The sequence below is a fragment of the Bicyclus anynana genome, chromosome 26 (genome assembly GCF_947172395.1).
Source record: "Bicyclus anynana chromosome 26, ilBicAnyn1.1, whole genome shotgun sequence".
Lineage (NCBI taxonomy): Eukaryota > Metazoa > Arthropoda > Insecta > Lepidoptera > Nymphalidae > Bicyclus > Bicyclus anynana.
In genome coordinates, this window is record NC_069108.1 from 8,734,530 (window position 1) to 8,843,601 (window position 109,072).

The window sequence follows — 109,072 nt, forward strand, 5'->3', positions numbered from 1 at the left end:
ATCGTGAGGAAACTTGCATAACTGAGAATTATCTTCATTCTCTGCGTGTGAAATCTGCCAATCCGCATTGGGCCAGCTTTGGACTATTGGCCTAACCCCTCTCATTCTGAGAGGAGACTCCAGCTCAGCAGTGAGCCGAATATGTGTTGATAATGATGAAGCAAACACACATCGGAAGTAGCTTCATTATAACCATGTAATAAAGGTCAAATTACTTTGACATTACTTTAGTCATAATTTAAGATTTAGTACCTAGATTATTAATTAAATCTCCAAATCTTAATATAGGTTTATGTAAATGTTGATGAAATTAGCTTTTTATATTAAATTTGATATGAGTCATGTTATTAAAAAACGACTTCGTCCGCGTGGTATTTAGTTTTTCACAAATCTCTTGAAAACCATGGATTTTTCCGGGATAAAAAGTAGCATATGTGTTAATCCAGGCTATAATATATCTCAATCACAAATTTCAGCTAATTCGGTTCAGTAGTCGAGGCGTGAAAGAGTAACAAACATTCATATAATCAAAATCATCAGTTTTTGCCAATCTCGGGAAACCATGGATTTTTTCGGGATAAAAAGTAGCCTGTGTTAATCCAGAGTAAAATCTACTTCCATTTCAAATTTCAGCTAAATCGCTTCAGTAGTAGCCAGTGGCTTGCACTTAATACATGCATAAAAGCACTGCACACCCTAAGAGATGTTTTTCTTAATGCTTATTCAATGCAGATTTTCCCCGTCAGGTTATTTTTCTTACTAGTGCATACCCAGGTCGATAACCCCTTTACACGCCACTGGTAGTAGCGGCGTTAAAGAGTAACAAACATCCAAACATCCATACAAACTATCGCGTTTATAACATTAGTAGGATCGTAAAAAGACTGCGTAACTTTTTCAGCCGGGAAGGCATACAAATCCTATTGGAGGGCTTGGAAACCCTTTTGGAGGGCAAGGAAATCCATTTGGACAGGGTGGACCTTTTGGGGGACAAGGAAACCCTTTCAGACAGGGTGGACCTTTTGGGGGACAAGGAAACCCTTTCGGACAGGGTGGCCCTTTTGGAGGGCAAGGAAGCCCTGGACAGGGAGGCCCTTTTGGAGGGCAAGGAAGCCCTGGACAGGGTGGCCCTTTTGGAGGGCAAGGAAGCCCTTATGGACAAGGAGGCCCTTTTGGAAGGCAAGGAAGCCCTGGACAGGGTGGCCCTTTTGGAGGACAAGGAAGCCCTTACGGACAAGGAGGCCCTATTGGAGGGCAAGGAAGCCCTGGTCAGGGTGGCCCTTTTGGAGGGCAAGGCAGCCCTATTGGAGGTCCAAACCCACCCTCAAGTCAAATGACAACGGCCAATGTCTCCCCACCACCGTATAGTCAAGTTAGTGTTTCTACTAAAGTTATAAAGCGGTAAGCTTTGTAAAGTTTTTTTAATATTTAACGTTTTAGTCCACTAGTTTTTGGTATTTTATTCCCCTATCTGCGGAAAAATTCCTAGTGAGCTGAATTTTTAAGAAATTGCTGCTACGGTGTTGTAATGAAGATTTGAAAATCAACATTGACATCGTGCCGGCTAAAAAACAAAAAATGACCTTGACTTTGATTGATATTTTAAAGAGGATTTGTGAAGTTGGAGAAGGTATATTGAAATTCTAAGGAATAACATCTTTACAGCAAGAAACTTCCCAGGGCTACCCTGCCATGGGTCAACAGGGATACCCATCTCATAATTATTCACCACAAGGATACCCTCCACAGAATTATCCACCGCCAGGATACCCTGGACATGGTTATCCAGGTGATTTGTCTTTTAAAATTTATTTATTTATTTGAATATCTTTAATGAACACATGAAACCTTTATTACCTTTACCCATCACCCAGTACTCTTACCACAAACCCAGATCTCTTCCGGGTGACCTAAATTATATTAACCTGAATACTTTAATGAGTACTTATATAAAAAGATCGTGTGTGTCGCGGGACGCTCGACAGAAGTGATAACTTATACCTACTGACGAAATTAAAAAAGCAGCTGGTCCATATTGGTACCAAATAGCACAGGGCAGAGACAATTGGACATCTTTGGAGGAGGCCTTCACCTATTCTGGGGTTCTTGCGTAATATAAAAGAACTACTGTACTAACATTTATTTAAGTTTTACTAACCAAATTAACTTAGAATATTAACATAATTCTGTAAAGGAAATGGTTCTAAAGGGTATGGAGTTCAGGATCAGTCATTGTATCCTGGCGATAAAAGAAGATATTTTTTTTAACTGTTTTTGATTATACAAATCTACGAATTTACTTTAATTCTTTCGAAATAATATTCAATAACTCCCAAGAAATGCATTATGGGTAATAATGGCGGATAGATGACGTTTTCAATGCAGTAATCGATTTGACGTTTGCTGTCAATTGTCATGTCAGAAAGAAAGAAATATCTTTATTTTTAAGCAGTGCCACACATTACAATTATAAATTCTAAATACTCAGAACACAGAAAACCACCAGAAGCCACGTTTAGATGTCATTCTATAGTGCGCAGTGTGTCCAAAAATTGTACACAACAGCCTGCACTCGTCGCAATTCTCACCCGCGTAATGTTGCTAGTACATGAGGCTGTTAAATTTTTCCCTATTTTGTGGTAAAAATTTATAATGTTAAAAGGAAAACAATAAGTGTACAGTTCATCACATTAAATGTTAACTTGTATGGTAAATAATAAAAACAGTGGGACCGGTTTTCTAGTGATTGCTAAGAGTCAGCAAGAAAATGAACTCTAAAAAATTTAAGACAAGGACAAATAAATAATAGATATAATAAGACGGTTATTATAAAACTTATCAACTAACGAACTAAACAAATACATATTTACAATAATAATTTTATATATTCCATATAATTAAATTATATTATTATTATAAATATGTATTTCAATCGTGTGCACAGTTATTATTATCTCGTCTTATTTCTCTAATTTTTATGTCTCTTAAAATTCAAGTAAGGCCATTGAATTGGTTTAATATCTTTTAAGAATGTGTTTTGAAGATAAAAATATTTTATTTAATCCTCTGGCTCAAACAAACAAGCAAACAAGTAGGTACACAAACAAACAAAAGACCAAACAAGCACACGAAAACAAACAAATGTGCAAACAAACACACAAACAGACAAGAACGAACGAACTTATTATAATATAGCACGCCATTGTTATTTGTAAAATTTTAAAGCTTTAAGATTATTTTACACTTTCTTTATCTGCGCTGATTACCACAATTTTATTTCAACTTAATTGCCGGAACCTATGCCTACCTATTTAGTTGATTAATATTATACATAAATAATAAATCCTTGAATTGAAATTAAAAGTAGGGAAAATCAAAACAATTACATTGGCAACACTTACAAAATGAAGTCATCGGTTTCTATGACAACTAAATTCACGTAAAAATTATTCATTATTTTAACATAAGAATATTTATTTGTGCTACTTACACGTGAAATGTGATCCTATTCAGTTTCTTTTTTCTACCAACGGCATTTTTACACGAAGGAATAGCACAAGACGGCTTAATTTAATTAAATTTGTCACCTGTATAGCACGTCAAACAACACGACAAACACAGAGTGAGTAATCGTAAAATGTGTAGTTTAAATGGCTTCACTTCTTTGCGCTATCACTCCTTCTGGTGGTTTTCTGTATTCTGAGTCTAAATATATAGCTTATAGCTAGAGCAAACAAAGAAGAATGCCCAGCAATATGTGGCATAACCTAGAAAAAGGCCCTAACTCAGCATTTTGCTACATACTTCCTATCCAAAAAAAAGTATAAATTATGTCAAAGTTGCTACGGGCGCAAACTTGGGTTTTTATTTTATTTTGTTAGATTTATGCACTTGTATTTTTAAAATTTTAATGATATGGGGTACAAGAGTGGACCTCAGAAATGGACCATCTCCTATAAGCAAGAAATAAAAGCCTTTTTATTTTATTTATTTATATACTTCTTATGGTAGGAGCATAAGCCGACAAACTTTTATAAAATGACGAAGGTCTGGGGTTCGCGGGCCCTTAGAATATAAGCCCTTACCCCTCTCAACCTCAGAGGTGTGCTCCCCAATGCGCCATTTATGGTATATTAATGATGCTGGTGACGAAGCTTGTGTCCCATTCCAGCATCGTCGCTGTCTCAGCGTGCCGCCGACGCGGCGTGCTGCGCGACGTGCTACGCGTGCCTCACCTGCGTGCTGTGTTCCTGCTGCCAGGTGCGACAAACGATGATTATAATCTATACTAATACTACCGCGACTTAGTCCGCGTGTAATTTAGTTTTTCACAAATCCCTCGGGTACCACGGATTTTTCCGGGATAAAAAGTAGCCTGTGTGTTAATTCAGGCTATAATATATCTCAATACCTCTCAATACCTCTAGCTCAAGCTAACTCGGTTCAGTAGTTGAGGCGTGAAAGCGTAACAAACATTCATATCATCAAAATCTCGGGTAACCATGGATTTTTTCGGGGTAAAAAGTCTATGTGTTAATGCAGAGTAAAATCTATTTCCATTCCAAATCGCTTCAGTAGTAGCGGCATTAAAGAGTAACAAACATCCAAACATACATTTAAACATCCATACAAACTTACGCGTTTAGTTTGTTTGTTTCAATCTTACGAACTACTGGTCTGATTTGAAAGATTCTTTCAGTGTTAGATAGCCCATTTATCGAGGAAGGCTATAGGCTATACTTTATCCCCGTATTAATACGGGAACGGGAACCACGCGGGTGAAACCGCGCGGCGTCTACTAGTTACGTCTATGATTGAGGCTTGAAATATAACTTGGATATCCTTTCCAGGCTCTAATGGCAGGCGCCGGCGGTGGTGAAAGTGAAGACGGGGGGCCGCCGACGGACGACGACGTGGGGCCCCCCGCCAACGTCGCGCCCCCCACCTTGCCGCACTGAGAAGATAATTAGACTTCTTTTTCAGTTGCGTGCACAAGCTGTTTAACTAGGGTGGGCACTCATCATCATCATCATCATATCAGCCGATGGACGTCCACTGCAGGACATAGACCTTTTGTAGGGACTTCCAAACATCACGATACTGAGCCACCTGCATTTTTTCTACCTAATTTTCTTTAAACTTGTACGAATTCCAAAAAAATCAGCTAAATCGCTTCAGTAGTAGCGGCGTTAAAAAGTAACAAACATCCACTACCGGCAAAAGACGTACCGCCAAGCGATTTAGCGTTCCGGTACTTTGCCGTGTAGAAACCGAAAGGAGTGTGGATTTTCATCCTCCTCCTAACAAGTTAGCCCGCTTCCATCTTAGATTACATCATCATTTACAATCAGGTGAGTTGTAGTCAAGGGCTAACTTGTAAGGAATACAAAAAAAAACGGTACTTTTTGCAGTGATTTTGTAGGCACGTAACATATCTAACAGTAGAAAATATCGTTTATGTCAAGCGGTTTTCGATATTTCGTGATGCTTCCTGTACCTTTTATATTTTACTCGTAGATAGGTTAAATATGGGTTTGTATATAGAAAAAGAGAACTTTTCAGTAAGCTGGCGTTTATTTTAGTAATAAATGTTTATTTTTAATAGTTTTTAATTTATTTTTCTCTTTGAACTTTGTTAATTTCTCTTCATTGTTGAAAGCGAGGTTTTGTATCTATCTATTCGACCTGCTAAAAAAATTAAAGCCCAGACGGGGCTCGAACCCAGGACCTCCGTTTTGTAAATCCACTGCGGATACTACTTCGCCACGGAGGTCGTCGTTTCATTTCATATTCTTTCATTACGATGTGTATGGGCAATTTCGTTATAATTTTAATTTTAACACTAAATTACTAAACGAATTTTGGTTAAAATCGAATGGAGCCTATCTGGAACTACTCTTTTAAACAAAAGATATTATTCAATATATGTTAATAAATGACGAAGTTATATGGTAACAAACATGAATAAATATTGTTTTTAAAATGCACATTTTGAAAAGTTGGGGGATTCGAACCTACGCCCTTCGAATTGAAGTCAGACGTCATATCCACTGGGCTATTATAGCTCACCAGATGCAATACAATCAGATATATCTGTCCATAGATATAATATTATTCTGTGAATTAAATGTGAAATTCACCAAATTGCTAAATATCTTACATGTAAGTATGTAAAATTTGTATGCATTTTAAGGTCCTAAAAAAGAGGAATAGATTTTACAGCATTTATATATTTTATCTATGGTATCTATGATAGAAAGCTTTTCTCTGTCTAAGGCTAAATGCAATCTTCTGGAAAATATTTATTAGAAAAAATTTATAGTGAAAAAGTTTCTATTTGACCGGCCGCATCTTACGCCGCAAATTATCGTTTTCCGTATTCGTTAGGTACTCTATTAGGTACTCTGTGCTCTATTTAATCTATGGTTATCTAGCTTTCTATTGATGAAAGAATTTTTCTTATCGGTCCCACATTTATATACACTCATAAATAAACTCATTTACTCATCATTTACTACATCATTTACTATCCAAGTGGCACGTCGATTCTCTTTCTACGATCGCAAACGCTTCGAAAACTAGAAAAATGTATGCGAATGACAGATCTTGATCACGTTACCTATCGATAGCAAATGTCATTCCCTTATAATCTTTCTAGTTTTTGAAGCGTTAGCGATCGTAGAAAGAGAATCGACGTGCAAAGGGGGGCTGTAGTAAATGATGATTAAATGAGTTTATTCGTAACATACAAAAATACAAATACGTCTCCTCTTTTTAATATTAGGGTAAATAAAACACAATTTCATAGCAATATTTGGCAATATAAATAACATTACATAAACATTCGTTCACATTAAGGCCTGCCTTGCCTGAGGTAAAAACCTCAGTTCCAATATCTACATGTGCGAGTAGCTTTATTTCACCAAAAAGTAATTCTATCAGTGAAAACTTTTTCTTCAACACCAGCTAAGTGCTAGCAAATCAAAAAGAACAAAAACTAGAAGAACGCGAAATTCAAATTTTGAATCTTCACAACATCTTTTGTCCCGTCAGGACAACCACGTTCACCTACCATGGCAACTTTTAAGTAATACAAGAAAAAACCAAAAATAGTCTTTTTTCCAAATTTTCAAGTACATAAAAACCGGTAAAATCGTAACCAAACTCACCGAAAATGGCTCTAGTGCTGAGAAAAGCTTTTTTGCCCAAAAACGCGACGATACTAAAATGTATGAAAGGACGCCCCTTGGCCACGGCGTCCAATAAAAAGTCAACCGCACCTCTATGTAAGTCGATTCGCATTTGTAAATATTATGTAGTATGTACTATGTACTAAAATTTTAGTTTGTATTTCACTGTTTAGCAATAGTTGCCGGATATAAGTTGAAAAATATCCATTACTTCACAAGACGTGCTAAGAATATGTCTTGTGCGCCTTGCACCTGTGGCATAATCAAGTATTTCATTCTTAAAACTTATAGATTAAAAAAAAAAAAAAAGTATTTCATTTAAATAGTGATGTTACTCGTAGGTAATTGTAAATCGTAAAATCAGTAGAGTATTCGAGTTAAGAGTTCCTACATCCCTCCCTCTAGTTCATAAATAATATTTTAGCATCTATTTTCTCGTTTTAGTCAAATGTCAATTGATTTTCATTTGTAAATTTAAATTGACGATCGTTGAAAAATGAAAAATGTAACGTCATTTTTGACAGTTGACACATTTCGTAATGACTTTAGTTGTAGCCCTTATAGTTTATTTTGTATTTGATTTTTTACGGTCGTTGCGAATGAAAGCATATCGGTTTTACTAACTTTTTGTTTCAACGTATGGTTTATGCTACGCTGTCAAAAAGATTTCAAGCTTTATAAGTTAGCACCCAAAAGGATTAGGAGTCTATGCTTTTAAGTTAGAGCTTTGTCTTCTGATTTATACATCGACAATTAAATCAAATCCTAAACGTCACTTTTGACAGTAGCATGTTTAGTGCTGTGCATTTATCGGTACGAATCGGAAAATCGAATAATCGGAAACTCGGACTCGAAAGTTACCTTGTAACATGTAAAATGTGACATGTAGGTATTTTGATGATAATTAGTCGCTGGTGTTCCGTGTTATTTCGGAGAACGGTGGCACTGCTTGGGACGTCCATCTATAATACTCGACTAGTGATGTTCACCGAATAGCACTGACCACCAGTAGAGTAACGGCGAGTATTATAAGTATGGATGTCCTTTGCAGTGTATCCGGCGCTTGGCTCCCGCGATGCGTGGCCGATGCTGAGCGGCGGTGACTTCACTGTGGTGCGAGGATACGCTGAGAAAAAGGAGTCTGAAGCACCCACCGGTGCCTGCCCTTGCGGACCTTGCGGGCCTTGTGGGCCTTGCGGACCCTGTGGGCCCTGTGGACCCTGTCGCTGCCCTTGCCCGTGTGGACCCTGCGGCCCTTGTGGACCGTGTGGGCCCTGTGGACCTTGTGGGCCCTGTGGACCTTGTGGGCCCTGCGGACCGTGTGGGCCCTGTCGCTGCCCTTGCCCATGCCCATGTGGACCTTACGGTCCGTGTGGGCCCTGCGGTCCGTGTGGGCCCTGCGGGCCAAGTGGGCCCTGTGGGCCCTGCCGCTGCCCGTGCCCGTGTCCGTACCCGTGCCCACCCAAATGCCCGACGAAGAAGTGCGAAGCTTGCCCATGCCACAGTTGTGCCTCTGCTCAGATGGCTGAGGCTGTGGCGGCCACAGCGATGGCGTCGCAGGCTCAACAGCACGCTCAAATGCAGATGAATCGGATGCCGCAGATGGATCAGATGGGACCGATGCTGCAAATGCCACAATCGCCCCAAATGGGACCTATGCCTCAATCGAAAATGGACCCGAAGTCTCACGAGAAAAAGGGACGACATCCGTCTAGTTCGATCAAAATTACACCTTAAATTTAAAATTAAATAAAAATCAATTATTATTTTTAGATTTCTTAGTGTTTTTTGAAATATATATTTTTTGATTTTAATAAATGTTTTAACATAGTTTTGGTATTTTTAATTTGAAATGGATTTTTTCCGGTATAAACTTAGACCATTAAAAAGTAGTCTAAGGGTTTAAAATATAAATAAATATTACAAGTTGTAATAGAGTGGATATGACCTCTGCCTTAGATTCAGAGGGCGTTGGTTCAAATTTGGTCCAGAGCTTGCACCTTACTTTTCAGTTAATGTGCATTATAAGAAATTAACGTAATATCACGTGTCTCAAACGGTGAAGAAGAATTTTCTTAATTCTCAGCGTGTTTGAAGTCTGCCAATCCGCATTGGGCCAGCGTGGTGGACTATTGGCTTTACTGTCATTCTGGGAAGAGAATCGTGCTCAGCAGTAAGCCGAATATGGGTTGATAATGAAATTTTTTTTCTGCCAAGTCGGGTTTTAGGAACTATTTGAGTGAAAAAAACCGGAATTCTTTCGTCGAAAGCGGGACATTTCAAGTTTTTGAATTTTTATCTTACCGCGCTTTTTCAATACGCTGCTCGCTCGATCCCGAATTATTATAGTTATTCCCGAAAAGCGGGGCTGAGCCTGTACCGCGCGGGACTTAAATGTGATTTATTATCACGGGTGGGACGTCCCGTGGTCCCGCCAAAATCGGAACGTCTGGCAACGCAGTTCGCGGGTGTCAGGGCCGGGTAAAGCGATGACAGAAAATTTTAGATTTAATTTGATTGAAATCTATCTTATTAAATAAATTTGGCGCGTATATTTTTTTAATTATTATCTTGTCGATCGTTTGCCGATCCCGACCTAACCCCTAGATCGGTGCAGTTTAACAGTTACGATATGGCATTCTGTGTTTTTCAGTTTATTTCAAACTGTAGCTCGTTTAGTTTCACCATTTAATAAAGCATATAGCATGAAATACCGTTTGCAGTTATGCCGTCAGCCCGAAGAATTTGCAATATCAAGGCACAGTCCACGGTGTCAAGAACGAAACGGGTGAAGCTATCGCACTCCACCGCTGGGTCCAGAGCCGGGCAGCCAGCGGGACAACGCCGGCCCAGGGCTGGGCACAGCGCGGGCCCACGTCTCCAAATTAGCGCGTCGTGCCCTCGAGTGGGCACTGTCGAATCGCTCAAAAGACAGTCTGCTAGGCAATACAGTTCCTTATCAGCACTACATCGAACCAGTATAGTTCCACACGGTGAAGTCTTGAGGCGAGGCTACTCGAGCTGCAACGTCGGGTGCCCGTGCCCATTTCCGTGCGGGCCCTGCGGCTGCAAGGGCGGCTGTGGCTGCCTCCCGCCCCCGTGCAACACGCCGCCCAAATGCCTGCAATACATGACTGGATACTACTACTATCCGTACGGCACCTGGTTCTGTGGGCCCTACCACGTGTCGGGCACTTGCACGCCAGTGGGCGCTAACTGCCCGTGCCCCTGCCCGTGCCCGCCGAAGTTGTGCCCGGCGTGCGTGTGCCAAGGCCAGAACATGAGTCCGGGCAAGAATGTCTCTGACACCAGCTCGTTCCCAATGGAAGTGCCCTGTCACACTGCTCCCAAAATGCCCCAAGAGTCGCGGACAGGTTTTTCAAAGATGTTCAGTAACAGCCCGGCGGATAAAAATCATCCAAGCAAGCCGAAACCGACGAGCATGCCCCCCTGTATGACCACAATGGTGACTCCTAATCCAATCGCAAGATCGAACATTACGTTGGTGGACAAGGAACCCAGAATTAACAGCTCATATCCAATCCACAATCATTCAAATAACAGCCAGAAATCTAGGTCTTATCACACGAAAAATTCGATTACAGCAGACAAAGCTTCTCCTTTTTACACGCAGAAGAATTTGAAATACACTTACTATCAGAGGCGTCACGAAGCATCCTCTCCGACGGCAAAGGCTAGAACATTTTTTAAAGAGAATATACGTAGAAACAGTCCCCGAACTAAACTTGATTCTACTTCTGGCAAAAAGAGGCGCGACGCTAGACCAGACATGGACATCGAGATTAAACCTTACGAAGAAATAAATAACAACCATGGAAAAAACTACGGCTAATAAGTTGTACTTTGACATTTTACACAAATAAACACTTGCCGAATACGATAGTTTCATTTATTTAGCAGTAGGTGCCGGATTATGGTGACTTAATGTCCAGAGCAATCTTTCCCTCATTACTACAAAGAATCAATATATATAAAAAATGTTATATAATGTTAATACATAGGTAACTTATGTAAAATATATATCAACTAGCGGGCGCCCGCGACTTCGTCCGCGTAAATTTCGATGTCAACTTTAATACTACCCCTACCCTACCCTACCCCTACCCTACCCCTACCCCAACCCTACCCTAACCAACCCCTACATCTACCCTACCCCTACCCCCACCCTACCCCTAACCTACCCCAAACCTACCCCTACCCTACCCGTACCTTACCTACTCACTACCCCCATCCTACCCCTACCCTCTCCGTACCCTATCCCTTTCCTACCCCTATCCCACCCGTACCCCTATCTCACGCCTATCCTACCCCTACCCTACCACTTCCCTATCCTACCCGTACCTCTACCCTAACACTACCCTACCTCTACCCCTACCCTACCACTACCCTAAACCCGGCCCTAAACCTACCCTACCAATACGCTTCCCTACCCGTACCCTACCCTACCCTGTAACTTCTCTATCTTACCCTTAGCAAAATCGGTCCAGTCCTTCGAGAGTGGTGGTATGACCAAGAGAAATAGAGATTTCTATGCTAATAATATAAAGAGGTAAAGTTCGTGTGGTTGTAGGAGGTAATCTCTGGATCTACTGGACCGATTTGGAAAATTGTTTTACCAATAGAAAGCTACGTTATTTGCGAGTGTCATAGGCTATGTTTGATCCCCATATTCACACGGGAACGGGAACTACGTAAATGAAAGCGCCGGGCGTCATATAGCGGAATTTCTGCGTCTTTTAGAAATTTTGTATTATCTCCGAAACTATTTAAGTAATTAACATACTGTAAAGGGCAAATCTTATCTCCATAATATCCTTGTGATTATTAAATAATTTATTTTAATAAGGATTAGTTTAGTTGTATAAATAATGACGTAAACCTAAGTATATAAAATTAATATTTTTTAAAATACAAAAGGTACTATATCTGCTAATATATAGAAGATAGATATATGGTGTCGCGGACTTTTTTGTAGAACTTTTAAAGATACATAAAGTCTCCATACATTAATTTCAATTATACACAATAGTTAAGGCAGCGCATGCGAATAAGTCTGTTTAAGAGGATTTTCAGTCCGACCTGCATGACAAAAACTGTGATAACTCGGCTAATATATATGATACCAATATAAAATATAGCTTATAGCACTCCCCGATAATGTAGCATTCTACTGGTGAAAGAATTTTTAAAATCGGACCAGTAGTTCCGAAGATTACCCCATTTAAAAAATGTGACAAACTTACAAACTTTACCTCTTTATAATATTAGTATAGATCAGCGTCAATTTAAAACTCTCTGAATTAGAAACTGCTTGCACATTTTTTTTCGTTTTTCTTTGGAGTTTATCTGTGTGATCGAATCCGAAATGAGATCAGCAGAAGAACCAAAGCTAACTGACATAATTTGAGGAGTTGCAAAGCTGAAGTGGCAATGGGCAGGGCGCGCAACCCCCCAAGGTAGACTGATGACTTCAAGCGGGTTGCAGGGAGCCGCTTAATGTCCAGCAGTGAATATACATCGGCTGTTGATGACCTGGGATGATTGTCTCTGGGATCTCCCCTAGACGGTATGGCTTATGCAATTGCTTGAATAGCTCATAGGCTAATCCAAGACTAGCCGTCCGTAATCAGGAGGTACGTCTTTTCTATTAGATGGAGAGAAAGCGACAGTTAGACCTTTGTCATTTTGTAAAAGCTGAAAGTTTGTCAGTTGATGCTAATATCGCAAATATGGAGTTTTTTTTGTTTTTTTTACAAGTCAGCACTTGACTACTATCTCATCTGACGGTAAGCGATGATGCAATCTAAGATGGAAGCGGGCTAACTTGTTAGGAGTAGGATGAAATCGAGACTTCTAACAAGTTATCTTTTTTCTTGAATAGTTTTTCGAAGGGTTGCCACGAAGCGACTGGCAACTGGGGATATGATTTTTCATATTTTGGCGAGGAAAACATAAACAAACCAGCGCACGCCCGCGACTTCGTCCTCGTGAATTTAAGTTATTCACAAATCCGCGAGCACCGTGGATATTTCCGGGATGAAAAGGCCATCTCAAAAAATCCAAAAAAAAAATCTATTTCCATTCCACAGCCAAATCGCTTCAGCGGCAGCGTAAAGAAAGAACAAACATACAAAGTTACACCCAAACCCTTTATAATATTGGTGTGATTACACTTTATTTCTTAAACGGTTGAGGGTCTGGATCCTTGGAACCTGCTACCTCTCAAAGTAACCGCGGCTAAAACACCATAATTGACTACTGTACTTACCTATGATAAGAGCATCTGGCAAACTAACAGCTTTTCTAAAATGACGAAGGTCTGGGGTTCACGGGCCCTTAGACTATATAGCTTGGCAAGTTCGTTGATGACACTTCCATAATATGCGGGCGACGAGGGGAAGACTGTGCGCGTGTGAAATCGTGCGGGGAAATGAGGTGCATCAGTCTTGGGTTTTTAATTCATCGCTACATCAGAGAAGACGCCCTTAGAGAGTCGTTCCGCCCAATCTACTCTGCCTTCGGGCCCTATCAGGCGATGCTTCTGCGCTCGCCCAAACCCCACTTAAGGAGCCTACGCCACTTACGCAATTAGAAAAGAAAGCTACATGCCCGCGTGGTGTTACGAACGAATTTGCCAAGCTATAGGTGTGAGGATGTTATTAAAGTTGCCGTCGTCCTTTCAGTGCGCAATCAAATGAAGAGGAGTTTGACCAGGAGAATACAGCGGCTGAACTTAACAACGTTTGCAAATATGAAGTATATCAAGAGGCAAGATGGTTTGGCCAGCGACGTCGAACCTCGTAGGGTCATGTCCTGTCCTTGCGTGGTGTCGCATTCGAGCCGTCACAGAAGTTGCGCCAAGTGCTTACGAAGATCGCATTCAGCTGTCTACCACACTGAACACAAACTCACAAACTCTGCTATGTTGTTTCGACGTACGTTTTCGACGGAGCAAGGCAATTCGCTGTCTCCGGAGTGCGTTGATGTCTTGAGAGGTTTGGAAGCCGTTTGTGCCTGTCCCTGTCCCTGCCCGGGGAGCTGCTCGCTGCCGCCGCCCTGCAACACGCCTCCCAAATGTTTACAAAACATGACCGGGTATTACTATTACCCTTACGGCACCTGGTTCTGTGGGCCGTACCACGTAGCCACAGGGCCCTGTGGGCCGTGCGCGGGTCCTGTGGTCGCCAGTGGGGCTTGCGGGGCTTGCGGCCCTTGCCCCGGTGGGCCCTGTGGTCAGGGACTTTCCCCGTGTTGCGGATGCTCTCCCCTCGGCTGCTGCGGTGTGTGTGGAACGAAGCACCCCAGTGTGAGTCACTCGCCGAGAGCCCAGTTTGTACCCTTTGGTATGCAGATGTACGACCCTTACGCGGCGAATAACGTCCAGTACTCTTATGACCCTCAACCGACGTTTTCACCGAGCTTCCCCACCATGCCTGATACAAGCATGCCCACTCCATTCTTCGGGCCCGGAGTCAACGTCCCCATTTCGCCCATACCGTGCAACACTGAACCATACTGTCCCTCAACACCTCCGCCAGCCAGTCCTGTGTATCCTAAACCGAAGTCATCCATCACTGTGAACCCTAACTACATAAAAGCACCTCGGGTCAACTCGCCCAATATGTGCAAACCGCCCATACCGACTAGAACGGTCCCCAAAAGCTCCGTGTATTTGAACAAAGCTTACACTAACGCGCGACCAATCTCCACGGCGAATCACCCTTGCTCCTCGAATCTCACGCCGAAACCTTTGCGCCAGAGTCCACCCTCACGCTACGACGCCATTTGTGCTTTGTCGAGGAACAGTCCGTTTATAAAACCCAGGATCAACAGTCGCACGCCGCGGAACACCGTCCAATTGTGTCACTATACAACAAAGAGCATGAAGAAATACGCAAATCTGACGAGGGATCTCGTAATCCGAGAAAAACATGCTAAGAAACATCATGTAGACAATGTCAGTTGTATCGAGCACGAAGCAAAAAATGTCAAGGACATAGTTTGCCGCTGGTGCCTTCTCAGTGAAAAGAATTCATGTCCTTGCCATTCTGATAAACCAAGATCCAGTCCTGGTTGGCTTCCAAAGATTGATATCACGCCGAAGAGTTCCAGCCGTCAGAACCGGACTGTTGACGAAAATCGTCATAAGAAATCTGAAGCCTTGTGGTCTTAGACCATTAATAACTTATTTATGGTTATTAATGGTCTAAGCTTGTGGTAGGCTCTATCCATCTGATTTTTTTTTTGTATAATTTAATTTGTAGTCCGGTCAATTTAGAACTTAAAATAGGAGTAGATAATATACGGTTACATAAATTCCCATAATCCTGAAAAATGGCAAAATCGTTGAAAACAAAACGATGAGGACTGATAATTTAATTTTGGTTTTACCAAAAAAGCTTTATTTTTAATTTGTTTAAACTGATCGGACTACTAATATTCTATCTTTAATAAATTTATTAAAGGACAATAAGACTTTGCAATATTTTGTTTCTTTGGTGAGATTACCTAAGCCTATACTATACATATTACAATATTACCTAAACCTGAAAATTTTATTAAAATCGATTCAGCTCTTGAGTTTCGCTTTTATTGCGGAAAATATATTACGGATTCTCGCGAGATTTGTCATAGAATTTTACGCGGACGAAGTCGCGGATTACACTTGTTTTTTTATTTTTTAAATTCATAGATCATGATCATGATTCGCGATTTAATTATCTATAGGCATAATAGATTTACGATTCGGTACAAGTAGGTAGAAGTACATTATAATTCTATGGGCATAATGGATTTCATTGCATTGCGCTTTATTCGCACGTGAATGTGAGAGAACATTACCTATTGCATGCCCGCCTAACTCAGACTGCCCTATGCTCTGTGACTAAGAAAGAATATTTTTGTTTTTCAGGTCCTATAAGGAATTGTATCCAAAGCCGTAAAACTAATTTTAAAAAAAATAAAAAATTGTTTTTAATCTATGACAAAGCCAGCGACCGCCATTTTGGGAAAAGATGGACAATGTTGATCAGGCCGGGTCAACTCTCGAACAAAGTTTGGTTATACCTACGGGGGCTAGACCTGTGGTGTCATCATCCATACGGTTCTACCGTCTGGTAGTTGTAGCAATATTATTATCATTAGTAGCTCACGCCTGACATAATATTTTGATAAATCTAATACATTTTTAGATTTAAATATGACTTTAATAACTGAATAAATACTTTTCTTCTACAAAAATATAGAGAGACACTCTCGTTGAATATTGTTTTAGTAACGCATGGGTAAGATTTTCTAAACGAAGTGTGGCAACCCCAAACACTTAATAAAAAATAAAAATGTTATAAAATGAAAATGGCGTCATTTCACCAAATATCTTAAAACACAAATTCACGAATAATAAAATAAATGTTTGCCACGGCCTGTTAATATTTATGAAGACCTCTTCATGGATTGGATTTAAGCAACCTGCTGTGTAATATCCTCGCCATTCTTGATGTTGAGAAGATCTATAAGTCTTTTACGTTTCATCTAAGTGTTGTGGTTTTTCATTATGTTAAAAATAAGACTTTGTTAGTTCAAGTGTCTCTATAACTATGAAGAAGAACAAAAGAAAATGCTTGGAGTGTGGTTCTTCGCCTGCCGATGATCCAGAGAAGACCCTACAGAGATTACCGAAACTTGATTCTACAAATTTAGTCTCCGGTATGTACCTACTTTAAGTTTTAGCTAATAATGAAATACTTTAATAATAGCTATTGATCAGATAATGATTACATTAGTTAGTTAATTAGGTTTCTTAGTAGTCTTCTCAAGATATGGGAATTATTAAAATCCTACTAATTCTTATGAAACTCGTGCTCAATTATACAATTATGCTGGGTTTACACATTATGGTTTGTAGATGCAATGCACCCCAAATAACTGTCTGACCTGCAGCTGTCTGAATGTTTACTTCTCTGGATCTACTAAACAGATTTTCATTTGGTTATCACAGTTAGCTTAATCTGGAGCAACATAAGGTTATTTATGAAATGGTAATGAAAATAAACATCTGAGAAAAGCAAATTCCACGAACTAATTTGAAAGTATCTGTTACCAGAAGTAAATTTTTTACTATACCACTGTTCAATATTCAACCACAGGTATATGTACTAAAGGCAGGTAAAGTAAAATTTGAGTTTTATTTTTGAATCTATAATAAGTAGTTTATAATTATGTAATGATGAACCAGAACAATTTGTTAATTTGAAACTACAATTACAAGTTTTTATAATTATGTTAGGCACTAGGCAGACTAATGAAGAGTATGTTAGTTTACTTTGTACGAAAATCTGTTCTTTGACATAATTATAGAATAAGATGATAAGTGATGATGCAATCTAAGATGGAAGCGAGATAACTAGTTAGGCAAAGGATGAAAATCCACACACATTTCTGTTTCTACATAATATCTCACCGGAACACTAAATCACTTGCCAGTAGGGTATTAACTAGCCAGCCAGACATAGACCAGAAAGAAAACTTCAATCGGCCCAGCCGGGGATAGAACCCAGGACTTCTGCGTAGTTAATCCACTGTGCTACGGAGGCCATTTCGGAAATATTTTTCTTGCCTTGATTTATAAAAGCTTTTGCCAATAATAAGCTACATTTTTCATTGAAGGTTGTTTGAAAGAAATAGCTTTTAGCTATAAGACCTAAGCTTTGCACATTTTACTTTTTTTTTCTTTTTGACAATGTAGCTTCTGTGAACAGTTGAGGAATTCCCTCATCTGTGTTTCTGTTCTATCATCAGATTGCCTCCGGACATTTTAGTTATATTTCTCACCTGGTTCTTGTCAAGGTTTTGTAATAAATAATAATAACAAATGAACTAAGTAAAAATGGCTATGTGGTTAGTCTGTCTGCCGTAGAAGTAGGTGCAAGAGGATTACCAACAAAATCTTTCTATAACTTGTTTAAAGACCTTGGCATCTTTAGGACGGCAGCAACTTCTATGTAGAGGAAAGAGAGAAAGAAGAATAAGTATCCAAAGCTGCTCTTAGTAGGATCTTACCAAATTTGGCTAAGCAGGGAGAACAACACAAGTAGGGGAGTTTAATCAATTGTCAAGGAATTCCTTAACCCTACATCCTGTAGTCACAACTCCAGGACTCTGCTCGGAGTATTTCTCTCTACCAGGCGATGGACCTGGCACCTGCACGGAATGCTAAGATATTCATCTGTCACTTCATGCGTAGTATGTTTATGTATTTTTAATTAAATTTACTCACTCTCTTTATTTCAGTAATGTCCAGATAATCAATGATTAGACTATTGGACTTTTAAAATAAATTTTACATTGAACTATGAATGGTTTGTCATATACATTTTTAAAAAAGACGAGATGTTTTGCCTGTAAGAAGAAGAGAGAGAGAGAATAAGAAGTTAAGTTAAACACCTACTGTAAAATGCACACTGCTCCAATGTGGGTTGGTAGGCTTGGGGTAATAAAGTTAAATTATAAAAGGATCACTATCAGGTGTTAATGATGACTGGGATATATAGCATATCATACTCTCTGAGATATAGGGATATAACACCAGCAACAGCTCTCCAGTGATGCAGTAGATAGCATCATTGCTCTTTGCATCTACACGCCATTGCCAGTTGTGGCAATCAAACTCATCATATTAGTGTGATGAGCATGGATGTATTTCAGTGTCTATGTGGTTGTTAGTGTATGCCCATGTTAAATAACAAGTAATGGCCCAAATAATAAGTAGCCTATATGTTGCTCAATAATCTTCTCTATCTTCCAGTAAAAGTCCCATTAAAATGACCCTGCTGTTCCAGAGATTAGCTCAAACAAACAGACAGATGAACATTTTAAAGAAGTATGGCTGTATGTCAGTATTGTATATAGGCACTTGAGAAAACACAGTTATTTTGAAATCACAGACATACACTTAAATTTTATTTATATGTATTGGTGCTGTTCATAAATATAGCATCAGCTGAAACAAACTAGGCATAGTTAAGTTACATTTTATACAAGGTACTCGGGACTATTTCTCATAAATTCAAGGTGTTGACAAGTCCACTTATAGCTACCTTAGCTACTAGTTTATATTGAGGAGAACTTTCCACCTAGATGGGTTGTGACTGTATTAGGGGCCTGGTGATGAAGACAAAGGACAGTTAAGAGAACTCCTCAACGGTTCACAGTAGCTACCATGTGTTGATAAATTTGTATTGATGAGAACTTTCCACCTAGATGGGTTGTGACTGTATTAGGGGTCTGGTAATGAAGACAGTTAAGGGAACTCCTCGATGGTTCACAGTAGTAATTAGTTTGATTCTAAGTCAGATGCAATCAAATACAATGTTTTATCACGACTCATAGCAACATACCTTTGGCGCTAGATCAATATCTAGGATGATTTCACTAAAAATGGAAAAATAAAAAATTTTAATAAAAGAAATTCAACCAACTTCAAAAACATAAAACATACTGGCTAAACTAAAAAGCGAAAAATAATATTATACTAAGTTCATATCATATTATGTTCTAACTGATGATCAGTTTGAAGGCTGTGCTAAACCGGTGTTGTTTTAATTTAAGCTGTTACTGAAAGAACTACATGAAAGAACACTGTCTTAAAAACCTAAATATTTATGATATTCTTACATGGCTTGAATTAATACATCATTGGGCTAGCACCACCTTCAAACTGATCATCAGTTAAAACATAATATGATATATAGAACTTAGTATAATGTTATTTTTCGTTTTTTAGTTTAGTAAGTATGTTTTTGAAGTCGGTTGACTTGTTTTTATTAAAGTTTTTTAATACACATGTTCCTTAGACATTTTAAATTAATTTTCCTTATAGAACTTGGAGCTACCCTAGAGTTATGGGAAATACTCCCGAGCACCCTGTAGATGCTACTTAATCCTACTAATCCTTCATTCATCAGTATCGGTTGGTGGGCTTGGAGTTTATAAAGTATATATAATTTATTTATGAACATTCCTCATTCAGTTGAGCTTTTACTACCCATAACACAAGCTAAGCTTACTTTGAGACTAGTTAGTGATGTGTGTAATGTGTTATATAAATATTAACCAACTTTCTGCAGTTTGAGAATACGCGGATAAAATATAGCCTATGATACTCAGAAATAACGTGGCTTTCTTGTGGTAAAAGAATTTTCAAAATTGGTTCAGTAGATCCAGAGTTTACCTGCTAGAACACCATTATTTTTACCTCTTTATAATACATACTAGCGGACGCCCGCGACTTCGTCCGCGTAAAAATCGATGTCAACTTTCAACCCCTATTTCACATTCTATTTTGCAAGTTTTATAACTTGCAAAATAGAACCTTATACCTTGTACCTAAAAAAATTAAGGACTTTCCGTACAAACTTTCTACCCCTACTTCACCCAATTCTGATTTTGTTTTCACGACAAAAAGTATCATATTATCCTTCTACGTATTATGGTCTCAAATCGTCTTAAGTATCATTTGAATTCATTCTGTAGTTTCAGCGTGATGCCCGGTCAAAAAAAAGGCAAACAGAGAGACAAAAAATAGAAAATAGGCTTCAGTATCGATCTCCTACCTCTACCCTACTCCTACCCTACCCGTACCCTAACTGTATCCTTCCCCTACCCTACCCGTACCCTACCCTACCCGTAATCTTCCCTTTTCCTACCCCTAACCTAGGCATACACTCCCCTACCCCACCCTACCCCTACCCTACCTTTACCCTTACCCTACCCTTACACAACCCCTACCCTACCTGTACCCTACCCTACCCTACCCTATACCTTCCCTACCCTATACCTTCCCTACCTTACCCCTACCCTTAGCAAAATCGGTCCAGCCCTATGAGCGTGGTGCGATGACAAAGGAAAATAAAGACTTCTATGCTAAAATTATAATCTTTGGATCTACTGGACCGATTTGAAAGATTGTTTTACCAATAGAAAGCTACGTTATTTGCTAGTGTCATAGGCTATGTTTGATTCCCATATTCACACAGGAACGGGAACCACGTAATTGAAAGCGTGGGGCGTCATGTAGCGGAATTTCTGCGTCTTTGAGAAATTTTGTATTATCTCCGAAACTATTTAACTAATTAACATACTATAAAGGGCAAATCTTATCTCCATAATATCCTTGTGATTATTAAATAATTTATTTTGATAAGGATTTAAGTTAAGTAGCATAAATAATGACGCAAACCTAAGTATATAAAATTTATAATTTTTAAAACACAAAAGGTACTATATCTGCTAATATATAGAAGATAGATATATGATGTCGCGGACTTTTTTGTAGAACTTTTAAAGATACATAAAGCCTCCATACATTAATTTCAATTATACACAATGGTTAACGCAGCGCATGCGAATAAGTCTGCTTAAGAGGATTTTCGGTCTGACCTGTATGACAAAAACTGTGTTAACTCGGCGAATATATATCATGCTAATATAAAATATAGCCTATAGCACTCCCCGATAATGTAGCATTCTACTGGTGAAAGAATTTTTGAAATCGGACCAGTAGTTCCGAAGATTACCCCATTTAAAAAATGTGAAAAACTTACAAACTTTACCTCTTTATAATATTAGTATAGATATAGTTTAACAACCCATTTTCGGCTCATTGTTGAGCACGAGTCACTTCTCAGGACGAGAGGGGTTAGGCCTTAGTCCTCCATGCTGGCCCAATGCGGATTGGCAGACTTCACACACCTAGACAATTAAGAAAATTCTCAGTTATGCAGGTTTCTTCACAATGTTATGCTTCACCATTTAAGACATTTAATTTTAAAATGGGTTGGATACAGATTTTTATTGTTTCTTGAAAGAAGGAAATGCTCAATATTTCATAGACCAACCCAGGACTCAAACTCAGAATTTCCTGATAGTTACACTGAACCAATAAAGCAGTTAGAGAGAGAGAGAGAGAGAGAGAGAGAGAGAGAGAGAGAGAGAGATAAATAAGAGTTTATTATGTATTAAAATTAAAATATATACCTAATGCTTTCAGCAATCCTGCTTCTTCACATGAATTTTACCCGCATGACGACGGTTTTTAATATATAAAATATTTACACAATGTCTCAAAAAGCAATCAAAGCTTTTAAAAATAAACAATGATCGCAGAAGTTCAGTACCAACAAACTCACAAAAAATGAGCCCAAATTTAGCATTACTTGCAAGCCAGACTAAGAAATTTCAAGAAGATAATTTAAAAGAAGACAATAGAATAAAATAATATTAACACACAATGCTTAGCAAATATAGCATTAACAGATGGAAACCAGGCAATAGGTATGTTAAAATAGGTTATGTTTCATAGAAGCTATTTTAATCCTACACATCCATCATTCATCATTGTCTCCATATAGTAGAGGAGGTATGGAGCTGAGACCCACCACACTGCTCCAATGCTGTTGGTGGGCTTAGGGTGATAATGTTCAATTAATTAATTACCACTATCTGATACTAATGTTAATAATCGGGATTAAAGGTTTCCCACCTTCAGGATGAGAATTTAACTGAATTTTTTTTACATTTTTCATAATCTATTCTTCACATTTTTCACTTAATAAAATTCTTTTAGTTTTTGTTTGTTTTTAACCTGGTGAAAATATGTGAAATTTTGCTATCGGCTTCCCAACTCCAAGATGAGAATTTGACTGAATTATTTTTAACCGACTTCTATGTTTTTATTTTCATAATCTATTCTTCACTTTTTCCACTTAATAAAATTCTTTTAGTTTTTATTTGTTTTTTTAACTGGTGAAAATATATAAAATTTATTCTTTATGTTTAAATTTTCAGGTGTAACAAAATAGAAGATGAAGGTCTAGCTGTGCCAGTGCTGAGCCACACAGTTGCTACTGGCATGTTTGCAAAATAGCACAAGGTAACCTGCTTCATCATCATTATCAGCCTATTTTAACGGCATTACAGGGCCAGGCCTTATAGAAAAGTGATTATGGAGCTGAGACCCACCACACTGCTCCAATGCTGTTGGTGGGCTTAGGGTGATAATGTTCAATTAATTAACAACCACTATCTGATGCTAATGATAATAATCGGGATTGAAGGCTTCCAAACTCCAAGATGAGAATTAACCTGAATTATTTTTAACCAACTTCCATGTTTTTATTTTCATAATCTATTCTTCACTTTTTCCACTTAATAATTTTTTTTTAGTTTTTATTTGTTTTTTAACTGGTGAAAATATATAAAATTTATTCTTTATGTTTAATTTTTCAGGTGTAGCAAAATAGAAGATGAAGGTCTAGCTGTGCCAGTGCTGAGCCACACAGTTGCTACTGGCATGTTTGCAAAATAGCAGAAGGTAACCTGCTTCATCATCATTATCAGCCTATTTTAACGGCATTACAGGGCCAGGCCTTATAGAAAAGTGATTATGGAGCTGAGACCCACCACACTGCTCCAATGCTGTTGGAGGGCTTAGGGTGATAATGTTCAATTAATTAACAACCACTATCTGATGCTAATGATAATAATCGGGATTAAAGGCTTCCCAACTCCAAGATGAGAATTTAACTGAATTTTTTTCACATTTTTAACCTACTTCAAAAAAAGAAGGAGGTTCTCAATTCGAGTCTATGTTTTTTTTCATAATCTATTCTTCACATTTTTCACTTAATAAAATTACTTTAGTTTTCATTTGTTTTTAACTGGTGAAAATACATAAAATTTATTCTTTATGTTTAATTTTTCAGGTGTAGCAAAATAGAAGATGAAGGTCTAGCTGTGCCAGTCAGTGCTGAGCCACACAGTTGCTGCTGGCATGCTTGCAAAATAGCACAAGGTAACCTGCTTCATCGTTATTATCAACCTATTTTAACGGCATTACAGGGCCAGGCCTTATAGAAAAGTGATTATGGAGCTGAGACCCACCACACTGTTCCAATGCTGTTGGTGGGATTAGGGTGAAAATGTTCAATTACTTAATAACCACTATCTGATACTAATGATAATAATCGGAATTGAAGGCTTCCCAACTCCAAGATGAGAATTTAACTGAATTATTTTTAACCGACTTCAAAAAAAGGAGGAGGCTCTTAATTCAATTCTATATATTTTTTTTCATAATCTATTCACATTTTTCACTTAATAAAATTACTTTAGTTTTCATTTGTTTTTAACTGGTGAAAATACATAAAATTTATTCTTTATGTTTAATTTTTCAGGTGTAGCAAAATAGAAGATGAAGGTCTAGCTGTGCCAGTCAGTGCTGAGCCACACAGTTGCTGCTGGCATGCTTGCAAAATAGCACAAGGTAACCTGCTTCATCGTTATTATCAACCTATTTTAACGGCATTACAGGGCCAGGCCTTATAGAAAAGTGATTATGGAGCTGAGACCCACCACACTGTTCCAATGCTGTTGGTGGGATTAGGGTGAAAATGTTCAATTACTTAATAACCACTATCTGATACTAATGATAATAATCGGAATTGAAGGCTTCCCAACTCCAAGATGAGAATTTAACTGAATTATTTTTAACCGACTTCAAAAAAAGGAGGAGGCTCTTAATTCAATTCTATATATTTTTTTTCATAATCTATTCACATTTTTCACTTGATAAAATTCTTTTAGTTTTTATTTGTTTTTAACTGGTGAAAATACATAAAATTTATTCTTTATGTTTAATTTTTCAGGTGTAGCAAAATAGAAGATGAAGGTCTAGCTGTGCCAGTCAGTGCTGAGCCACACAGTTGCTGCTGGCATGTTTGCAAAATAGCACAAGGTAACCTGCTTCATCATCATTATCAGCCTATTTTAACGACACTACAGAGCCAGACCTTATAGAAAAGGGGTTATGGAGCTTAGACCCACCACACTGCTACAATAAAGGTTGGTGAGCTAAGGGTGATAAAGTGAAATTCATTGTGGATCACTATCAGATGTTAATGATAATGACCTGGACGAGGCACGGGAGTGTAATACAAACAACTTACCAACTCCAGGCTGAGAACTGTAAATTTCTTGGAAGAAAGAAAAACTCAGTATCTGATAGCCTGACCCAGGATTCGAAGCCACGACCTCGTTATCCAAAACCACATTGGCTAACCAATATTATAATACTAGCGGACGCCCGCGATTTCAACCGTGTGATGTTCAGTTTTTGAACATCCAGCGGGAACCATGTTTCTGGGATAAAAGTAGCCTAAATATAGCTCAATAACTTCCTCTATCTTCCAATGAAAGTCCAATTAAAATCGGTTCAGCCGTTCCAAAGATTATCCCAGAGAAACAGAAACACAGACAGACGAAAAATTTAAAAGACCTTGCTTGCATTTTAGTATTGTGTATATAACTATAATCACTTGAAAAAACTATTGATAAATTTCACTAAAATTAACTTTTATTCCTGAAAAAATCAAGGGAGATTTGTGAAAAACTGTATTTCACGCGGTCATTGTTGCTTGCCTCACCCTACTCGAACTAAATTATTTTAGTGTACAACATGATTTTTTTTGAGACGAATATCTTACCAATTCATGGATTCACCATGTGGGTGTCCATCACGTGGCAGAGAGAAAAACGCTGAGCAGAGCTTGGACTTGTGATCAAATGGTAAGGTTAAAGAATTTCTTGACAATTGATTAACACTCCCCTTCTCTGCTCGTGTTGTTCTCCCTGCGTAGTAAGGTCTGCCAAATTTGGTAACCCAAATCTGCACTTCTAGAGAGACCAAGGTCTCTAAGCAAATTATAGAGAGATTTTGCTGGTAATCCTCTCGCACCTCTCTACGGCGTACAGACTAACCATATAGCCATTTTAGTTAGTTCATTTGTTGGTCATAATATTTATTCAGTTTTATACTGTGGTCCTTTGGAATGTTAGTCTCCCACGGGACAGTAAGCTCTACAAGTACTATGCTAAAAGAAAATGTCTGGTTTAGATCACGAAATAGCAACATCCTCTGGGATTATCCTCTTAACTGGTAACAATAATAATTATGTAAAATGTATACCTTATCAGCCGATAGACGTCCACTGCTGGACATAGGCCTCTTGCATGGATCTTGTTGTGTTGTACTATACATTGCAAGGTAATGCCCATAAATGACCACGCTGGGCATGCGGGTTGGTCATTCGCAGGCCTAGACTTCTCGCACCGGTATCGCTTCTGCCTGACACCGGTCTGTGGTACTTGTGAAGTCTAGCTTAATCAGAATGGTTAAACCGCCATTGGTCGGTCGCCAGAGCCTCGTCGGTCAATCTGCAGGGTGCACCACGTGCAGGTGATGTTGGCAGTTGGAGAGGCTGACTGGTACTAGCCTCCCTCTTACACCCCATAAATGTATACTTCTTATTTATTTTTGCAGGTGCAGTGCATGCAATAATAATGATGTAAAATGTATAACTTCTGATTTATTTTTGCAGCTGCTGTAAAATGAAGATATATTGTTAAATATCATGAGATAGAAATAAAAGATGAAGATCTAGCTGTACCCGTCCCGAGCCACACTACTGAAGCCACGTTGCTGCTGGCATTTTGCAAAATAGCACAAGGTAACCTGCTTTATTCATTCGGCTTAGGTTGATATTATTAGATTGATTAATGATCACTATCAGAAATGTTAATGATAATGGGTTCGACGGCTTAACATGCTCTCTGAGGCACGGGGTGTGACACCACCAACTTCCCAACTCCAGACTAAGAATTTGTTAGCAGAAGCAAAAACTCAGTATCTCTTAAAGACAGAACCAGGATCTCGTGATCCATAACACATGGACTAGCTACTGAACGAACAAGGTAGTTTTGACCTGCTTAATAACAATGAACTACATGTTTCCTAGATACACTTACAGTTTTGTTTTTAAAAACTGAAATAAACACATTATAATTTCTCTTTAAGTTTGTGTGCAAATTTGTGAAAAACTGAATTCCACATAGACGAAGTAGCGGGCGTCCGCTTGTAAATAATGTAACAAAATATCCATATTTCTATACTTTTCAAGGTTACAGCTGAGCTTCCTAAAATGATTTTTTGTAAATGGAGCAGAAAAAAGACTAAAAATGTCCCTGATGAGAATAGGAATTCTTATTATATATAATTATGTTAATAATTATGTAAATTTTCAGTGCATTTTAAAAATAATTATGTAAATTTTCAGTGCATTTTAAAAAGTCATGTTAAATGAAATTTTCTATTACAGGTCACAACAATTGATGTAACAAATATAATCAATGGACCAGGCACCTGCACCATGATTCTTTGGAATACTAAAATTCGTCTCTTTATGTCTTATACTTCTATTACTATCTTTATGTACTTCTCATAATGAAAAATGTCACGTTTTTATGAAAGAAATAATGGAATCAAATAATAAATAAAACAAGCATATACTGGAAGTCCTCAGAAACAGCTCCGACTTTGATGATTTTTTTTAAGGTCATGTTTTTTATGTTATTTAAAATCAGAAATGTTTTGGTGGACGAAATTATTTAAATTGTTAAAAAATATCTATGCTATTTATACATATATTTTTTTTTAAATACAACCGACTTCAAAAATACAAACTTATGCAGAAAACTAACTAACTAACAAACGAAAGTAAATATTATAATATATTTTATCTATTGATCACTTTGAAGGCGGTGCCAATGGTCCAATTAATGGGCCGACAATTAGTTATCTATTGTTTACTAGCTATAGGGTTCGAATTGCTTTTTCATATGTTTAAAAGACTATCTTCGGAATGAATCCTTTATAATAAAAAAGTATTATCAAAATCGGACCGGTCCGGCCTATTTAACCATTAATTTTAGTATACAACCGATCGATTGAATACTAAAATTAATGGTTAAACAATCAATCATCCCCTGTTTTCGTAATGTAAAACCAAGCATAACTGTTAACATGAGTAGTCCGATTTTGATAATTCTTTTAATTGATCATTCTTGATTGTTTTAGTTTAAAACCAAGCATGTCTTCGAATTCCGATTTAAATAACTTTGTTTTAAATAGAAAGGGTATATTCCGACAATGGTCCCAAATCATTATAAATTTAAAAAAAACGAAGATGACTGGTTATTTTCCCATTAATTGTATTGTAAAACTATGCGTGACTTATTACGAAGTGGTCCGATTTCGTAAATTCTTTATAGATTGTAAAGGTATTTTGATTGTAAAGCTCCCATATAAATTTTAAAAAACAATTCCAATCCTAAATGTGCGATTGATTGTTTTCTCATTCATTTTAATGTAAAACCAAGCATAACTTTTTATTGGGTGGTTCGATTTTGATTATTGTTTTTTGATAGAAAGGGTATATTCCTAAAAGTCTTATAAAATGTTGGAAAAAACAATTTCAAACCTAATAGTAGGAAAATAGAAGATGATTAATTGTTTTCCCATTTATTGTAATGTTAAACTATGCGTAACTTTTTACCGAGTGGACCGATTTTGAAAATTCTTTACTTTTTGTAAAGGGTTTATTTCGAAGTAGGTTCCATATAAATTTCGGAAAACAATTCGAATCCTTAAGGTGGAAAAAAACGGTACGATTGATTGCCTACCCATTAATTGTACAATTGGCACCGGCTTCAAAGTAATCAGTAGATAGAAAATATTATTATGTTTCTTCAGCTTATTAGTTTACTGCATAACTTTGTGTTTTTGAAGTCGGTAGTGTTTATTTTTTAATTATTTATTATATAAATAGCATAACTATTGTTAAATAGTATAAATCGTTCCATCCTCACTCCAAAAGGTTTCTGATTTCAAATAATATGAAGAAACAAACTGAACAAAAAAAATCATCAAAATCAGAGCTGTTTGAGGAGGTAGAGGGTAAATGCTCTATTGATTCGCCTAAAAGTAATATTATGTTATCGCATTAGGTTGTAAAGTTTGGCTAATGAAAGTAGAGACTGAAATTGCCCGCCAAATTTAAAAATCACATGCGTTTTCATAATTTATTTAAATTAGTTTTTCTTTGTGAATACATTATTACCTATACTGTTAAACTCAGTTATTCCAATATTTGCACTATAATTTTGAGAATTTACTCCGATTTTTTAAAATTTGGCGGGTGATTTCAGTTTCTACTTTCATTAGCCAAATTCTAATAATTTTATTGTTTATGAAATTTATACTAATTAGAAAGAGGAAGAATTTGATTATTTGTTTGTTTGCATTGAATAAGCTCTGAAACTACTTTGCTGATTTAAAAATTTCTTACAGCATTATAATCATGGATTAGGCCATAATTGTTATCTCTGTATTCCCACGGGAACGAGAACTACGCTGGTGAAACTGCGTGACGTTTGCATAGTTTATCATATGTACAAATATCCCGACAATCTATATTTTTATGTATGAATTGGTTAAGTTATAATTGATTTGATTTTCCCAAATATCTCAGTGAAGTCAAATACCCAATTGATGCATACATATATTTTTATTTTGGTTTTCATTTTACTTTAAAGATAAAATTTAGTTTTAGAAGCAAAATGAATATATGTAGATTATATTTAAGGTGCTGATGTTTACTTAGTAATTGATTAAGTGCATAACATATTTATTTGATAATAAAGACATTTCAACTTGAAACTGTTATTCTTTCTATTGTTTAATTTATTATATACAATTACTTGTTACTAAAATATTGTGCTATTATATTGTTTTTAATATTTTCACAGTTCAGCTTTTGGGGACGGAGTGGTTTTAAAATAAATATTTTTAAAAATCTGTTTAAATTAATTAATTAATCGACAGAGTTTATAAATATCTGTTTAAATTAATTAATTAATCGAAATGGTTTTTAAAAATATTTATTTTAAAGCTATTCCGTCTACAAAAGCTGAACTGTGAAAATTTAAAAACAATATATTAGCTTTGAATTTCCCGCGTTGGCAAATTGTTTCAATGGGGGCATTCCACAGATGGCGGTAATTTTGGTGCCACTTTTTTTGTATGAGGTTGGTATTCTTCTCCTGAGTAAATATGTTCCTTGATGTTGATTTCCGCCATTGCAATTGTAAAATGAGGTGTAGTGTGCGGTAAAAACATATTATTCGGGCCTACAGGCATGAGGACATAAGTTATTGTGAATAATAAAAGTGATAAATAAACCAAAAACAAAATGGAAGACGAATACAGGGACGCGCAAGACTCTGGTATGAACGATTCGGCGAACCGCGTTAGCGAGGGGAATGAATCTTTAGGTGATGCTTCTAAAGATTTTAGTGATTCGGGTGGCTATGACGACAGTTATGATGATGAAGAGGGTGGCGGCAATTACCGGGGCGGTCGTGGTGGACGCGGGAATTTTAAGTAAGTAAACTGCTAGCACACCTATCTCGTAGTCTCCGAAAATATTGTACATAAAACAGTTTTTAGTGCGTATATTCCATACGTTTTCGATGCGCCGTTTAACATAAAACCTTGAATGATATGAGCAGTAACCGTTTGTGAACCTATAGCCATTGTTCTATGTTTAATGTGCTGTTTATTTATGTATACTGATGTCGAAATTATTGATTTTCATTAAGTAGGTATGTACTTGTTATATTTGCATGTTATTTATGTTGCCTATGATACGAGTTAAATCGATTTTGTATGTATAATTGCCTATCAAATAGTTACCATTGTCTTTCTCTTTCCCTATGATAAACATTTTGCAGTTTAAACCCACCATACTGTTCCAATGATATTTTACTTTTTAACTACCACTTCAGGTTTTAATGATTAAAACCTATGACTGCTCATTTAGCCTAAAAAGCTCAGCACTGGCCAACAAAGTAACCTATACTAATATTATAAATCTGAAGAGTTTGTTTGCTTGAAAGCGCTAATCTCAGGAACTACTGGTCCAATTTGAAAAATTCTTTTAGTGTGAGATAGCCTGTTTATCGAGGAAGGCTATAGGCTATATATTATCCCTTTATTCCTATGGGAACAGGAACAATGCAGGTGAAACTGCACGGTGTCTGCTAGTGTTATATACTCCGTCCTGAATAACAATTTAACAGTGCGGCACTAAATGACGATCAACATTTGTTCAAATTATGATGCATTGACTGATCCATTTCCATTAAACAGCGATAAACCAATAACTATACTTGTTGTAAACCATTTAATCAATGTCATGTTTGAAATTAATCATGTTTTAAAAAAATATGTATAGAGATAAAATATGTATAGACAGAAAAAAATAGTGAATTCGTGTAACATTATATAAATTCTTTATTTAGGGAAATGTCTTTTACAACAAATAAATATGCGATTTAATTAATTGGATCGTGCAGATATTGTTAAGTGAATGGATATTTATTACCTATCACACTTCACACTAATATTATATAGGCGAAAGTTTGTGTGTGTGTGTAAGTTTTGTTCCTCCTTAAAGCTGCGGCTACTGAAGCGATTTGCCTGAAATTTTGAATAGAAGTAGATTTTTCTCTAGATATACTAACAAATATCTTAGCAATCCACGGATTCAACGTGCACGGGCCGAGTCAATTGCGTGGCAGAGAGAAAAACTCTGAGCCTGGATTTGCAACCAATGGATGTAGGGTTAAGGAATTCCTTGACAATTGGTTAACACTCCCCTTCTCTGCTTGTGTTGTACTCCCTGCCTAGCCTACCTAGAACTTGATAAAATCCTATTAGAGCAGCTTTGGATACCCGTACTAATAAAGAATATTATATTGCTGCAGTTCTTGTGTCTTAGGTTCCATATCAATCAATTTTCAAGTCCCCTCGCCTATAAGGAGGGAGGACTTGAAAGTTGCCTTTTTTTTCTCCAAAAATTGCAAATACTCGGGTACCTGGTACCCAAAAAACTTGGGTATGCGAAAAATCTAAAATTTTATTTAGCGTACACTGTTTATAAAATGTTATCTGATATATAAATGGTAATTTGTGCTATGCTTCTTATGTGAATAATTTGCATATGACCTGCTTTACTACTACTAAAGCATTTATTTATATTTATATATTTTATAAAATAAAGTTCTACAATGTAAGTGTGTGTTGAAAATAAACTCTACAATTATTGAACCAAGTGGTGACACTATTGTCATAACAGACACAGCGTAAAGCTACTGTTACACATGTTCTAACATAGCATGCTATAAACGTGCTATTAAGTATGCTCCTTAAGAGCATGCTTATCATCAGTATACATTTGCTAGCAATAAGCATGCTATTTTTAAGTATGCTCCTGAATAAGAATGCTCAAAGCAAATATTCCAATAACACATGCTAATTTGTATTTATCGCTCTCTGTCTATGGTATTGTGTTAGAAAGGGAGAGATGAAGGTGAAGAGAATACAGGATAGCAATGACGGACTGACTAGCATACTCAAAAAGCAAACCTGTTCACCTATTCCACCAGCGCAACAAGTAGAATGCTCATAAATTGCACGACATTGATGATTGCTAATTGACTGTTGATTCTTGAGCAAGCTCAAAATAAGCATGCTCATTATTAGCAATGTTTCGATACACATGCTAATAAGTAACAACTGCTCAATTGTAGCATGCTTTCGTGCTTGAACAGAGCATGTGTAACAGTAGCTTAATGCTCAGTGGAATCTTACCTTTTGGAATCACATCATTTGAAAATAATATTATTTGGCAAGCTTCAGCCATGACTAGTTACCACCCTACCAGCAAAGACGTACTGCAATTTAGCGTTCTCATCAGGTAGAAACCGAAAGGGGTGTAGATTCTCATCCTCCTCCTTACAAGTTAGCACGCTCCCATCTTTTGCATCATCACTTACATTAGGTGATACTAGTCAAGAGCTAACTTGTAAAAAATAAAAATTAAATATTAATATTTGAATCACATCACATTTCACCTTAGATGCAGTATGGTCCATTATTTTGCTGTGTTTATTTAGCTTTTTTTGTGTGGCAGGTGATGATAATGTTAGAATTACTGTTAAATCAGAAAAACAGAGTTTGGATCCGCATTCCTAATTTGCAATTTTGTCGTTATCAACCCATATTCGGCTCACTGCTGAGCTCGAGTCTCCTCTCAGAATGAGAGAGATTAGGCCTTAGTCCACCACGCTGGCCCAATGCGGATTGGCAGACTTCACACACGCAGAGAATTAATGAAGGTTTCCTCACAATGTTTTCCTTCACCGTTTGAGACACATGATATTTAATTTCCTAAAATGCACACAACTCATAAAATGCATACACTCATGATTCCGGATGGTGTGGGTTCAAATCCAGTCCAGGGCATGCACCTCCAACTTTTCAGTTGTGTGCATTTTACCACATAATTTTCTTAATTCTCTGTGCGTGTGAAGTCTGCCAATCCACATTCGGCTAGTGTGGTGAACTTTTGGCCTGACCCCTCTCATCCTGAAAGGAGACTCGAACTCAGCAGTGAGCCAAATATGGGTTGATTATTATGATGATAAGGCACGGTTACGCCACCAGCTGACTCCAGGCTGAGAATTTTTACTGAAAATTTCTTAGAAGAAAGCTGTATTAGAGCTCTGAAGATGTTCAATAACCTGACACAGGACTTTGTGATCCATAGCCACACATAGTTCGTTTCATGTAGCATGGTGCGAATGACAGTCCGTTTCACTCTTGTGACTGTCACTGTACCCATGCTATTTTATCAGATGGAAATGATGTTAAACGCAAGGCTTTCCTACGTATAGCAGGGGTCGTGGTCGAGGCCCGCCCGCCTGGATGAACGGCCCCCCGCCGATGCGCTTCCGAGGACGCGGCTACGGGCCCGGAGGCCCGCCGATGCGTGCGCGCGGCTTCTTCCGCGGCAGGGGGGGCCCGCGCTTCGGGCCCAACAATGGGCCCAACTTTGACAACAACTGGGGGCCAATGGGGCCACCGCCACCAGGTAATCTATATATATATAAAAATGAATTGCTGTTCGTTATTCTCGCTAAAACTCGAGAACGGCTTAACGGATTTATCTTATCTTGGTCTTGAAATGTTCGTGGAGGTATAGGGAAGGTTTAAAAGTTGAGAAAAAATGAAATAATTTCCGGGAAAACCCTAAAAACTGCCCTTTTTTATTTCCCATACAAACGTAGGCTAGGGGTACGGTAGGGGTAGGGAAGGAGTAGAGGTATAGAAGGGTAGAGTAGGGATAGAGAATAAGTGCACTTATGTCAAAACGAAGCTTGACCGGGTCCGCTAGTTGTATAATAATACTAGCTGACGTCGCGCGGTTTCACCCGCGTGGTTCCCGTTCCCGTGGGAATATGGGGATAATATATAGCCTATAGCCTTCCTCAATAAATGGGCTATCTAACACTGAAAGAATTTTTCAAATTGGACCTGTAGTTCCTGAGATTATCGCGTTCAATCAAACAAACAAACAAACAAACAAACAAACTCTTCAGCTTTATTATATTAGTATAGATGTATGTTTTTTTTTGTTTATAAAACTAAAAATATGTGTTAATACAGGCATGATGGGAGGACCGCCGCCTTTCTGCCCTCCGCCGGGTATGATGCCGCCGGGAGGACCAATGGGCCCCCCACCTAATATGATGGGACAGCCCCCACCATTTGGGCCCAATGGAATGCCGCCCCCTAATATGGTAAGTTTATTTATTTCCTTCAGGCAACCTCATTTCTTAATGAGTATTCTATCTAATCAATATCATATTCTATCAAATTCTATCAGTGTTAGATAGCCCATTTATCGAGGAATTCATCCGCGTGGTTACCGTTTCTGTAGGAATATGGGAATGATATATAGCCTATAGCCTTCCTCGATAAATGGGCTATCTAACACTGAAAGAATTTTTCAAATCGGACCAGTAGTTCCTTAGATTAGCGCGTTCAATCAAACAAACAAACAAACTCTTCAACTTTATAATATTAGTATAGATTATGTATGTATACCACAAAGTGTACAATAAAGTGTATAAATAAAATGTATGTGTCTGTTTGTAATTTCATTTTCTCTTTAGTTTGCAAATTTTTAATTTTCGACATACATTTTTTTTTTTTTATTTTTTACAAGTTAGCCCTTGACTACAAACACACCTGATGGTAAATGATGATGCAGCCTAAGATGGAAGCGGGCTAACTTGTTAGGAGGAGGATGAAAATCCACACCCCTTTCGGTTTCTACACGACATCGTACCGGAACGCTAAATCGTTTGGCGGTACGTCTTTGTCGGTAGGGTTCTAACTAGCCACGGCTGAAGCCTCCCACCAGCCAGACCTGGACTAAGAAAACCTCAATCGGGACAGCCGGGGATCGAACCCAGGACCTCCGTCTTGTAACTTTTGTACTTTTATTAAGACAATTATTTAATCAGATCCTTACATGATACTTGTATATGGGGGTATACCAGGGTTCCAAAGCAGATTTATTGACTGGTGGGATTCCCTATTAAGTTTGACTTGATTCCATGACGTGATAGCCCAGAGGATATGACCTCTGCCTCCGATTCCGGAGGGTGTGGGTTCGAATCCGGTCCGGGGCATGCACCGCCAACTTTTCAGTTGTGTGCATTTTAAGAAATTAAATATCACGTGTCTCAATCGGTGAAGGAAAACATCGTGAGGAAACCTGCATACCAGAGAATTATCTTAATTCTCTGCGTGTGTGAAGTCTGCCAATCCGCATTGGGCCAGCGTGGTGGACTATTGGCCTAACCCCTCTCATTCTGAGGGGAGACTCGAGCTCAGCAGTGAGCCGAATATGGGTTGATGACTCAGACTAAATACATAAGGACTAGTATCGCACCCAATTTCACGAACAAAATTTTCTGCCATTTTCTAAGGAAAGGAGCTTAGATTTCATACATATCTTATACTAAACTAGCAGTTTTTGTTCGTTTTTTACACCATTTAAGTATACAAAAAGGTATTTTTACGGAGGTTTTTAACCGACGGACACGATTGTAAACTATGAAACATCGATTCTATAGAGACAGTGTTTATAATCGCATAAGATCGTTGATCATATACTTTGGCAGAAAAATAATGTCTTGCGAGGCAGGTCTTTATCTAATTAGTCTGAGGTTGATGACGATGATTCCAATACAGCCAGCGCCCGAGCTGTGGGTGGAGACGAAGTCGGACGAGGGCAAGCTGTACTACTACCACTCGCGGACGAGGGAGACGACGTGGGCGAAGCCGCAGGAGAGCCCCACCTGCAAGGTCATCACGCAGGCCGAGATGGAGAGCATCGCCGCTGCCAGTGAGTCGCCCTTCTTTAATGTGAACGTTTTACCTGAAAATAAAACGGTTATTAAACATACTTACCTTATTTTAAGCCTAATAACAAATGAGAGAGACACCCGTGTTTCTGTCCCTTTCTTTCTCTGTTTCTACCTTCTATTGCCTTCTCTTTCACACATTCCACCACCACCAGCAGAGGTCGCCTTGTGTTTAGTAGGCGCCTTTTTGAATCATTACGTCGTTTATAGAAATCACCAGGCAGTGTTTCAATTATTAGGCTTAAAATAAGGTAAGTATGTTTAATAACCGTTTTATTTTCAGGTAAAACGTTCACATTAAACAACTGGACCGTTATTTTAAGCCTAATAACAAATGAGAGACGTGTTTGTTATCGCCTGGTGGTGGTGATGACGTCAATGTGATTAAGATTTTGTCACACTGATATATTGTAAACCAACTTACAGATGTATATTTAATAGTAGCCAATACTGAACTATAAATTTAGAGCAGTACATGATTGTGCAAGTAATTTTATTCGCAAAGATGCTTATTGAATACCAAATTCGAGGTAATGGAATGTAATATCATCATAGTATCAAAGTATCAATTAACCATTTAACCATTGACTGGATCAACTGTGTAGCCGTCACTGACGGGTAGATACGTAAGTCTACCTTTGATTAGTTGTTTTGCTAAATAAAATAATGAGTAAATAGTCGAGTATTGAGTTGCTTCTAGAATTAATTTTGTGTAGTAGGGAGTTGTAACTGCAGCTTAAATACTGCTAGGTGAAGCATTACTCCTGACTCCTTTAACATATTCTTTATCAAATCGCTTTGACAATTCGAGAAGCGGCTTACGCCGTACCACATATACTTATGAACACGCTCTAGCAAATTTCTAGTTTCCTTCTATCTAAGCAAGCTTACCAGTCAGACTGCCGAACATCGGGTGAATCTGTTCTTGACCCCAAAAAGAGGTCATAAGGTTAAGTGATTGGGTGTTATGTTACAGCAGTTTTCATTTACTTTTGGCAGAGTACAGTCATGTACACGACGTCCGGAACATAGTAGCAAAATAGATGCAATATAATTATATTATCTTGACATGTGCTTGACAAGGGGATCAACGTCCCAAATTGGTGCTTTAGAAATCTTAGGATTTGCTATTGCAATGTAATTCAACATACGCTTTACTAAAAGGTGGCCACTAAGGATGGTCAAATAATTGCGGATCGTATAGACTAGAAATTGCTGATTCATAGGTTAGTATGCCGTGATAGGCCTGCATGAGCTCTGTCTTCGATTTGGACGGCTAATGGTTCGAATCTGGTATAGGCATGTACCTCTAACCGTTCAGTTATGTGTCTTTATAGCTTAATCCCTCTAATTCTGAGAGGAAACTCGTGCTCAACAGTGAGCCGAATATAGGTTGTTAATCGTTTGACGATAAAACAACTTAAACTTAACCGTAGTAAAGTTGCAACAGTCACGGAGCTAGTTACATGGCACTGCTCACTAAATAAACACCTTCCGGTTCTAGGTGCTGAGAGGAGACTCGTGCTCAACAGTGAGCCGAATATAGGTTGTTAATCGTTTGACGATAAAACAACTTAAACTTAACCGTAGTAAAGATACAACAGTCACGGAGCTAATGACAGGGCACTGCTCACTAAATAAACACCTTCCGGTTCTAGAAGAAACACCGATACTATGCTTAGGTATATATGAACAACGAGCAGCACACATTGGCTCCCCAGCAATACTTCATTAAGCGTTCTGCGCCGCCCAGGTGGCCTGCTAAGCTTCTTGAGTGAGCTCGGTTGGCTGACGTGACTCCAGTGAGGACCAACATCAAATGGACCGTTAATATATTATAACTAATATTCAATTCACACCCACAATTCCAGATTTCCAGAATCTTCGACACATTTATGAATGTCGCTCGGTTGACGTGTCTATCGGGAGCTTAAAGTAGATTTGAAGGTCCTGTAGGTCCAGGAAGATACCACAGATCTGTTCTTCAGTTCTGGCCTCTAATATACTATTGATTACCTCGGGACTATTATTAAAATATGCCTCCGCACATGTTTAGGTGCGACAGAACCTTGGGCATTAGAAATTGAGGTGGAAACACGTCATTGGCTACTCTGCGTGATAGTCCAGAGAGCGATAACTGGGAATTACACAAGCGTTCCGAGACGCAAACAGTACTTGGGAATGCTCAGGTCCCCATTTGGAAAAATTAGAATGGCTGCTTGAGGAAGCGAGTGCCATTTTGGAATTCCACTCAGGCGAGACAAGTGATCTGCTTCCTCGTTGTAAACTCTTGGTACAAATATATGATGAACTGTACGATGTATTTTGTGTAATTTCAGCAGATCCGGAAGGTAGTAAGGTTCAGCAGTATCTGGGAACTCGTTCGTCCTTCGTTCCGTAAATATGATACCGCAATTTGGTTGCCAAACTACAAAAGTCGGGCTCAGACCTTGTATTTGTAAAACTTTTAGTACCTACTGCAAGCAATTCCTTTTGACTACAATGAAGAATACTTTTCAACTTAGCCCAATGTAATTTGTCATTTCTCAACAGACGTAATTTGTCTACATGTGCGCCCCACGTAAGATATGACGCCTCGGTAACCATATTATAATGGGTAGGAGGAGGCAATTGGATTGATGATGGATCCTTGTGATGTACAAGCCCTCATTGCAGTTCCGTTAGAACTGGTTGGGGTGATAGTACGATTTTCCTTGTTGTATGGTTGATTCAGATTCGATGAATCTGGCGTAAATTTAACCTCTTGCGAGGAATGATAAAATTTGCAAAGTTCAACATTCCCGCTAAGCTTTGTAGATCCTTTAGAACGATTTTCGTCTTGTCTATAATCTGGCTACCATTCCTTCTATTTTCGTGCATATCTTTATGATTTAGCCGGGAACTCCATAATCTAGGTACTCCAGTATCTGACTGCATTGTGGAATGGGTTTTGTATAATTAGTTTTCCAGCCCAGATGTTTTAATATGTTTACTGTGAGCATAGCATAACTCTCTAGAACTTGGTGACGTTGGTTGACGATCAGATAATCGTCTAAATAAACAAGCACTCATAAGCCTATGTAATTACGTAGGACATTTTCAATTCAATTTGTCACCGACGTGAAAAATTTCGACACCGAACTAAGCCCGAATAGTCAGCAGTTCATTTGCAGTAGGTAGGTAGCAGTTCATTTGCAGTTGTTGTTGTTGCTGGTACAGAAACCGTAAAAACCGTCTATTGGCACGTGAAAGAAATTACGCCTTGTTTTAAGTGTATTTTGAATATCCAATCATACGTCGTATGAATTGGGGTACTTTCTGCTTACTGATTAGTCAGAATTAAGAAGCATAGATGTTTCAATTTCAGGCTTCCAGATTGTGTATGGGTCTAAAACTTATGTTTTCTTTTGGCACAAAGTACATCGGTGATAATCAGCTTTGAGACGGCGGAACCGTCGTCAAAACCCCTTCCAACTTCATCTTTTCTATAGCTTTGCTCATCTTTCTTGAAGGAGACGTAGCTTATGAATTTATTATGTAACACGGCTAAAACTCACGTCATACTACGTCGTAGTATACCTGACTAGTTTCGAAGCCATACGGGGGCTCATGAGCTGGTTCTTGCAACGCGGCACGATACAAACAGATTGAATAGGGCCGCAAGTTTCAGCCGTGTTTCATCATAAGTCAATATGAATACCACTTACGATAGCTTAAATTCCAAGAGGCGTAGCTTGTATGCTTTTGTAAATATTGAGTAGATGAAGAAGTTGCTATATCAGAAAAGGTATGCGATCCCGTTAATATGTGACCTGGTACACCTATTTGTTTTCATCGGTCAAGATTCAGGATCAGCTGACCGGTACGGAATCGACTCGGTGAGTCAATATCCACTAGTTTTACCTCTCCTATCCCGGTGGGATGAGGGAGAGCGCAGTGCGTATTGCCGTAAGCATCTCATGGTAAGGTTTGCCGCCGAATTCCTTTCTCGAATTGGGTCTTGGAACATGCGATTGCGTCACATCAGGTTTTTGACTCAGCATATGGCTGTCACGTTTTTGAAGGTCCGTGAACAGTAACATTTCTTTTAGGAAGAAAAAGATAAATATTGATCGGTCTGCGGTGCAGAAACACGATCCATTTCACGCGGGCTTTTCTTACTCCCCCCCCCCCCCCCGCTTTTTCAAGAGTGACTGTAATTTTTTTTTTTTTTTTTTTTTAGACTCGAATAAGTTTTGGCATGATGGTGGTATCCCATTACGAAGACTATTAGTGTGAAGCTAGTGCTTAATAAAATATAAAATAGACTATATTCCGAGTTCATTCAGTTCCGCTCTGTGGCCGCAGACCAGCTAAAGAGCATCATTTGATATCAATAGCTTCTAAATTGTCTTTGACTCACGTCAAAAATCTTCGTAGATCCAATTCCAATTGTTTATTCAAAATAAAGTTTAAGGCTACAAAATGCTTACTCTGCATTGCCCAGAGTGTGAGGTGTCATACCGCTTTACCTCTTTGTTTGCCTCCAAATCATTAAATCCTGAACTGAAAAAAATTCTATACACAAGAACAGCGGACGTTACGCTGATTAATATCGTCAATTTGCAAGTCTTCTTTCAGAAAATTGTAAGAGTATTTTAGAACATAAGGATTTACAGTAGTTTTCGGTTCATGTTCACTAGAATGATCACTAATATGTTCACTAGTAGCGGAGCAATAGTGTTTATTGGCCCCAATTTGAACTGGAACTGCTCAGTTTTGACTTTCGAGAAGGCACTTTATTTGTATTAGAACAACGTGATTCCAAAATACCTTTGGTATTCTGTAGATTTTCCATTACGACTTAGTAGTTGTAGGTACCTACCTTAAAATGTATTATAATATTTGTTAACGTTATAGTAAGTTGTACAAAAACCAACAGGTTAAATTAATAATTTTCCGTAGAAAGAACAATAAAATTATAACGGTAGGTCGAACATACGTTCAAAACCATCAATCTAAAAATATAAACTTTCTAAGTCGAAAAAGAAGGTAGAAATATAAAAACAAAAATAAATTACTTTCGAACGGCATCGCCGTTAACAATATTGCAATTTGATTCATAATCGAATCAAACATTCTGAAGAAGTTATTTAATGAAATAATACTTTCATCTATATCATGCATAAACAATATGAACTTTATGGTGAGTAATAGAAAAAATAACTTTACATACCATAGCACTTGTACTAACACTTGTACACCTCAAATCATTTTTACACATACCTTAATAATGGTAGACGCAAACACTTTTAACAAAGTTTTAGCAAAATTAAGTATTCGTTATAATATTTAAAACACTCACAGGTCTTGTCACTTGTACAATTAGCTACCAGTCCTTAGGACTGTGTTGACGGGACGGAAACAACGACGTCAATGATTCAAAAAGGCGCCTACTAAACACAAGGCGACCTCTGCTGGTGGTGGTGGAATGTGTGAAAGAGAAGGCAATAGAAGGTAGAAACAGAGAAAGAAAGGGACAGAAACACGGGTGTCTCTCTCATTTGTTATTAGGCTTAAAATAACGGTCCAGTTGTTTAATAATATAATAATAATAATTTTCTTTATTTATGGCTACAAAGGCCCATTGGTTAGTTACATTAAGATAACTTATAAAATACTAGCGGACGCCCGCGACTTCGTTCGCGTGAAACTCGATGTAAACTTTCAACTACCCCTGCCCCTACAATATTGGTTTGTAGGACATGCTATGTATCAGAGATGGCGCTGTATGTGAAAAAAGATTTTCCCGCTTTTCTGTTGAAATTTTTCCTGAATTTTCTTTGCTATAAACCTCACGGAGCCCGAGACCTTTCCAACGAATGCAAAACCGTGGAAATCGGTTCGTGCGTTCTGGAGTTATAGCGTCTGGAAGGAAAACCCGACTTATTTTTATATAGTAGATGTTAGAAGATACACAATTACATTTAAGAGGATAGAATAAATACATAAACAATCTCACCGCACCAAAACAGAAATAAATTTCTGCTTTGGGAGGATTGGCGAGTTTAATAGTTTGAAGGAGTTGCCAATAAAAGTAATGATATATTCGTAAGAGCCGTGAGACTATCACACTCTGGCTCCGATTCCGGAGGCTTTGGGTTTGAATTCAACCCAGGGACGTGCACCTCCAATTTTTCAGTTGTGTGGATCTTAAGATATTAGAATAATTATATTTTATTGACTTAGTGGGATAGGGGAAAGGAGATAAAATCTTAAAAAGTTGCTAATACAAAAATTTCATTACTCCGTAGAAGAATACTTTGCTGATGCTTCAAAAAAATTGTTGAAATTATATTTCTTTTAAACTTAAATGTTATTTAATTTTAATATTGTAATATTATAATCTTAATTTTATTATTAATTAAACATTTGTATTCCTATTAATGGTGAAACATTGTTACCTAATACATAAGAACATATAAGAGTGCCGTGTTAGCCCAGTGGATATGACCTCTGCCTCTAAGTCCGGAGGTGTGGGTTCGAATACAGTCTGGGGCATGCACCTCCAATTTTTCAGTTGTGTGCATTTTAAGATATTAAATATCACGTTTCTCAAACGGTGAAGGAAAACCATCGTGGAGAAACCTGCATACCAGAGAATTTTCATAATTCTCTGCGTGTGTGAAGTCTGCCAATCCGCATTGGGCCGGCGTGGTGGACTATTGGCCTAATCCGTCTCATTCTGAGAGGAGACTCGAGCTCAGCAGTGAGTTGAATATGGGTTGATAATGATGATGACATAAGAACATCTTTGTTAAATGTAATGTTTCTTGCAAATAAATGATTCTGAGATGATGATTCGTGTTATTCCACAGGTCAAATGGGCCCCGGCGGCATGGGCGGCTCGATGCCGATGAACGGACCGATGGGCCCGCCCATGGGGGGCCCGCCCATGGGCATGATGCCCAACGGCATGATGGGCATGATGCCCCCCGGCGTCGGGCCGCAGGGCCCGCCGCCCGGCTCCATGCCGCCCTTCATGAACCAGCCGCCTCCGTGGGTTAAGGGTGAGAACACACTATTGTAGACTAGCAGACGCCGCGCGGCTTTACCTGCGTGGTTCCCATAGGAATAGTATTTATTTATTTATTTAATAAGGACAACCAACAGCTGATACAATGTCACATGTCAATAATTTACATTAATATAGTATGTACAAGTAAGCACAGCTAATTACAGGTTATCACAGCATTCACTAATTAAAATTACTTATGTCAAAACCACAGTTGTCAACAATGAAATGTCAAAATATACAATGCAAATTAGTAACTAAAAATGTCAGATTACAATAAACTAAAAGCTATTAAAATAAAAAATAAGTCACATAAAATTAAATAAAATAGTAGCGGGTGGTCAAGCTTCGGTTTGACTTATGTGCACTTCTTTCCTGTCCCTACCTCTATACTAAGGGTAGTGTAGGGGTAGGGAATTTTTCAAACCCCTAAACCCTAGGTAGAATAAGGATTCTCACTAGGATTTAAGGGGTTTGAAAAATTCTGAAAATAGTTTCAATTTGACAGCAAAACCCTAATTAACAAAATGATCCGGCATATATTGAATTGGCATGGCACCACTATAGGATTTCACTAAATTATCCGTTCAGCGTAATAACAACTGTCTTTGCGTTTGTAGTGCACGACCGTCTTCGAGGGGCGCGAATTACGGTGTCCGACCGTCGTCAGCCAACGCGTCGTTTCGGTCGACAGCGCGAAAGCGTTTTATGACCTTATTTGGTCATTTTGAAGCATCGATCATTTGATTGGTGGCCGTTGTTAGCCCAACTCTACAGCGCATTTTGATGTTTTCATGAAATGACAACAAGTAGGTATATACCTACTTGTACCGGCTCAAGCAACATTGACCTTATTTACCCGAATGTATCATAAAAATCAATATAATCAAACCTAGTCATCATCCCCATTGTCCCGCAGAGCAAATGCAGCAGCCCAAGCTGCTGGAGAAGCCGGAGAGTCCCCAGGACGAGGAGACACCGCCGGGTGTGCCGTCGCCGACGCTGCAGACCACGCAGGCCTCGCAGTTCCAGCCCATGCAGCCTCTGGGACAGCCGCCCACCATGACACAACCGCCAGGTGACGTGGAACACTCACTCGTTGTATACTTGGATACTTGGAGCTAGTACAGGGTTCGCACTCCCAGAACTGGGTGTTTATAGGACGAATATAACTATAGACAGGGCCGGATCCTGGAGGGGGGAGGGGGGGGGGGGGGTTTGCAAGCGGGGTATAGGCTAGTTGATTCTAAATGGTCTTAAATTGTTCATAACCGTTCTACTAGACCAAGGTTTCTCAAAGTGAGGTACGCGAATTACGGGTTAAAATTGTCCAAAATTACTCCTCACCTAAGAAATTAATATTACAAAGACATTTCTTTTGGTACTAGTGTTAACTTTTATTCAATTAAAAACCTTATTTTCTTCAACAGTCCAATATTTTTTACTGTGTGTGTGTGGGGGGGGGGGGTTCCATTAGTTAGTAAGGGGTTCGCTGTCACCAGCTGTCGCTGATATTTTACCAGGGGTTCGTGAAGCCGAAAGTTTGAGAAACTCTGTACTAGACTAAAAAGAAAATTTTTCATATTTTTTTGAGACATGATTACATGAAAATCACGTTTTTGACAATACGAGCCAAAACGCCTGTCGGCCATGACAGTCTATGTTTAAACTGTTTCATGACGTCACTATAACAAATCCCTTACAGACGGAGCGTTTGACAAAAATATTTGTTAACAATTGATTCGACGTTTAGTACATCAAGTGTGTTAGTGACGTCACAAAATGGAATGGATTTTTGATGTTTTTTTTTTCTTTACAAGTTAGCCCTTGTGATTCGATCCCCGATTAAGCCGATTGAGGTTTTCTTAATTAGTCCAGGTCTGGCTGGTGGGAGAATTCGGCCGTGGCTAGTTACCACCCTACCCGCAAATACATACCGCCAAGCGATTTAGCGTTCCGGTACGATGTTGTGCATTTTAATTAAGCTATGTTGGTGAATTTAATTAATTGCATTCATCATCATCATCATCATATCAGCCGATGGACGTCCACTGCAGGACATAGGCCTTTTGTAGGGACTTCCAAACATCACGATACTGAGCCGCCTGCATCCAGCGAATCCCTGCGACTCGCTTGATGTCGTCAGTCCACCTGGTGGGGGGTCGGCCAACACTGCGCTTACTAGTGCGGGGTCGCCATTCCAGCACTTTGGGACCCCAACGTCCATCGGCTCTTCGAACTATGTGCCCCGCCCATTGCCACTTCAGCTTCGCAACTCGTTGAGCTATGTCGGTGACTTTGGTTCTTCTGCGGATCTCCTCATTTCTGATTCGATCACGCAGAGATACTCCTAACATAGCTCGTTCCATCGCCCTCTGTGTGACTCTAAGCCTTCTTATGAGGCCCATAGTTAGCGACCAAGTCTCGGAACCATAGGTCATCACTGGCAACACGCACTGTTCGAAGACTTTTGTCTTCAAGCACTGAGGAATTTCGGACGAAAAGATGTCGCGAAGCTTCCCGAATGCAGCCCAGCCGAGTTGGATTCGACGGTTCACCTCTTTCTCGAAATTGGACCTACCTAACTGGATCATATGTCCTAGGTATATGTATTCGTCTACAATTTCGAGTGCAGCGTTCTCAACTATAACTGGGTGGAGCGATACATGAGCATTACACATTATTTTTGTTTTGCCCATGTTCATTTTCAGGCCCACCTGTTGAGAAACGCTGCTGAGGTCATTGAGCATGGTACTAAGGTCATCCAGAGTCTGCGCCATGATGACTACATCATCCGCGAACCGCAGTTGAGTGATGTACTCGCCATTGATGTTGATGCCAAGTCCGCTCCAGTCCAGAAGCTTAAAGACGTCTTCCAGTGCGGCGGTAAATAGCTTCGGAGAGATCACATCTCCCTGACGCACTCCTCGCTGCAACTGGATTGGCCTCGTAGTCTGATCCTGAATACGGACTGACATAGTGGCGTTTTCGTACAAGCACTTCAACGCTTGGATATACCTGTAATCAATTCGGCATCTCTGCAATGACCTTAGCACAGCCCAGGTTTCCACCGAATCGAAGGCTTTCTCATAGTCCACAAACGCTAAGCAAAGTGGCTGGTTATACTCGTGAGTCTTCTGTATAACCTGCCGCAGCGTATGGATGTGGTCTATGGTACTAAAGCCTTTTCGGAAACCGGCTTGTTCGGGAGGCTGGAAGTCGTCAAACCTATTAGCGAGACGATTCGTGATGACTCTCGAGAACAATTTGTAAACATGGCTTAGCAGCGAGATGGGTCTGTAATTCTTCAGCAAGGTGTTGTCACCTTTTTTGAAGAACAGAACCACCACGCTCCTATGCCACGCCTCAGGCGTCGTGCCCTCGTGAATGACGGAATTGAACAATCGCTGAAGGACTTTAAGTATCGGTTTTCCACCCGCTTTCAGGAGTTCTGCTGTGATTCCGTCCTCACCTGGCGCCTTATTGTTCTTCAGGTGTTTGAGAGCCACACTAATCTCATATTAATTGCATTGCCTTAACAATATTATTCTATTTGCAGTGTCAATGTCAGGCCCCGGCCCCGGCAACCTCAGCGGCCCGCCGGTCATTGGGGCACCGGGCGACATGGGGGGTCCACGCATGAGCTTTGGACCTAACATGGGCGGTCCTCCTGGCATGAGTGGACCTCCGGCCATGGGTGGACCTCCTGGTATGGGTGGGCCTCCTATGGCTGGGCCTCCTATGGGTGGGCCTCCTATGGGTGGGCCTCCCAATATGGGTGGACCTCCCGGTATGGGTGGACCCCCTAGCATGGGGAACCAGGGCCCTGGTGGCGCCTCTGTTGGAGGCGCGTGGGGTCAGTGGGGCTGGGCGCCGCCGGGCTTAGCTGCCGCAGTGCCTGATGCTGGTATGTTTTGTTTGTTTAAGTAAAAATTTACAAAATTATATAAAAAATTAACATTAACGGATTTCCCTACCAATTGTGTTTTTGAATATCTTATTATATCTAGTCCATTTAGTCATTCCGTAGAATTCTGACAATTCAATTTCCGTTTCCGGTGTTTCTATATGTAGAACAGTTCCCATAAAAAAAAGATGACAAGTTGAACTAAAACGAAACTTATTCTTTCGATTCTAAGAATGAAATTTACACAGGCCTAAGATTCAATTAAATTATAAATAAATATAACATTATCCTAATTTTAACTAACACAATTTACAAAATATTAAATTCGATAGAAATAATATCATCAACCAGCCAGACCAGGGTAGACAGCAGATTTCACAAACCTTTTTGATAAAATGTAGTATTATTTGCGATGTTATTTTCGACTATATAAAATTTTATTTCAATTTAATTTATGTTCGAATGCAATTTCCATAGCTTTATAAACACCAATAATTGTTGTCTTTACCCTTTAGAGGCACCTAACAGCTGTTATTTGTTAACACTAGAATCGCCGCCATCACAGTTTTGGAATGAAAAATTCTTTTACTGTTTGGAAGCTATAGGCCATATATTTCATCTCCTTATTCCTAAGACAACAAAAGCTATGCGGGTGATACTGCGAGGTTCTGCTAATAGAATGGTTCTAGGTACATTACCTAGACCCACCGTTAGGCTACTTTTATCCCACCTGTATCTATAACTATAATTCGATATTAAATCATCAACATAAATATATAATAAATTCATCATAGATAACTTAGCAGTACAACAGAGTATCACTGTTATTCGTTTACCCCTTAACACTGCGAGTTCAACCCAATCGAGGTGGGCCTAGCAGGTTAAAGGTCATGTGGCGAGGACCACCACCACCAAATTGACCACTTAATTGACAATGTTAACGATACTTCTATTATTGAGGATGACTATGATGATAATGATGTTGCTAATTAATAAATAAAACTTTCTATAATCACTTTTGATGTTTATATTTTCCTAAAACAGCAAAATAAATTACTGTTATTACTTCAAAGTGTGGATTATTTAGATTTTGCTTATTTAAAATACTAAATAATTCTGTAATAAATTTAGGTGAAATCAATTTTTATATTAAGAATGATTTTTAGTTTGGTTTGATGAAACAAACAGCAGAGAAAAGGTTTGTGGCAACTGAAATTTCAAAAGTGACTGACAAATGGAACCGGAAATAGGAATGTCAGAATTCTACAGAATTAAAAAACAGACTATAAAAGAAAAGCTCCTGCTGACCTTTAATAAAGAAAAGAATACATAGGCTTCATGTCACTGGATGTGATGCCCTTCAAGCTCAGACTAATTAGATAAAGACCTGCCTTGCAAGACATTATTTTTCTGACAAAGTATATGATCAACGATCTTATGCGATTATAAACACTGTCTCTATATTATCGATGTTTCATAGTTAACAATCTTGTCCGTCGGTTAAAAACCTCCGTAAAAATACCTTTTTGTGTAGTTAAATGGTGTAAAAGACGAACAAAAACTGCTAGTCTAGTATAAAATATGTACAAAATCTATGCTCGTTTTCCTTAGAAAATAGCAGAAAATTTTGTTCGTGAATTTGGGTGCGATACTAGTCCTTATGTATTTAGTCTGAGCCTTCAAGTCATGACAACATACAGACCATTTGCTGAATGTTTTTAATAACAGATTGCAAAGAAAAAACACCAAAAAAAAAAACTTTATGAGGAATTCGGGACAATTGACTCCAAACCCATGAAAAAAAGTGTGCATATTCAACATACATACAATAGAAAAAAATGTGAAATTGTGCTTATGTGATTGTCCAGTGAGAGCCACGATAGTCCAGTGGATGTGACCTCTGCCTCTGATTCCAGAGGGTGTGGGTTCGAATTCGGTCCGGGGCATGCACCTCCAACTTTTCAGTTGTGTGCATTTTAAGAAATTAAATATCACGTGTCTCAAACGGTGAAGGAAAAACATCGTGAGGAAACCTGCATACCAGAGAATTTTCTCAATTCTCTGTGTGTGTGAAGTCTGCTAATCCGTATTGGGCCAGCGTGGTGGACTATTTTTTTTTTATTTTTATTCTTTACAAGTTAGCCCTTGACTACAATCTCACCTGATGGTAAGTGATGATGCAGTCTAAAATGAAAGCGGGCTAACTTGTTAGGAGGAGGATGAAAATCCACACTCCTGTCGGTTTCTACACGACATCGTACCGGAACGCTAAATCGCTTGGCGGTACGTCTTTGCCGGTAGGGTGGTAACTAGCCGCGGCCGAAGTTTCACACCAGCCAGACTTGGACTAATTAAGTAAAATCTCAATCTGCCCAGCCGGGGATCGAATCCAGGACCTCCGTTTTGTAAATCCACCGCGCACACCACTGCGCCACGGAGGCCGTCACATGGGTTGATGATGATGGTGATGATGATTCGATGTGTTGGGCAGGTGGCGCTAACCAGATGCCGCCGATGCAGCTGGGCGCTCCGCTGGCCGCCAGCGAAGCGCCCGCCAGCGACTCGCCGGCCGCGGCAGCGCCCGCGCCGCAGCAGCCCAACAAGGAGGAGACCGTGAGTACACTACACGTCCGTTCCGTCTCGCCCCCTTTTCCCCCTTTCTCCCCTTTCCCCCCTTCCCCCATCTCACTTCCCCCTTTTCTTTCCCCCTTATCCCACTTTGATTTTCCCATTATCCCTTTCTCTTTATACTTCTCTCTTTCTTTATTTCGTTGATTTATTTATTTCTCCCCTCTCTCCCCTGATGATCAACGATTTAATTCGCTGTCGAAATTGCAAATAAATCGTTAATAAATTCCGCTTCCGATAAATCAACGCTTGTGAATATGTAAAAACCACTGTATATCGAAATGTGTGAGCGTAAACTTACCCAGACACCAGACAAGAAAGAAAAGCCATTTTATGCCCCCCCCCCCATCCCCACTTTCCCCCTTTTTCCCTTCTTTCGAGTCTTTCTCCTTTTCTCCCTCTCTATGTTTCTCCTTCCTTCTTACTCTCACTCTATTGCTAGCGTTAAAGGTTCCACAGAGGTAATTTAAGCAACTTCAAGGTCTAAGCGTCGTATATTTACCATCATTCGACTCTCTTTCACACACACACACGCAAACTGAAACGAGTGTGATTTATTATTTTAGTTTGCTAATCCTTTTGGCTACTCCTAGACTTATCGAAACAGTCCGCTCTCCATAGCTAATTTCCGCTATTCACGTCCCCCCCCCCTTCTCCCCCTAACCCCCGGCTCCCCATCTTTCCCTCTCTCTTTCTCCTTTTCTCCCTCTCTCGCTCTATCACTAGCGTTAAAGGTTCCACTGACGTAATTTAAGCAACTTCAAGGTCAAAGCGTTGTATATTTACCATCATTCGACTCTCTTTCACGCACACACGCACACAAACTCTTCCCCCCCCCTCTCTCTCTCTAATAATCATCAATATCCCAATATCTAATAATAATCATAATAATCATCAATCTCCCAATTGCGAAAACTGATATGTCGATGCAAAAGTCTACAACTTTGTTGCAAGGTCCTGTAATCTTTGCAACCTCTCAGTAAATCAGGCAAGTCTAACAATAACAAATTGGTTAAAAAGTTTAACTTATACAGACACTGAAGAATTACTCAATGCAAATATGAAATAAGCTAAAATAATTGTGTACACCATCTAACGTTTCTGCTTACTTTTTTACTTTACTTTCCTTTTTGTAATGTATTTCTTTTTGGTAATGTAGTCCTATTTATTGTAATTTTTGTAATTAGTCCCAGTCCAACGGAAAGCATTAGAAAATCCTACCTGGTCTCCACGATACAGATCAATCTAGTGTGGAGACTACAGGCAATGTTGTGGTTTTTTTTTGTATCTATTTTTGGTCAATAAAGATTTTATTATTATTTTATTATTATTATTCGACTCTCTTTCACACACACACACACACACGCAAACTGAAACCAGCGTGATTTATATTTTTATTTATTATTTTAGTTTGCTAATCCTTTTGGCTATTCCTAGACTTATCGAAACAGTCCGCTCTCTATAGCTAATATCCGCTATTCACGCCCTCTCCCCTTCTCCCCCTAACCCCCTCTCTCGCTCTATCATTAGCGTTAAAGGTTCCACAGAGGTAATTTAAGCAACTTCTAGGTCTAAGCGTCGTATATTTACCATCATTCGACTCTCTTTCACACACACACACGCACACTCTTAACCCCCCCCCCCCCCTCCCCTCTCTCTCTCTTTAATAATAATCATCAATATCTCCGTACAGATAATCCCCCCGAAGCTGTCGGCGGCGGCGGCGGAGTGGACCACGCACCGCGCGCCCGACGGCCGCCCCTACTACTACCACGCCGCCTCGGGCTCCAGCGTGTGGGAGAAGCCCGCGCCGCTCAAGGACCTGGAAGGTGACTTGCGGCTCGTTACACTAACCCCCTACCTACAACATTACAATAGGGATGATGACAGTTTTTTAAATTGTATATAAATTAAGAGTATACTAATAGTAAAGCAATTTTGTAAAAGTAACAGGGTATCTGCGATCATTACTTTCGGAGCTACAGGGATTTAAGGGGTCAGATTTGCGGCGCTGCCGCGGACAACATCCCTGAACAACGCCCCATACAAAATGGTACGAACTAATGACGTCGTAGGCAATGTAATGATCGTTAGATTTGTATGGGCGTTAAAAAAAAAATACTAATATCTCTGTTATTTGTGCGTTTATGTTTATAGTTCATATATTGAAAAATGTCGCATTTAATGTAAGGAAGCTAAAACTGTATGAAATTTCATCTAATTACGATAAAATATTTTTAATAGATTTTGAAATTTTATAATCTCATTTATTTTGCAAATATCCAGACAATCTTTGCTTTTTATGTATAAATTAGTTAACATTGACCCTATTTACCCGAATGTATCAATGTTCAAACCTAGTCATCATCCCCATTTCTTATAGTTTTACACAGGAAGTAAAACTATAAGAAATTGTAATGTCATAAATTTTAATTATAATATTATTGTATGATTTTTTTTTTCAAAAGAGCAACTGTTGAGTTTCTTGCCGGTATCTTCTCAGCAGAACCTGCCTTCCGAACCGGTGGTAGAATCTTTACAAATAGTGTCAAATCTTTACAAATAGTCAACTGACGTGTCAAAAGTGCTTGTAAACAGCCTACTTGAAATAAATGATTATTTTTTTTTATTTTTGACAATGGGGAATGCCCACCGGTCCATTCATAAAGTATATGGAGTTTTGACGGCCTCCGTGGCGCAGTGGTATCCGCGGTGGATTTACAAAACGGAGATCCTGGGTTCGATCCCCGGCTGGGTCGATTAAGATTTTTTTAATTGATCGCGGTCTGGCTAGTTACCACCCTACCGATTTAGCGTTCCGGTATGATGTCGTGTAGAAACCGAAAAAGGGGTGTGGATTTTCATCCTCCTCCTAACAAGTTAGCCCGCTTCCATCTTAGACTGCATCATCACTTACCATCAGGTGGGATTGTAGTCAAGGGCTAACTTATAAAGAATAAAAAAAAAAACAAGTCTTACGAACGATGTTGCCAAGCTATAGTATTAAATCCATGCTTATATTAATACTATAAAGCTGAAGAGTTTGTTTGTTTGATTGAACGCGCTAATCTCAGGAACTACTGGTCCGATTTGAAAAATTCTTTCAGTGTTAGATAGCCTATTTATCGAGGAAAGCTATAGGCTATATATTATCCCCGTATTCCCATGGAAACGGGAACCACGCAGGTGAAACCGCGCGGCGTCAGCTAGTTATTTATAGGTATAGGCGTCACATGAGTAGATAAAATCATTTTAATTAAAAAGTTCTGAACTGACTTCTAAATCACGAAAATAAATAAAAAGCTAAAAGTAACATTGTATGTGCTACCTTCTGATCACTTTAAAAGCGGTGTCCACCACGCTGGCTCAATGCGGATTGGCAGACTTCACACATAATTAAGAAAATTCTCACGATGTTTTCCTTCACCGTTTGAGACTCGTGATGTTTAATTACTTAAATTTATTTATTTATTTACATGAAAATATGCCCAGAGAAACATTACAGTTTCCCAATTCGTTTCCCGAGCAATCATAAATAGTATCTAACTACAATAATAAATATTATATTACAAAATTACTAAATTAAAAATAATCAATTCAAATTAAAAAATAAAAAATTAAATTAAAATTAAAACAATTCAAATAAATTGAAATTAAAAAATAAAAATTAAGCAAATAAATTAAAAATAAAACAATTCAAATAAATTGAAATTAAAAATTCGAATAAATTTAAATTAAAAAAAAACATCAAATAAATTAAGAATTAAACAATTCATATAAGTTATTAATAATAATTAAACAATTACAATACACAAAAAATAATAATAATAATGATTTTAAACTTATTTCGTGGTTGTTCATTATGAATGATATTTAAACGGGTACATACCACGATAAAACGACGAGATTTTTATTGTCGATATTTCGACGGGACTGAAGCTGCGAGATGAGAAGTGAAGTCAGCTGTTAGGGGCAAAATCGATCTACCCTCTTTCTTGTTCTTTTTCTTTTTTCAACGACCTCGCGTTTTTGGCTGTTTAGGCAAACCACACTCACGACATCGCTTTTGTTATTATGCGTATCGCGGCGCCCTCTTGGTTTGCACAATTCTACCACCGGTAAATCTCGTCGTTTTATCGTGGTATGTACCCGTTTAAATAACATTCATAATAATAATAATATAAACAGATTCTATTCTAATAACAATTTAATTTTTTTTACAAGCTTATAGGTAGGAGTATGAAAAAAAAACAACCTACGCCCTCTCGATCGAAGCCAGAGGTTAATTCCACTGTGCTATCACGTCACTGTGGTCTAGTCTATCCAAAATCCTCCGTCGGCTCTTGTACTATAATACTAATAACATGTGTAGAGTACATCGTTTCAGATCTGCAGGCGAAGATCGCGGCGGAGCAGGGCGAGCTGCCCAAGCCAAAGAAACGGACGGAGATCGACGTCAGCCTTGAAGGTGAGTCTCTACGTCCCACCACGGGATAATTAATGGGGATGATGACGGTTTTTTTTTAATATTACATAAATTAAAAGTATGCTAAAAGGAAAGCTTTTGTGTCAAAATAAATCATTAACATTTTTTTAAAATAAAATATTTTCCAAAAGGAGATGGTCCATTCATTTCCCGTATTATTAAAATTTTAAAAATACAAGGATGTTATTAAAATTTATTAAAGTGAATAAATCTAACTAAATAAATAAAATAAAAACCGAAGTGTTTGAGTTATATCAAGATGGCGCCCATAGAGCAACTGTGACATGACAGTTGACTGCAAACGTCAAATCGACTACTGCATTGTAAACGTCATCACGTTTTTGAAGATAATGAATATTATTTTAAAAGATTAAAAGTAAATTTGTAGATTTGTAAAATATAAAAATAGTTAAAAAAAAATATCTTCTTTTATTTCCGCCAGGGTACAATGACTGATTCTGGGCTCCATACAATTTTGGACCATCTCCTTTTGTTTTACGGCTGTCGATTTTTAATGTACATAGCATAAACTCTCTCTCATACTAATAGTAATAGTAATTAAGCTAATCTGCAGACAGACAGACGGACGGACATGGCTAAACTCTAAGGTATATGGACTGCGGAGCCCTAAAAACCGGCCTCCGTGGCGCAGTGGTATGCGCGGTGGATTTTTAAAACGGAGGTCCTGGGTTCGATCCCCGGCTGGGCCGATTGAGATTTTCTTAATTAGTCCAGGTCTAGCTGGTGGGAGGCTCCGGCCGTGGCTAGTTACCACCCTACCGGCAAAGACGTACCGCCAAGCGATTTAGCGTTCCGGTACGATGTCGTGTAGAAACCGAAAAGGGGTGTGGATTTTCATCCTCCTCCTTCCATCTTAGACTGCATCATCACTTACCATCAGGAGAGATTGTAGTCAAGGGCTAACTTGTAAAGAATAAAAAAAAAATACTCATCATTCCTATTACGATTGGGCTTAACGTAAAATTAACATTAAAGTAATAGATGTCGATGCGATCGTGGACCCTGTGGACGCGGCAGAAGCGGAGCGGGAGCGAGAGCAGGAGCGGGAGCGGGCGGAGCGCGAGCAGGCCGAGCGCGAGCGGCTGGAGAAGGAGAAGGCGGAGAAGGAGAAGGCGGAGAAAGAGAAGGCGGAGAAGGAGAAGGCGAAGACGGACAAAAGCCGCCCCGTGTCCAGCACGCCCATCTCGGGCACGCCCTGGTGAGTGACTGCCTCTGTACCATAGTTTATTTATTTATTTATTTAATATCAAGCAATACCACACATTACATTATACAATATATAATATAAAAATGGATCGCAAAATGCGTTGGTAAGCGCATAACTCAACAACGCCTGGACCAATTTGACCGATTCTTTTTTTAAAATGTTCGTTGAAGTTCTAGGATGGTTTTTACGGCGAGAAAAATTTAAAAAGACTAAAAAAAATTTATACAAACGATTCGTAATAATTTGAATTTTAATATGTATAGGGTAGGGGTAGGAGTAAGGTAGGAGTAGGGTAGGGGTAGGGTGGGGATAGGGTGGGGATAGGGTAGGGGTAGGGTTGGAGTAGGGTAGGTAAGGGTATGGAAGAAGTGTACAAAAGTCAAAGCGAAGTTTGAGTGGGTCCGCTAGTATAATAATAATTATACAAAATACATTTTATTACATAATGCAAGTTATGGATACCCAGTTTGGGCGTAGCCTTTTGTCGAGTGAGTGATATGGAGACCGATTTTATTTTTTGTTTTTATTTATCATTCAAGTAGTCATTTACCGCGTAGAAGCACTTTTCGACCAAAAAGTCCCTTAATTTCTTTTTGAAAGCAATATCTTTCTCCTCATTACGTATACGGTCTGGAAGGTTGTTGTAAATTTTTATTGACATTGCGTATGGGCCGGAGCTGTGGAGTATTAATTTTGAAAAAGGGTAAATTAGTTTCTTTTCGTTTTTTTCACGGAAGCGCCGTGGTTTATAAGAGTTTTCGACTTTTTTGTAAAAATGAAATTTTTTTCTTACAAATTTACATATTTCAAAAATATATATGCAGGACAGGGTCAATTTTAGTTGTTTGAAATACGGTTGGCAAGATTCAGTCTTACTTTTATGTACGAGGATGCGTACATACTACGGACATAGTCATCATCATCATCATCATATAATGTGGTATCCCAGGCTCATCAGGTCTATTATATGTATGCCTAACATGCAACCAACGACATATATACCACTCTACCGGCAACGACATACCGCCAAGTGATTTACCGTTCCGGTACGATGTCGTGTAGAATCCGAAAGGGGTGTGGATTTTTATCTTCCTCCTAACAAGTTAGCCCGCTTTGATCATATATTGCATTTTTTTTTTATATTCTTTACAAGTTAGCCCTTGACTACAATCTCACCTGATGGTAAGTGATGATGCAGTATAAGATGGAAGCGGGCTAACTTGATAGGAGGAGGATGAAAATCCACACTCCTTTCGCTTTCTACACGGCATCGTACCGGAACGCTAAATCGCTTGGCGGTACGTCTTTACCGGTAGGGTGGTAACTAGCCACGGCTGAAGCCTCCCACCAGCCAGACCTGGACCAATTAAGAAAATCTCAATCGGCCCAGCTGGGGATCGTACCCAGGACCTCCGTTTGTAAATCCACCGCGCATACCACTGCGCCACGGAGGCCGTCAATACAAACTTTCGCGTTTATAATATTAGTAGGATCATTCCTACTGTTGTGTAAGTACTGTAATAATGTGTGCGACTGTCTTGTCGCGCCAGGTGCGTGGTGTGGACCGGCGACGGGCGCGTGTTCTTCTACAACCCGACGGCGCAACTGTCGGTGTGGGAGCGGCCCACGCAGCTCGCCGGCCGCGCCGACGTCGACCAGGCGGTGTCCCAGCCGCCGCACAGCAAGAACGCCGCGGTGAGTACACGCACAGTACCCCTCAGTACCCCTTTCTCCCCCATAATACCCCATCCTCCCCGCTGCAGACCTACGACCATTTAAATGACAGGACCTGCCTCGCTAACCGTTACCCCTCTGACAAAGATCAAAAATATACGATCTACTCAGTACCCCCTTTCTCCCCCATAATACCCCATCCTCCCCGCTGCACACCTACGACCATTTAAATGACAGGACCTGCCTCGCTAACCGTTACCCCTCTGGCAAAGATCAAAAATATATGATCTAATGCGTTGATAAAAACTGTTGCTATAAAATCGATGTTTCATTGTTGTAATCGTTTTCGTCGTGTAAAGAGCTGCCTAAAAATGCCGGTTTGTGTAGCTAAATAAATAAACAAATAAATAAATATACTTAAACAATACACATCACTATCTAGCCCCAAAGTAAGCATACAGAGTAGCTTGTGTTATTGGTGCTAAGACAGTTGATATTATAATATTCATATACATTTATATACTACATATAAATACTTATATAATGTATAAATACACACAGACACTGGAAAACACCGATGCTTATCATACAAATATTTTCCAGTTGTGGGAATCGAATCCACGGCCGTGGATGCAGAAAGCAGGGTCACTACCCACTGCGCCATGCGGCCGTCAAATGGCATAAAAAACGGCCAAAAACTTGTAGTTTAGTAAAAGATGGAGTAACGTTTCATTTGAAAGTATTTAAACCTTAATTTTATCAAATTTGTAATAAAATCAATTTATAAAATGAATCGATTCTTTTGACGAAACAGCCAAACATCGATCAGTAATCGAATATTCTATGTATTTAATCTGTGGATAGTCTAAGCAATGTGTTTGAAGCCTGTGTAAAAATTACGCGTGTGTGTATTGTGAGTCAAATTTACAGTTGTGTGTAGTGTATGGACATAGAATATTTTTAATGGTGTTAAATATTTTCGATGTGTGAGTTTACCTCTTCCCCTTCAACCTTCCGTCATTACCCTTTCCTCCCTCGCAGTACCCCTTCCTGTCCTCATAATCCCTTCCTTCGTCTTTTTATTTTTTTTTATTTTTTACAAGTTAGCCCTTGACTACAATCTCACCTGATGGTAAGTGATGATGCAGTCTAAGATGGAAGCGGGCTAACTTGTTAGGAGGAGGATGAAAATCCACACCCCTTTCGGTTTCTACACGGCATCGTACCGGAACGCTAAATCGCTTGGCGGTACGTCTTTGCCGGTAGGGTGGTAACTAGCCACGGCCGAAGCCTCCCACCAGCCAGACCTGGACAAATTAAGAAAATCTCTATCTGCCCAGCCGGGGATCGAACCCAGGACCTCCGTCTTGTAAATCCACCGCGCATACCACTGCGCCACGGAGGCCGTCAAATTATCTCAAATGTCTCATTACCCACCTGTTTTCCTATTCCCGCAATACTCCCTTTTCATTCCCCACAACACTCCCTTCCCCGCAGTAAACTCCCTCCTCTCTGCCCCTCTATACCCCATGCTCCCTCACATTACTCTGCAATACCCCTTTCCTTCACCTCGTTACCATGTTCCTTGCCCCCTCCCTGCCTCGAAATGTCATACACACTTTACTCCCTTATAGACTAGACTTGCATATGAGTAACATACAAATAATGCAATAACACGTCAAATTGATATCCTATTTTCAAGGAGGAGGTTCTCAATTTGACGCATATCTTTTTCTTTTTTAATGTCTGTTACCTCATAACTTATTAACCAATTTTGAAAATTCTTTTTTTCTTTGTCTGATAAAGTATAGTCGTATACTTCCAGATTGGTCCCATTTCGTTTTGTAAATTGGTTTAGTAATTTTGTGTTAAAATAAAATAAATAACTGATATTCGTCTCTAAAGTCGGTTCCATTTAATGTTAAAAAGATTATTTGAAACTTTTTTGAAGTCTATAAAATAACTGTGTCAAATTGTCTGTTAAAACCAGAAGAAGGAGCCAGCCGTCACTCCAGCCAAGAACGCCAACGGAGAGCTGAAAAGGGGAGCCGAATCAGACTCTTCAGACTCCGAGGCAGAACCTGTCAAGAAACCGAAACCCGAGGAGAGTGAGTGACAATTAATTATATGATCTTCTTCAAATCTACACATACTATAATAATAATAATAATAATAATAATAAAGCTTTTATTAACAATCTTACAATTTACATTTCATCTTAACCTACCACGTAAAATATATAAACAGGTTTATGTAAATTAATGCATATTTTGTTTATTTTTTTTTTTTTAGACACCGGTTTTTGGATTGTCTTGCTTTTCAGCATAGGCCTCCCCAAGTATTCTCCATAAAGATCTGTCCTGTGCTTTCCGCTTCCAAGTTATTCCTGCTATCTTTTTGGTGTCGTCTTCCCAACGGCGATGCGGTCTTCCTTTATTTCTTTTTTTGTATCTAGGACACCATTCTGTCACTTCTTTGGCCCATTTTTCAGTCTTGCTTCTTATTAGATGTCCAGTCCATTTCCATTTTAGTTTTCTAATTTGGTATTTAATATCTATAATCTTAGTTTGTTTTCTAATTTTAGTTAATCGAAATTTATCTTTTAATTTTATGTTAAGTACACATACTATACTCAAGCCAAATTCAATGTGGAATGTTTATCAACAAACAGATTAAAAATGAGGGTATAAATCCTATACTCCTCATTATATATATAATCCTCATTTTAACAATAAATTTACCTATAGATACATGTTTCTAAATTTAACACATATATATACACAGTCCCTTATATTAATACCTTAGTGAGATACGTGGTACCTTGTATCAATACCTTACTTGGGATACATGGTACCTTACAACACACTTGGATATACGACCCCTTATTATAATACCTAACTTAGATACATGATCCCATTTAATCATACCTAACCATTAGATGTATGGTCCCATACATAACACTTATTTTAGAGATACAGTCCCTTACAAGTACTTAAAACAATTAACGTCATATCTGAGGCATAGAGATATATTAACGTCTAACGTGAAAAGGTCAAAAATTAACGTACCACTAACCACTCTGGGCTGAGATTTTTTAATGAAACGTTCTAGGAAAAAAGAAAAGCTCAGCTCAACCCAGGACCGACCACTGACCCTGTTATTATCATTATTTAACATGATAATTAATTGACATTATTACAATTAGCTTGTTTGTTTTAAGCTCTATATCCCCTCTTCTATATGCACAAAGGTCTGTTCTTGTAGTCAGTGCCGGATTAAAGTAATTGGATGCCCTAAGCAATATTTCACTTTGGGCCCCTATCATTAAGTGATTTACAAAGATTTTTTTTTTCTCTTGTTTCTTGGTCTATCGGAGATCAGTCTCTGGACTATAATCCGATCAAATGACTATTTAGTATGTAGTATTTACAAAGAATAAAAAAAAAATGTTAATACCGACATACCGTAGGTAGAATATGTATCAATTGTAATGTATTTTTTTTTCTCGGTCGTCTGTAGACGGGATGACCTAAGCAATAGGCTACTTGCCTCTTTTGTAAACAGTGTTTGAAGTGAATTACGGAAGTATTTTATTGAGATATTTTGTCTCGTCTACTGTAATAGTAACCAGTAAAAAATTAAATACAAATGAAAAAATATCTACGTAAAATTTTTGCCGCCGAAACACAACACATTAGCAAGTGACGTCATTCATAGAGATAACAGCGTGGTTGGCGTTTGCAGTGATCACGTCACCGCAAGCGCCAATCACAAATCGATGCCTTGTAGCGATTGACGTCACAGTTTATGATTGGCGTTTGCGGTGACGTGATAAAAACACAATTTTGTTTTATAAAAATATCACAATTACGAGATTATTTTCACAAATAAAAATGTGATTAGAGTTTTTGGGCATCTAACTGCCTCTATGCAAACAATCTTCTTATTTTATACAACAGGCGAGTAGTCTATTGCTTGAATAGTTTATAGGCTAATCCAGGAGTGCCTGTAGTCCGTTAAAATTGGTTTTTAATGGTGATAAAAACACTGAAGTGTACTTATCGTGCTCAGACCAACTATTGCATAGGACCTGCCTCGCTAGACGTTACTTTTCTGTCAAAGTATATGATTAACGATCTAATGCGATTATAAAAACTGTCTCTATAGAATCGACGTTAAATAGTTGTAATCGTGTTCGTCGGTTAAAGAGCTCCGTAAAAATTGCTTTTTGTGTAATTGGATTGTGTAAAAAAAGGGCAAAAACTTCTAGTTTAGTATAAGATGTATGCAAATTCTAAGCTCGTTTTCCTCAGAAAATGACAGACAATTTTGTTCGTGACTATGAGTGCGATACATGTCCTTGTATAATTGGTCTGAGTTATCGTGTGACGTATTGTCTGTGCAGCAGCCGCGGCGCCGCGCAAGAAGCCGTCGCAGGCGATCGAGATCGGCGAGAAGGCGGCCATTGAGGCGGAGTCGCGCGCGGCCCGCGAGCGCGCCGGCGTGCCGTTCGAGCAGCGCGTGCGCGGCTTCCTGGAGCTGCTGCACGAGTCCGACGTGTCCGCCTTCTCGCCGTGGGAGAAGGAGCTGCACAAGATCGTGTTCGACAACCGCTACCTGCTGCTCGACTCCAAGGAGCGCAAGCAGGTGACGTCACTCACTGACTGACCGGCCGACTGAATGACTGATTGGCTCATCAATGAACGGCTGAGTCAATCTATTTACAAGAAATCCATTTAGATTTTTGTAGTGCCAAATGTACAATGTACTTGTGCTGCTCGATTCCAAGGAGCGCAAGCAGGTGACGTCACTCTTTCACTGACCGACCGACCGACTGAATGACTGATCGGTGGGCATTTCCAGTTATTTTGAATGTTTCAAAATTGTGTTCATATTTAAACGTTGGTATATAATGAAGCTAGCACCATCGATCGTAGATCGTTAGGTGGGCCCCAAAGCGTCGCGAAATTGTCATTGGTTTCCCACATTGGGTACGTCATCACTCGTAACACATTTCTCTTTATTCATGTTGTGGCTTGTGTTTTTACAATTCCAAAATGTACACCAAGGCATAATTAGGGGATTAAAATAAGAAAAATAAAGGAAATATTTTTTTAAGTCCACGTCCACTCACAGCATGCGCTTGTTATGTACTAAGATAAGATGTGCGTGCACGTCTTTGGGTGATATTACGATTGGTCTTCGGGCAGACCAACCTTGCGTGTTCACGGTTGTATAATATACTCTAATGGCATAAATATTTACAATACTTAAGATCTTATATACTAAATGATTCTATACAATTAACAAGATTAATTTACATCATAATAGAATGTGCTTATTAGTATTGGACGTGTAGTTTTTCTAGGCCGTAACCGCGGAACATAAAATGATGTATAAACACTTATTCTATACATGTAGTATTATCTTGGTTTGCTTATTGATTTAATTATATTAATTACTAGCGGACCCGGTCAAGCTTCGTTTTGACATAAGTGCACTTATTCTCTATCCCTAGTCTACCCTTCTATACCTCTACCCCTACTCTACCCCTACCCTACCCTACATCTACCCTACCCCTACCCTACCCCTACCGCTTGACTCTTAAACGTTTGTATGGGAAATAGAAAAGGGCAGTTTTTAGGGTTTTCCCGGAAATTATTTGATTTTTCTCACCTTTTAAACCTTCCCTATACCTCCACGAACATTTCAAGACCAAGATAAGATAAATCCGTTCAGCCGTTCTCGAGTTTTAGCGAGACTAACGAACAGCAATTCATTTTTATATATATAGATTTATACCTTATGTTTATATTGACTGTGGCCACAGGTGATGACATAAAATTGTGCGCTATTTAGTATGGATTGGCCCATCTAACGATTTATATCAATGTCCGCAGGTGTTCGACAAATACGTGCGCGAGCGGGCGGAGGAGGAGCGCAAGGAGAAGAAGAACCGCCTGCAGCAGAAAAAGCTGCAGTTCCGCGCGCTCATGGAGGAGGCCAAGCTGCACGCCAAGTGAGATACTGTTGTTTCTGCTTGACAGTGGAACACTCTTGACCGGGATATCAGCTGGTAGAAAAAGGGGGGGGGGGGGGGGTACTGCAATTATTTACCCCCAAAAAGTATGAAATCGTCTCTATTTTACGGGGAAAGTCCCATTTCAATCAATTCGACCATTAAAATGATTAGACCATTAAAACAAGTTTTTTTTTTAATTTGTCCCAGACAAATTAAAAAAAACTTTAAACAAATTAAAAAAACAAACATATGGTAGGAAACTAATTTGGTATGTTCGTCCTGATGAACATTGACTAAGTTCCCTAAATTAGAAAAGGGCTGTGATATGATCTATGCCTTCGATTCGGAGGGCGAGGAATCTGGTCCGGGGCATGCACCTCCAGAACTTTTCAATTACGTAAAGAAATTAAATATCACGTGTCTCAAATGGTGAGAAAACCTGCACACCTGAGAATTTTCTCAATTCTGTATGTGTATGAAGTCTGCCAATCCGCATTTGGATGGACCAGCGTGATGGACTTCTCGAGCAACCACTCAACCCCCTCATTCTAAAAGGAGACTCGTGCTCAACAATGGGGATGATGACTAGGTTTGAATATATTGATTTTTATGATACATTCGGGTAAAATAAAATCAATGTTAACTAATTTATACATAAAAAGCCAAGATTGTCTGGATATTTGCAAAATAAATGAGATCATAAAATTTCAAAATCTATTAAAAATATTTTATCGTGATTAGATGAAAATTTATACAGTTTATAGCTTCCTTACATTAAATGTGACATTTTTTAATATGTGAACTATAAACATAAACGCACAAATAACAAAGATATTAGTAATTTTGTTTGGACGCACATACAAATCTGACAATCATTACATTGGCTACGACGTCATTAGTTCGTGCCATTTTGTATGAGGCGTTTTTCAGGCATCCGCGGCAGCGCCGCAAATCTGACCCTTTAAATCCCTGTAGCTCCGAAAGTAATGATCGCAGATACCCTGTTACTTTTACAAAATTGCTTTACTATTAGTATACTCTTAATTTATATACAATTTAAAAAACTGTCATCATCCCTATTAGCCGAATAGGGGTTGTTAGTCTGAGTTCCCTAAATAATATCAATAATGCCATGTGAGTTATTGACAATGTAATTTATCGCTGGTCGCTGTATGCATGAGATTAATAATGCTAACATACTAATATTCTCCATCAGGTCGTCATTCACCGACTTCTCCAGCAAGTTCGGCCGCGACGAGCGGTTCAAGAGCATCGAGAAGATGCGCGACAGGGAGACGTACTTCAACGAGTACATCGTTGAAGTGAGGAAGAAGGATAAGGAGGAGAAGGACCGGAAGCGGGAACAGGTGAGTGCGGCGACTGCACTTAGATTGCGTGTACCTTACAGTCAGTGTACCTTTCAGCCTCTTAGTCGGACTGTACCTTACAAGATTAATATGTACCTTTGCTATTTAGTCGAAGTGTTTAGCGTGTACCTTACAGTTTAGTCAGACTGTACCTTACGAGATTATCTGTACCTTTGCCATTTAATCGAAGCGTTTATTCGAGTGCAATATATACGGCGAGCTTTACCTTTTGAAGTAATTTTACTTTTTATTTATGAAGCACAAGAAATAATAGTATTGTAATTTTAAAACAATTATTTAACAAAATGAGGTTATGTTTATTTGTCCAATAAAGAATTTACCCGGTCGCAAACAACATTGCTACTGAATGTGCTGCTATACTTGAAAATACATTTAAGGCAGTATCTCCTCAATTGTTACATGAATTGTACCTTGAGATTGATAAGTTACGGCTGAAATTCTCACTTTATAGATGCAATGTACCTTAAAATTGCTTAATTGAGGTAGTCCACTCATTAGGCAATGTGTACTTTTAACTATATTTTTTTGTTTCTATGGCCAATTTTAAACCCCTTGACTTCATGTGCGTGTGAAAATCCGTTTAGTATTTTGTAGTTTTTTAATATTTTATTTTTTTGCATTTATTGAGGTTCAATGTCCTTACATGATATACGTCAAATAATATTTTAATGCTAACATGCCTGGCAGGGCATTGCTAATTTTACACAATACAGAATTTAAAAAATTTCAACACAATATTTAATAACGAAATAATATAAAATGCTTTATTAATATAACATCACTTAAATTATCATTTTTATAAAAGTGATGGGTACAGCAAAACTATACTTACACATTTTAGCGAAAATAAAGTAAAAAATTATAATTTTAACATTTTGTGTTACAAATATGTATGTAGATTGAATGAATTAATCATTCGCCTGCTTAAATTTTTAAATTATGTTTTATATAAACGATTGATATATTAAATGAATGACTGTCATTTTGCGAAACATTAAGAAATATGTTTTAATAAATTATATGCATTTAGCACTAAAATCCCCCATTCTTGAATTCGCCTTTCCTATTGAAAATGCAATTTAATTTTACTTAATAAATTAAATGTGGGCGAATTGTTAATAAATATTAAGAACAATAATAATAATATTTACAAAAAAATATAATGTACAATTTTAATTTTACCCTTATTTAAAAAAAAAATATTTTAATAATTTTTTCTTTTCTCTTTTTGTTTGTAATTTAATTTTGTTATTATTGTATATGTAATAATAACCAGTGCACAGTAAAACCGACTGTGGTTTGTGTTGCATCATGGTTAGGTTTAATTTTAATGAATAAATAAAATAAAAATAAATTATATGCATATAGCACTAAATTCCCCTATTCAATTCAGATTTCTTGAATTCGCCTTTTCCTACTGATTAAATTATTTTTTAGCAGGCGAATTGTAAATAAACATAAGTATAATAATATAAACAAGAAATATAATGTACAATTTTAATTATACACTTATTTGAAAAAAAAAATATCGATATACGTATTAAATAATTACATACACCCTCTTTAATTTCTTTTCTATTTTGAGGAGAAAAAGCTTTTGGCGACGCCTAATTTTTTTTACATCACTAACAATGTCAGGTTCGATTCCTGACTTGTCAATTTTGTATTTTTTGTTTTTTTTTTTTATTTTATAAAAAATCGGGTTCGACTCCCGTTTGCTAGCGATTTTGTCGCTGTGCGAAGGTTTTTTATATTATTAATTGTTGAAGTGTTATTTTTGAAGTTTTATATTTACATTCCGATTGTGTGTCCTATATACATAGTATTGTATTTTTGGTGTAACATTTGTAATTCGCATGTATATTTTTTGTAATTGTAACTTGTAACTTTTATAATAATTAAAAAAACTTTACTTGAGATTATACCAAAAATACAATATTTTATTTTTTGTTATTGTTATGCCTTTTGAATAAAAACTACCAATATATATGACATAAATTAAAAAAAAAAATATTTTTAAATCTACATTTAAACAAAAAAAAAATATTTTGATTTTTTTTTCAAATCGCATAACACTACAGTAATGTAAATTCTTGATAATGTTCTCCCCTTTCTATCAAGCCAGAAGTGTTTAATGATTATGCCGTTTTGAAAATATCACATTTTCTTAAATTGCAAAAAATAGTCCCCAATTAAAAAAAAGATGAGTTTTTTGTAAACAAACAAAATGAAATGCATAGAAAAGTACACAAAAAATAATAATAATTGACACGTTTATATTTGATGATGTATTAACCGATTTAGCTGATGATGATGATGTTTTGGAATGAACGGCAAAGTCACATAAACCCCATGACGTGGTAACAGCGCGGCGGCGGCGAGCGGAGCGGGCGGCGGGGCGGACGGCGGCGCGCGCCCGGCGTTCACACTTGACGATTTGTTTGTACGATCCATTATTATTATTTCCAAAAAAAAAAAATTTTTTTCAAAACTTTTCAAGTCGATCTAAAGACTGGCACTTGACTATTTTTTTTTTTTTGCTCTAGCCAAATAAAATAAATGAAATTTTCGCTATTGCAATTGACTGAAACGATTATTATCGGAACAGTTGAATTTAAAATTTTACATTTTTTAATTTTAATTATTATTACGTACACACCACCTACAGTTGTCCTAATAAGTTCCTAAGCCTAAGGTTGCCTGAAAGAGATCGCTACTAAGCGATAAGGCCGCCTTTTGTATTCTACTTTTTCTTATGTTTCAGTTTTGCTTGTTTTCTTTTATTTTTTGTGGTGTACAAATAAAGAGTAATAAATAAAAATACCACCCGCCACAGTTTAACCCGCGTATTTCCCGTTTCCGTAGATATACGGTGATGAGATATAGCTCACGTTATTCGCTGATAATGTAGCTTTCCACTGGTTAGAGAATTTTTGCAATCTGTTAGTCAAAATCACTTCTATAGGTATGGATACGTATTTTTTTTGTTTAGTACTAAAACATACGCGACGAAATTACTTGTGACGCACAATCACATCGTCAAGTGAGCACGCCGGTGGACGAGAAGACCATAAGGTTAGAATTAATTTTAAGCAAAATCCAAGCAAAGCAAAAAACGCATACACACGCTATATACAGGATGTTTTTAAATCCACCCGCGGTGACGTCATCAGACTGAGTTGGCAGCAAGCGCGGTGTCCACGAGATATTGGTGTGAAGGTGGTCTTAAGTCTCATGACTCTAGTCATAGTTGTGACTAGTGTGGCAAGGACCTTACACCGCAGGAGAAATCATTCTTACCTTATAGCTCTCCGAGGCATGCAGAGTTAATTGTTTTTATTGACCTTAATTTTATTTTAATTAATAAAGTATTGTTGTATTCGAATTCAAAATTAATTATACAATAATATTAAAACTATTTGATTAAATACATATATACTTTTATAAGTTTCTTATTTCATCCACAATTTCAGACCTTATTTTTTAGATTAGAAAATTCGCCTTTATCTCTTATATTGAATTGAAGTGTAAAACACTGTTTTTTTTTTTTTTAATATGTGTTTTTTTTAAATGGGCATGCCTTACATGTCGAGTGAGATTTTTTGTAGATTGTTGAAGAAAAGTATTTTACTAAGTTCATCATTAACTGTTTTTTTATACGAAATTCTAAGTCAATAGCAATAAATTTGTATTAAATTCGGTTATTGTTTTTTTTTTTTTATTTTAAATCTGACAGACAGACAACAAATAAATTCTACAAGGGTTCCCTACATAATAAGGAAAATCTATCTCGTTCGTCGTTGATTACAGTTTATCTGCATCTTCGTTGAGTGACTCGTTCACAATTTAAACATCCTGTATATAATAATTAATTACGAATTCATTCTTACAGAAAATGATTTTAAAGTCAATTAAATAGAAATGGTCATTACAACCCGACCAAGGCAAGGTATACATATTAATTAATGATATATTTTTGAAAAACATATTTTAGTGTTAATCTATGCTTAATAAAAAAACGGCCCATTGGGGGTCCGCGGTAAAGAGAACTCACCGAGAGGTGGAGGTTCGATCCTGGGAGGGGATCCTGTTGTTCCCACTCCTAACACAGTATTTTACGATTAGTTGGAGGGGAATTTGGAATATTGGTCACGTTTGAAAGTTTATTAAAAATATTCCTTTTAATGGAATTGCTTTTCTTAGTCATGTGAAAAATAATTTAAAATATGCAATTGTCAATTATTATTTTTGTAATAAAATAAAATCAGCAATTCAGTGAAAAAAACTTTTTATGGGACTTTTTGAAAAATATTATTTTGATTTTACATATTGTATTCATGTTCTCGTGGCAATATGGGGATAATAATATTATTAGACTAGCGGACCCGGTCAAGCTTCGCTTTGACTTGTGTGCACCACCCCTACCTACCCCTAAACTAACTTTAGAGTTTAGGGGTTTGAAACATTCTGAAAAAGTTTAAATTTTAAAGCAAAATCCCCATTAACAAAATGATCCGGTATTTATTGAATTCATTTGTTACATTAGAGGTTTGAAAAATTCTGACAAAGTTTAAATTTTAAAGCAAAATCCCCATTAACAAAATGATCAGGTATTTATTGAATTCATTTGTTACATTAGAGGTTTGAAAAATTCTGACAAAGTTTAAATTTTAAAGCAAAATCCCCATTAACATAATGATCCGGTATTTATTGAATTCATTTGTCATAAAAAATGTGCTAAATGAAAAACCAATCAAGATCTTGTGCAAACTTCATATAAACCATCTACAAAATAGACCGAACTTAAATATTTGGGATGGATAGGTGAGTCCGTTCTTGAGTTATTAACAACAAAAATTGGCATTGATTTTTATATTATTAGATAATGGTGATAATAATTGGTCGAAAACTTAAAATTAAAGTTCTAAACGTCCCTTGGCGCCAAACATATTATATTATCCATGTAACAAACAAATGGGTTAGAAATTTTTGAGTGTAGATTAACACTATAGCAAATAATACAAAATGTTCTTTGAAATCAACCGAATCTTGTGTGTCTTGATTTTTTTTTATTAATTTTATAGTTCAAATTTTTTCTTATTTCTCCTCTTTTTAACATATATGTATTAATATTAGCCGTGAATTCATCCATCCTTAGACCATTGTTCACATACACCCTCTTGCAAGATGTTGTTCTTAGCGGATTTCTACTAACTATAAGCTACCTCCCTGCCAAATTTCATATTTTTTACGTCCAGTGCTTTTTGAGATTTCGTAATAACCTTTCGCATTTATAAATTCAGATCATTTTTATCTTCTTTTTTGTCTTAGATAAAAATTTTGTATTATCATCATTCATCATCATTATCAACCCATATTCGGCTCACTGCTGAGCTCGAGTCTCCTCTCAGAATGAATTTTCAACTAAGTAAATGTTCGAGCGGAATTCTTTTCTATGAAGCAGTCTTGAAATATTTATATGTCAAATCCCGCGGGAACCATGGGTTTTTCCGAGATAAAATTGTCTTTTATGTTGCTTAATAACCTTTTAACTGCTATTAAAATCGGTTCAGGCATATCAGAGATTAACCTGAACAGACAGACAGACAAAATTTATTTTTAAAGTTTGTGTTTTAGTATCATGTATAGCTAGCTATAAGCACTTGAGAATTTATTTTGTTTTGAAATCACAGACAAACACTTTAATTATTTAAATGTATTGATCTATGCCTTGGTCGGGTTCGAAGTAATATAATCAATATGCATACAAAACTTACAATTGGTAAGTCATATTAGATAATTTTACAAAAACAAGTCCCACAGAAAGCTTCTACTATAAAACGTCACTGCATGCCCGAAAACGAAATGTTGCCAGATTAAAATGCATCTAAAAATATATAAATGGTGATGGAAAATATTATTTTCGACAAAAAAGTAAAGTCATAGTAATAGTTTTGTTTGAAAAATATGAAAACAGTAACTTTGAAATTACATAATTGTAAATAGTAAATTTTTAAAAGTAAAAGCGAGCGAAATGTCATAATAAATAATATATAACCTAGATATATTTAACCAAAAACTTCTTTTACAGGTCTTTTTTTATTTTCATTTCTTTTGTGACGGTCTACTAAGAAGTTTTGTTTTTCCAAAAAAAAAAAATTCTAAAAAAAGTCACAACATTACGCATAAATACTGAAACAAAAACTACTGAACTGATTTGCAAATCCTATGATTTAAAAAAAAACATTTATAGTTATTATTAAAAAAAAAACACTAAAAACTTCTTTGTAGACTACAACTGTATATAAATAGTAAAAATTAATAAAAAAAAAGTTTAAAAGAAAAGTATATGAAAAATTGCTAGTCATTTGAAATCCATAAAATTATATAAAATCACAGTTTAGACGAAGTTTATTAAGTTAGTTTTGTAAAGTTAGTTATTGCGAATAAATATTGACAATTTTTTTGGAGAACCAAAGACGAAATGTAAAGTCAGTTACTAGCTAAATGTCAGTTTTATGGGTGTACTGTTTGAGACTATTATTAAACCCCGATGCAAAAGAAAATTTGTAATCGTCACCAAACAATAGGGATGATGACAGTTTTTTAAATTGTATATAAATTGAGAGTGTACTAACAGTAAAACAATTTTCTAAAAGTAACAGGATATCTGCGATCATTACTTTCGGAGCTACAGGGATTTAAAGAGTCAGATTTGAGGCGCTGTCGCGGATCCCTGAAAAACGCTCCATACAAAATGGCACGATTTAGTGACGTCGTTGGCTCGCTGATTTAGTTAGATTTGTATGGGCGTTCAAACAAAATCACTAATATCTTTGTTATTTGTGCGTTTATGTTTATAGTTCATTTATTAAAAAATGCCACATTTAATGTAAGGAAGCTAAAACTGTATGAATTTTCATCTAATTACGATAAAAAAAATAACAGATTTTGAAATCTTATAATCTTATTTATTTTGCAAATATCCAGAGAATCTTTGCATCTTTGCTTTTTTTGTATAAATTAGTTAACATTGACCTTATTTAACCGAATGTATCATAAAAATCAACATATTCAAACCTAGTCATCATCCCCATTGGCCCACTACCAAGGACTTTAACCATATGACGTCGATCCTCTTTCTACAAACGCTAACGCTTTGTTAACGTTTGTTGAAAACTAAAAATGTATGGAGATGACATTCGTTTTCAATACAGTGAATGAACCTTGAAAAAATTCAAGGGAGTAGGCTTTAATAATAAAATTACAAGGAAAACTATAACAGCTAAATAGCAATTGCTATTTATAATAGTCGACCAACTTAAAAATTGTAATTGACACTCAAAAATCGCATACTAATTCCGTTGTTAGTTAAAAATATATAATTGTCAGTATGACAACTCAGTCTGTTAAAACTAGAAAGCTGAAAGCTTTGTAAAATTGGATAAATATTTTTAATTTTAAAAGAAAGCTGAAATTTATGATAAAATTTATGAAAAAAAAAAATATTTTTTTTGGGGTTCTACATGCAAAGTGAGGATGAATTTTTTTATGGTGTGGTAGTATCGTTATAGGTATTTTAGTGAATTACATAATTACATTACATACGGAGCCCTACACTGCGCGTGGTCTGACACGCACTCGACGGTTTTTTTTTTTGTTTTCGAAGCGTTTGCGTTTGTAGAAAGAGGTTTGATGTGTAATTTGGCTGCAAATCACGGCCTCCCGCGCAAAGCGCAATATTGAAGAAATATATGGGGTTTTCATTTTTCCTTTACACGTAAAATGTTAAATTTTAACCATTACTTTTTTAATACGTCTACACCTGTAAGGTTGATATTTACTTGCACAAATAATTAGGTAGATTTAAGACATTAAACGAAAATGGAGGTGATTCCTAACAGAAGACATTAATTGTTGAACAGTTTTTAAGTTAAATATTATGTATATGGATACATATAATATACAGGATGTCCCGTAATTAATGGATAAAACGCAAAGAGTAGATACACCACCTAATTATCTAAAACTACTACCAAAATCCCTAGGGTGACCATGTTATATTTTTTTTTTCGGATAGTTAAAATTTTTCCATCTTGAATCAGTTTTTCAATGCTGTAGCTACTGTAATTAAGATATTTGAGATCTGATTTTTGTAATTATTAAAATCGGACCACTGAATTAAAAAAACAATTCCAACCCTTAAGGTAGGAAAACAGGGGATGATTGATTTTATACCCATTAATTATATTGTAAAACCAAGCATAACTTTTTATTGAGTGGTTTGATTTTAATAATTATTTTTTTATTTGAATAGTCGACCAAATGGTTTTACATAGATTTAGAAAAACAATTCCATAAAGGTGATACAGGGGATGTTTTTTTACATTTTTCTATATACTATTGAAAATACGTTTCCAAAGTTTATATAAAGATTTGTTGAAATAAAGTCTAAATAAATCCACGCCTCCATTCTCGTTATAAACTAATAAAACATTCCATTTCAGGCTATAATAATTATTTTGCTTCACAGGACATTAATTAAAAAGGCTCTTCTTTTCAGCCTCTATATATTTTTTTTCCGCAGGATTTTTGTAGCAGTTGAAAGCGAATTTTTGATATGGAGATGTGTGGGTTTGGTTTGTGAGTACTTGGGTATGGGTCGTGTTGATTTGTCGGTATTCGTTTTTTTTTTTTAATTTAAAATATAGGGCCATTTTCTCCTTTTCTTTATTTTTAATTGTTGACAATGTTGTTAGTGATACAAAAGGTTAAAAACTTTGTACTTAGTTCCCCCTCCAAATTCTCCTTCCTTAAGTTATTTATTAAAAAATACTTTCTTAGTGATACAAAAAAAAGTGTCAAAATCACAGCTTCCTAGCTTGGGTTGTTTCGGCTGGGCTGGGGATATACAGGGTGTGGCGTAAATAATGGATAACCCTGTACCTGCCGAAGAGACTCCTAATGGGCTATAGGAATATAGATTTTTTTTTATTTATTTAAGTTTCGTTTTAAGAAAAATGGCTTAATTCATGTTTTTCAAAAAATGGGTACTTTCATTTATTCATTTTGCTACAGTTACCACAAATTTTAGATTTTTTGCATTCTGGTTTTTTTATAATACAGCTAAAGAATTGTGCTATTGGTTGGTATAAGGAATTCCCAGTTTGTTACTCTAGTTTTGGAAAAAAATAACATGAAAGTTCAAAAAGCCTTATTAATTATCCAATTTCTTAACTTTGTGCAACATCTGGTGTAAAAAATCTCTATGAGAGATGACTTGCCCATTATCTTAAAAACATGCTTGTTTAATGCAGATTCCGAAATGGTATAATACCTACTAAATATCATGTTATTTACGAAAAAAAATGGCAATAGCCAAGAACATGTCCTTGATTTTTTAACTACATTATTAAATTATCACAAACATGTCTTTGTTAACGTAATATGGGTCGACCCTTTATTGTGTGACCGGGGGCAGGTAGTCAATATGGATAGAGCAAGCAGATAACGACCTTATTTCGACTACCTGTGGTTGTTTGTCACTGGAAAAAACGCCATGGTTAATCTCTTCAAAGGACAGAGACAAAGCATTTTCATGTTAGGTAAACAGTAGTTGTGCGATAGAGAGATGTTTATTGTTCTTATTACAAACGACAAAAACAGGTTTAGAACTCAGAACTTGTGTAATACAGTTGCAGTTAGTGCTCATTTGACTATCGTTGCATGCGCATATCTCGGTTGTATTTTCACGTGATTGGATTTTTTTAAAAGTGAATTTGGCTTACGTACTACGGACTCTGTTTTTGCTATACGAATTGGACATTTGTGATATTATCGAAGACTTCTGCATAACCCTGGACTACTGGTCATGCCGCGTCATACATACACACCCCAAGAGTACGCAAACATGCATCTCATTTACGGGATGTGTAATTGTAATGCAAATGCAGCTGCACGAGAATATCGTCGAAGATACCCTAATCAGCGACATCCCGATTATCGCGTGTTTACACGAGTGCACGTCGCTTTTAGCGAAGGACGGATGCCTGGTACCGGTGTTGGTGGAGCTTCGGAAGGTAGACCTCGACGACATGGTGATGACGAAGTTTTAAACGCTGTAAGAGCAAACCCTGAATTATCAATTCGCGAAATAAGTAGCGAAACTCATGTGGATACGCGCACTGTGGGCAGAATCCTGCACAGGCATAAGCTTCATCCATTCCATTTTCAGAGAGTGCAGACTCTTATGACAAGGGATTATGCGCCGAGAGTGCATTTCTGCCGAATAATGTTACGAAATTGCAATAGATAATTTGTTTGTGATAGCTTAATAATTTACTTAATAAAAATAAAACAAGGACATGTTCTTGACTATTGCCAATTTTTTTCGTAAATATCGCGATATGTAATAAGTATTATACCGTTTCGGAATCTGCATTAAGCAAGCATGTTTTTAAGATAATGGGCAAATCAGCTCTAATAGAGATTTTTTAAACCATATGATGTACAAAATTAACAAACTGAATAATCAATAAGGCTTTTTTGAACTTTCATGTTAATTTTTGCCAAAACTAGAGTAACGAATTAGAAATTCCTTATCAATAACAGTAGCACAACTCTTAAGCTATATTATAAAAAAAACAGAAAAAGAAAATTCCAAAATTTGAGATTACTGTAGCAAAATTAGTAAGTGAAAGTACCCATTTTTATAAAAACATGACTTAAGCCATTTTTCTCAAAACGAAACTTCAATAAATAAAAAAAAATCTATATTCGAATAGCCCATTTGGAGGCTCTTCGGCAGGTACAGGGTTATCCATTATTTACGCCACACCCTGTATATAAGGATAACTGATTGACTCATAAAGTCTACACACATTCATTCAAAGTTACCCTGCCCATTTCCTTTTTTTTATTCAATCCCAACTTATTTATAAAAAAAAAAACTATTTTCCTTATATTACAAAAATACTTTCTTAATGTAACTTCCTAGCTTCTATTGTTTCGTTTGGGCTAAAGGGTAACTAACTGATTGACTTGCAACGTCCATCTGGTTTGGACTGTTGCATATATGTTTTAGACAGTACCACAATGTCTACCTCTACATAATTTTGTATCATTATTCACTGTCAAATTTCCATTTCCATTAAACCATTTTGGCGTGAGGATGACAAATATTCAGCCTGTCGCATTTACAATCAAATCAAAATTTCAAATCAAAGTTACCATTTGCAAAGAGTCCATACAACCGCAAATTCCCACCGAGTTACCTTTTAAAAATTCTTACACATATTCATTATTGTAATCAATATGTATCGAGCGGTATAAATTTCCTGTTCTTTGGGCTTACCCTCGTCAAAATTGTATCCTTCGCCACTGCTACATATAACCAACCCAGTCCCACGAACCAAAACGCCACGCCCTCTAGCCCGTACTACGCGCCGAACACGACAAACCACTGACTTCCCACCCTGTTGTAGGCGAAGACGGAGTTCATAGCTATGCTGAAAGACAAGTCTATCGATCGCCACGCGCGCTGGGTGGACGCTAAGAAGAAGATCGACACTGACGCGCGGTACAAGGCTGTGGAGAGTAGCACGCTGCGCGAGGACTACTTCAGAGACTACTGCAAGATGGTGAAGGACGAGAGGAAGAAGGAAAAGGACGGAAAGGAGAAAGGTGAGTGACTGACGCTACAACACACAGCAGGACTACTTCAGAGACTACTGCAAGATGGTGAAGGATGAGAGGAAGAAGGATAAGGACGGGAAGGAGAACGGTGAGTGACTCTGACGCTACAACACACACAGTAGCAGGACTACTTCAGAGACTACTGTAAGATGGTGAATGACGAGAAGAAGGACAAGGACGGGAAGGAGAACGGTGAGTGACTCTGACGCTACAACACACACAGTAGCAGGACTACTTCAGAGACTACTGCAAGATGGTGAATGACGAGAAGAAGGACAAGGACGGGAAGGAGAACGGTGAGTGACTCTGACGCTACAACACACACAGTAGCAGGACTACTTCAGAGACTACTGCAAGATGGTGAATGACGAGAAGAAGGACAAGGACGGGAAGGAGAACGGTGAGTGACTCTGACGCTACAACACACACAGTAGCAGGACTACTTCAGAGACTACTGCAAGATGGTGAATGACGAGAAGAAGGACAAGGACGGGAAGGAGAACGGTGAGTGACTCTGACGCTACAACACACACAGTAGCAGGACTACTTCAGAGACTACTGCAAGATGGTGAATGACGAGAAGAAGGACAAGGACGGGAAGGAGAACGGTGAGTGACTCTGACGCTACAACACACACAGTAGCAGGACTACTTCAGAGACTACTGCAAGATGGTGAATGACGAGAAGAAGGACAAGGACGGGAAGGAGAACGGTGAGTGACTCTGACGCTACAACACACACAGTAGCAGGACTACTTCAGAGACTACTGCAAGATGGTGAATGACGAGAAGAAGGACAAGGACGGGAAGGAGAACGGTGAGTGACTCTGACGCTACAACACACACAGTAGCAGGACTACTTCAGAGACTACTGCAAGATGGTGAATGACGAGAAGAAGGACAAGGACGGGAAGGAGAACGGTGAGTGACTCTGACGCTACAACACACACAGTAGCAGGACTACTTCAGAGACTACTGCAAGATGGTGAATGACGAGAAGAAGGACAAGGACGGGAAGGAGAACGGTGAGTGACTCTGACGCTACAACACACACAGTAGCAGGACTACTTCAGAGACTACTGCAAGATGGTGAATGACGAGAAGAAGGACAAGGACGGGAAGGAGAACGGTGAGTGACTCTGACGCTACAACACACACAGTAGCAGGACTACTTCAGAGACTACTGCAAGATGGTGAATGACGAGAAGAAGGACAAGGACGGGAAGGAGAACGGTGAGTGACTCTGACGCTACAACACACACAGTAGCAGGACTACTTCAGAGACTACTGCAAGATGGTGAATGACGAGAAGAAGGACAAGGACGGGAAGGAGAACGGTGAGTGACTCTGACGCTACAACACACACAGTAGCAGGACTACTTCAGAGACTACTGCAAGATGGTGAATGACGAGAAGAAGGACAAGGACGGGAAGGAGAACGGTGAGTGACTCTGACGCTACAACACACACAGTAGCAGGACTACTTCAGAGACTACTGCAAGATGGTGAATGACGAGAAGAAGGACAAGGACGGGAAGGAGAACGGTGAGTGACTCTGACGCTACAACACACACAGTAGCAGGACTACTTCAGAGACTACTGCAAGATGGTGAATGACGAGAAGAAGGACAAGGACGGGAAGGAGAAAGGTGAGTGACTCTGACGCTTCAACACACAGTAGTAGGACTACTTCAAAGACTACTTCAAGATGATGCAGGACGAGAGGAAGAAGAACAAGGACGGGAAGGAGAACGGTGAGTGACTCTGACGCTACAACACACACAGTAGCAGGACTACTTCAGAGACTACTGCAAGAAGGTGAAGGACGAGAGGAAGAAGGACAAGGACAACAAAAATACACTTATTTATTTATTTATTCATTTAAGTTACATTTCCATTATAATAACTTAAGTATACAGACAATAGAAATCTGCAATTTAAATCAAATTTTTGAGCGGTTCCACCATCTTCGGATTACAACTACATATCATCACTTTGTTGTGGACTTTGTCCGCCCCCAGACCTCCTTAATCCGGCCCGTCCTAAATCCGTTCTTAGCGGACGTCTACTAACTATAAACTCCCTATCAAATTTCATATTTCTACGTCATCTGATTTAAGAAATATCGTGATGAGTGGCCTTTTCCCTTTATGTATTTAGATGCATTGACGAAACTTGTAAATAAGCCTTTAGACATCTATCAGACACCTACCTGACCGCAAAGTTTTTTTATTGTTATTTTTATTTTGTTTTAAAAATTTCGTTTCGTTTCAGAACGCGAACGAGGGAGCAAGAAAGACAAAAAAGACAAAGATCGCGAGAAGGACAAAGACAAAGATAAGGACAAGGACAAGGAAAAGGAGCGCGACAAGGACAGCAAGAAAGAAAAGAAAAAGGAGAAAGCAGAGGTAAGTGTTATGTGTAAGGATTAAGCTTAAATATATATTTTAAAAATCAAAATTTTATCAAAAAAAAAAGATTTTTTAGTGTTGTACCTTTTTAACGACAAAAATAATGATAATTGATACTCCAGTCAAATAAGGCTTTAACCTCGGAAGAGAGTTGTAAACTGAAAAAATCTCGTAAGTTATTCGTGATTATTTAGATTTTTTTTTGTTTTAATAATGTCAACATTTTATTATAAACATTAATGGGTCCTTTATTAACGTTTTTATAAAAGGGCCCCTAGAAAACTGAAAGAGGACCCAAGCAACATACACATAACATTCACGCCGTCTCCAGGATACCTTCTGTATTCGACCTTTGATCTAACAGCCAAGCGAATGTTCCTTGTATTTTTTTTAAATAATATATTTGGACAAATCGCTATCTAGCCCCAAAGTGAGCTGTGACCTTTGCCTTTGTTTCGGAGGGCGTTGGTCCGAATGCGGCCGGGGCATGCAACTCCTAACTTTTCAGATAAGTGCATTTTAAGAAACTAAATATCACATGTCTCATCGTTAGGAAACCTGCATACTTGAGAATTTTCTTAATTCTCTACGTGTGTTAAGTTTGTCAATCCGCATTGGGCCAGTGTGGTGGACTATTGGCCTAAACGCTCATACTAAGAGGAGACTCGTGCTCAAAATGCGTACTAAGATTAATTTACATTAAATACTTCTAATTAATACAAAAACACCCAAGCTCATTATACAAATACTTGGCATTTGTGGGACATTTATGGGAATCGAACCCACATCTGAGGATGCAGAAAGCAGTATCAGTACCCACTGCTGCATTGGTTGAAGGTTGTCGCTAATAGATTATAGACGGAAATTCGTATAAAACTATTTATTACGGTTGCAACTTTTTTGTTGCAACCGTGCGGTTGTTCTATTGGAGTGAGTGTTTTCTTTTACAGGAGACTGTCATAATCTGCGGGGGTCTTTTTTACCCCGCGCGAAAAAAAAAACCAAAAAAAAAATAATTAAAAAAACAAAGTTACAGTGTGTGCTTTTGCAGTGGGAGTTGTTTTTTTTTTGTTTATAATCTGCGGCCCGCGACGAATGGAAGACGGTGAGATATTGAAAAGATTCTTGTGCTTGTATTGCACCTTGCATCGGACATTAGACATCCCGCAGGATTATGACAGGCATAGCGCGGTCACATCTAACGCCTACAAAAAGAAAAAAAAAATGTTTTTATTTTTTTGAAAAATAATTGCAGCTACTGCGGTCAACAAGGACAAGGTAACGATAATTGTAAAAAAAAAAAAAATTCGGCCACTTTTTGTTATGATTGTACGTTAGATGTGGCCCGGCTCTGTGGTCCTGCGCGAATTTGTGTTGTGATTTAACCATTGAGTTGTATCTACTGCCCACTAGAGCTGTTCGAAACTAAAAACAAAATATGTAATAAGTTAAGGTTGAAGTCAAAATTGTACTAATTAAGTAAGGCTGCGTAATTTTATTGAGTATCATAGTATTATGTATAAAACACTAGGCGACGACAAGCGGTTTCACCCACTTAGTTTCCTTTCCCGTGAGAATACTAGGATAAAATATAGCATATGACACTTACAAATTGTGTGTCTTTCTAGTGTAAAAGAATTTCAAAATCCGTTCAGTAGATCCACAGATGTCCCCCTGCAATACCACAAACTTTACCTCTTTATAATATTAGCATAGAACTAAAATCATAAACTAAACAGTAGGTATTTGCTGCATCGGTAAAACATCAAGTTAAATTTACGCATATTATTAAAATATTAACGCAGTACTGATGAGTGGTGTCTTATCTATTATGTAGTGCATACAACTCAATGGGCTTAACTCTAGCTTTAGACTACAATATTGTAGAGAAATGTAGAGGTTTTTATAGGAACAACATTCTATTAATTGAAAAGCTTTAACTACACGATAAAAGGGCAGTAATTTACACTGTGGAGTCTTGGGTTCGATCCCCGTAAATAACGTTCGCACCCACTCCTACACAGGAGTGTAGTATTGGGTACGAACAGTCATTTCAAACTAAATTGGAGGAGGCTAATCGGAAACATTGGAAATAGATAAAAGATATATACACTCCTTTCAATTTCTACGCCGGTTTTTTTTTTGTTTTGGCTCGTGGGAGATTCAGGTCGAAACTAGTTACCACCATACCGACAAAGAAGTACTGCCAAGCGCTTTAGCATTCCGGTACGATGTCGTATAGAAACCGAAAGGGATGTGGATTTTCATATACCTCCTAACAAGTTATCCCGCTTCCATCTTAGATTGTATCATCACTTACCATCAGGTGAGAAAGTAGTCAGTAGGGCTAATTTGTAAAAAATAAGAAAATTTCAAAATGATAAATAAGTTGAAGAAGAAACGAAAATATTGGTAATATTTAAATACTTCTATTTTTAAATTTATTTAACGCTAATTGTGTTTCTGTGTTATAATTCAATTAGGTTGACGTTTAATGGAGAGGGTCCAAAGTTTTCAAGTATACAAAATTACCTTTTTGAAATGAAGAAAAGAAAAATTATCTTTTTGATTATGACAATTTAATTACGTTTCCAAAAATTAGGCCAACGGCCAGTTTATTAAAAAAAAAACGGTTTTGATTCTCTAATATTTTATTCATGTACGAGTCTGAATAACTTTGGAGTATTTCAATACATAAATCAAATTCCTAAAATTAAAAATAAAATCAATTTGTATTTATTATGTTTTGTATTTTACATTGTTACAAATAAAAAAAAAATGTGTATTATTGGTCGACAATGTATTTTTCTCTTCACGAAATATGTTGTTGATGCCTGCTAGGCCTATTGTAAACATATTTTAATTAAGCAGCTTTTCCTACTACTGTTTGTTTTTTATTTTTCTTTAATGAGTACCAAAAATCATAAATTCAATGTCAGTAAAATATACAGGGATTTTAATAATGAACATATCAATAGCTTATAGTATATAGTATTTTAGGCTTCAAATACATTTTCGAAAATCCAAAATTCAATTAAAAAAAATAATAAACACAGGATTTAAAACATATCACCAAAGTTAGTTTTTTTATATGTATTTTGTTTAATGTCCGATGCTGGTGCGTTTAATTTATTTAACAGTATGTTGTTAATCCAATGACGTCTAAAGAGCTCTGTTTGTGTCTTGCAGAAATCCGAACCGGGTGAAGTTGAGAAAAAACAGCCCACACCGCCTCCGGACCAATGGGCTGAGATCCTCGGCATACCGGGGGAGGAGGCCAAGAATTCAAAATCCACAAAATCCTCAAAAAAAGAGGAATCCGCGGAAGAAGTCAGCGAGGCGAGCTCTCCCACACCCCAAAAGGAAATCCTTTCGCCGAAAGTATTGAGGTCGTCGAAAAAAGAACCACCGACGGATAAGAATCCCATAAAATCACCGCCGAAAAAACGCCGCCACGACTTCAAAACCCCCGAGCCGGAGCCGGAGAAGAAGGGCAAGAAGAAGACGGAGAAAGCGGAGAAGACGGAGAAGAGGAAACGGAAGAAGTCGGAGAAGGAATAGTGTTTACTTAACGTTTTCTGCAAACGCTGATTCCAGGAGCGGTGCAGGTTACTGTTCAGCCGGGACAATTATTGAGTGTTTTCGTGTATGCCTGATGGTTTTACAGTTTTACGTTTACACATTTATTGAATTGTTTTATGTGCGCATGGGGTGGGTAGTTGGAGCTTTGCTTTGATAACGGTAGAACATTCTTCGGAACACGAATTTTATTTGTTTTTTCGACTGGTTTCAGTTTTTTTGTTTTTTTAATGATATATTTATTTTTATGACGTGACCTTGAGCTCAAATTGTACAGTAGGCTTAACGATTTTTTCTTACAAAATTGTATTTCACATTTTTGACATACAATCAAAGCGACCAACTTAGCATGTGTAAACGACATATGTCGTGAAAAAAAAAATATTGTCGACTAATAGCGTACTACAAATGTCGCTCTCTTTCGTGGCTTTGGATATATTTTCGAATCCGCAACTATTCTACATTTGTCTCTCGCCTAGAAAAATGGTGATGTGCGCATTTTAGACCTACATATGGATACTATATACGAACCTGTTAAAAGTACTTTATTATAAAATACGGCTAAAACACAAAGTCGGAGTATGCTCGACTAGTTTCAAACCCATGCGGGGTCCTTAATCATGAGGTGGTTCTTGCAACGCGGAGTGCGTCAATTTGGCTGTTGTTAGTCGTGTTTTATTGAAATATACATTTGTACCTAGCGAACGTATTTTAAATTGATTTTTGGACCACTCGACAATTTGGACCATACTATAATTGGTCCATTTCCTATCAGTAAAATTGAGACAATGGCGCCTAAACGTAAATTTCTAACACTCAAAACCGTGGATTAGTATAAAAAAATTTCCAACTACCCCCGTTTGAAATAGTGATAATAATAATATTTACGCCGGTCGCACATTGACATCGCGCGAGCGATTGTAGTCGCTTGCGATATATGAGCTGAGCGAAAGTTGTGCAGCTATTTTTAACCGACTTCAAAAAAAGGAGGAGGTTCATAACTTCGTTGTTACTTCATAACTTCGTCATTTTTTAACCAATTTTGAAAATTCTTATTTTTGCTTACAATTGGATACTTACTTCACGATTGGTCCCATTTAGTTTTCATAAAAATCGGTTCAGTAATTTTGTGTAAAAATCTAAATAAGTGGACTTCTCTGAAGTCAGTTAAATTTTTATGTTAAAAAGATATTATAAGCTATGCAATGTATTACTGAATTAATACTTAAATAAAAAACTACTAAAACATATGTAATTACACATAAATGTAATTAAACAATACTCAGATGAAAATACTATGAAAACTTGCGTGATTATTGTTGGAAGTGCTGACTAGTTTCAAATCCATACGAGGTTCCAAGTTGTGAGCTTGTTCACGATCACATGATCACAATATTTGTTTGATCTATCGTTTGGTGTACAATAGCCAGGTCATAGATTCGATATCCACTTCCAAAACACCATAATCATAGTAGTAGATGGTAAAATATCGCTTAGGAAATTTAAATCTCAATTTACTTCAAAGTAAAGTCGACCTAATCACCACTATTTAAAGTTCACTTTACTTTGAAGTAAATTAAGTTTTTAAATTTTAATCCATGATTATTAATAGTGCCTAGGGGTTAGAGGTATCTCACTAGTTTCGAATCTATAAAAGGTTCTTAGTTGTGAGCTTGTTTATACTAAAAAATATACGACCGAATTGAGAAACCTCCTCCATTTTTCGAAATCGATTAAAAAGACATACATTTTTTATCGTTTATTTGGTAATACCAATTTACAGTGTTTTCGATTTCCAGTACCAATATACAGTTATTACAAACGTAGTTAATAAGTAAATCTGACTTTCAATCGCTCAAGCGACTAATTTTACAAAAAAATCGTTCACGCGATTAATCCAATGTGAGGCCATCGCAAGTTGTATGATTTAAAAATCGCTGATATTGTCAAAGTCAATATTTAATGAAAACTTTTAATATACCTACAATAACATATCTATTCTTAATGATATCAGTGTTGGCTCAACGTTATCGAAACAACGATATTTTATACTTTAGATATGTCACGTCATACAAAATCACCGCAAAAAGTGATCCGAATTTTGCTACTAACCTACATTATATGTATAGTTAAGTTTATTAAACACACAACTCGACATTGTATATAACATTTAGGTATTATGTGTTTAACTTTCGTTGTTTAATTAGCGACTAAATGAAATTAAGACAATTGTGCACATTTGTGCTCAGTTTTGATGTTCTATCTCTACTATTAAATATCGTTGTATCGAAACAAACGTATAAAACAAATCCGTTGATGATCACATAGTTGGTCGTTAACTGGCTGCCTTGCGTCTTAGTTATTGGGGGCTATCTACACTTATTCGGCTCCATTCGCATTCACTGGATTGATTTGACATTGCTGGCGGAGTTGTGTGCGTTGTTTTATGATCGAAATCATCAGGTCGTGGTTTTGAGTCCCAGCTATTTAATTATATAGTTATTTAGCTTATTTTAGATTATTACAAAAACGAAAAATGATTATGCCTTACAAATTGAATTTTACACCGAGTTACAAAATAACTCTGCTGGTCATTATCATTAACATCTAATAGTGATTGTTATAGAGTCAAACATAATCCTAAGCACGCCAACCTGCATTAAAGTAGAGTGCTGTCTTAGCTTAAAATCTCCATACATGTAAGGAGAAAGGCTTGGCCTTACACTGAACTAGTGAAAATTAAATTTATTCGTTTTGAACATTACATCAAATAAAAGGGCTGAGACTTTTAAGTAAATACCTGTGCCAGAAGGCTTCGCTCTTTATAACATCACATTATGCTCGTAACCAGAGTATTTTCATTCTATAGTTACAAAATTTAATAAGTAGTAAAAAATTATGATGATGAGATGCAATCAATTCAAGTCACAACTTGTTGACGAGGACGTCATACGTTTGGCGAACGAGCCGAATGAGTGTAGTTAGTCCCTTGTGAAATTTCATTAAAGGAAGCCTTGGCAATAATAAAAGAAAAAAGTTAGTTAGGAACATTGAATAATTGTTTTATCTTTCGAAATTGTCTGTGAAAAATCGACACTTCTTCATAAACCTGCCAAAATTCTCGAATTTTCATCGGATGGTAGAAAATAAATCAATTATTTATTATTAACTAGCTGACGCCGCGCGGTTTTACTCGCGTGGTTCCCGTTCCCGTAGGAATACGGGGATAATATATAGCCTATAGCCTTCCTCGATAAATAGGCTATCTAACACTGGAAGAATTTTTCAAATCGGACCAGTAGTTCCTGAGATTAGCGCGTTCAATCAAACAAACAAACAAACTCTTCAGTTTTATAATATTAGTATAGTCGTTAAATAAATACATGAATTATTTTTAGCATTAAAAAAATTGCGGCTTTGACATATCAGCGGTTTCAAGTCGCCTGTGATTGGTTCAAAATGATTTCTATGTAACTTAGTAGTCTAGGAGCCAACGATACGCATAGCTTCGTCATTTGGTAAAGTTGTGTGCGTGCAAGTTTTGTCAACCTGTGGTCAGCCATTGTTAAGTGCGGTAGGCAAACCTACTAGGAATTTAGTTTTTAACAAATTCCGCGGGAACCATGGATTTTACGGGATGAAAAGTAGCCTATGTAATCCAGGGTATTAACTATCTTGGTTTTAAATTTCAGCCAAATCGGTTCAGTAGTTGCGGTGTTAAAGAATATAAACATCCATAAAAAGTTAAGCGTTAATAATATTAGTAGGATGTTGTACGGTAGGCAAACGAATATTGTAGCGATATTACTAAACGGCTTGCCCTGCAAACTGAAGCAGGAGATAGCACAAGCATCTTCTGCGGAGTTCCTCATATCTACTTTGATTACGTAGAGATACTCCGAGCATTAGCTCTTTCCATCGCCCACTGAGAAACTTACAGTGGAATTCATAGACGTTGTAGGGGCAACCCCAGGGGATCATTCAGCCGCTGAGTGTCGAACTTAACACTCAGCGGATGAATGATCCCCTGGGGGTGCCCCTATAACGTATATGAATTTCACTGAAGGCTTCTTATGAGGCCCTCAGCGACCAAGTCTCTAAACCAAAGTATCCCGAACTTTTTTGTGTGGTAGCCCCCCTTGCCATGTTTTTCCGTGTTGGGTAGACCCCTTACTTATTTGATATTGATTCTGTATCCTACAACTTACACAATTTTATAAACATATATAATATTTTTTTTACTTCATAGTTAGTTTTAAAATAATGTATATGTTTTGATATTATAAGATAGTAAGATGTAAAAAATAGGTACTATCAGAGTGTGTGTCATGATCCACTATCGTGGAGACAATTTTCTTTTAATGGACCCCCAAATTTTTTTCGCTGACATAGACCCCTTGCAGTTTTTCATAGATCCCTAGGGGTCGATATAGACCACTTTGGGAATCACTGCTCTAAACCATAGGTCATCACTGGCAAAACGCACAAATTATTCAGCCTTTACTAAATGACGAAGAAATGTCTTCCACTGGCTCTGATACTATAGTAATTTTAAGTGAATGTTTCATGAATTCGATGTTGACGGCAATATTTAATATCCAATGTTGTGGTTAAAAAAATATTGTACAAATGTTATTAAAAATTAAGCAATAAGTTGTCGATAACATGTAAATTAAGGTGGATGCATACTTTTGTAGTTACCTGCCTGGTCACCAATACTTGACATAAGAAATTGAAACGCTTTAGCTTATATATAGCCGACGCCCTACAGTTTCACCCGCGTAGTACCAGTTCCCATGGGAATTTGGGGAGAAAAAATTTGTTTATGACACTCGCAAATAACGTGGTTTTCTATTGGTAAAACAATTTTCAAAATCGGTTTAGTAGATTCAGAGATTATTTCAGCGACGTGTACTTTATAGACACGTTTCATAAAAACAGCTCACAAAAGTTTATATATGCTTTTTAGGTCAAAACTTTATCTCCTACTCTTATAAAAATGGTTGTGGTGTCATTCGATTCGGAATTGAATGTAGATAAGAAATTGAAGGGCCTCTCGCAAAAATTGCAAAGTTATAAACAATAAATATTTGTCCAGACTTCTAAAGGTTACAGCAGCAGGCAGGTCATCTCCTCCCGGACAAAAATCCAGGTGGGGGTACGGGCCTCGAGGCTATGCCTCCTTGCTCGGGTAAGGCGTGGGGGATTTTGTTCCCCCGGTCATGTTCTTCCAGCCCCTTTCGGGGCTGAGACCTTTCGGCCTAAGGGTAGTCGACGATGTCAATCATGTGCCCCGCGCGGACTGCAATTACTCGCTATCCTGCGCTGGGGCGGTGTCAAGTCCGGTATGTGCGTCATCCATCTCGTCGCCATCTTCGTCGCCGTAAGCGTCTGCGCCTGCAGGTTCGGCCACTAGTAGGAGCTCGCGAGGTAGGGGACGCCCGTTCGGCGGTCAGGTTAAAGGTTACAGTTTTAGAGTATAGTTTTAGTTGTGCAGTAGTGCCACTAGATGGCACTAGGTGTTACAATTCCTTGGAAATTCGCGTTTACGTTTACGCGACCGTCACAGTATTGACGGCCTCCGTGGCGCAGTGGTATGCGTGGTGGATTTACAAGACGGAGGTCCTGGGTTCGATCCCCGGCTGGGCAGATTGAGATTTTCTTAATTTGTCCACGTCTGGCTAGTTACCACCCTACCGGCAAAGACGTACCGCCAAGCGATTTAGCGTTCCGGTACGATGCCGATACGGTGTAGAAACCGAAAGGAGTGTGGATTTTCATCCTCCTCCTAACAAGTTAGTCCGCTAGCATCTTAGACTGCATCATCACTTACCATCAGGTGAAATTGTAGTCAAGGGCTAATTCTTGTAAAGAATAAAATAAAAAATATGAAAACATCGAAAACTCTCACTAGGCGATATGTTTTCATTAACTTTTACTCGCACTATATAAACAATTATACAGTGTACGCGTATGTCGTTGATTACCCCTAAATCAAGAACCTCGCAAACTTTATCTTTTTTTAATATTTTACTACTATATTTCCTACTAGCAGACGCCCGCGACTTAGTCCGCGTGAAACTCGATGTGAACATTCAACTACCCCTACCCTACCCCTAACCTACCTCTACCCTATCCTGGATAGTTTTTTGTAGATATTTTTAAAATCTACTATTAATTAGAACATTTTATGATTCTATATTTTATAGTTTAGGCAGCGTACGCAAAATAAGTAACTTTTCTGGTTGATTTTTTACACCTTGTGTCCGAAAAACCCAAATATCTTACGGAACCCAATTTTTTTATCAAAATAAAATTTAGCCTATATTACTTGTGAATAATGTAGATTTCGAAAAGTGAAAGAATTTTTAAAATCGGTCCATTAGTTTTTGAGCCTATTCATTACAAACAAACAAACATACAAACAAAGTTTTCCTCTTTATAATATTAGTATAAATGATATTTCTCATAATAAGCATTGTTAACCAAGTAGGGTGATTGCATTATGAACTTTGGGTGTTTTTAATGTGATTCTGGTTGTAATGAATGTTACGTCGTCGTTTAGTGTAACCCGCGTCGCGTGTTGTAAGTGTGTGTCCGACTTGGTGTGGTATTGTCATGATGATCGTTCATATAAACATTAGCTTTAAAGACCGAGCGTAGACATATACAATGACAGTTGTTAATTTATTATGAAACATCGGACTAGTTTCGAAAACACACGGGGTCCTTAGTCATAAGGTGGTGGAGCAAAGCGGCACTATCCAAAACAGGAAATCACTAAACAGTTATGATCGTGTTGCTAGAACCAGCTCATGAGTAAGGGCCCCGTATGGGTTCGAATCTAGACGGGCATACTCCGACCCAACATTAAGTGAGTTTTAGCCGTGTTTCATAATCAATTAATATGAATAACTAAAATATCTAAAATTAGGAAAAAAACAAACTGAATAATAGGTGACTGAGATTTGTTTACGAACCAGCGGCGAAGGGCGCCAGCCGATTCCCGCTGGGTTACCTTTAAAAATCCATGCATATTCATTGATGTACTGTATCTAGATGTATGAGAAACCGGAGTTAGTGTCAAGCTATATGAAATTTCCTTTTCTTTGGGACGGCTTACCTTCATCTGAATGCTATCCTTCGCCACTGGTACGAACCATAACTAATGTGATGTATTTTCGTAAATTCTTAGTAATTAGTTACTCGTTAAAGTGGATAATAATTATTACAGTTTGATCAGAAAAATAAAACGAATTTTGTGGGTGATTGAATGATTTTTTCATTGCAATACTCGAGTATTGCAATGAAAAAATCATTCAAAAAATACATTAACAAGATAACAAAATTTCTTGCACTCGAGTGCAAGAAATTTTGTTATCTTGTTAATGTATTTTTTTTGCAAAGCATTTTATTTTTCTGGTCAAATTATGAAAATAAATATTTTATATTAAATATTGTCACACATTTTCTACACATCCTGTATATGGAAGCACATTTTGGACATTGTAAATATAAACATGGAAAAAAAAATGTAAATTTTTCAAAATAATTTAACATAGCAATAGATAATATTAAATTATTAGGTTATAAACTTTTAAGTTTGTAGGTTGTAAGTTTTTATGGTGAATAATTAAAAATAAGTGACGGCAGATAAAAAGTGCGCTGAAAATAAAAATTGATGTATAATTGTTTGCGAATAAGTGCGTAACTTGAATACATATTATTAAAATGCCTTAATGTTTTATTAATTAAAATACTTAAACGAATACATTAGTAACTCCGCTTTTCGTGTACCTAATTGTATAAATTGTTTTTTTTTGTATTTATATATTTTTGAGCTTTTAAATGTCTGCGTTATATTTAAATTATTTTTATCTGGCATCTTAATCTGACAACTTATTTAATTGAACATTTGTGTCTTGTCTATGATCTTGATGGTCCAGTGTTTAGTCTGTGTGTCCTCAGATTATATTTCACAAAATCAGTGGTGTGCACAAGTTTTTTACCTAGGGTATGCACTATAGGTACAAGTTGTATAAAAAGGAAAATTCCTCCTCCAATACAGGTTACTTAATGAATCCTCAGGGTATGCATTGCGTTTGTGCATCTATGAAGTGCACGCCACTGCACAAAATGTAAGGTGAAAGTTAAAAATAATTTACATATAAATCGTCGTTCGGCATACGAGATAATTTAAAAAATGAACATTCGGTGCTGTTTCTTTTTTAATTTGAATTATCATAATTAGAGGCTATCAATATGATAGTTTTGTAAGTGATTAGAATAAGAAAAACGCCGCTCAACGTCTTTTGTGTTACCTGTATAGCTGCGAATTGACATTGGTAGTTTTATGAGCGTATTTATTTCAAACAAGGTTATGCTGTATCTAAGGGAAATGCCCATCGGCCCAGGGAGCCCAGGTATAAAAGTATATGGTGATGATAATATGATGTATAAATAAGGATCTGGTTATATTATTGGCTTATTAAAAATATGTTTCTTAGAAAAAAATACATTTTTTTTTCACTACTACAAAATGTTGGCTGGTGTACCAAAGCGGTGGAGTAACATTTGAAACTGTATTATTTCTTTCTTAACAGATAAGAAAACGAACAAACAAACTTTCAAAAAATATCTTATATTGCCTTAGCTTGCCCCCGTCGTGACAAATTAAAGATGAATTAAAAATGTCGTCAAACGTTGTAGCAAACAAAAGTAGAATTACCAAGATTTTTTAGATATAAGTAAATTGACATAGCTCAACGAGTTGCGATAAGTAGCAATGGGCGGGGCACATAGTTCGAAGAGCCGATGGACGTTGGGGTCCGAAGGTGCTGGAATGACGACCCCCCACCAGGTGGACTGACGACATCAAGCGAGTCGCAGGTATTCGCTGGATGCAGGTGGCTTAGTATCGTGATGTTTGGAAGTCCCTACAAAAGGCCTATGTCCTGCAGTGGACTGATATATGATGAAGTAAATTGCCGGGTGGTTAAAGTAGGCCTGGGCCTGGGATGGACATTTTGGCACTTGCAAAAAATATACAGCATAACTTGAATATTCTCCTTATGATTCTCAAAGTGGCAAACTAGGTGGCACGAAAGCGATTGGTCGGTCTATATCGCCCTTTTTACGTGACTCCAACTATAGTCTAAGTGTTTGAGATTTTGTTTTTTTTTTTTACTTTAAGATTGCATTTTAAATGTTCGACATTTGATTTGAATTGATGTCAAAATTTTATAGCTAAGGATGTACAGTTCGTGCCCACCACGCTGCGTTAGCGTGTGTGGGTGTTTTGGTTACCTAGACAATAAAAAGTCACTTTTTGATTCACAGATATGGTTCTGTAAACAATAATAATTCAATTTTGAAAACATCTCGCTGCAGGCGAAGTCGTAACTCATAAGTGATGTAGCTAGGCGCGACCGAAGCAACGCGAAGCTACCCACGAGGCAAGACGACCTCAGTTAATGAAGTTCATAATTTTGTCCGATTCGCCATGAATAACACATACCCAAATTTAGTCCCTACTCTATGTGTACTGTATTCGTTATCAACCCATATTCGGCTCACTGCTGAGCTCGAATCTCCTCTCAGAATGGGAGAAGTTTGGCCAATAGTCCACCACGCTGGCCCAATGCGGATTGGCAGACTTCACACACGCAGAGAATTAAGAAAATTCTCTGGTATGCAGGTTTCCTCACGATGTTTTTCCGTCACCGTTTCGAGACACGTGATATTTAAATTCTTAAAATGCACACAACTGAAAAGTTGGAGGTGCATGCCCCGGACCGGATTCGAACTGACACCCTCCGGAATCGGAGGCAGAGGTCATATCCACTGGGCTATCACGGCTCACTGTGTATTGTATTCCAACAAACAAATTAAAAATGAGGGTATAAATCGCTAGTTATTTCACACCTAATAATTATTGTAATTAACTTGTTCCTAAATTAATGAAAATAAATTTAATTAATAAGCTTAGAACAGTTAGATTAGTCAATATATTTTGACATTTTATAACATTTTATAAACAAACGGTACATAATTTAAAATAAATAAGCTATGAAATGCATTTTCTACCTTCATAAAAGTTTGTTGGTAAACAATACTCATCGAGTAAGGCTTTAGTTTAAATAATCAAGGTCCTTAATAAATATTTTGTTCCTGGGTGAACACACACATATATTATCCAACATGTAGTGTGTGTGCTATATTCTCTGCTATGCTTACACGTTTCGCGACTGCCTGCAGCGAAATGTTGTCCGCACTATATATATACTCAGAGGCACAATTATCCGCCCACTATAACATATTCGCGTCATATTAAAGTGGGCGGATAATTGTGCCTCTGAGTATATATGTTGATCTTACATGTTTGTACATAATTATAGCATTTGTTTTCTCTCTTTGTTAGAAACATTACATAATGTTTTGTGTATTGGTGTATTAAATATTATATTGACTAATAGTGTTTTATTTTATTCTTGCACTCCCAGTGGCGTTAACCAAGTGACACGTCGAATCTCTTTCTACGATCGCAAACGCTTCGAAAACTATAAAAATGTATGGGAATGACAGATCTTTAGTGACCTGTCGATAGCAAATGTCATTCCCATACATCGTTATAGTTTTCGAAGCGTTTGCGATCGTAGAAAGAGAATCGACGTGCAACTTGGCTAGGGGGGCTGGTGCAAATAAAACTATGGGGCGCCAAAATGTCTTAAACTGGTTAAGTTTTTTCAAGTAAAAATATTAAATACTGTAGGAAATACTATTCTGAGACAGATTTGACGTCGCTCGATCTAGTGTTGGCTCGTGCCGACGCTAGGTGGCGCGACTTGTTTCCGTAAAGAGTAGGGAGTTAGAGAGGGGTAGGGATCGGTTGGCGGGAAGTACTTGCGATTAAAGGCGCCCGTCGTACGGTCGATTCAGTATGCTCGTAGCGTTGGAGCCGTTCACATCTCTTGTTGTGTAATACTTTATCGGTCTTTATCGGATAGGCGGGAGAGTGACTTGAGTGGAAAAGGGGGTGTTAGTTAACTGTCAAGGGATCCCTTGTACCCTACACACAACGATCACAAGTACGTGACTCCATTCAAAGTCATTCTCTTCCATTCTAGGGTCTTATTTTGGTTACAGTTCGATTTGTTAATTAAGTTGTCCTGACAAATCTTGTGAATCATAACCTTTGCTCGACATTGGTTTTCTTTTTTTTTTAAATCCACTTTTGAAGCTTCTACTAATCAGCTCTTTTTCGTTTTCGACATTTTCTAAGTTCAGTTCGATCGCGGTTTTCTGGTAAGGATTCAAGGGGATACGGGCATAAAATTTTGCCTGTGCTTGTCGCTGATAATGTAGCTTTCCCTTGGTGAAAGAATTTAAAAAATCGGCCAGTAGTATTGTAGTCTTGTGACAAGCGAACTAAAAATCAAATCAGACCTCTATGATATTAGCTTAGTCCTTGTAAATATTTAAAAGTTAGCATACCTAGCGTCTAGTATTTTTTTGTCATGGCGCAGTATTATGCGCGGTGGGCTTACAAGACGGAGGCCCTGGGTTCGATCCTCCGCTGGCACCACTAACTTTGTGTCTAGTTATCGCAGGCAATCAAAACATTTGTTATGTCAGACATCGATTAAATATCATCATCATTATCAGCCCGTATTCGGCTCACTGCTGAGCTCGAGTCTCCTCTCAGAATGAGGGGTTAAGCCAATAGTCAGCCACGCTGGCCCAATGCGGATTGGCAGACTTCACACACGATTCGAATGGGGATGATGACTAGGTTTGAATATATTGATTTTTGATACATTCGGGTAAATAAGGTCAATGTTAACTAATTTAGACATAAAAAGTAAAGATTGTCTGGATATTTGCAAAATAAATAAGATTATAAAATTTCAAAATTTATTAAAAATCTTTTATAGTAATTAGATGAAAATTCTTACAGTATAAAATGTCACATTTAATGTAAGGAAGCTTCCTTACATTAAAAGTGACATTTTATACTACATGAATGAACTTAAACGCACAAATAACACAGATATTATTAAATGTGTTTGAACGCCCATACAAATCTAACGATTATTATGTACCTACGACGTCATTAATTCGTACCATTTTGTATGGAGCGTTTTTCAGGGAACCGCGGCAGCGCCGCAAATCTGACCCTTTAAATCCCTGTAGCTCCGAAAGTGATGATCGCAGATACACTGTTACTTTTACAAAATAATTTACTATTAGCATACTCTTAATTTATATACAATTTAAAAAACTGTCATCATCCCTATTGAGAAAATTCTCTGCCGGTTTCCTCGCGATGTTTTTCCTTCACTGTTTGAGACACGTGATATTTAACTTCTTAAAACGAATTACTATTATGTACAGGTGCAGGCAACGGTGAAGGAAAACATCGTGAGGAAACCTGCATACCAGAGAATTTTCTTAATTCTCTGCGTGTGTGAAGTCTGCCAATCCGCATTGGGCCAGCGTGGTGGACTATTGGCCTAACCCATCTCATTCTGAGAGCAGACTCAAGCTCAGTAGTGAGACGAATCTATACTAATATTATAAAGCTGAAGAGTTAGTTTTTTTGCTTGATTGAACGCGCTTATCTCAGGAACTACTGGTCCGATTTGAAAAATTCTTTCAGTGTTAGATAGCCCGTTTATCGAGGAAGGCTATAGGGTATATATTATCCCCGTATTCCTATGGGAACGGGAACCACGCGGGTGAATTCCTTATTATGGGCAATGGTGATATTCCTTGATGTCTACAGGTGCAGGAGCCAGTACCGGAGGCCATGGAGACGGAGGAGGCCGAGGCGGGCGACAAGGACGAGAGCGAGGCCTCGAAGGAGCGCGAGGCGCGCGCGCAGGCCTCCATCAAGGAGCGCGAGAGGCAAGTGCAGCGCGCGCTCGCCACCAGCCTGCGCGACCGGGACAAGGAGAGGGAGTACCACAAGAGGGACGAGGCGGTGCAGGTGAGGGAGACATGGGCTTCGACCATTAATAACAGCACCGTTACCCCCCTGGCAAAGATCACAAAGCAATGATCTAACGCGTTTATAAAAACTGTTGTTATAGAATCGATGTTTCATTGTTGTAATCGTTTTCGTCTTGTAAAGAGCTCCCTGAAAAATGCCGGTTTGTGTGAAGTGTTTCTTTCTACTTTAATTTTATAAAGGAGATGGTCCAAAATTGTATGGAGCCCAGGATCAGTCATTGTACCCTGGCGGAAATAAAAGAAAATATTTTTTTTAACTATTTTTGATTATGCAAATCTACGAATTTGCTTTAATTCTATCGAAATAATATTCATTATCTCCCAAGAAATGCAACATTAATTGGCAGATTGATGACGTTTACAATGCAGTAGTCGATTTGACGTTTGCTGTCAATTGTCATGTCATATTTGCTCTATGGGCGCCATATTGATATAACTCAAAAACTTGGGTTTTTATTTTATTTATTTATTTTTATTTAGTTAGATTTATTGTAATAAAATCAATTTCAACCATCTCCTTTGTAATAAAAACAATATCTATCAAGAATCGATTATTTTGACGGAACGGAACGAATAAAATATACCATTGTCACATATGTAGATTTACCTTTCCCTGATTTCTTAGTGTCTACGCACACGGTCGCCACGCCACAGCCACAAAATACTACCAACGACCTCTTTTTTTGTTGTTTTCTTACATTTTATATGGACTCGCAGCCTCCGATATAGGGACTAATTAGGTATCTTACACTTAACTATTAGTTGTTGACAGTTTTTGACATCATTCACCTACACGAAAAAATTTATTGTGGAATGTCTCCCGTGTGCTGGGACCCTTATTGTTGTTGTCGTGTCTGATACCTAATAGACTAGTTGACATTTTATAAGAAACCCTCACTTTTACTAATTGATATCGATATATTTCGGACCCTTATTTCAGGTACTAATTATTATGAAATACACGAAATAAATACTAATTGTTGTTGTCGTGTCTGATTGCTAATTGTTGTTGTCGTGCCTGAATCCCCATTCTCGTGTGCAGCACTTCAACGCGCTGCTGGCGGACCTGGTCCGCAACCCGGACCTGACGTGGCGCGAAGCCAAGAAGCAGCTGAAGAAGGACCACCGCTACAGCCTGGCCGACGAGCTGGCCAAGGAGGACCGCGAGCGGCTGTTCACGCAGCACGTGGGCGCGCTGGCGGGCAAGCGCCGGGACAAGCTGCGCGCCTTGCTCGCCGAGCTGGGCGCCGGCTGCACCGCGCACTGGCGGGACGTGCGCAAGCAGCTCGCGGAGCACGCCGCCGCGCCCGCCTACCGCAGCGCGCCGCAGGTAACGTGCCGTGTTAGGTACAGACTGGCTGTACCCAATTGGGTACAGACTGACTGTATCGTATTGGGTACAGATTGACTGTACCGTATCAGGTACAGACTGACTGTACCTTAATAGGTACAGACTGACTGTACCCAATTGGGTACAGACTGGCTGTACCGTATTGGGTACAGATTGACCGTACCCTATTGGGTACAGCCTGGCCGTACCTTACCAGGTACAATCCTGTACCACCAGCTGTACCGTACCAGGGTCACGCCCTGGCATGACATTGAATTGTGGTACAAGCCGTTACACAGTCATTTTTTTTTAAATTCCAGCACCGATTATGCTTTGAAGAATCCTACTAATATCGTATCCACGAAAGTTTGTATGGATGTTTGTTACTCTTTGACGCCGCAACTACTGAACCGATTTGGCTGTAATTTAAAACGAAGATAGATAATACCGTGAATTAACACGTAGGTGACTTTACATCCCTGAAAAATCAACGGTTCCCGCGAAATTTGTGAAAAACTGCGCTGTTCTTAACGTATCGCTCCTTGCTTATGGAGCGGATTATTTACGAGAAGTATGTATTGTATTGCGCAAGTACAATACAAACTTCTCAACTCGTAGATACGTGACATCACATAACGCATCGCTCCATGATTGTCACGCATCGCGATAAGTCGCGATTACTACACAACATTCTGCTTTAACAGTTTGTCTTCTATAACTTTCCGTTTCCACTAACAGTTGACCCTTACTAAAAGTTAGTTACCAAAAGTTAGCAAGCATACTAAATGTTAATAAACTTAAGTTTCAGGGAATTGGAGTTACTAAATTTTTGGTCATTCATTGACTTACCTTCATTAAATCACATTAATATATTAAATATATAAAAAAAAATATATATTTGTAACTAACAATAATATTATGTACTAACATTAAGTTTAATCTTATAATATAAAAATGAATCGCAAAATGCGTTGGTAAGCGCATAACTCAACAACGCCTGGACCAATTTGGCCAATTCTTTTTTTTAAATGTTTCTTAAAGTTCTAGGATGGTTTTACGGCGAGAAAAATTCGAATAATTGCTGAAAAAACCATAAAAATAGCCCTTTTCTTTTTTCCATACCAATGTTTTCTAACTAAAACGTAGTCAATTTGAGCTTTATTGTGGGGTAGGGTAGGATAGGGGTAGTTGAAAGTTTCACGCAGACGAAGTCGCGGGCGTCCGCTAGTATCAACTAAAACTGTTGTAACGCTAAGGAATAAGGATTAATAAACGGCTTTATTATTATTAATATATAAAATATTGCACTGTCAACAGATGGAGCGCGAGTTCCGCGACTACCAGCGCGACAAGCAGAGCGCTGCCAAGACCGCGCTGCGACAGTTGCTGCAGGAGACCCGCTCCATAACGCACCGCTCCATGGCGGCCGTGCGCGACAGCCCGGCGGCCATGACCTCCCTACAGGACACCTTGAAACATGACGCCAGGTAACGCAGTCCATGTGAACATAACGCACCGCTCCATGAGCTTATTGTGATAGATAACGACGCATTATTTTATGAATGTTACATAAAGATAATCCATCGCTCCATGAACTTAATGTTATACCCGTAAATAACCACGCATTGTTTTATGAATATCACAAAGATAATGCATCGCTCTATGAACGTCACACGAAAATGAATACTGTTTACCAACAAAGAAATTGGAATGGAAGGTAAAAAACTCATGTCATTTCATAACTTATTTATTTTAAATTTTATGTTGTTTGTTTATAAAATTAACCATATCTAATTGCTCTAAGCTCATTAATCAAATTTATTTTCATTAATTTAAGAACAAGTTAATTATAATTATTATTACTTGTAGAATGACAAGTGATTTATACCCTCATTTTTAATTTGTTTGTTGGTAAACAGCACTCATCAAGAAAGGCTGTAGTATAGATCCAGAGAACCCCCACACAAACGTTACCTGTTTATAGAAGTTTTTTGTATAGAAGTATAAATAACGAGTCGCTCCATCACCAGACTGTATGTTCGGTACACACATAACGAATCGCTCCATCACCCAGAGTGCATGTCGGGTACACACATAACGGATCGCTCCATCACCAGAGTGCATGTTGGGTACACACATAACGAATCGCTCCATCACCAGTGTGTGTTGTGCAGGTACACGGCGCTGGAGCACATCCCCGAGGAGCGGCAGCAGATCATCAGCTCTTACCTCGAGGAGTTGGAGAAGAAGGGCCCCCCGCCGCCGCCCACCGCCACCGAGCCCTCGCGGCGCTCCAAGCAGTGACAGGTCAGCCCCCTTACACTACAGGTACATCATTTTCACGACCTCTGTCGCAGTTGGTAATGCTGTGAATCTTAACAGAAAGGTTTGGGTTTGATTCCCCGGTCGGTTTAGGATTTTTAAATTTTCTAAATTGGCTCAGATCTGGTGGTAGACCATGGCTAGTTACCACCCCACCAGCAAAGACGTACCGCAAAGCGATTTAGCGTTCCGGTACGACGTTGTAGACAACCGTCAGAGGTAGATTAAAAAAGGAGGAGCTTCTCAACTCGACGCGTATATTCTGTTGCTAGCTGACGCCGCGCGGTTTCACCCGCGTGGTTCCCGTTCCCGTGAGAATATGGAGATAATAGGCTTTCTCGATAAATAGGCTAAATACAACACTACAGGCTATGGTTGCCAGATGGTCAGGAATCGTCGGGATTCTCCCGAAATCTCAAAATCTCCAGAAAAAGCAATATATTGTGGCATGTGTCATGGACACGGTCGAATTATTGTACGTGAATACGTAGTTGGTACAATATCTGTAGAAACCGAAAGGGGCGTGGATTTTCATCCTCTTCCTAACAAATTAGCCCGATTTCATCATAGATTGTATCATCATTTACCATCAGATGAGATTGCAGTCAAGGGCTAATTTGTAAAGAGTAAAAAAAGACCTCTTTGTTTTTTTTTAAAGTTGGTTGTGCTGTAAATCTTGATAGCAGATTTTATTTTATATCCTATATACTTCTTCGTATTATGGTCTCTAATCCTGCCAAGTTTCATTTAGATTTCATTCGGTAGTTTCAACGTGATGCCCGGTCAACAAAAAAACACGGACAGACATACAGACATACAAAAAATAAAAAGTATATTTTTGGCTTCAGTATCGATTATATAATGCCTCCAGAGTCGAGATGGCCCAATGGATATGAACCTCTGCCTCCGATTTCAGAGGTTGTTCTTTTCAGTTGTGTGCATTTTAAGAAATTAAATATCACGGGTCTCAAACGGTGAAGTTAAACATCGTGAGGTAACCTGCATACCAGAGAATATCTTAATTCTCTGCGTGTGTGAAGTCTGCCAATCCGCAATGGGCCAGCGTTTCTGAGATGATGATGATGATGGCCTCCAACTAAAATTGTTAAAATATCTTCAGTGTACAGAATTTGACCTTTTACAGTTTTATTATAAGTATAGATATATGTTTGTTTGTTGCAGTTGTCACTGGGCGCGCGCGAGGCGGCGCCTGCCCCCCCCTAGATGTACATTTGTGATAAATGAAATAAACTTGGCGTTCCACAACTGTGTTTTATTGACGACTAGCACCTTCTGCGGTTTTACCTGCGTGCAAACACAAACACAAACACTACATTTATATCATAGGTAGTTGACTCATATCGAAGGAGATGGTCCATTTCAGGTCCACTCTTGTACCCCGTATCATTAAAATTTAAAAAATACCAGGTGTTTGCGTTCGGCTTTGCTATTAGGGAAAGTAGTTAAGGGACTTACTGTAAACTGCTTCGTATCTCCACTCTTCTCAATCCCAGCCAGATTTTAGATAGTTTTGGTAACTTATATGCGAATTACCAAAATGGTCTCGGCGCGTGCGCACAACGTATGTAGCGATATATATACTAGGCACAAAAATTAAGGGAGCAGAAAAAAAAATCCAAATTTTTGGGGGATTTTCAACAGGCTGTAACTTATACAAAAATGGTCGTACAGCAAAAAAATAAAAAGCAAATTGTAGCTCTAAGTGTTTAGTTTTTGGATCTGAGTTTGAAAATTTTTTTTTGAAAATATTTATCGAGTAATGATAAGAAAACCACCGAAAAAAAAATTTTCGAAATTTTTTTGGTTTTTTTTTTAATCTACGGACGTGGAAAAAATTTTTTCGACTCAACCTCCATATGGACCGGATAGCTTGTTTATTCAGATTTAATTTCGTTTTTTTTAAATCTCGATACGAGCATTTCTAGCTGAGATATCGATGTTTGAATGGAAAAAGATCATTTTGTCTTTGATTACCAATATCTCAGCAACCAATGATCGCACAGAAATTTTGAGGTTGGTTTTAAAAACTTGAATAAAATCTCTATAAGGATTGGCAATTAAATTTTGAAAAAAAAATTTTTTTCAATCATTACATGAATTTGAAAAAGCATCCAAAAAAGGGCTTTTTGTCGTTTTTTGGAAAATCAAGCGCCCAATCAAAAATATTGCGGAAACCACTGACGTTAAGTGTGCCTTTTACTGTTCAATATACCCACAAAAACCCTACAAAGTTTCAATTCAATCCAGTGTACCGAAATGGTACATAAATATAACCTTTTAATATAAATAATTCATTGATAGCAAGCTATTAGCGACATATAATAAAATAAGTACGATGTGCTGCGCGCTCCGCGCCCGTCGCCCGGGCACTCCCCGCTGCTGCCGGTCTGCAGCTAGATCGCGAATTGACTTCAGTGTGGTAGCCTCGTCATTAGAGACTGCACACGTCCAACTCCAATTACTTCGTGACAGTCGCCTTAGTCAGTCGCGGAGAAATATAATTATTACAACTAGTTAATTAAATACGCGAGTGCAGTATTCCCGATTTAGGGTAAGTTTAGATTGGCACATTAAAACCTATTACGTAATATCAATCTCATTTTGTCGATAGCTTGTTTCTTTGTTCATTTTGTTTTAACTTTTTATAATGTCTTATTTTCAGCTTATTTTTATTTATTTCATTTCAATTCAATAGTAGATTCATTCCTTTAAATTCATAGTAACATCATATTAATTGCCAACTCATTAGTAATGTAATATTAGAATTGCATCATCTTAGTTTTATATCCACCCACATATTTTTGTAATTTTAACGTAATGATTTCTTTGTTCTTTTTTTCTTAGCCTTCAGCTCTTAAAACATTTTAAATTATAATTATTGTAACTTCGTTCTGGTTGTTTCCACCACATCGACATTTCTACCATGCGTATGTACAATCCGTGTTGCACATCTGCCGATGAGTGGTAACCAGGACGAATCGATGTAGCTACCACTAATTAGGTGTGCTATGTCTATTCCAGGAGCAACGTACGGCTTAGGTCAGGCACGTACGGCTTAGGACGACCAAGTCAGGCCGAGTCACAAAGCTACTCAAGTTAACTTCACGCATCTGCGCGTCACCATCTTCGTCATCACCGTCCAGGGCCGGCTCCAGTATCCGCCTTGCTCCCGTTCCTGCTGCCACGTCACATCTCGGCCACCACAGGGGAGTACCTCGCACGGCAACGTCAAAGATTAGTAGATATATCAAGGACCACGACCTTAAAAATTTGTGTGCCTCCGACGAGCTATTTAAGGGATAAACCTAAATTATTAAATTTTAATTATTTAATTGCCGTAGTTTGTTTTTTTTTATTTCTTTTCGTCATCAACGGCCTACCGGCACACTGGCGCCCTCCACGTGGTTTTATCTGCTTTTCTTTTTTGTTGCCTAGTAGTAGATCTGTACGGTGCATGGTTTTTTTTGTAAAACGCTTGATTTTTTTTTTGGTTTGCAGTAACTGAGGTGAACGTAGTGTCCTTTTATTTGTAATCGTTGACGATTTTGACGAATTAGTGCATATTTTTACTTTTCTTTTTTATTTCTAAAATTATTAAACTTTGACTGGTGGTACAGTCAACAAAAAAAAAACTTATTAAAATGTTTTTTTCTTATTGTTAAAATTTATTAATTGTTATAATTATCTTTGTGTACTTCAGGACTAGTAGACTAAAACTAAAGGTGCGTTCACACCAGTTGCATTTTATTTTTTGTTTTTTTTCACTTTTTATTTTTGTTGCAAATCATTATTTCATATCATTCATTCATATTATCAAACCAGGGCGTTCTGTTAAATTGATTGTAACAGAACGAAGATTTTTTTTTCTCATTTAATTTTTTTTGTGCCATTCCACACATACCCGATTTATTAATTTTTGTTTGGATAATTATTTGTTAGGTTTTGGGATTTTAATTTTTTCATAATTATTTTTTTTTTCTTTTTATTTTTTGTACTTTAATTTTTTTTCTCAATCTTGTTAAATATGTCGTATCCAATTAAGTATTTTTCATTGCAAAAGTCTGAGTTGGAATACGAGGTTGCGGTAAGAGGCGAAGTTCCCGCTAGTACAGTTGCTGATCTCAGGAAACAAATTAATAAACTGAGTCAGTTATATCCACCTGAAGATATTTTATGCGGTCACCTCGAACCTCAAGATGATTTGGAGTGCTGTTTAGAATTATTAGATAAAATTAACTCGTCATTTACTACAGAGGTCACCGATAAAAATGTTTTAGCGCGGTTTGAAAATTTATTAAATCACCTGTATCACAGGCTCAACCGAATCGAACCTAGCAAGGAGTTATTAGATTCTAAATTACAATGCAATGATTTATTTAAGGAATTGTATGAGAAACTTGTAAATTTAAAAAAGAAAAGTATCGATCCTTTATCAATAGCTGATATTAGCTCGGATGCACAGTCTTCTCTTGCACCCGTAAATATTAGCGTTACGTGTGAAGGTGGTATGCGAATTTCATCAGAAATAGGAAAATTAAAATATAACGGTAAAACTTGTGTGCGATCTTTCATTCAACGAGCAAACGAATTTAGTACTGCTCGCAATATTTCTGGTGTAAAATTACTCTCATACGCAACCGAAATATTTGTAGACGATGCTTTGCATTGGTTTCGCGGTGTAAAAGATCAGGTATCGACCTGGGACGAGCTCACCATCCTTTTAAGGCATGATTTTGATAAGTCGGATTTTGATTATCGCTTATTGTCCGAAATACGTGCTCGAACACAGGGTAAAACGGAAAATATTACGATTTATCTTTCAATATTGTCTGGCATGTTCGCGCGTCTGTCAAAAACTATACCTGAGGAGGATAAGTTAGAAATAATTTTACACAATATTCGCCCTTGTTATGCCAGCACTTTAGCTTCTTCTACACAAATTACCTCGGTTGATCAACTACAAACTTTGTGTAGGAATTATGAAAATGTTCAATCGAGATTATCACAATTTCATGAACCTACTACTGCTACTTCAGACACTTTAGCGCCTGAGTTTGCTTATAAGCAGGATTCAAACACTAAAAATAATTATAATTCTAATTTTAATAAAAATAATATTTACACTAATAATAAAAATCAATCTAATTATCCTAAACCTAACACTAATAACAATGATATTAATAAAAAATATTTACATCCTATTACTAAAATTAATACTACTAACCCTACTAAAAACGTTTATTGCCCCAGATGTCGAAGTAATACCCATGGTTTTTTGAACTGTAAAAACACGGAGGTCGTTTGCTTCAAGTGTGGTTTAAAAAATGTTAAAAAACCAGAATGCCCCGTTTGCAATCCAAAAAACTAGACAGGCAGAATTGTATGATTAAAGGTCACCTAGATAAACAGGAATGGAATAATTGGTTAACAACTATTAAAAATTTTTTCGCCTGTTACAAAATTTCTACAATTCTGCCAAATAAGCCTCTAGGTGATATTAGACCTTACGTTAATGTTAAAATTAATGGCATCGAAGCGTCAGGACTTTTAGACTCTGGTGCAACCGTCACAATTATTGGTAACGGTTCTCACGATCCATTATTACGCCGTAGTCTTAAACTTATTGAGAACGGAAAAAATATGTCAGTTATTGCTGCTGGCGGAAACGTTTTGAAAAGTATAGGTACTATTAACTTACCTATAAGTTTTGAGGGTAAATTCAAAATAATTGAGGCTCTAGTTGTTCCCGAAATACAATTGTCGCTTATATTAGGCATTGATTTTTGGAAAGCCTTTAATTTGTGTCCGAAATACTTAAGTACACTAAGTTTTACAGCTTCACTGGCAGACTTTAGTGCTAAAAATACATCAACAAAATTGTTAAATTCTTATAGTAATCTAAATTTTACTCAAAAAGCTATTGCTGACAATGTCATCGAGCAATTTTGTGACATTTCTTTTACAAATCGTGGGTTAGGACGAACACATCTAATCACGCATCGCATCGATACGGGTGATTCTCCACCAATTAGGCAGAGATATTACAGGCTCTCTCCCGAAAAGCAAAAGATCCTTGTTGATCAGGTAGATGAGATGCTAGCATTAGACGTGATCGAGCCCTGCGAGAGTCCTTGGCAGTCACCTGTTCTTTTGGTAAATAAAAAAAACGGAGAGCCTCGATTTTGCCTCGATAGTAGGAAGTTAAACTCAGTCACCAAACGCGACGCTTACAATCTTCCATATATATCGGAAATTTTGGATAATTTACGAGATGCGCGGTTTTTAAGCAGTTTAGACTTGTCCAAAGCTTTCTGGCAGATTCCTATTGCTGAAGAAGATAGAGATAAAACAGCGTTTTATGTGAATTCAAGAGGCACGTTTCGTTTCAAAACCACACCGTACGGACTGACCAACGCTCCGGCCACGCAACAACGCTTGGTGGACGCTTTATTAGGTGATGTTGACCACCGTATCTTCGTTTATTTAGACGATATAATTATTGTTAGTGAAACGTTTGATGATCACGTCTCTCTTTTAATTCGTGTTTTAGACAAATTACGTAAGGCTAACTTAACAATAAACTTAAAGAAGTGCGAATTCTTTCGAAGCCAACTTAAATATTTAGGTTATGTTGTTGATGCTCACGGATTACGAACCGATCCTGATAAAGTGGAGGCCATTCTTAATTTTCCAACTCCTACAAATCGCAAGGAGTTAAAACGATTCTTAGGTACTGCTACTTGGTACCGCCGATTTGTCCCAAATTTTAGTACAATTGCTGGACCTCTCAATAAACTTACTACTAATAAAAAGAATGCACCACCTTTTCAATGGTCAGAAGAAGCTGACTTAGCTTTTAAAAAACTTAAAGAGCGTTTAGTTTCCGCTCCAGTTTTATCATGTCCCAATTACGATTTACCGTTCGATGTGCATACAGATGCAAGTAATTATGGGGTAGGCGCTATGCTTACGCAAACCATAAATGGTCAGGAACACCCTGTTGCATATATGAGCCGATCATTAACAGCACCTGAAAAGAACTACAGTATTACTGAGCGTGAAACTTTAGCAGTATTGACAGCATTAGAACACTGGCGTTGCTATATAGAAAATGGGAAAACATTTAACGTGTACACAGATCACAGCGCGTTGAAGTGGTTTCTCTCGATCAACAATCCAACTGGTCGTCTTGCGCGTTGGGGTCTACGTCTGTCTGCATTCAATTTTGAAATTAAACACCGTCGTGGTGCTGACAATATAATTCCTGACGCCTTGTCTAGAGCCATACCTGTCTCAGCGATTACTACTGCAAAATCCGTCGCAACTACTACTGACGATTGGTACAAAAATATTTACAACAACTGTATTACACAACCTCAAAATTTTCCAAATTACAAAATTAAAAATGATCGTCTCTTTCGAATAACTAAAAATAAATGTCACCTAACTGATGAGTTTTCTTGGAAAGAGGTAGTCCCATCAGAACTTAGGGAGGCTATTATTGGTGAAAATCATAAAGAACCCACTGCTGGCCATTTAGGAATTTTTAAAACTTATAAACGACTTACACTTAAATATTTCTGGCCAGGCATGTTCCGTGATGTTTCAAGTTACGTAGGCTCATGTCAAACTTGCTTACAATATAAAGTACAAAATCACGCAACATTAGGTGAAATGGGTCGGCCTAAGCAGTGCGTACGCCCCTATCAGATGCTTAGTTTCGACTTAATGGGTCCTCTCCCCGCCACTCGTAAACAAAATTCTTATATTTTAGTAATAACCTGCTGTTTTTCGAAATTTTGTCATATTTTTCCTATTAAAAGAGCAACTTCTGAAATTATTGTTAAAATTTTAGAAGAGCAAATATTTCTAATTTACGGAGTCTGTCAAACTATCTTTTTAGACAACGCGCCTCAGCTGATTAGTAACATTACCAAAAATTTTTTCAAAAAATATAATGTGCCTAATGTATTTTACACACCTAAATATACCCCACAAATTAATACCGTGGAGAGGTATAACAAAACTATTATCACGTGTCTTTCTACATTTGTTGACAAAGATCATCGTACATGGGATACCTTTATACCTGCAGTACAATTTGCCATTAATAATTCTGTCAATGAAGCTACAGGATATACACCATCGTTCTTAGTTTTCGGTCGAGAACTAGTTATTTGTGGTTCACACTACCTCGACAACGACATTGGTGACGAAGTCTTATTTATGCCAAGAGACTTATATGCGGAAAACCGTGGATGTATGAGCAACATATTTGATGAAGTACAAAAAACTTTATTCCATGCCCACGCGAAAAACACGCAAAAGTATAACTCGCGCAGAAAGGCTTACGAATTTAATGTAGGAGACATCGTTTATAAAAGAACTTATGTCCTGTCTGATAAAGACAAATTCTTTAGTAAAAAATTGGCCCCAAAGTATATTAAGTGTCGAGTTATTACAAAACTATCGCCGCTTATATACATACTAGAAGACATGTCCGGAAATAACTTGGGCACTTGGCATATTAAAGATTTAAAAATAAGTAGTAATTAATACCTTAAAATTTCATTTGTTATATATTAACTAATATTATTATACCTAATTACATTAATTTAACTTTATATCATAGCATATTTATCATTATTATTTACATTATTTATACCTGCATAAGTTACATTACATTCACTCGTCCCTATAACAATCATAAAACATTCTTTGCTATAAGTCATCAGCTGTAGCATAGCTGTGACTTCTTAAATGAAAGATTGCGACTTGTAACGCTTAAGTTATAAACCGTTTTCGTGAAAGGTGATGTATGGAAGTTTGTATGAAAGGATAAGGTAAAGGATTGATACTGAGTATTTAATGCGGATTTTATTCTTAAAATAAAATCCTTGTATGGACGAGGGGGTAATGTACCGAAATGGTACATAAATATAACCTTTTAATATAAATAATTCATTGATAGCAAGCTATTAGCGACATATAATAAAATAAGTACGATGTGCTGCGCGCTCCGCGCCCGTCGCCCGGGCACTCCCCGCTGCTGCCGGTCTGCAGCTAGATCGCGAATTGACTTCAGTGTGGTAGCCTCGTCATTAGAGACTGCACACGTCCAACTCCAATTACTTCGTGACAGTCGCCTTAGTCAGTCGCGGAGAAATATAATTATTACAACTAGTTAATTAAATACGCGAGTGTAGTATTCCCGATTTAGGGTAAGTTTAGATTGGCACATTAAAACCTATTACGTAATATCAATCTCATTTTGTCGATAGCTTGTTTCTTTGTTCATTTTGTTTTAACTTTTTATAATGTCTTATTTTCAGCTTATTTTTATTTATTTCATTTCAATTCAATAGTAGATTCATTCCTTTAAATTCATAGTAACATCATATTAATTGCCAACTCATTAGTAATGTAATATTAGAATTGCATCATCTTAGTTTTATATCCACCCACATATTTTTGTAATTTTAACGTAATGATTTCTTTGTTCTTTTTTTCTTAGCCTTCAGCTCTTAAAACATTTTAAATTATAATTATTGTAACTTCGTTCTGGTTGTTTCCACCACATCGACATTTCTACCATGCGTATGTACAATCCGTGTTGCACATCTGCCGATGAGTGGTAACCAGGACGAATCGATGTAGCTACCACTAATTAGGTGTGCTATGTCTATTCCAGGAGCAACGTACGGCTTAGGTCAGGCACGTACGGCTTAGGACGACCAAGTCAGGCCGAGTCACAAAGCTACTCAAGTTAACTTCACGCATCTGCGCGTCACCATCTTCGTCATCACCGTCCAGGGCCGGCTCCAGTATCCGCCTTGCTCCCGTTCCTGCTGCCACGTCACATCTCGGCCACCACAGGG

The 109,072-nt window shown here is 37.8% G+C and overlaps 2 protein-coding genes and 2 long non-coding RNA genes across 12 annotated transcripts; all 4 read left to right on the top strand.

Moving 5' to 3' along the window:
• The first annotated feature begins 2,976 nt into the window (after nucleotides 1-2,976).
• On the top strand, nucleotides 2,977-5,602 carry LOC112056144 (uncharacterized). Its single transcript, XR_008252193.1, has 3 exons — nucleotides 2,977-3,622; nucleotides 4,172-4,260; nucleotides 4,851-5,602. It is a non-coding gene; the product is annotated as an uncharacterized LOC112056144 (long non-coding RNA).
• A 1,563-nt stretch (nucleotides 5,603-7,165) lies between these two features.
• Nucleotides 7,166-8,927, top strand: LOC128199639 (sperm mitochondrial-associated cysteine-rich protein-like). Its single transcript, XM_052889884.1, has 2 exons — nucleotides 7,166-7,286; nucleotides 8,242-8,927. The coding sequence occupies exons 1-2, from the start codon at nucleotides 7,175-7,177 to the stop codon at nucleotides 8,925-8,927; spliced, it is 798 nt and encodes a 265-aa protein (XP_052745844.1). The 5' UTR covers nucleotides 7,166-7,174.
• A 7,307-nt stretch (nucleotides 8,928-16,234) lies between these two features.
• Nucleotides 16,235-25,406, top strand: LOC128199644 (uncharacterized). Its single transcript, XR_008252194.1, has 7 exons — nucleotides 16,235-16,916; nucleotides 22,374-22,541; nucleotides 23,055-23,139; nucleotides 23,496-23,580; nucleotides 23,972-24,060; nucleotides 24,443-24,531; nucleotides 24,914-25,406. It is a non-coding gene; the product is annotated as an uncharacterized LOC128199644 (long non-coding RNA).
• A 4,795-nt stretch (nucleotides 25,407-30,201) lies between these two features.
• Nucleotides 30,202-100,439, top strand: LOC112056170 (transcription elongation regulator 1). 9 transcript variants are annotated; one of them, XM_052889944.1, is made up of 23 exons: nucleotides 30,205-30,543; nucleotides 33,900-34,096; nucleotides 34,672-34,805; nucleotides 36,268-36,421; nucleotides 43,298-43,489; nucleotides 44,414-44,572; nucleotides 47,054-47,401; nucleotides 49,893-50,014; nucleotides 51,723-51,858; nucleotides 54,402-54,497; nucleotides 55,512-55,734; nucleotides 57,294-57,438; nucleotides 59,411-59,525; nucleotides 61,823-62,064; nucleotides 63,318-63,436; nucleotides 64,656-64,806; nucleotides 76,311-76,509; nucleotides 78,795-78,928; nucleotides 95,295-95,498; nucleotides 96,564-96,851; nucleotides 98,169-98,338; nucleotides 99,026-99,158; nucleotides 100,356-100,439. In XM_052889944.1, exons 1-22 carry the CDS (start codon nucleotides 30,353-30,355, stop codon nucleotides 99,153-99,155), a joined length of 3,849 nt encoding a protein of 1,282 aa, XP_052745904.1. In that variant the 5' UTR covers nucleotides 30,205-30,352; the 3' UTR covers nucleotides 99,156-99,158; nucleotides 100,356-100,439. The 9 variants fall into 9 exon arrangements, with proteins under 9 accessions (XP_052745909.1, XP_052745904.1, XP_052745906.1 ...); XM_052889946.1 differs by having other exon boundaries at nucleotides 61,826-62,064; XM_052889948.1 differs by having other exon boundaries at nucleotides 54,417-54,497; nucleotides 55,518-55,734; nucleotides 59,408-59,525.
• The last annotated feature ends 8,633 nt before the right edge of the window (nucleotides 100,440-109,072 follow it).

Bases quoted from the DNA above. Each gene is read 5' to 3' on its own strand.
- LOC112056170 (XM_052889941.1), top strand. From the start codon at position 30,353: ATGGAAGACGAATACAGGGACGCGCAAGACTCTGGTATGAACGATTCG. The intron at 34,806-36,267 runs GTAAGTTTATTT...ATTCCAATACAG, and splicing joins GAATGCCGCCCCCTAATATG to CCAGCGCCCGAGCTGTGGGT. The intron at 43,490-44,413 runs GTGAGAACACAC...ATTGTCCCGCAG, and splicing joins GCCGCCTCCGTGGGTTAAGG to AGCAAATGCAGCAGCCCAAG.
- LOC128199639 (XM_052889884.1), top strand. From the start codon at position 7,175: ATGGCTCTAGTGCTGAGAAAAGCTTTTTTGCCCAAAAACGCGACGATA. The intron at 7,287-8,241 runs GTAAGTCGATTC...TGTCCTTTGCAG, and splicing joins AAAGTCAACCGCACCTCTAT to TGTATCCGGCGCTTGGCTCC.